The 144,179-nt window shown below is 39.3% G+C and overlaps 2 protein-coding genes and 1 long non-coding RNA gene across 3 annotated transcripts; 2 read left to right on the forward strand and 1 right to left on the reverse strand.

Annotated features, from left to right (window-relative positions):
• Positions 1–9,065: 9,065 nt before the first annotated feature.
• LOC124776453 (40-kDa huntingtin-associated protein) lies at positions 9,066–81,134 on the reverse strand. Its single transcript, XM_047251462.1, has 7 exons — positions 80,970–81,134; positions 80,840–80,886; positions 57,974–58,176; positions 34,874–35,135; positions 12,143–12,242; positions 11,484–11,602; positions 9,066–9,486 (listed from the first exon to the last, which is right to left on the reverse strand). Exons 1-7 carry the CDS (start codon positions 81,038–81,040, stop codon positions 9,320–9,322), a joined length of 969 nt encoding a protein of 322 aa, XP_047107418.1. The 5' UTR covers positions 81,041–81,134; the 3' UTR covers positions 9,066–9,319.
• An 84-nt stretch (positions 81,135–81,218) lies between these two features.
• Positions 81,219–119,471, forward strand: LOC124775563 (DNA repair protein RAD51 homolog 3-like). Its single transcript, XM_047250393.1, has 8 exons — positions 81,219–81,566; positions 91,330–91,439; positions 99,141–99,268; positions 108,593–108,699; positions 108,849–109,027; positions 110,507–110,638; positions 110,775–110,927; positions 119,271–119,471. Exons 1-8 carry the CDS (start codon positions 81,458–81,460, stop codon positions 119,469–119,471), a joined length of 1,119 nt encoding a protein of 372 aa, XP_047106349.1. The 5' UTR covers positions 81,219–81,457.
• On the forward strand, positions 110,887–116,722 carry LOC124776556. The gene is made up of 2 exons (XR_007015634.1): positions 110,887–110,955; positions 115,755–116,722. It is a non-coding gene; the product is annotated as an uncharacterized LOC124776556 (long non-coding RNA).
• Positions 119,472–144,179: the final 24,708 nt, after the last annotated feature.

The following is a 144,179-nucleotide window of genomic DNA, read 5'->3' on the forward strand; positions in this document are numbered from 1 at the left end:
TAAACATTCAAGAAAAACTTGAGGACTCAAGATGAAAATTCAAGCAAGAAATTGAAGACAAATACAGAAGACGAAGTCATTTAGGGCAGGGAGAATTTAATTCTCTTTTCCAGTTGGTGATACAGACCAGTGTTAGGCAAATACTGAATATGTCCAACACTAATGGCATTACACACTGATGCTGTCAGTCTGCAGTGCTGAATAGATGTATCAGCACCACATTAATACAAAAGACATTAGAGCATTCTGTCAGCTCGCTCCAGCAACAACCAACAGTGCTAACAACAACCAACAGGTACTAATAATTTTTGAAGTTCATAAAGTGAACAGCAGCAGTCTTTTCTTGTAATTTACCGAAAACAATCAGCAGAGACTGCAAATTGTGCTTATTTTTCTGGCAACCAGTTTCAATCATAGAAAGGCCATCTTCAGGCCAGTAAATAACTCCACTGGTCACACATGGAGCCAATGTACAAAGCTGCTGTACATGCTAAGAGCACCTATTGTCAACTGCAGCAGCTGACGAAAGGTTCCTCTTAGCACATACAATGGCTCTGCACATCCGTTTCATGAGTTACCAGTGGAGTTACATACTAGTCTGAAGATGATTTTTCTATGACAAACCCAATACCAGAAAAATAAACATCATTTGAAATTTATACTGATGGTTTTTGTTCAGCAGCTACTACATCAGAAACACTCAGAGTCAGAGTAATTGACACAAAAATTTTGTTAACATTCAGGGACTGAAGAGGCTTTTCCAGTATAACTAAAGCCATACCCGTGGATCAAAAACTGCACCGTATGATACACGCTATCAGTTTGACTTAGTAATAGAAATTTATTTTATTGTGGGGTAATAATAAAATTTTTAATTACTAATTTTAATTGTTTAATATTTATGTACAGAAACACTGGGAGACTTGTTAGACTTTACTGACATATAACACAAAAAATAAACCACTGATAGTTTAGTTGCTAACATTACGAAAAGTTAGGTGAAATGAAAGAAATGACTGACAGGCAAAAAAATAAAATGACATGAATAACAGGAAAGGTAGATAATATGGAAAGGCATACACCTATATCAAAGAGACAAAGTGAGAGCAATAACAGATTTTAAGACCAAGTCTATTAATGACGTACAGGTAAGCAATAGTGAAATTAAGAATGATGTTAATGACAGGATACAGGTCATGAGGGAGAAATTACCAGATTCATTGAATGAAGTTAAATCCTGTTGCAGCAAAATGCATGAAAAGAATTTTCCATGAGTAGAAACTAACGTAGAAAATAAGCTAAGTAAGTTGAAATTCAAAGACAGCATTAGAAAATGTAAAGCTACAGGTAAAGGAATTATACCACTAGCCAGATCAGGAAGGGAGAGATGATTTATAAACATTATAAAGAACAGAGAGAAGCAGACAAGCTAATGTTGTGAAACTTAAATTACGTGATATCTTAACTAGTGTTGAGAAATGGAGTTACAACACAACTTGGTACTATATAAGGAGGCTTTTCTGATAATCCAGTGATTATATCAAACAGTGGTGTGAACTTGTACAGATCTACATTGAAATCCAACTGTACTTTCCGGGTGTTTAAATTTTTTTGTATGCAGTGTGTAAATGGAGTTAAGAAAAGTATGAGACAAAGCTAATGGCAGTTCACTTGCCAAAGTGCTAGTTTAAGCACTATATTGTTGAAAACCTTAAAAGTGCAGTCCCACTATGGGAAACTGCTAGTGACATAGCATATGTGGTGGGCTGTATTCATTGTGGTCCATAAGCTTCCATACTATGGCAGTTACAAAATCAAAAGTGCTCGAGTTCCTCCCTCCTCCCTCCCCCCCCCCCCCCCCCCAAATGACAGATGACAGAATAGGTTCCATTTCTGCATCACTCAGCACAAGTTTTCATGAAGTCTTCGTCTTGAGCTTCTCAACAATACTTTCTGGATCTCCTCACAATTGAGCCAAATCCAAAAACGATACTTGAGTTTCTCTGAGGAACTGGTGATCCGCTATTGCCAAATGGACGGAGTCAATGTAATGTGGTATGAAAACATTACGACTGGAGAAGAGTTCCAAGCAAATTTGTTAGATTTAAGCTAGCAAAGATTTTTAACAATCCCCAATAGAATTAATTAGTGCCTAATCTAACCAAAGGCACAAATTTTTTTGAAACAATGTTGCTGCTATCAAAATATCAATCTTTTCCATCTCTTCACCCTTGATTTTCAAAAGTTCAATACCTTTAGTCTTGGGAAAATTCCATTCACCAGAACTATAATACCTGTACGAGAAATGAACACAAAGTCTTGTCATAATCTTTGAAGCAAAACTTCACTGCTACACACTATTTCTACTCAACACCCCCCGCCCCCACCCCTCCGTGTCTCTCTCTCTCTCTCTCTCTCTCTCTCTCTCTCTCTCTCTCTGTCTGCCTGTCTCTCTAATGGCTAGACAAACCAATATGCTTGTTTGAAATCTTCCAAACTAAGGAGTTAATGTGGAGAAGGCCATAAAAAAAAGAAGGAAGATTAAAATTCAGAACCATGTCAATTACAAGGCCATAAGAGAGAGTATGAGCTTAGACACTACAAGAACGAAGAAGGAAATAGGCTGTGTCATTTTCGGTGGGTCCATCCGCATGCTCCTTTGAGAAAACTTGCAGCTAGAGTCCAGTGCATCACCTAATTCAATGAAAAAAATTATCCTATTATCCTGAAACTTATGAACTACAATGCTTGTTGAAAGACTGTCAGCTTTAACTGTTTGTAACTTTCCTGCGAATTATTATCCCCAGAAATGTTATGATCAAAACCCCACATATTCACTATTATAATGACAAATGTTTCACCATGGCTTGTTTAGCATAGATTTATACAAACAATGACCAACAGAATAAACTTCTGCCTCTGGTAGATCATCATTCATTCCTGGGATTTTCTATGATGACATTCAGTCTGCTATAAGTTTAATCACACTAAGTCATCTGTAGCGTGCAGCATAGTACAGACTTAATTATTAAAATTGTACACTTTCTTACAAACATAATTAGAAAACAATGTTCCTTAACTTCCATGTGTAAAATTATGGGCAAAACGAATTTGTTATTTTGTGTAGAGTCACCTAGGCATAATGAATGGACTGATATTGTGAAACTATTTTAATTATGAGCCACATCGTTGCCATATCCTTCAATTAGTTGTAAATATTCTTTTGGTGGCTTGTTCCAATAAACACTACTGTGCAAGGAGGGGCACACCAAGAAGAAAGTAGATAAAACAATGTTGTCAATAATCAGGCTGTGTGTAAGGTTGTACATAGGAATTGTGCAACCAAATTTAAGTTCAACCCTACCTCCTCTTGCTGCAATGAAAATGTGTGTTGAATGTGGAATAAGAAACGAAGGATCCACTGAAGTAGCCCTTAAACAGATTCTGAATAGGTATTTTATTTCTTATTTTCAAGATGTAAATAATGCTAAATCACCACCACCTAAACAAGAATTATACAAATGGCTTCCACTCTGATGTAAGAGAATGTACTGGTACATGAATCACTCCTGGTACAAAGTAAAGTAAAATTCCAAATGATCATGTCTACTTGTGTGACAATCACTCATTTGCATCCTCATTGCAGCCAACCTGCTGCTATATACACTCATATCACAGCTCTGGTCAAGTCATTTAATATATAGACTGCGTCCAGTCTGCTGTCTAAAGGCAGTTTTCCACTTCATTTTGCACATTCTGTGGTGGCACAAAACAGTGTAGTTGAGATTTACTTGTTCAGTTTTGTATTCTGATAATTTACCCATTTGATTTTACTACTTCCCAATAGTTCAAGAAATGAATTAACCAAACACCAGAGTGAGGCTCTAATAACGAACTGTACTTATTTCCTAATCCCATTTAAATTAATTGCCACTTGAAGGCAAACAGGCCGGACTGTTCCTGCCAGCAATACACTAATTGGAACCAGGCATTGCTGGCTCCCACTCTGTTCCCTCTTCTGCTGCGCGAACTATCGTGCTTCTCAGTTTTACAGTATAAAACTTTTCCTGTTGCAAAAATTTTGCCTATTTCAAGAAAAGAACACAGTTTTGGCCCTAATTAAAATTAAAAATAGATTTTTGACATTTGTAGAGACATTATAGAGATCCAAACCATATGTAAATTTCAGAACTTATGTGGTGTGTGTGTGTGTGTGTGTGTGTGTGTGTGTGTGTGTTTTTAACATATTGGTTTCACCTACCAATGTGGCAAGTGCAGCAACACTAAGAATTCATGAATAAAATCTTGTCAGTTTACAAGTCACATCAATCTGAATAAAATTCTCCAGCTTTCAATGGCTCTCTCTGCCATCATCGTCCGGAGTAAGCTCAAGAATTTTATTTGAATTGACACAGCTTGAAAACCAGGGAGATTTTATCCAGACATGCCACTGCAAAAGACTCTGAGGATATTAATAATTCATCTTTACTGCAAAAACTCCTCGGATTACAAGCAGTTTAATTGAATTAGCTTATTTTTAGCATGTTTATACTATGTAATGGAACATGATTTGAATGCCAGCAGCTCGTCAGATGATATCCAAAGATATTATCCGCAATATATACCCAACACAAACTTGTACCAACTTTGTCATGTGTGCAACAGCACTTTTAATTGAGTGATGCAAGAATCAGATTTTATTAGGCCAATTATGAGTGCATGCACACACCAGCAACACTGGTTGAGATGTCGTTGGGTATCATTTATGATTATAATATTATACTAGTAAATATACAGCACACATGTAAGAATATTCGAGTAGTATTAGAATATATGACTTTTGCTATCCAAAAGCATCATCATGCCACACTCACGTGTTACACTATCACAAAGAAAAGCTGCTGTGTAACATCAAGGTGAATAGACTTAACAAAATATTGCTGAGAAAATTAGTAATTATATTTAGCTATAATTACCACAAGTGGCATTTGCATAATTAATTCAGGCGGCAGTTTCAAAGCGGCAAGGCCAATTATAAATGATGACCTCACTAGATAAAATACAATCAGTAATAATTTGTTGGATGTGTAAATAATATCACTTTAATGTGTGTCAGTAGCATAATTTAGATTTTATGCACTTTGCACAAAACTTACATCAACTTTTATTTTAATTATAATTATACTTCACTCAAAGACGTGTGAGACACTAAAATGACTAGTGCACTCAAGTGCTTCACGTAAATAATGAAAGTGCACTTATAAATACGTAGTTTTGCAACAGTAGCATGACAAGCCACTGTAAGGGGTAAGGTGGTGCAGACCAACAGGAGCAGAGAACTGCACTCTAGGGAAGAGTTATTTTTGTAGAGAGCAGTTTTCAGTGGTGGGTCAGGGAGTTTTTCAGAGTGAGTCATCTGGAGCAGACATGATGTTGTGGTCTCTTTGTGTTGGGGAGTTGACAAACTTTGTTCACAAGGTTTGTTCACAACGCTGAAATGATTCAGTGTGGACTACACCACTGACTACAATACATTTCTAGTGTGATGAGTGTACATTCTCCACCTAGACAATGAAGAAGAGGTGAAGAATCATGAAGGGCTTAAATTTTAGAAACATACCTGGGATATACAGTAGTGTAAGGTTTAATACATCACTGGAGGTCCGTGAGCAGTATTAGCTGCAAGAACAGCAGAACTGTCAATAACTGATGGCGTTGTCAGGTTCAATTAACGCTGTTCTGGAAAACTTAACACCAGCCGTTACAGCTAACTTCAGTAACATTAAAATGACCCTTACCACAGCTAAAGTAGTTATTACTACCATAAATTCTATAAAATTGAATAATTATAGTGGTAATGATAAAATGCTTCATTTACTGACATGGCAGTGCAAAGTTCAGTCTATTTTATTGTAAAACAACAGATAAGCTTCTCAAATGTCATTGATAACACCCCAAGACCAATAATCCAGATAATCTTACCAACACAAAATATACACTGAAGTGACAAAGAAACTTGTACACATGTGTGCACTCAAATATAAAGATATGTAAACAAGCAGAATACAACGCTGCAGTCAGCAATGCATACAGAAGACAACAAGTGTACAGTTTGGCATAGGAAGTCATTTAACAACTGAAAATGCTACATTCTCTTTTCTCTGTGAGGTCCTGGATGTGTTAAACAAAGGTTTCAAATGCTAGTCATATTTTTTTATTTAACTAAGGCATTAAGTTGGGCCATTATGGAATACGGGGAATAGCTAACAATTCATTCACCTCTTACTTTAGCAACAGACTGCAAAAGGTCATTATTCACAGTGTTGGGAATGGCTGTGGTGTGGGGTCTGACTGAGGTACGGTCAAGTGGGGGGTGCCCCAGGGATCAGTGTTGGGGCCACTCCTGTTCCTTATTTATATAAATGATATGCCCTCTAGTATTATGGGTAACTAAAATATTTCTGTTCGCTGATAACACTAGATTGGTAGTAAAGGTTTCAAATAGTGCAGTTCATGACATAAGTTCATGGCTTGTACAAAATAAACTACTGCTAAATCACAGTACAACACACAATTCAACAAAACCTGACATTTTAATTTCACAGAATGGGCATATGATTAGTGAAACTGAGCAGTTCAAATTTCTAAGTATTCAGAAAGATAGTAAACTGTTGTGGAAGGTCCACATTCAGGATCTTGCTCAAAGACTTAATGCTGCAATTTTTACTATTCAAACCGTATCTAAAGTGAGAGATCATTCGACACGAAAATTAGTCTACTTTGCTTATGTCATATGGTATATTTTGGGAGAACTCTACCCATTCTAAAACGATATTTTTGGCTGAGAAACGGGAGGTTCGGGCAATAGGTGGTGTAAGTTCACGAACCTCTTGTCGTTCCGTTTACGAGTCTGGGTATTTTTGACACTGACCTCTCACTACATATATATTCCTTACTGTCATTTCTTGTTATCAGCATTAGCTTATTCCCAAGAATAAGCAGCTTTCACTCAGTTAATACTCAACAGAAATCAAACCTGCATTTGGATCGGACTTCCATAACTCTTGTGCAGAAAGGAGTGCAGTATACTGTTGTATCCATTTTCAGTAAGCTACCACTAGAATTCAAAAATCTTAGCAATAATCCACATACTTTCAAATCGAAACTGAAGAGTTGCCTCATGGGTCACTCCTTATATTCTGTCAAGAAGTTCCTTAAAAATCAAGCTGATTCTTGTTGTATAGTTGAGTGTGTGTACTTAAACTTAGGGCTTGACTTTTTCAGGTTCATAAAATTTTTATTCTTATCTGTTGTTATTTTTATATTGTAATTTCATGTACTGACACATTCCATGACCTTGGAGATTTGCTCCTCAATTTGGTCCTACAGAACTTGACATGTAAATAAATAAAAAAGTGGCTGGCGCAGTTGTTAGATTGATTACTGTTGCTACAATGGCAAGTAATCAAGATTTAGGTCAGTTTGAATGTGGTTTTACAGTCGGCGCACGAGCGATGGGACACAGCATCTCCGAGGTAGCTATAAAGTGGGGATTTTCCCGTATGATCATTTCATGAGTTTACCATGAATAACAGGAATCCGATCAAACATCAAATCTTCAATACTGCTGTGACCGGAAAAAGATCCTGCAAGAACAGGACCCATGAAGACTGAAGAGAATTGTTCGGCGTGACAGAAGTGCAACCCTTCTGCAAATTGCTGCAGATTTCAATGCAGGGTCATCAATAAGGTTGTGAACCTTTCAATGAAACATCATCAATATGGGCTTTCAGAGCTGAAGGCTCACTCATGTACCCTCGATGACTGCACAACACAAAGCTTTACGCCTTGCCGGAGCCCGTCCACACCAACACCAACACCAACATTCAACTGTTGATGACTGGAAACATGTTGCCTGGGCAGACAAGTCTCATTTCAAATAGTATCGAGCGGATGGACATGTACGGGTATGGAAACAACCTCATGAATCCATGGACCCTGCATGTCAGCAGGAGACTGCTTAAGCTGGTGGAGGCTCTGTAATGGTGTGGGGCGTATGCAGTTGGAGTGATATGGGAACCCTGACATGTCTACGTACAACTCCGACAGGTGACACGCACGAAAGCATCCTGTCTGATCACCTGCATCCATTCATGTCCATTGCGTATTCCAACAGACTTGGGCAATTCCAGCAGGACAATGCGACACCCCGCACATCCAGAATTGCTACACAGTGGCTCCAGGAACAATCTTCTGAATTTAAACACTTCCGCTGCCCACCAAACTCCCCAGACATGAACATTATTGAGCATATCTGGGATGCCTTGCAACATGCTGTTCAGAAGAGATCTCCAAACCCCTTGTACTCTTACAGATTTATAGACAGCCCTGCAGGGTTCATTGTGTCAATTCTCTCTAGCACTAGTTCAGGCATTAGTCAAGTCAATGTCACATTGTGTTGCAGCACTTCTGTGTGCTCGCGAGAGGCCTACACAATATTAGGCAGATGTACCAGTTTCTTGGGCTCTTCAGTGTATTACTACAACCTTAAATTGTGTAATGACTTGGCTCCATATAAGACAGATACATCGATGTTCTAACGTTATTAATACCTATTGTATTTCTTCAAGATGACAGCAAAAAAGCAAGCATTTCACATAAGAAAGAAATATAGCATTTGTGATAAACCAATAAAATTATCAGTTCGGGACAAGGAAAAAATTGGAAAATTGTGAACATTCAAATCACAGCCATTTCTGAACTGAGTAAATTATAATAAATTATTTTCTCACTCATACTATCAGGAAGTACAAACATGTTTTATTCATCTAGTGTAATCTGGAGATGTGTGAATTTCTTGTCATAGAAGTACATATTCAGCACAAGAACATGAAGAATTTTGTAAATAACAGGTGTCTTGCAAATACTGTTGCATATTTCTAACCAACACAATATGCTTCATAATATCAGATCAGTACAAATAGGCAGCTTATGTCATGTGAGAGTAGACTATACATGTAGTTACCATTATCAAAAAAAGAACAGTCCTGGTTTTAAAACCACTATTTCATTGAGTATCTATGAAAATATCTTTAATTCATTTATAAGACCTGATCTATAATAAATATGATACAGACTCAACAATTTTTTCATATTTTTGCAACACATTTCATCTTAAACATTTGAATACATTCTCTGGTGCAAATACCAACCTTGCACACATTATTTTTGTTAAGTATATTCAGCACCTCATTCAACAACAATTAAGAACTTCTTACAGAAGATTAATCCAACGTGTAACAGCCCTGAATCACAACCTTCACGTAGTCATATGGCAAACTAATGTGCGTAGTAAACCACGCTGTTCAGCTGTTAGATATGGCCACAACTGTGCTTCCAGCTCTTGCAAAGATTCACAGTCTTTTGACTGACAGGCCATTACCAATGACTGGAGGAGAATAAATTCATCTTCACTCAGATAATTCACTGAAACAGAATACAAATGTATGTAATACACAGTGGAAAAACAGATAAAAATTAGCTATGTATTTGTAAAGATAGATCAAATTTAACATTGTACTTTTAACAAATACATTTTGTTTCAATACAAAAAAGTGAAACAAAATAGACGGAACAATATCAAAAATCCACAAAAAGAAAATTTTGCTTTAAAATTAATAAGCTTTTGTTTTCAAACAAAGATGTTTCCTCTACATTCCTATGATTGTTATTTCACACTATTTTCAATATACTGTCATTAAAATTTAATTTTAAAATTTACCTAATAGTACAGGCATTCAGTCATTGACAAGCACACAAGACAGAAAACTTCACTAGCTTTTGGACAATCCTTTGAGCTAAAGTTCACATGAATCCCCCCCCCCCCCCCCCCCCACACACACACACACTTACCACTCTACACCTCTACAATCACACCCCTGTTCCACATTTCAATGTAACTGGACTCATTTGTATCATCAATCTCAAATTCCTCAAATTGTTGATTAATGCTGTTCTGTTTATCGAACAATATACTTCCTTGGGACAACAAATACTACAATTAGACTATTAGGAGTGAGTTTGTGTTACTGATTATGATGAATACTGTTTGCTGGATTCCCTCCCTGCTCTGTATCAGACAGTACTCCAAGCTTGTTTAATACACATTCTCTTTGATATTTCAGAATTTCTGTGACTATCAAAAGCCTGTACCTAGGGTATTATACTTTTCAATTTACATTTATTTCCTTCCTATCAGATGGTAATATAGTTTCCCAAAAGGTCAGCATTCTTTTAAGTCTTTTGCAGTTCAGAAATGTTTTGGAGGTTCTGATTCATACTGTTTTTTTTTCTGTGTGTGTGTGTGTGTGTGTGTGTGTGTGTGTGTGTGTGTGTGTGTGTGTGTGTGTGTGTGTGCAGAATGCTCCTTGTTTAGAATTTTTCGGACAAGTTCAATTTGTTTAATGATTTGACTATTTCTATAATACTTCTTCACGAGTTTCATTCCACCAGAAAAGATTCTTCCTTCAGATTACCAGAACATATATTTTGATTGTTCTTGTATTCAAGATTTTATTTTCACCTATTAATGACCTCAGTATCGATCTCCTCTCCTGGTGTAATTGTTCAGTTTATGCTGACTTAATTTTTTCATTACTTTCTGTCTTCTTTCTGCCATTAGACATGTGTTAATTTTTATCAGATAGGACTTGTCACAGAGATATTCCAAATCTCCTTGGAGTTAATGCAAGTGATCAGAATGTGCTCAGTTTTGAAAGTCATGCAGTTAATCAGTTATTTTTATACTAGATGCCATGAAGTGCAGATTTAATTTCCCACATATCTATTCATCTCTTGTCAGTCATGTTTCTTTTGTCATGTGCTGTTACTCTTCTCATGTTTTTGAAAATTCAATAGTATTTTGTCCGATGATGAATGCATAGTTTCAACAATCAACCTTCAGCAAAACAAAGTTTCCTATAATTGTAGGAGCTACATATTTCTCGGCTTACAAATGCTGTTAATTTACTATGATGTGTTTAATGCTTCCAGTTATTCATTATAGCTCACACTGGTCAGTTGCTTTCATTTCAATAACTTTACCAACAGGCTCAATACTGACCTTAGTAGACCTATTGCTGCTTTGTGCCAGAAACCTTCTCCCAACCAGGCATTCTAACTCATCATTCAAAATATACAGGATTTGCTAATAACAACCTCAAGTTCTATGTTTATCTCAGTCTCAAACACTACATGAGCATTACTGATTTCCTGTTGGGATAAGGTTTCTCCGAAAAACTGTTCATGTAAAGAGGAGCCAATTTTTGAGCAGTCCTTTATTATCACTGTGCATGTAGATTTCTTTTCTTTCTCTTTCTGTAAAATGTAGTTTTAGAAAATAATTGTATTTTCATTACTGCAGACCAAAAAAGCAAATTTTGTCAAGGCCACTACAAATCAAAACACTGAGTAGTATCATTTACCAGGTACATTTCCACCAGCTTCCCATGCATACTTTTCTAGCACTTGTCCCAAATCAGGTGGAAGTCGTTGGGCAGCAGGCTGAAGAATGAGTAGTAGAAGTACACGTGTCACTTCACACCTGAAGACAGAAATATGGTCACCAATAGTAGAACATTCACTTACTTTCTGGAAGTGAATAGAAAAATAAGTAAAGTCAATCTGTTCTCAACCCGAAGGTAAATTTGAATGTCACACTGCTTTACTAAGCATTGACCTACTGGAGGGAGCCCTTGCCTTCCTCAAAATCTTCGAATCTGACTTATTTGGACAATTACAGGGGATTACAAATCATAATGAAACTTGGCATTTTCAACATTTACAAATCATTGCCAGACTTGAAAGTGATAAATACTCCAAGAGAAATTAGGGATTGAACCTTGGTTCTTTGCACCAGAAGTCTACCACTGAGCCACTTAGAAATATTAATTGTATTACAAATAATTATATGAATCAACCATTATGGCAAAAAGTGTAGCCTACATATTCATTAAATCAAAGATTTTCATTGCAGTAACATCACAATTCTTTCTCACTTTCGAGATAAATATCTGGTTGCATGCATTCTACAGTTGCTGCGCACAGACAATTGATTTTAATTTCTAAGCTACATATGACTTGCCTGTGCAGAACATCACTGTATACACCCATTGGTGGTTTACTCCCTTGATTTGCAACACGAACCATCTCACTGAATACATTCAAAGCACCGTCATAATCACCTGTAGCAAACAAATAACAAAATATCCTTACAAATTCTTTCTAAAAATCTGCATATGTGATGAGGACTTTCAATACCAAATGAGAAAGCTGTAATTGCTTTATATTAGGAGCAACATTTCAAATTATATTATCCCTGAAAAACCAAATTTTACAGGAGAAAGATAAAACTAATTACTCCTAATCTGTGAAATTTTTCACAAATTAGAAAATTTGAAGTTATTGTAACTTCCTGGCAGATTAAAACTGTGTGCCAGACTGAGACTCAGAACTCTCTAGCCCTTTGCTTTTGTGGGCAAGTGCTCTACCAATTGAGCTACACATCCTTTGCTTGGGTGGCTCAAACAGTATAGCACTTGCCTGTGAAAGGCAAAGGTTTCGAGTTCCGAGTCTCGGTCTGGCACACAGTTTTAGTCTGCCATAAAGTTTCATATCAGCGCACAGTCCACTGCAGAGTGAAAATTTCATCATGAAGTTAATGTGTTTGAGGCTTACTTCTACAAAATTATTTTTATTATTATTATTGAAGAACATTATCTTTTAACATGAAATTAAATTTTTCACAAAACCTTCTAATGTATAAAGTATCCGTATTATCCTTCCCACTCCCAGCAGACTTCATTAGGATTTCTATCAAACTAACATATTATTGTAAATCATGTTATTATTATACAATAAAAATATTCATAGTAACCATTTTGATACACAATTCACGATGTCTTTCTGCTGTAGTTCTTTAATGATATGCCATGTAGTTTAAATGCTTGTTTGTATTCATTGAAGTTTCTGATTGCAGCCAGATTACATCACTTCTAGCCGCAGTATTTCAGCTGACAACCATTCAGCCATCTCCAGATGAGTGTTTTGCTATGGAGACTGCTAGTTCACATCACTAACTTTATACCAAAAATTGACAAGGTGATGCATGGTTGGTTGGTTTGTGGGGGTTGAAGGGACCAGACTACAAAGGCCATCGGTGGAGACGCATGCACAAAGGCAGCTGCTACATGAGACACCTCTGTCAAGTTTTGGATCCTCTTCGAATATTGCTTCATCTACAGCCCACAGGAGCATGTGTAATGCTGATACTACATGCATGCTCTCTGGTGGAATGCACACTTGTGGAGTTAAAATTCAGATATCAAAATTATAAAATTAATTGCTGTTAGATGTGTCATTAGGAATAAAATGTTTTCTTTCTGACTAAATTAGCTAGACAACTTATGTCTTTGCTGAGACTTTTTGCGGGGAAGTGCTTGAATCATATTTGCAACTCCAGTGACTTTGTTAACAGACTGAACTCACTTCTTAAGTTTCGATATCATCTCACTCTTCATTAGGGTCCTTTCATGGATTCATTATCATTCATCAGCAGTAAGTCTAAAACTGATATAAGCACTATTTCATCATGCCCTTTCCTCAACCCACTATTTATTCAACAGTGAAAATTTTGAGCAAATTTACAGTGTTGCCACAGGTAGTTTTCTCCCCCCCCCCCCCCCCCCCCCACTTGTAGCACCTGATTCAGTAGAAATTAAAAAATTCTGGCAATATGTAGATGACAATTTTATAGTGTGGCTCAATGAGAAGAAGAACTGTTTGCTTTTTGCACCATCTGAATTCTATTCCAGAGAAAATCAAATTTACGATGGAAGTGGAGAAGGGAAGCTGTGTGTCATTTCTGGATATTTTTGTCAGTCAGAAAGCAGAACGATCACTGGGCATTTCACTTATCGTAAGCCCACATAAACAAATCTGTATTTGTAAGTGCCTAGCTACTACCACTCATCACAAACTATGTACATCCTTTGCACATTGTTTTGCTGGGCACATGTGTCTGGTGGAGACAGCCTTGCAAAAGAACTGGAACCCCTACAATCTGTGTTCAGTGATAATGGGTATTTACCACATCCGATCAGCATCGCTTAAGGAAGAAGAAACGTGACCATCCACAATATCAAGAGGAGAAGGGGCAGTTCAAGACCAGGGTGTTCCTACAGTATGTTGCAATATTTTGTCAAAATGTGGCAGGATCTTAAGAAAACATTATATCAAAGTAATCTTCCACCCACTTATAAAGACTTGTGCTCTTCTTGGTTTGGCAAAGGACGATTACGGGTTGCGGGGAAGAGGGGGGGGGGGGGGGGGGGCGCTCGAATCTACAGAATACCTTGCCAGTGTGCAAACGCCCACGTTGGTCAGACAATACACACAGTGCATGGAAGATGCACTGAATATGATCACCACACTCACCTTTCGCAGCTCAGTATATCAGCCATAGCTGAGCACTGTATCTCATTTCATAGATTATTCTTCCACGGAAGAGGCTGCCTTTGCTCATGTGTGTCTGCATCAGTTTTTGGTATGAAGTTATCAACGCGAACTAGCAATCTCCAGAGCAAAACACTTACCTGAAGATGGCTGAATGGTTGTCAGATGAAACATCATGGAAAGAAGTCTATGGAATACAGCTGCTTCACGGAATACTTTTTATATTGCAAAAATGTCAAATGTCTCTTCCTTCTACTATTATTAAAACTTAATCCAAAATCTAAATATTCTGTTTAAAAGTTTTTAGTTATATTATGTTAGGAATGAGCATCCTATAGAATTCTCTTAAAACTTGGTTCAACCCTCTTCCTTCCTCCAAGTAACTACAAACTGATATACAAAATTTTCCTCACTGCCAGTTATCACAGCAACTGAATCAATGATGATAGCTTAGGAATCTAAATCTCCTATCCTACTCCAACAATCCCCAAAATGTTTATGTAGCCAAGTATCCATATCAGTCATCTATGCTTCACTCACTCTACTGTATGGTGACTTTAAGTTGATGAGGATGTTTGGTTTTCTTTTCCATCTTACGGTTTCCTCTTAAATTATCACCTACAGCAGTTTTTTCCTCCATAAATGAAAAAGCTGTTCCTTTATATATATAATATACAAATGAAACATAACTGACATTTTTAAAAGTTTGTTGAGAAAAAGAGTGCTTGTTGTCAGTGTAGTCACCTGAGCAAAGTAATTATCAGCATCGTGTGGTCTTAACGTTGCACACAATATGACTTGAAACACACACTATAGAGGACTGAATACGATTTGAAACAACAGTTAATTTTGAGCAGCAACTGTAATTACACTGTTCATGAATACAATTTGTGACAATCCAACATTGTAGCATGAATGTTCACTTTGGAAATTGTATGAAAATGTATCGAATTCAATTTTTTCCAGTGGTGGACATAATATAATTTGAAACAATGCTCCTCATATTGCAAACTAGTTTTTGAAACCATTTCACTATCTGTAAAAGATAACACATGATTCTATAGTAAAAGATACGGAACTGACATCTCATATGGCAAACAGCTTAAAATTACACAGACACAAAGTACTGCCAGCTCTTTACTGAGTACATTAACAACAGTAGCTTGGAAAGAGATTTACAGTAATAATTAAGTACTCAAGTGATTACAAAATGACACTTTTTTATTGGTAGTACTTATATCATATTTACAGGTTGAACATTCTGAGCAGTGGTGTGGTCCTTTTTGCTGTGTAGTCCATTTTTCTTCCATTTATGAACCATATCCACCACAAGTTGGAACCAGCAAACCAATGACTCAGTACACTGATCCACTGATTTTCAATTGTACATGCAACTTCTACTTACAATGCTTTGCTGAACTCCCTCTGCCATTATTCACACATATCAATTTATAGTGATATAAAACACACACAAAGGAAGGAAGATAAAGGTTTAATTTCAATTTAGTGATGAGCAATGTAAGTGAGAGGTGAGTGCCTGTACCAAAGTTAATCAAATTTACTTTATTATTTTGCTTGTAACACTGTTAAATGTCCCTTGTCACAGTTCCCAAAACAAGTTCACACATGAACTTACTGGAGGGTATCATCACCTGTAGCAACCAAACCATAATTAGAGTATTTTAGAACATGTATCAAAGAAATATAAAGAGTACTAAAAATATATTTTCTGCTTTTCACGCCATGGTGGTGTGTGTGTGTGTGTGTGTGTGTGTGTGTGTGTGAATATGGCTTACCAGAAAAAGTGATTTTGTCTTTGTGTGTGTGTGTGTGTGTGTGTGTGTGTGTGTGTGTGTGTGTGTGTGTGTGTGTGTGTGCACGCGCGTGTGTGCGCGTGAGCGTGAGCGTGTGCGCGCGTGAGTGTGCGCGCATGTTTGTTTGGAGAATTTGTAAATCTAATCTCTCATTACACCACAATTATGATTTTTACATGTTGTCTGCCATAAAAAGAAGCAAAAATGGTGATATTTCAAATAATCTTGATTGTATTAAATGCTTTATTATGCTTAAACAAATTATCACTATAGGTTTCTAGAACACATCAATGTTATGGATGCTGTTTACTGACAATATTGACGATTACTGTCAACCTTGACTGAAGCACAGATCCTACATTATTTGGTTGTAGATCTTTGTACGTTTCTGTAATCTTTGACACTACTGTATTTGACAGTTAATCTGTACTATATGCCTATGTAAGCCTGAACTTACTAGTTCTTAACAGCTAGGAGTCATCAAGTATTTTTATGGTACATTGTGTTTTGAAAGTTATTGAGCTTACACATGTTGTTATGGAAAAAGTCTGTACTAGACACACAGCTGTATCCTGTTTGAATTTAATGTATTTTTGATCCATCAGTATACAGCTTTGTACGTACTTTCCTCATTTTAAAAGCTTGTCTGTGTATACTACATATGTTTTCCTGTTTCTTTATTTTATGGTCCTCCATAATAACAGTTGCTAAAATTGAAACTGGTTAAGAAGAACAGTGTATATACAGCTGGTGGCTAAAATGCTTTTATTCAAATACTCTGCCATAAACAGTTACCCACAAAAAGCTTTAATTTATTTAGTTAACCAGTCTTTGGCTTGCAAAGTCATTGTCAGACTATCTGACTGTCATCATTACAGACCAGATTATATGCATTTGCATGTTGCATATGCCATTGCATATTTTGCTGCTTTTCATCGGTTATTGCATATTTTACCTAAACACTAGTGACAATGCATATTTTTGTTCTATGTTTACAATATTTTAAAAAATTAGATGGGCAGTCTCTAGCTCAATCTAGATTCGATGTCTCACAGATTGACCGTGACCTAGAACTGCGTGCAATCACTAACCGAGAGGCGACTGCCTAGTGAAATCATTACAGAAAAGGAACAGGAACAGGAAGACAGAGTCAATGCTCCTGCACCTGCACCCCCTTGTTAATCCCCTCCGCTGTCACACTGTAAGCATCAGCAACAATTACATTTAACTACACAAGCTTTTAGTCACTCAGCCATTGTTTCAGTTTAGCTTTCTATTTATTTGTACAAAGTTGAATGTGTTTACGACATGTAGTGTATATAGTGTTGTGCGCCATGCTGGCCGAAAAAAGAAACGTTGTTTCGTGGATAGCTGATCATCTTGGAACATTTACATATGACGGAATTGTTTTATATTGTCGAGTTTGCAAGACAAACATTTCGTATAAAAATGTTTCAAACAGACCAGAATGTTAATACGTTCCTATTGCAGGAATGCAGAAGAAAGCACCGCAACAACAACTTCTGCCAACAGAAGTTGCATTAGCAGGGATTTGTCCAAAGGCAACCAAAAAAGTCGATTTAACATGGATCTATGTGAAGCATTCATTGCAATCAGTATACCTCTTCACAAGCTTACAAACCCTATCCTCGAAGGCTTCCTGCACAAATATTGCTTAAATCATAATATACCAGATGAATCAACATTGTATAAAAATTACTTATTGACAACTTGCGTAAATGTTCTGGAAGAAATATGCATTGAACTCAAAGACAGCATTATCTGGATTTCAGTTGATGAAACTACAGACACTTGTGGCCGTTACATTGCAAATTTTATTGATGATGCTTTAAAAGAAGAGCTTTCTTCTTCATATTTAGCAGCCTGCAAAGAACTTGAAAAAGTATATCATTCTACAATCACCAGATTTGTGAATGAGAGTATTAGAAAAATATTTCCAGAATCTTTGAGATATAATGCGTGCAGAAACTACCATGTCTTTTTATTATCTGATCTTGGTATTTCGACATTTTTCATGCATTTTAAGCATTTTTCCATGCATATTTGCATGTATATTTTAAGGTTTTTATGGTGCATATAATTCGGTCTCTAGTCATCATCAACGAAGTTACAATATTTGTGAACAACACTGGATATCATGTTACTCATCTAGACTGAGGCACAAACACACAGTCAAAGATGAAATTTATTGTGTGTTAGTCAACATTAGTAACATCTTTTCCATTGTTGTTTGGAAATGTTGTAACTTCTTTGATGACAACAGTCAGCTCAAGTCTGATGATGACTTTGTAAGCTGAAAACCAGTTAACTACTGAATTAATCCTGTATAACACACAAAATATTGTGCTTTTATTTATTAGTTTGTTGTTCTACCATGAAGTGATAGAAGAATCAGTTAATAAATACTGTACATCAACAAATTTCCAAATCTTGAAAGTATCTAGGAATTACATACATAGAGGGGCACTGAGTACCCATAAACAAATAAGGAAGAAAATATAAAAGGCCATGAGAGAAATAGTTAGTAAAATACTATAATTACATGTAGAATATGTCTTTCTTCACAAATCTAATGAAAATAAAATCATACAATATGGACAACTACCTAGTAATGGTACACCTTTTGGGCACCAAACAAATCACACACATGAATGCACTTGTGAGTTCTAACAGCTGATAGGGCATGGTCACAGAAGCTTTCTCTGAGCAGACACAAGTATCACACCTCAGAAGCTAGGAGGTAGCTCACTGCTTGGCCTGCAGACAACTGTATACGTCATGTGCCTCTCCAAACTGTTTTGCCGATGGACATGTTTGTCAAGGTAGGAAGACAGGTGTTGACCAAAATTTATTGGAAATATGCAGTATGGTGGGAATACTTTGTGCCTGCTATGGAAGCATACAGAAGCCTAATGGACATTTCAAAACTACAGTCAAAATAGTAAGTGCAAATTGGCTGTGACTGAAATGTGAATTACTCAGCATGTTACGCAGAAGCTTATCACATTACCGGATGCACACACATGCTCACGAAAGAAAAGAACACTTGTAATTGTGAATGTAGTAGAAGAGTGAACACTTTGACATTTATCATATGGACACACCTTTTAAAAACATACAAGAAAACTGCAGTATGTCATTAATAGCATTGCAGACACAATAAAGCCACTTTATTTTGTAATGTGGAGTCGAATGATAAGAATTACCTAAATGCCAGCAGTATAGTGAGCCGTGTCACGGCTCAGCATTTTTGATTTACCCACGAGATTATTTCACTTGTTTTCGCCACGGTGATAGGGGGCGTGATCGCTGAGCGCTGTTGGCGCTGTGCAAAGCAACAGTTTTGGCAGGACGGCTCGGTGACAGGACAAAAGCAGGGGAGAGTCAACTGGTGCCTGCCGATTATGGACTGCGATGAGTGTGGCTGTTTGCAAGCATGTGGGGAGGACGGAATGCTCGCTTGCTTAGCGTGGCTCTCCATGACCAGCTGTTGTTCGTTGGGCCTAGCAATCGAGTGTAACAGGAAACTGTGTTGGTGTGGTTCTCGTCACCTGGCTAAGGCCGAAATTTTCAAATACTTTTATTATATTTCATGATCATTACTTTATTATGGGGTTGGTACTTGTAGTCAACATTTTGTGATTTGAAATACTTCAGAGAATATTATCATGTGCCAGGTGTATACTGTGAATAATTCTTAATTTGTTTCATAGCGTATGGCACGGTATCCACTATCATCAATCATTTTATGAAAGTTCTGTCCAAATTAGTATTACATTAGACTTTGTTAAAATTGGTGCATTTAAACTGTAAATTTCCTAATTCTACTAATATTGCTTGGGATAAACCCATCTATTTCTTGATATTGCCATATTTGTGTATTAAGTTGTGTTTCTTCTTGAGACTGACTGAATTGATTTTGGAACACATGGGGGGAGCATTTAAATGAAAAGTTGCTAGATCACACAACCGTCGTGAAATTGAAAACTTGACAGTGTTTACTCATGTCAGCAGTCGTTAATGTTATTCTTGTCTTGTAGCTTACCTAACAGATACAAAATAATTTAGAAATTTTGTGTATTTGTCATGAAAGATGAACTGATGTCACATGACATTGATATTTGTGTAGGGTTTACATAAGCTTAAGTGAAATCAGGAGGTAAAAAAAAACCCACACACCTGGTTATCATTGCCACATTTTTTTTAGCAGACAGTAGGGAATTTGTTGTACTCTTGCCAAATTGGATTTTTTAAAGGTTTTATTTACATGTAGACAAATCACAAGTTCAATATGTTTCTGGTGTAATTGTTAATATTTGTACATGTTGCACTATTGTACAATATAATATACCTTTTACTGACAGTACCTTATGTAATGTTTCAGAATGGGGCTGCATGTTCTTCTAGAGAATGTTTAAAAAAAATTTTGTTGCTAAAATTTCCTTTTAAGCTGTTAATTGTATTAACTTGGATGTATAACCAATTATTGTTAAATAATAAATTTGTGTCAACAAGGCTTGAACCAATCCTGGCTCTGCTACCGTCTGTACATCACATATAGCATAATGCTAGCCTGCAATTACCTGGCAACAAGCTCTGGTTTGTATCTGGCTTATTACAATTTTTTTTGCATTACTCCGTTAACTTGTTTAATCTGTAGGACACACAAAATTAATACAATGAACAGTTCACAGTTCCTACTAAGATATTTTTGGCCCTCAATATCTCATAGCAAGTGGATTCACTATTATTTAATACCCCGTCCAAAGGCCTTTAGCTACCATGACTGCCTACAATCTGTGAGGAAAGCCATTTATGAGGTGAGCAACAAATCTCTCATTTTCTGCCACCTCGTACCAAGTAGCTAATGCGAGTTCCCAAAGGTTATCATGGATTCCTGGCATAGAGTGAGGCCAATTTTTTTGCATGGTCTGTTTGGTTTCTTCCCATAAGTTTTCCATAGGGTGCAGGTACGGTGCAGAAGAAGGCCAATCGAGAAGGAAAATCTCATTCCGTCCTGCACGTGCTCCTCCACCATCAGTGACACTTGTATAGGACACTGGTCCTGCTGGAAACAGATTACTGCCTCAGGACATATTTGTGACACTGATGGGACAATAATGTGGGTATGCTGGGCAGCATCAAGTCAGCCATCTAGCCTGTGAAGCATTCCAAGCCCACAAGAACACATCCAACCTCAAACTGCCAGACAGAGCCACAGTAAGATGGCTCATGGTCATATCTGAGACTGAAACAGGCACCTTACAGGCAGTGTACTAGTATTGGGCCATCGTTAATTGAGGACAATACCAATTCATTGGAGAATGTCACATTCCAGCAGTCACAATTGACGCTGTCCCCCACAAATGCTGATCAGTGGAGTTGATGATCATTGAAGAGCCTCTTCTTGATGGCTGCACATCTGCTAAGTAGTATGGATTCCCAAAGCCGTATCCACCAACTTCAGAAAGACAGCGGTATGTTTCACCTGTACCATGTTTAAAAAAGAATTTTGCAGTGACATGTTGACAAGTTCATTATCCTGGACTGGTGTTACATGCCAAAGTCCTGCCCTACTTGATTCTGCAGTATCTTGAAAACATTTTATCCATCACTGCACAGAGCAATGATGTGGTCACAAATAGCCTGTTAATGATGAGGCATGGTGCATGAATAATGTGACTCAACTGAAAGTGAAGTGGTGCAGGTATTTGACCTTGCTCGTCTACCGTCATTGGCTGTTACAGAACAAAATAGTGTGCTTGCAGACCTAACTTGCCTCACCAGACTGTCACAGTCTACTGCCATGAAATATCAATGAAACTGCATTAATAATTCTTGCATGTTATGTCAAATAGAAATACTGAATTTGAATTTTTGACTCCAGGGAGGAGGTCACTCTGCACCTTAAGACCTCTCACTGATTTATATCCAAAATTCCATCACATCTGCTGTGGAAAATTAACTGTATGTCATTGAAATATGTTTCATTTAATATGATGAAGGGGGTCATAGACAACAAATTGTTGAACCAGGAGAATGTGTGTCTTGTGGTGGGGGTAGGGAGAAAAAGTAAAAATAAAATAAAAATTACACAGATTGGAACACGAGAAAACTTACACATAAAGCCTGCAGATTTTTATGCAGCTACAGTGACCATTTAAGAACTTATATCTATTCAGTTCAGGTGCACTAAATCTACAGGTAATAGCAGCCTATTCTGTTTGTGGAAAAAATTTGATCCTTCCTAGAACAGATCGTAATACTGACAAGAACAGTTTTCTGTAATTTTTGAAGTAATATTTCCTCATCTGCATGTTCCCACAGTAAACAGAAAAATGTGGCATGCTGCATTTCATTCGTGTCAGTGATGTACTGTACTGTAACTATGGCAGTGATTTCTGTTGGCCAATTTTTGGGTTGTTAAGTTTATATTTTACCATAAATTAAGAAAATTAAGAGTTTTTATTGTATTACTGGTATAGAGATGGGCGATGGCTCAAAAGAAGCATAATACAAATCAAAATGCTTGTCTGGTACCAAAAGTTAATATGTATTTTTGTGTTATCACTACTTTTCCACAGTCTTCATGTTGTTGTTGTTGTTGTCTTCAGTCCTGAGACTGGTTTGAAGCAGCTCTCCATGCTACTCTATCCTGTGCAAGCTGTTTCATCTCCCAGTACGTACTGCAGCCTACATCCTTCTGAATCTGCTTAGTGTATTCATCTCCTGGTCTCCCTATGATTTTTACCCTCATCGCTGCCCTCCAATACTAAATTGGTGATCCATTGATGCCTCGGAACTTGTCCTACCAACTGATCCCTTCTTCCAGTCAAGTTGTGCCACTAACTCCTCTTCTCCCCAATTCTATTCAATACCTCCTCATTAGTTATGTGATCTACCCATCTAATCTTCAGCATTCTTCTGTAGCACCACATTTCAAAAGCTTCTATTCTCTTCTTGTCCGAACTATTTATTGTCCATGTTTCACTTCCATACATGGCTACACTCCATACAAATACTTTCAGAAACGACTTCCTGACACTTAAATATATGCTCGATGTTAATAAATTTCTCTTCTTCAGAAACGCTTTCCTACTATCGAATTCCAGTCACCAATGACTATTAAATTTTCATCTCCCTTCACTATCTGAGTAATATCTTTTATCTTATCATACATTTCATCAATCTCTTCATCATCTGCAGAGCTAGTTGGCGTATAAACTTGTACTACTGGAACAGGTAAGGCATCAAAACTATGCACCAAAGAAGAGCCCAGTGCACAAAACCCAAGGAAAGAAAACCTCAACATCTACCAAAGGAGAAAGAAAAAAAGGCAGGTGAGGTACCACATCCAGGGAACAGCTGGAGGCCCCCACAGGCAGAAACTGTGACAGGGGACATAATCTCTGCCACTTACCAGAGGCACACCACCCAACAATATAAAGTGAACACTGTGACAAGGCCAGGACAAAAAAAAAAAGCTCAGGAAAGACACCAAGTCAGACAGAACATGCAAGAAAGGAAAGGGGAGCAAAGAAACAGGTAGTGCGAGGGCTGCGGCAAACCAAGTCTGCATAGCCACTGCCTTATCAGGGTAGAGGAGGCAACAGGGCACCCTTCGAGTAAACCATAAAACCAGCTCAGCCACTGAGGAATCGTTTGCTAATGCAAGGGGTAGTGAGTCAGGAAGATTTAAAAGTCTGCCACAGGGTGACTAGGTTAAGACAATCCAGCAAAATATGGAACACCATCAAATGGGCACCACAATGACAGTGGGGCAGATCCTTGCAATGGATAAGATGACCATGGGTCACCCATGAATGGCTGATGTGGAGGTGGCAAAGGATGATGGAGTCCTTGCAAGAGGCCCACGAGGAGGACCTCCATTAATTTGTGGTCCCCTTTATTGCCGGTAATTTGTTTGATGAAGTCAAGAGTATGCCATTCTGTACTCTAAAGCCTTAGAACTTGATGGCATAATACCGATCAGAAGTCCGGTGCCAGAATGCCAATCCCAAAAGGTGACTTGCCGGTAGTCAATTTGGCCAGCCTGTCAGCAAGTTCATTCCCCGGGATCCCAATGTGACCCAGGGTCCACACAATGACCAACAAATGTTGACATGTTTGAGGACAAAAAGGGAATCCTGGATACACAGGGCCAGGGATGGCAAGGGAAACACTGGTCAAGACCTTGTAAATTACTCAAGGAGTTGCTACAAATAAGAACAGACTCACTGTTGCAGGAACAGATCTGCTCATGAGCACGAGAGATGGCTACAAACTCCACAGTGAAAACACTGAGTCACCCATCAAGGAGCAGAGTTCATTACATCCCGCATGGATGTAGGCAAAGCCAGTGTGACCAGTAACAATCGAGCCATCAGTACAGACTGTTTTTGAATCCCAAAACACAATGAGAACAAAAAAGAATTGGCGGAGAGGGCCTGAGATGGAGCAGAGTCTTTCGGAGCTTGTGATAGATCAGGAACAGAGATGCACCAAACAAGCTCAGAGAAGAGACGGCAGAGAGAAAATTTTGACTTCTGAAAAAAGGGACTGAATACAGATGGTGATTGTAACCCCAGACCTGGGCTGCCGTTGCAGCAGGCGGATCTCTATATCTGGATGGAGGCGACAGTAGTTCAGGTGCTCCAGAGAGCAATAGATGCAACCTATCAACTGTTGCTGGTGCAGAACCCACAATGGTGGAACCCCTGCCTCCACTAGAGGCTGATCACAGGACTAGTCCAAAATGCGCCAGTTGCCAGCCCTACCCTACAATGGTGTATCAGGTCCAGCATCTGTAAAGTTTTAGGTGCTGCCGAGCCGTATGTGCTATTTTCACAATCTAGACACGACTAGACCAATACTTTGTACAGCTATAGTAGAGTAGAATGGTCCGCACCTCACTTGGTATTGCTGAGGCATCAAAGGGCACTGAGATGCAACGAATATGTCTGATTTAGCTGAAGAAGATGGGGAAGCCATGTCAACTGGCCATCGAAGCCCAGTCCCAAAAAATCAATGGATTCCACCACACAGAGGGGCTCGCTATCAAAGTACAGATCCAGATGGGGATGGGGATGGGGATGTACTGTACAGCGACAACAGAAATGCCTAACACAGGTCTTGGTACTGAAAATTGGAAGCCGTTAGTGACAGTGTATTGGTCCTTGCAGTCTGCAAACAGTAATTCCCATTATGGATGAATAAAAAGAAACGCAACAGTCATCAGCATACAAAGAGGGAGGCACCGCAGGTCCCACAGTTGCTACCAGACCATTGATAGTCATTAAAAAGATGGGGGCACTCAAAACAGAGCCCTGCGTTACCCCATTCTCCTGCATATGGGAAGTGCTATGGGTGGCATCAACCTGTACCTGAAAAGTGTGACATGAAAGGAAGTTCTGGATAAAAATCGATAGTGGACTACAGAGATGTGGTGGCAACATGTGGTACCATAAGATTTATGGAGATCAAAGAAGACTCCAACAAGACACTGATGGTGGCCAAAAGCCGTTACGATAGCAGATTCCAGGTGGACTAAATTATGTGCAGTAGAGTGGTCTCAGTGAAAACCACCCTGCATTAAAATCAAAAGATCCTGGAATTTGAGGATCCAATATAGCCTTCGACTCACTATATATTCAAGTAACCTGCAGAGGATATTGGTTAAAGTGATTGGACGATAGCTGTCCATCTGAAGAGGTGGTTTACTCAATTTCAAAACTGGAATGACACTTTCTTGTATTTGGGAAGGGAATTCCCCCTCTCTCCAGAGACAGTTGAAAAGGGCAAGTATATGACATTGGCTAACAACCAATAAGTGTGAAGCATTTGGTTGTGAACTTGGTCTGGACCAGGAGCTGTGTTGGGCAGAGAGCAAAAACACTGGTAATTCCCATTCACTAAATGTGGAGTTATAAGGCTCCAGGTGACAGGGAATGAAAGATAAAGGGAGTCATTCCAGGCAGCATTTGAGGAGATGGAATGTAGGTGGATAGTGGACTGACATTGAAGCCTGGGTAAAATGCCGAGCAAAATGCTCAGAAATTAAGTCTAAGCTCATGAGTATAACACTATTTAGGGAAATTCCCAAGACACCTATAGGAGGACAGTGGCCAAAATGCACCTGATCATTGCCCTTACCTGTGAGGAGGGAGTGTGCATCCCTATGGCAGCGACATATCGTTCCCAACAAATCTGTTTCTGGCTTTTAAGTAGATACTAGGCCCAGGCACAAAGCTGTTTGAAGCCAGGAGGTTGCGAAGAGGTGGATGTCATTCATAGTACTGGAGGGCACAACGGCAGTCTTTAAGAGCTGCATCAATTTCAGGGGTCTACCAAGGAACAGTCTTCAGTCAGGGAGATCTCAAGGAAGAGGGAATCATGTAACTGCTGCCGAAAGGATGCCATCAGTCAAACTCAGTAGGGACTCATCAATGCCATCATGCACTGAGTGGTCAGGATGGCAGCCAAGGAAAAGCTTTCCAATCCACCTGGGAGGAAGTCCAGGAGAGTTATGCTGAATAAAAAATAAGAAAATCGGAAAATGATTGTTGTTGCACTACTTGTTGTGAACTCTCCCCAGGAAACAACAATGTCCGTGTAGACCAATGTACAGATACCACCAGAGCCTTGGAAATGGCTGACCTGGTTCTGGTGGAAGACTTGGAAATACGAAGAGTCTGTGAATGATTGAGGGGAGGGAACAAGAACTGTCCCACAGGAGGATAGGGAAGGGCAACAGGATGGAGGTAAGGAGGAAGGAGAAGGAGAAGGAGAAGGAGAAGGAGAAGGAGAAGGAGGAGGAGGAGGAGGGGGGGGTTGGGGGGGGGGGGGGGGGGGAGAACACCAGTAATTATTATGGTCACATTTATTATCTACTCATTTGATTTACACAGCTATGGCACTAATTAGATGGAGCATTTGAAATGATTAGCAGTTTTCAAGTAACAACAGTCGATACAATGCACTAAGAAATTGAGCTATATAGAGATGCCTGGAAATGAGCCTTAGTTAATCTACAGAAAACTTAATTACATCAATATCATCTAACTTCACCATCCAAGACTAAACTGTGTTACATATTAACCATTTAACACCATAATTGACCATTAAATTAAAGATGAAGAAAGTGGATAATTAAATGGCAGGGGATTTTTCATCACAAAGCCTTGAAATAGATTTCAAACAGCATGTTTGGTGTTCCTCTGAAAAGTAATTTTGCAGATAAATGATACTACAATGTATGAGTACAATAACAAAAGGATAAAACACTAAGTCCATTTCTAGTCTGCTCCAATGTGAGAGACCAACTTGAAAAATTATTTATTACATACAGAGTAAAAAATAAAGTTTTAACACAGTAGTGTCTATCAGGGTCAGAACAGACAGAAATCAAGGCTTTTTAATGCCGGGGTCCTCTGCCTCACTGAATTTCCAGTACAAAGTCATTTTTCCTGCACTGGGACATCTTCCTGCAATTGTTAGTAAGTCAAGGCAAACACTGCTTATTCTGTTATAATATACTATTTGTGCTGGTACCATGACTGTATTTACGTATGTGTTACACTTACCTGTCTTCGGTTAGAGCTTGATATCTGTGAAGGTATGACATTACACCATTTGATTCTAATACTGGAAGCCGTTACATTTTGATATATAAGGGTCGTTCAAAAAGAAATGAGCCAGAGGCATAATTACAGAAACCAGTACCTGTATGTTAGAAGTATTGACCCTGGCTATTGAGACACTTGTCCCACTGTAACACAAGGTGGTGAATGGTTGTCTCATAAAATTCCCAGGGCTACGATGTTAACCAGCTCCGCACATACAGCTGGATGTCGTCGTCGAAGGTGAATCGTTATGCTGACATTCTTCTTTGACCAAAGTGCGCCCCCCCCCCCCTCTGATTCATCTGATTCACTTCCTGCAGCACGGGACAACAGTGAATGACCAGCGTTACTCACAAACCTTGACCACCCTTCACCAAGTGATCGAAACAACCAGGCAATCTCACCATGGGGTCATTCTGCTTCACAACAATGCAAAGCCTCATATGGCCAACACAGTTGTTGAACTCCTGCAGAAATTCAAACAGGAGGCTCTTGGCCACCCTCCATACAGTCTGGACCTCTCTCCCTGTGATTACGCTATATTTGGTCCCCTTAAAAAAGCTCTGAGGGGGCAAACGATTCACCTCAGACGACGGCATCCAGCTGTATGCCCGGAACTGGTTAACATCGCAGCCCAGGGAATTTTATGAGACAGCCATTCACCGTCTTGTGTCAGAGTGGGACAAGTGTCTCAACAGACAGGGTCAATACTTCTAACATACAGGTACTGGTTTCTGTAAATATGCCTCCGGCTTGTTCCTTTTTGAATGCCCCTTATACGAGTATTGCAGACTCCTGTGTGGATCACATGGTAAATAAAAACCTATACTTTTTTTTTAATTTTGTGTGTGTGTGTGTGTGTGTGTGTGTGTGTGTGTGTGTGTGTGTGTGTGTGTGTCAGGAGGTGATGATGGTTGATAATGCTCAATGGGGCAAAATTAGCTAATTACACATGAAACAAAGTGTTAGCTTCAAATACAAATATAGCCAGATGCAGGAAAAATGACTTCATATGACATACATGGAATTGTTTGACGGTTACATTACTCTTACCTGACAAGTGTGGAAGTGGGAAGCAGATCTGATTACATGTGTCAACACCACAGAATTGTACTTAGCAGCGATATGAATAGCATTCAATAAGTAGAACACAGATTAGCAGCTGATAGTGGAAAGTATGAAATCAGATCACTTCTAACATTTTTGTGAATAGCTATGGGTAGTGACGAATGCTGGTTCTCTCAGAGCAATACTTTCATCCACTAATTATGAAAATGACATGGCCCTCAGCATTTAGATTTAGAGACAGTATTGCATTCTCTCTCTTTATAACTTAAAAGCTTTTGGAAGAGATGAAACTTCAGACCATGAAAAGAAAATAATGATACAACAAGACAACGGACAACCTGGAAAAGCTTTGTACTGAACTCAGCTCACAGGTCACTCTACACTTATGGTGACTATGTTGCAAACAACCAATGCCAGAATGATCATGTTCTTCAGCTGCTAGTGCACTGCTACCTGCCATGGTGTGAAGATGGGAGTGTGTATGGTCATTGGTCAAGCAATACGTAAAATAACCAGTGGGACACTTATAGTACACCAGGTGATAGTAGTTATTTATCTTGTTGTTCTGCGGACCAATAAAACGTCATCTTTAGGCGCAGTGTGCCATTTATTAAATACCTACAAAGTGGTGATCCCAACAAAACTATTATGAAATAGCTACAGTAGTTACAACAGCAACAAGGACAAACAGAATGATATGGCAGCAGCTGCTGCCACTGTGTGATTGGCAGCATCAGAATGTGAAATAGACAGTAGCGCTGCAATAGTGACACTAGGAGCAATATGGTTGGAAGCAGAGGGCCCACCTACAGCACTACTACAAGAGTTTCTATAGTCATGCAGCCAGCAAAGGGTATATCTGCGCACTTTGGCATTGCCTGCTGGCTCCCGCCCAACAGCCAGCAGCTAACACCAGTTCTACATGTGCTCCTAGTGACATCTGCCTGCACGTGCCTGCAGCTGCAAGTCCGATGAGCCTTACCCAGGAGCCACCTCTTGGGGCTATTCTAGGAGTGCAAGTGAAATGTATGGGATTTAAAGCACGAGCCCTCTGAATGTATTGTCTGTAACTTTGGTTCACACACATCAATAGCCGTATCATCACTAACAGGATGATGCAAGACTCCACCAAATATGCACAGGTGCTGGCACTACTGGAGAGCCACTTCACTAGCAAGGTTAACAATGTTATCACAAACCTGCCTCCTTCTGGAAAGTATTAGTAACTAAAAAGCGAGCTCATTCAGCAGCTCTCCCTCTCTAACATGCAATCCTTAGAAAATTGTTGCATCTGGAGGAAACTGATCACAGTTCCAACAATACCACCAAATCTTGGCTGGACCAAATGTCCTGAAGACACTCCTACGATAAGTGCAGATGTCTCACTTGCCAGAGATGCATCATGCCCTACTCTCAGTAATGCAAGAGGCAAACTTGAGCAAGCTGCCAGAGACAGTGGGAAACATTTCCAGTGTGACTGCTCCACAGGTGTTTGCTAAAATGCCCACCAGAGACAAGATGACCAACATTACCTCTCATCTTGAGGAGTTGACATGGCAGGCCACAGCCATCAGGGTGTACAAATTGATGATAATGCATGCCATCACATGTATGATATAGCATGCACTCCTTGCCCTCACCAGAAGGAAACTGTTTCAGTGATACAGCCCATAGGTGCAAATCACTGCATTCCTGGGTGGAAAACTCGAATGGTAGCCACCCATACTTAGCCTGCAAATCTGCCAGCAGGACCAAACTATTACCACAATGTTTAGTGGTAACAGACAGGACCTCTAAGATACAGTTTATGGTGAAGACCAAATCAAACTGGGTGTGTTTTCCAAGCACCTGCAAATGGTCCATTCATAGCTTTATACAGACATGTGATTTTAAATTTGAATATCAGTTTATGAAGATCGTTCAGTGGGCAATTTATAGTCTCAAATGTTGCCTGCTAGATTTCCTGTGCTTCTTTGACCTCATCCTGGCTGAGAAGAATGCTCCCATTTTGGACTGTGTCACATCACTGAAAGTTGCACGACAGCACAAACAGTGCGGTGATCCGTCAATAGACTTCCTTGTTGAGCCACCACCGCTGGCACACCTGCTAAACAAGTCCTGATCAGTCAAGCAACCTGCCAGAGCACCATAATCGCCCTGCCATTCAACAGTACACCACATCAGAACTACTACTACTGCTATTTTCTCATGACCCAGAATGTTGGCCCCAGACAACCGGTAGATTACAAAAGCAGACTTTGAAGAAATGATCCAGGCAGACAAGGCACAACCATCAGATAGCAACTGGGCTTATACCTTTATTCTCACACCAAAAAAAGCGGGTGGCTGACATCATAATGATAACTACAGAGGACTCAGTGTTCAGACAATTGCTAACTGGCATCCTGTGCACCACATCAGGGATTTCAGGAACCAACTGATGAGGCGCACCATTTTCTCGAAGTTGGACATTGTAAAAGCCGACAACCAAAATTCTGTGACGACAGAGGTCACTTATAAACCTGCAATAACTACAATAACTATGCTCTCTGAACCATTTGAAGTCTTGGACATGTTCTGTGGCCTATGGAACACACCACAGACCTTTCTGTGCTTTATTGATGTTCTTTAAAAACTAGATTTCTGCTCTGGATACATAGTCGATGTGTTGCCAACATTGGCACTCTCCTAACAACATGGAATTTATCTACACAGTTTTCTGAAGCTCTGATGACTATAAAATCAAATATCTGGTTAAATGTTTCATTGGTACTAACGAAGTGATGTCCCTGGGATTTTGAGTTTCTGTGACCGGTAGATATCCACCAGCTGGGCACATCAAATTTATTACATCTTATCAGTCTCCAAAAATGATGCGCAAAGTGTGACGGTATCTAAGGTTAAGTTGCAGGAAGCCAGGTGCCACTTCACGTGCCTTTGTCAGCCCCAAGTCCATGGTTTCATGCATTCACTTGGACTGGAAAACTACAGGCAGCATTTGAAGCCTGCCAGGCAAGTCTCATGCAAGCTACCTCCGTGCACATCCAATCGTCAATGCCCCACTACAGACTTTCTCAGACACATCATCCTGCGCTGTCAATGCCATGTTACAAGAGAATGTAAATAAGCCCAGGAAGCCCCGGGTTTCTTCTCCAAGAGAACCACAGAAACAGTGCTCTTGGTCACCATTTCACATGGAACTTTTAGTAGCCTATTAAGCAGTTAGATACTTATCAAGTTGGAAAAACACACCGTCACTATATATACAGATCATGACCATTAGCCACTGACTTTCAAGTATTTGCAGCCTCGAAACAACTATCCCCAGTGCCAATCAATCAACTAAATTTTGTTTCACAATTTAAAACAAAACATTCAGCATGTGAATGGTTTAAAAAATATTCACTGCCAACATTTTCTCTAGAATGGAAAGCATTTCCACACAGTGGATTTTGCCAAACTGGCAGCAGTACAAAATATCTGGCATACTGCAACAAGTCAGCAGACTGACAGCAGCTGTATGTGCATGCCCTTTTACAACAGCTTTTCAATTCTCTACACACACTCAGACATCAGAGAATCCACACTAGGAGGGCACTAGTAATGCAGCACTTTATGCAGCTCAGTATACAGAACTGCCACATTAATAAAAAAAAAAAAAAAAAGGAGAACATTCTTCAGAGAAGATCCTCAGAGCAAAAGAACTTTCTCTGAGCAAGTTCTCAATTTTGTATGAACAAAAAGTTCAAAGCATATTCTCTGATGAGGGAGTTCCTTCTCACTTCCTGACCTCCTCCTTGAGAAGGTTGTTATTGTGTGTCGTTTACCGTGTCCAGCACAGAACACATGCATAATATTACATTTCATTTAGCTTGCTCAAACAGGCAAACTATTCAGTGTACAAATATGGAACTGGCGTCATTGTGTTCTGGAAGATTTTACTTTTATGTGTGGCAACAAATTATTACGACAAAAAGTTTACAAAAATGCATTTTCTTGCAACGTTACCGAATTTTCAACATGCGGGAAACTTTTTTGTTACTGAAGTTAGGTGAACACATTATGCAAATGAAATCTTAAGATTGCAGGACATTTTCATCTACTAAAAACCGGAACTCTGGTCAAGTTTTCTAACACAAGATAATTTTGGTTAAATATGATGCATAACGATCTGCTCATGCATCAGTTATGTAAGCACCTGTCTGTGCAATTCGTTACGAGAAATAGATCACTAGATTTGTAATACACCAGTTATTAATTATTCTGATCCACCTACTTAATGCTAAACCAACAAAATATAAGATTTATGCTGTGATAAAACATGACGACGAACATCTGGCAATGTCAGACACTGTTGTTTGGTGAATACCTAAGTCTTCTCATACATCAGTCTGAAAACTTGGGTCTGCTAAATAGTAAAAAACATGTTTTAGTTTTCACTTCATTTGAAAGGTCGCCCACTCTTCTTTCATGATTTTCAGGAAGGGAGTTCACCAGGAAAATAACATTTTTATTGTTAAACCCATATAAACTTCTACAGTTTCTCTCTCCAGTATTTCTTTGGGCTAGGTGTATCTTTTCTTCAGTCCAAACAACAAATATTCTAATACTCCTACTAAAAATTAAGTAAAACTTAACCTCAACAGAACTTACTCAGCTTGAAATATGCTACAGAGCAAAAAACCAACAACAACAACGAAGATGTTCTCTGCTTGTGAGATGCTCCATTAGTTTTATTCATAAGAATTCGGAGTATGTTCTTTGTTTTGAGCATTTTCCCCCAACCTTTTCTGAACACTGAGAACATTCTCAGGTGAAGTACATTTTTTGACTCGTTTTATTCAAGTGACAAGAGAACTTTCTGCAAAATTTTGAGTATAAAGTATATTCTCCATTTTATTTATATGACTTAATACATCACCACATCGCACAGATGCAAACAGCATTGTGGAGTGTCTACACTGTTTCTTAAAGACTGCTATAACAATACTAATATAATAATACTAAAATGCAGTAGCAACCACTGGACACAGAACACCTACCAAACTGCAACAATGAGCACCACAACATCACACGGAGCAGAGCCACCCGCCTGGAAACCGTTTAGCTGCTTCCCACCCAGATGCAGCAGCCATCTCACAACACCAGCTGGCTCACCAGCATTCAACCACGATAGAAACGCATTACAGATGGAAACTGCAGTTTCGTTTCAATACAACTGACATTTCTTAGCTGAAGTTAGTTAATTTTGTCTACTATTTTCTTTGTGGGTGAGTAGTGTAGCAACCTCGGCTCACAGGTCAAGCCATACTTCTCCAGTTGTAACATTGTGAATGACAAACACTAGAGAAAGCACACTCTCCAGCAGACAATACATCAGTACCTGCCATGGCCAGAGGATCAGAGTGTTTGTGGTTGTCAAAAGCGCATTACGTAAAATAACCTGAGGGTTGCTAATAGTATACTATGTGACAGTAGTAATTTATCTTGTTGTTCTACAAACCAATACAGAGTCGCATCTTTAGGTGAAATGTACAGTTTATTAAGTACCTACAGCATCACATAAGTGACTGAGCTAGAATGTATAATACTTGAACAGCAAATTACAAAATTTACTCATCAGGCTTTGTTTCATTTGATATTAAGCATTTGATTATTTTTCATGCAGATTGTGTGGAGACATGAAGTATTCAAACTTCAGTTCCCTTAAATTCACTTTCAATTTATTTGATAAAAAATTATAGGATCATTCCAGAAAGAAAACTAACTACTGTAACTTAGTAATGACAGCAACTGGTGGCAGTTTATTGGTCTAATAAAATTAGGTTGCTTACATACCTAATTCAATTCGGCAGGATGCAAGATGCCCTAGGCAGCTTAGTCTGTCAAGTGGACTTGTAGTTTGTTGTGCAGCTAATTTGAACTGTGTAGCAGCTTCTGCCACACGTCGCAAGTCATTTTTCAGTGCTAAACCCAGTTCAACAGCTAATCCTGTGGAAAGTGGACAAGGAAGCACTGCTGCACCTGGAATAGGGGGCTGCTCAGCTGCATGGTGCTGCTGCCATCTATTTGCAGCATGTCCATAGCAGCTTGCAGCAGCCTGAAACACATACCATGTACAATAAATACACTGTAGTTAAAGACTGGAGGTCATATGACTAATTTTGCCACAAGTTTCTCTCTCTCTCTCTCTCTCTCTCTCTCTCTCTCTCTCTCTCTCTCTCTCTCTTTCTCTCTCTCTCTCCTTCTCTCTCTCATATCTGGATTACAACACACATGAAATAAGTGACTTTTTTATGTATGGTCCTTTCCTAGTATGGAATGCATGTGTGGTCAGTCCTGTCAAAACAGACCTTTAAGTTAATTCTTAAAGTATAACTGCCAGACCACAAAACGTAGCAGCTCAGTTTACAATCCCCAGTTGCTCCTAGGATTTTTTCCCTCTGTCACATTTTACTTCTTTCATCTCTGTCTACCATTTCTTAATATGGAAAATCCTAAGTTATATCTCAGTTCAAAATTCATATTAAACTGTAGATCCCTCTACAACTGGTTGGGAAAATCAGTTCAAGCATTAGAGGAATACAAGGGTATATCATCTCCAATAGGAACACTGTGGTGTTCAAGTTACTTTTGGATTCAGAATAATGTTACCTTACTTGTACATCTTGCTTTCACTGATGTTCTTTTTAGTTTATACAAGTTATTAGTAGTTTGTAAACAGAAAATACTACTAATAGAATGTAGTTTTTCCACGTGTACAGTCTTGGATAGAATTCCTTCTGCTTTCTTGCCATACAATATCTCAAGCTATCAACAACTTCTTCCACAGACGTTGTTAGAAGATGATTTGTTAACTGATTCTGTGCTGGTCCGTCAAACTTTTGATAGCTTCTTCCATCATCATCATCAGCAGCAGCAGCAGCCACCACTGCCAGCGCCACCACCACCACCACCACCACCACGAACTGATTGCCATGGTTGACACTATGGTGGTATTTGGTTACACAAGATGATCTTAATAGCTTTGATGACAAACTCTTAGTTCGTCACTTCATCGGACAAGGTTATTGTCTTATCAAACAAAATTCTATGCTTGACGTGCATGAGAGAATTTTAAGAAACTGATGCATACAAATTTTGATATTTAATCCTGCATAAGTGTTCTGCACAACATTCTGACAGTATAGGTTTGGACTGGTCAATATACCACCTTCCATACTCCCAAGATAAATCTTACAATTTTCAGGAAGAATGAGACTGTGTTTTATCATGTTTAGCACGTCTTTTATCTTTCTGAACAGTTTAAAACAGAATGAAACAAAAACATTGTTTACGCATTCCATCGTCAAGGAACAACAACAGATTATGCAACAACAACTGAATGAACCTTCCCTGACGCTAAAAGAAAAGACAGCCAAAAAACTAATCCATATTACAGGTGCCACCATAAGAAATTATACCAATCTGATTCTTAGAATATGTCAACTGGGTCTCCTATGAACCACGTAAATTACTACTTCTGATTTACGAATTAGTTTTTCCAATAATTTTTCGTTCAATTGGGGTGATGTTGCTCCTGAACATCTAACCACTTCGGTCCAGTTTTCTTTTTTGTTTTCTCTGGAAATGGAGATCTAAATTCTTGTTTCAAAATGTATCTCTGTTCAAATTTTCATGTTCTTCAGTCTTCTTCTCTTTCAGATGACTTCAATTTATTAGAGCCAGCAGCACCACAGAGATTTTTTCTAGATATGTTTAACAATTGTCTTGCACAGATAATGTATATTACAGGCAATCCAAACACTGAAGCTGAGTATCCAGTGGAAGTTTCACCAGCACAAGTTGAAATGTCCTGTACCTCGAGGAAAATGTAAATTTCAAAGATCATCAATATGAAATCATATCCTGTGCCACTTAGCACTTCTCAATCATCTAAACTTTTCCTGCGTTAGTGATCACGTACCATGTTGTTCAAACCAGTATAGGCATCCTCAAATCTGAAAGGCCCATGAAAATAATAACACATTTAAGAAAAACGGACGTAAAAATGTATCGAGCACATGTAGCAGAAAGCCCTTCACATTAGCTGACCAAAGAGTGTAGACAATTTAGAAGAGCACATCAATAAATCAGATATCGGGTGAGAGACAAACATTGTCTGGTGGAGAGTGCAGGGACTAAACAGGCAACAGACGCAGCATCAGGAGATTGTGGCTCAGGGAGATGGGGGAAAAGGAGAGGACCGAGAAAGACAAGCGAAATTGTTGGTAGCGGGTGGCAAATAGATAGTGTGGGAGATGAGAATGGGGAGGTGATGACAGGATGAACAGGGTGGAAACTGTTGGGCAGAGGGTGCGGGGACAGTAGTTACTGTAGATTCAGGCCGGGATAATTATGCGAGTGGAAAATAAGTTGTAAATGAACTCCGATCTGCGCAGTTCCGAAAAGCTGGTAGTGGAAGAAAGGAACCAGATGGCTCAGGTAGTGAAGCAGCCATTGAAATCAAGTATGTTATGGTCAGCTGCCATTGTGCCACAGGGTGGTCTACTTTGCTCTTGACCACAGTTTAGTGGTGGCCATTCATCCTGGTGGACAGCTGGTTGGTAGCCATACTGATATAAAAATCTGTGCAATTATTGCAGCCCAGCTGGAAATGACATGGCTGCTCTCAGAGGTGCCTCAGCTCCAGATGGGGTAGGATAAACCTTTGACAGGATTGGAATAGGAAATGCTGGGTGGGTGGATTACATAGGTTTTGCACTGGCAGTGGCACAGGGATGGACTAGCATGTTGTGGAGGTTGTGTACATGATGGAGCACTACTTTAAGAGGGATGGGAAGAATCTCCAGTAGGATGTCCCTCATTTCAGGGCATGATGATAGGTAATTAAAGTCCTGACAAAAGTGGTTCAGCTGTTCCAGTCTGGGTGGTACTGGCTGATGAATGGGACACCTCTTTTTGGCTGGTTCTTGAGGGTGGTAGGAGGATTGGAGGGGTGTGAAGGGAAATGGCACCGAAGATTTGTTTGCAGTCCACCTACCATCATGCCCTAGAATGAGGGACATCCTACCAAAGATACTTCCCACCCCTCCTAAATTGGTGCTCCATTGCACCCCTGACTCATCTGTTGAAAGACCTGCCTCATACCAGTCACATCATCCTGCTATGCCCTCTTCATCTCATGCATCCTTCCCCACCCCCTCCTCACCACCATTTACCCAGGCAACTGCCTTCAATAACTGATAATCAACAGTCAGCTTGCCATGACTGTGGGTGTGAGCATTCAGGTGTCTGTGTGGTTGCGTTTGTGAATATGTGTGTACTTTTGCTAGAGAAACAACAAGAGTTTGAAAGGTAGTGAGAATACTGTATTTTTTTGAGAATTACTATGCACCATATTAGTCAGCTATAGGTGATTGGTTGCCTTTCCCTTACTTCACAGTATTCCATCCAGGAATTTCCACTCTTGTTGGACACTATATCAAAATTGATTGACACCTAGAAAAAGTGACACTTAGCAGTGATACTGATGAAGAGTGGCACAGAACAAATACAGAAAATGCAGCTAAAGAAGCAGTGGGAGAAAGATAGAAAGTACAAAATCAAATCAAACAAAGAATATGGACTGAAGAATTACAAGCATCTGTATAAGAAACACAGAAGTTATATGAAGAGCTCCTAAAGAACACATGTGAAGCTGAAAATCACTGTCAACAAAAGTAAAATGAATTATGCTTGACAACTTGTATGACAGGACCATCAAAAATCTTGGGACCAATTCATTTCCTGTATCAAACAGGATGTACATGAAAAACAAAGTCTAACATACACGGTAATGAGACATATAAAACAATCAGAAAAAGATACAGAAAAACTGAATATAACTGAAGAGGTTCAATGGGTTAGACACTACCACAAGTTATGGGGCAAACAGGATGATGTTGGGAAGACGTGCATGTCAATGAGGAAAACAAATTTTGTAATACTGACAATAAAACAACGGGTGCACTAAAAATGTATGAAAAAACTTTAAAATTAGGGAAGTTGCAGGAATAGATGGAATAAATGTTAATCAGATGTGCAGGAAACTCTGTTCATCTCAGATTCCTATATCTTATAAATGTGTCCTAGCAAAAGGGCAATTCCAACATCAAAAAAACAGCAGAAGTTATCCCCTATTCGAAAAGCACCATAGAAGCAAAAGTGGAAACTAGGCATTACTCTGTTGAATGTGGCATACAAGATCTACTAAAAAATCATGAACAATAAAATAGAGTACTAACTGAGGTACTTCTCAAAGAAGACCACAGAGGATTAGGAAAGGACATTCATGTAGTCACAATACATTTACAATAAAATGACTATAGATAAACAAAGAGAATTTTATCTTGAAGCCTACATCGCTTTTATAGGTTTTGAAAAGCTTTTAATCAAGCTGATCAAAATAAATTATAAATAATAATGAAAACCAGCAGCTATGCATCACACCTCACAAGGATATATTCAGAAACAAAAATACAAGGACAGAAAAAAAATACAAAGATAGAAAAAAATACAAGGATAGAAAAAGGACACATGGGGTTAAAAACAAATCGATGATACTTTTCTCTCACTTACTCGATGACACTTTTTTATCAATCGCACCCCCCACACAATGATGTAAGGATAATAGTCAGTGAGTATGGTTTCAGTTGCCCGTGTGTGTGTGTGTGTGTGTGTGTGTGTGTGTGTGTGTGTGTGTGTGTGTTTTGACGAAGACCTTTATGGCCGAAAGCTTTATTTGTAACAGTCTTTTTGTTGTGCCTATCTGCGACTCAGCATCTCCGCTAGATGGCGAGTAGCAACCCTCTTTTTCATAATATTGTTGAAAGGATAAAAATTTATCACTTATTACATTTTCACTGTCTGTGTAGTAAAACTGCAGCATCAGGCATGGCCTTTAATTTATTACTTCTTTGCTAATAACTCTATTCACAATCCATTTTGCAGACAGTACTCACGTACGCCACTAAAGATACCTGCAAAAATATATCATTGTATTAAACTTCCTGGCAGATTATAGCTGTGTGCCAGACCGAGACTCGAACTCGGGACCTTTGCCTTTCCCGGGTAAGTGCTCTACCAACTGAGCTACCCAAGCACGACTCACACCCCGACCTCACAACTTTACTTCCACCAGTACCTCGTCTCCTACTTTCCAAACTTCACAGAAGCTCTCCTGCGAAACTTGCAGAACTAGCACTCCTGGAAGAAAGGATATTGCGGAGACATGGCTTAGCCACAGCCCCCTTTCTTCCAGGCATGCTAGTTCTGCAAGTTTCGCAGGAGAGCTTCTGTGAAGTTTGGAAAGTAGGAGACGAGGTATTGGTGGAAGTAAAGTTGTGAGGTCGGGGCGTGAGTCGTGCTTGAGTAGCTCAGTTGGTAGAGCACTTGCCTGCGAAAGGCAAAGGTCCGGAGTTCGAGTCTCGGTTTGGCACACAGTTTTAATCTGCCAGGAGGTTTCGTATCAGTGCACACTCCGCTGCAGAGTGAAAATCTCATTCTGGAAACATTCTCCAGGCTGCTGCTCCAGTTGCGACATCGAGTGAAAAATTAACTCAACAACCACGGAAAAAAATTGGTCCATTAAGAATAACAGATTGTGCAGTCCCATTTCCTCCAAGTTTATTTTCAAGGCTAATTATGTGTTTATAAACTGGCATGCAGTGGTGACGATGACGATACACATGTTGACGAGGCATAGTGCTTCAATGCTGTTGCAGATAGAGCTCACAGCAGAATGGTTCCGCTGGCATGCACTGCCCGCTTATATAGACACAGCGTGGCCTTGATTACGTAAGGCGCTGATAATGGACTTAGACTCTGCAGGCACCAGCAGACGAGCAAAATAGCGTATGTGCGCTGTGGTCGTACTAACAGCGCACTACTGCTGGTGCGCCGGCCTAGCGCCAAGCCAGGCAGGTTGCATAACCGGCTGGGTGGGCGCCCAGCAGGCAGTGCAGCACTATGTTTTGTTAATTTTTTCAAATTGTTGCATCCTTGAGCCCCCGATGCTCAAGACTCATCTGAGACACCGTAATTGAGCCGATAATCATCAACTGGAATGATGACTCAACAACCACAGAGGAAAGCAGACAAATAAGAAAACTGTGATGAGGAGAACGCCAAATGAGAGCGACTGAGATGGGACATGTGCAACATTTTACATTGTAATATATCTAAAAACAAAGATGATGTGACTTACCAAATGAAAGTGCTGGCAGGTCGACAGACACACAAACAAACACAAACATACACACAAAATTCAAGCTTTCGCAACAAACTGTTGCCTCATCAGAAAAGAGGGAAGGAGAGGGAAAGACGAAAGGATGTGGGTTTTAAGGGAGAGGGTAAGGAGTCATTCCAATCCCGGGAGCGGAAAGACTTACCTTAGGGGGAAAAAAGGACGGGTATACACTCACACACACACACACACATATCCATCCACACATATACAGACACAAGCAGACATATTTAAATTACATTGTAATTTATTGTGCAGTTATAACACTTTCACCACCTGAGCAGGCCTTGAAGGCCCAACATTACTGACTCGCCACTGTGTCATCCTCAGCCCTTAGGAGTCACCAGATACAGATATGCAGGGGCATGTGGCCAGCACACTGCTATCCCACCCGTTGTCAGCTTTCATGATCAGTGGCACTACTGCTCAATCAAGTGGCTCCTCAATTGGCCTCATACAGGCTGTCTGTGCACCCCGTTTGCCAACCGCACATGGTAGACCCGCACAGTGACCCATCCAAGTGCTACCCAAGCCTGATGGCGCTTAACTTCAGTGATCCGACGGAAACTGGTGTTACCACTATGGCAAGGCCACTGGCTTTTATAAGTAATAATTTAATAAAAATTTTATTGCAAACAAATAGTATCATTAGTGTTTTTTATTGATTATGGGAACTGGTGTGTTCAGCAGCTGTAAGATGATTTGGAAAATGAGGTAGGTATTTATAGTAATCATACCCATACGGTTTTAGTACTGATCTAGATTTCAGCTATCAAGCTAACATAAGTGCATTTAGAATGTGTCATACTGCCTGACCAATTATGCAATTTTGTTAGTGTGCTAATTTGTTTGAACTTCACTAGTTATATTTCTTATCATAAATGTTTTTCTCAATGATTTGTGTACATTTATATTAACATACAATATCTAATGCTGTCTATAAGAATTTTACACACTATAGATGGTAAATAACAAATTCAATGAGAAGACTTTTGAATGTTTTCAAATTAAAATAATGCATTTGTACACTGCTTATAGAATGATATGACTGACATAGCCAAAAGTCAACATTTCACCACAGATATGCAATTATATGATTTTGACCAAAGCAGAAACTATTACAACGAGTAACAGAGCTGCATGTGACCGTCAAATGCTTGTGACTCATGGTTTGGAAACAGCACACTAACAGCCACCCGCCAGTATGCCTGCCCAGGGCTATAGACAACTTTAACCTAAGAGTTTTCATTTTTTCTGAAAGTTGGTGCTACAAGGGAGAGGTAAGGTGGCAGAATTAAATTTAAAAGAAAGGAAATGAGAAGAAGAAAGAATCAGGAAGAAATAGTACAAAAAAAGACTAACCACTCAAGCCAGTGTAGTGTCATCAGAACCTTATTTAGTTCCATACAAATCTCTACAATCTTTAGAAAAAGCATTGAGAAGACTAAAAAAAAAGTCATTTCCAGATACTCCAACTACTGAGTATGCCATAGTGAAGAAATTAATGGTTACAAAGTCAGGGCTTAAACTGTATATCATGATTTCTGGTGAGGACAAATAAACAGCTGAAAATGTGTATAACAGAGATGACATAGCCTATCAACACCCAGCAGAAGGGATACAAAATCAATTAAAGATCTTGAGAACAAGAAGCTTTGCTGAAATGTTGCGTACTTCTCTCAATTAAAGCAGCTTATGAGCAGTTTTAGAAAGACTCTAATTGGACCACATAAGGAAGGCTACATTTTATGCATTACAGTCAAATAATATTTTATTGGTTTCTGATACACTGCAAAATGTATACATCTATAGATATCACACTAACTTTGACAATCTGGAAGATGCACAGGAAAATAACACTTATTCACATATAAAATTTAGAAATTTTAGGTTTAAGCTTCAATCTAGGTTAAATAATGAAGTTAAAAAGAAGTCAATTGGAAACAATAGATTCATAATGATAGACAACCGAAACGTGTATAAATGGATGGTATCATTGCATATGTAGTGGAGGAAGGAAGATTAGAGTTTAATGGTTCATTGATAGTGAGGTCATAAGAGACAAAGCACAAGCTCTGATTATGAAAGGAGTAGGAAATAGGGCATGACCTTTACAAGCACACCTTCCTAACATTTGCCTGGAGAAATTTAGGGAAAGCATGGGAAACCTAAATACGGATGGCTGAACAGGGATTTGAACTATCGTCATCCCAAATGTGAGTCCAGTGTCCTAACCAATGCACCATCTTGTTCATTCAGATGTAGCGTCAGAAACTTTGAAACAAATTATTAAATTCCAATTTCACAGCTTCATCCAACTCTTAATCTGCTGAGACAAGAAAGCAGAATGAAGCTCCAGAAACTGGAACGCGACAGACAGACTTTGTGGAACATTTCTCTCTTATCATGCAAGATAAAATTCAGAGTGCTCATTTGTCACATAAGCAAACAACAGCTTTTACAGCTTGTACCTGAAGAGCTGATAAAACATTTTCTTACACCACCACCAGGGGAAAACTGACACCTAGAAAGATTTCTGTTGCTGTGTTTTTACATAGCTGCAAAAGCACTACTTGGTGTAACGTTGTGCAAGTTCTACAATTTTTCCATCAAAATAACTGCTTGATATTTTCAGGCGGTGGTAGTTGCTCTCTCCAGTACTGCAAGGCGTGACTAGTGATGATTACAGGTCGTCAACCAAACTCATCAGGCCAAGTGCAGGAATTACGCACGCACAGTGAGGCGATCACAGGTGGATGGAAGCACTGCTCTTACTGCACCCTACCAGGAACTGAAGAAATTCCTTCTGTGTTTGTAGTGGGTAATGGCTATGTTGCTGACTGCTCCAGTATTTAAAAGCTCAAGTCGCTCTCTGCAGCTCACTGCATCGGGTCCCAAATACGAAGATCTTTTTTCTCCTGATTGAATTTAATGGTAGCCAGTGAAGGATTACGAGCAGTGCTTGGTTGAAACCCTGCATCTCTGTTGATAAGATTGTCCACCAGATGTGTGTAGCCTCCTTAAAAACCAATCCCAAAATGATGATGCTGTAGATAAAACTTCAATCTTCTCATAAAACACGTGATGGCCCGCGTTCAAGCAATGCGCCAGAACCACAAATGTATTGGCTAAGGCATGCATATCAATGGTGTTCTACACAATGTTCTCACAAGGCACAATGTGTGTGCCACATATAAGATTTCCCACAATGAAATGGGATCTTATACACGCTGCATTTTCTAAGCCCAAGATCGTCCTTGACAAAACACAGATCATCCTTGGCAAAACAAAAATTTCTCAGAATGAGATTTTCACTCTGCAGCAGAGTGTGCACTGATATGAAACTTCCTAGCAGATTAAAACTGTGTGCCGGACCGAGACTCGAACTCGGAGCCTTTGCCTATTGCAGGGAAGTGTTCTACCATCTGAGCTACCCAAGCACAACTCACGCCCCGTCCTCACAGCTTCACTTCTGCCAGTACCTCGTCTCCTATCTTCCAAACTTTACTAGAATGAAATTTTCACTCTACAGCGGAGTATGCGCTGATATGAAACTTCCTGGCAGATTAAAACTGTGTGCCGGACCGAGACTCGAAGTCGGGACCTTTGCCTTTCGCGGGCAAGTGCTCTACCAACTGAGCTACCCAAGCACGACTCACACCCCGTCCTCACAGCTTTAATTCCGCCAGTACCTCGTCTCCTACCTTCCAAACTTCACAGAAGCTCTCCTGCGGACCTTGCAGAACTAGCACTCCTGGAAGAAAGGATATTGCAGAGACATGGCTTAGTCACAGCCTTGGACAGCTCAGATGGTAGAGCAATTGCTCGCAAAAGGCAAAGGTCCCAAGTTTGAGTCTCGGTCCGGCACACAGTTTCAATCTGCCAGGAAGTTTCAAAAATTTCTTAATTTTGCTGGTGGAAAAAAAAAGTTGTGTCTTTTGAAGATTCTTTCTATTCTTGAGACATTTCACCAAAATACCACAGCATGCATAATGCAAACATAACTCTGGGCAAATCAGTCTGCAGTAGACACTAAGTCCCAGCATTCTGTTGGATTGGATTAGATTAGATTAGATTTCCATTCCATAGATCCGTGCTCAGGAGATCCTCGTGGATGTGGAACATGTCATTTTTTTATTTATTTTTTTTTAAGCTGAAATAACAATACTAATAATATGAATATATACAATACACTATTTGTTTCTATTAAAAAATTCGTCAATGGAGTAGAGGGAGTTGGCCACTAGTAAGTCTTTCAGGCTCCTTTTAAACTACTCTTTATTTGCAACTAAATTTTTTATGTTTGCTGGCAAATTATTGAAGATTAGTGTTCCTGAGTAGTGGACCCCTTTTTCAACTAAAGTAAGTGCTTTTAAGTCCTTGTGCAGATCATTTTTGTTCCTGGTATTGTATGTATGAACTGAGCTGTTTGTTGGAAAAAGATATATATTATTTAGGACAAATTTCATTGAGGAATAAATATACTGAGAGGCAGTAGTTAGTATACCCAGTTCTTTGAAGAGGTTTCTACAGGATGTCCATGAATTTACTCCACAAATAATACGTATTACACACTTTTGGACTCTGAAAACTTTTGCTTGACTTGAAGAGTTACCCCAAAATATTATATTGGCTTTCCTTCTAACCATGACATCCAAGAATGGCAAGCTGTCACCTTTTTCCACTTCCTTGGTGAACTGAATATTCAAATAGAGTGAGTTCAAATGTTGGAGAAACATAGGTAGTGTATCTATTCTGAGGTCCATACCCCAACCACAGTGCTTTTTCCTCAAAGTCTTCCACAAAATAGTTAGCCACCTTTCTTGAGCACTGAAACTGCTGTGTTATCCAGAACCTTATCTGTGGGATTAAACATGTTGTGTCATCAAAGTGCATTTGCTTCTTGCATTCAGTATTCCAGCCGCGTGTATTTTGACATTTGGTGAACCTTAGCTTGTTGTTTAATCGATCATGTTAGTACCCAGGCAGTGCTATCTACCCAGACCCAGCATGCAACAGAGAGCTCAGAAGAGATCTTTACATGTTGTGATAATTTCATGGACAGTTCCTATTGCATATGACATAACCCCTTCTCCCCCAATATCTATCTCTCTCTCTCTCTCTCTCTCTCTCTCTCTCTCTCTCTCTCTCTCTCTCTCTCTCTCTCTCTCTCTCTCCCTCTCCATCACTTGCTTGTCGTTTAGTTCTAATAACAGCACCGGCAAGTCAGTATAATGTTTAAATTTAGAAAACTTAGGAATGGTTTGCTTGTCATGACATCTAAAATGGCCACTGTGCATTGTAATACACTTCCCTTACTATGTAATTTGTCAAACTCATGTACGTAGTTAGCTGTTTCTTCCCCACAGAGGTGTCACATGTGACTTTTTCAGTCTTTCCTGACGAATCTGTTACAAATACACTTATCAAGCTTAATGTCAGATAACATTGTTTGCATCCCATAATATTTCATCAAAACAACTGTTTGACATCTTGACATGGTGGTAGTTGCTGTCATCATTGCCACAAAATGCGACACATGACAATTGCGTGGTGGTGCTGAAATTTATCAGGCCATGAGCAGGAATTACTAATTCACAGGGAGGTGATTCCAGTTGGATGGAAGCGGTGCTTGTAATACCTGATAAGTTTCATTGCTCCCGTGCAGTTATCACCAGTTGTGTCTTGCAGCAGTGAAGACAGCAACTACCATCATCTGAAGACATCTAACAGTTGTTTCAATTAAATATTGTAGAACCCGCACAATGTTATTCAGCGGCAAACCCAAGAACAGCATTTAGAATAGATTCATCCAGAATGCTTGAAAAGCCACATAATTGTAATAAAGCTTTCTTCAAGTGCTTATCTACAGCCGATAAATATTTGGAAAAAATCATTTTTTGTGACAACGACTGTACAGTTTTATTTATGCTCGACCAGTTTCAATACTGGCTGCCAACTTCACAGGAGGTACTGCAAGGTAGAAGACACGTTAAAAGAAGTATGTGATTTCCTACAATCTTATAATATGAAAATAGATGCAAAAACTTTTTGAAAAATTGGACATTCACACAATGTATATCAATTGGTGAAAAATATATCTCTGCCAAATATGGCAACATCAAGTACAAAATGTGATACATTATCACAGTAACTGTTTCACTGAATTTCCACTGTAGTAGATTTACACTACTTTTGTGCAATAACTTGTATACAGTTTATCTTAACATTGAATAACCACCACAAGCTCAGTCAGAATATGATCTATACAAGGAGACATTATTTAATTGATATACAGTACACAGGTCATAATACTGCCCAAAGATAAAATTACAAAATTAAGAGAAGACATACAGGTTCATCAAAGAATATACACAGGTCATATACAGTCCAAAGATAAAATTACAATATTAAAAGAAGAAGAAATTACATGGTTATCAAAGAACATCAGGCTATATTCATGGGTTGCTGGTTTATCTACTGTGTTGTTTCTTTCATCACAGATGAAGCGGATAAAAATTCAAGTTAAGATGGCATCTATTAGTATTGATGATAAGGGTACGTTTCCCAAAAATGTATGTCACATTTGCATACAAAACTAAATAAACCCTGAACATGGATGTTTTTCACTCCCTGACTGAAGGAACCTACAGTAGTCAAATACTACATACCTATTTAGTGTTTACTACATTAGACAGCATTTCACAAAAAATATTTTTAATTTCACAATATTTCAGTGCCTGTGTTGTTCAGAAATATGTTGCAATATCATATACAAGATCTCTTCAAAAACTTCTGGAACTTTTGTCCACAAATTTTTTCTACACTTATCTTTTGCTTCTTGTGCATGGTCTCCTTTGAAATAGCCATCTGCGAATTTTTTTGATCTCATCTATTGTTGCAAATCTTTGTCCTTTCAATGGGGTTTTCAACTTTGGAAATAAAAAAAGTCTGCAGGGTCAGGTCTGGGGAGTACGGAGGATTAAGCAACACAGTAATTTCAGTTTCTGTGCAATAGTCATACACCAACAGGGACAAATGTGCAGGTGCGTTACCATAATGCAAGAGCCATGATTTGTCTCGCCACATTTCAGGCCATTTCCTTCTCACATTTTCTCGCAGGTGTCACAACACGTCCCGGTAGTACCATCAATTAACAGTTTGTCCCTGTGGCACGAATTCATGATGAACTAATTCTTCAAAGTAAAAGAAAACTATCAGCATGGCTTTGACATTTGACCTGACCTGACGAACTTTTTTTTATCTTGCAGAACCTTTTCTGACCCATTGTGAAGACTGAAACTTGGTCTGAACATTGTAACCACTAGCCCAAGTCTCATCACCAGTTATGATTCTCTTACGTAACGTCTCCCTCTCATTTGTGCGAGCCAAAAGCTCTTCACAGATTGCAAGGTGAAGATCTTTCTGGTCTTGCCTCACAAGCCATGGGATGAACTTGGCGGCAACATCATGCATTCAAAGATGCTGTGTCAGGATTTCATAATAGATCCAACTGAAATGTTACATTCTTCTGCAATTTCTCTGACAGTCAACCTTTGGCTGGCATGCACAATTTTGATGATGTCCCTGGCACGAGCACACTGAAGGAGGTCCCAAACGAGGCTCATCTTTAATATCCATCTGATTGTTTTTAAATGGTTGTTTGTTTATTTTGTTTTGCTTTATTTGTTTTGCTTCATTTGTTTTGCTTTAGTGTGCAAAAACAACTGGGGTCATACACGCCCAAGTCAAAACTATAGGACACGAAGACAGAGAGGAGTTAAAAAACAGCTATACATCAGTCCCAAGTGACATAAGGAAAGAACTAAACACAGGAACTACAGGACACAAAGACAGAGAGGAGTTAAAAAAACAGCTATACATCAGTCTCAAGCGACATAAGGAAAGAACTAAACACAGGGACATGGAGAAAGGGCTAAAAAAGACACCATACAGTAATGGAGGGCCAAAACTAAAAATTAAATAGCCTTCACCATATTGCTTTGGCAGATAAAAAGTAAAATGCGGTCGGCAAGCTGTACGTCATTTTCTAAAACGGCCGATAACTCAGATGGCAAATCCAAGCGGGAACGTAAACGGTTAAAAAATGGGCATTCCGTCAGGAAGTGGTGGACAGTTAAAACTTGGGCGCAATATGTACAAAGTGGTGGGGTAGTGCCACTAATCAAATGATGATGGCTAAAAAGGCATGCCCAACACACAGCAAAGTTAAAACAACCTCCTCCTGGCGAGAGGGCCAAAAGGAGGTCGTCCAAGCTGCTGTGAGAGGCTTAATAAGCCGGAGCTCATTCCTGTGAAGGGAGGACCATTGGCAATGCCAAAGGGAGACCACCTCCTGATAGACGGCAAGATAGAAATCATCAGAGGGAATACAGGAACTAGTGGGCTGAGGTATGACGATTGCAGCCTTGACAGCAGTGTCAGCAGCCTCATTTCCTGGCACACCGACATGACCAGGAACCCACATAAACATCACAGTGGTTCCACCAAGAGTGAGCAAGTGGCAGTTTTCCTGGACGCGTTGCACTAAGCGATGGGCAGTGTACAGAGCACATAGACTTTGAAGGGTGCTGAGTGAGTCTGAGCAGAGGACATGATTGAAAAGTCTGTCATCGGATGTACTCTGTGGCCTGATATAGGGCAAAGAGCTCAGCTGTCAATACTGAGCAGTGTGCCAGAAGTCGATATTGAAAAACACAGGCGCCAATGACGAAGGCACACCCTCCCCCACGGACAGTCCGAGAGCCAACAGTGTACACAAAGGAAAGGTAGTATCAAAGTTCCATGCAAAGGTTGTGAAACTTAAGGCGATAGAGCGAGGCTGGAGTAGTGTCCTTAGGAAGCGAATGAAGGCCAAAGTTAAAATGGGCCGCTTCACTAAGCCAAGGCAGTGATAGGTTCACACCCACTGGGAAAGTTGCAGGTAGTGTGAATTTAAGCCGTCATAGCAAATGCTGAAAGTGGTAACAGAAGAGGGACACGCCCAATACTGGAGATCAAAGGAATCATCGAAGAAGGAGGCATACGATGGGTGGCCACACTTGGCAGACAAATAGCATGCATACCTGCTGAGGAGAGTCATGGCCGTAGGACAGTGGTAGTTCAGGAGCGTCAGCAAACAGACTCTCAAACGGGCTAGTGTAAAAGGCACCATTGGCCAAATGGATGCCATGATGGTGGATAGCGTTGAGACCGCGTAAGAGGGATGGACGTGCAGATGCGTAAACAAAGCACCCATAGTCAAGCTTCGAATGGACAAGGGACCGGTACAAATAGAGAAAGGTGGTTCGATCGGCACCCCAGGAAATACCATTGAGGACACATAGGACATTGAGGAATCGTGTACAGCGGGCTGCCAGGTAAGACACGTGGGAGGACCAGGAGAGTTTCCTATCGAGCATGAGCCCCAGGAATTTCACAGTTTCAACGAATGGAAGGGCAACAGGCCCAAGATGTAAAGATGTTGGGAGAAACCATTTGCACCGCCAGAAATTCATACAGGCATTTCTGTCAGTGGAAAAATGAAAGCCACTGTCGATGCTCCAGGAGTAAAGACAATCAAGACATCACTGAAGAAACTGCTCAGTGGGACAGGTCTGTGAAGAACTGCAATAGATGGCAAAATCATCAACAAAAAGGGAGCCACAGATGCCTGGACGGAACCCTGAGGCACACTGTTTTCCTGGATAAAGGTGTCCGACAAGCCAGAAATCACATGTACCTTGAAAAGTCAGTCTTTTAAAAATTCCTGAAGGAAACAGGGCATGCGGCCAAGAAAGCCCCACATGTAAAGAGTATGGAAGATACCATTTCTCCAGCAGGTGTTGTAGGCCTTCTCCAAATCAAAAAACACAGCCATAGTCTGTGATTTCTGCAGAAAACCAGTCATGACATGGGTGGATGAAGTAACAAAATGATCAACTGCAGAACGCTGCACTCTAAATCCACTATGTGCATTCGTTAGTAAATTTTCCAACTCAAGCCACCATACCAGCCAGGCATGAATCATACATTCCATCACTTTGCAAACACAGCTCGTGACAGATATGGGGCTGTAGCTAGAAGGGAGGTTTGTGTCCTTACTGGGCTCAGGTATGGGTATGACGGTGGCTTCATGCCAAAGTCCGGGAAATGTGCCCTCTGCCCAGCTGCTCTACTGCAGTAAGTTTCACAAGCTTTGCATGGAACTTCGCGATAGTACCTTTGTGTACACTGATGGCTCTCGGACTGACCATGGGATCAGGTGTGCCTTCATCATTGGCGCCTGTGTTTTTTGATATCAGCTTCTGGCACACTGCTTAGTATTCACAGCCGAGCTCTTCGCCCTGTATCAGGCCACAGAGTACATCCGGTAACACAGATTTTTCAATTGTGTCCTCTGTCCAGACTCACTCAGCACCCTTCAAAGTCTACGTGCTCTGTACGTGTTAAGCAGAAAGTGCTTGCCCACAAGAGAAAGGTGCTGCAACATCTGAATAAGGTCTGCGTCTGGCCCTGGGGTGGAGGATCGGAATGAACTGAGAGCATGATCTAGCTCCCTCATAGTAAAGGCGGCATTGTAGCATTCATGATTCTGAGAAGAGAACGGTATCACCTGAGCTCTTCCACTAATGGAGGAAGACAGGGTGACAGTGGGAAGAGCTCGAAACTTCTGCAAAATGGCAGCCCAAGGTATTGGAAATAGCAATAGGGTCTACAATAACATCATCTGCTACTGTCGGGATGGAGATTGGCGAATGGATCTTGGTCCTAGCTGAGCGTTGCTACCTTGACACTGGGCGATTTCACAACCTCAGAGCTGAATTGGAGCAGTCTAGTATAAATAACACCAAGGGAAGAATTCAAAATTCTATGGGGCTCGACACAAAACTGGGTAGCCGTGGAGAAGCGAGGCAGCAAGCAGTTGTTGTGCTTGAGACTCAGAAATAGTCTCCAAAAGCAAAGTGCCATTCCGTAAATGAGCGCATGATTTCACAGGGCCAGCAACTGCATTGACACTTTTCTGAATAATAAATGAGATTTACTGTAGCGAAGGACTTCAGTGCGTGAGACCACGAGTAACCGTGATGTAGCAGGAAGGTTCTTTGAATCGGTAGCCTGCTTATGTTTATGTTTCAAAGATGTTGATTGTGAAGATGACTGACTCATTGTAAGAAAATCCTCCATCATTGCCAGCATCTCTGATGGCGCACTCCTTCCAAATGGAGGCCCCTTCACAAGGGGGCGCACCCACCTTAGGTGATTGTTCACACCTCAGGTCACACCACCTGAACACCTGACAGAGGGGCCAATTGCCAATCTGGGAAAGTTCCAGCTCAGGCAATCACCCTTCCCTGGGCCTGGCCTGCACCAGGGGGTACGTGCGAACCCCTACTGTCGACCCATGGAGGGGAATTACACGTTACCCAGTCACCTGTTACGCATTAGACGCATGGACCGGCCTTCAGGAGTGCACAGGGAGGAAGAAGAAAAAGAGGAACCTCAAATGCCAAAGCAGAGGAACAAGAGGAACAAGAGGAAAAGGGAAACAAAGAAAGGAAAAGGGAGCAAAAAACAATGGTGAGACTGTTCTTCTGTCAGTGACAGAAAATGCAGAACGTTTCTTATAACATTCCAGACATGTTCCCCACTGGAGGGGAAAAAGAATAGCAAGAGGACAGACATGCAACATGGAAGGAAAAAAAATTATGCAAAGGCTGGAGCCCCATGGTAGCCAAGCACGAACCTGCCAAAAAGTGGCGAGCCCATTGGGGAGGGGGGAGGGGGGGGGGTTAAACTGTGTGGACCACTCGTAATACTGAGTACAGCTTAAGCACTTATCACCATAGGCTTCCTGGATCGTTTGATGTGTCTCTGTAAAGGTTTTCTGGAGTTTCATGTAAAATTTAATGCAGAAGCATTGCTCCTCTAATCTGCCATATCGACATTCGAAACCTGTGCGACACAATGTTATACTCAATACAGCAGTGAACAATAACTAACAGACACACAACAATGAAACTTCCTACAGTTACACATTAAACACAGGTTTGTGCAGGGATCCAGAGCGCATTTCATTTCTGACACACCTCCGGTGTGAAATTACGGATGTTCTGGAATTTTTTGAACAGACCATGTATATCTGCCAACACCAGGCAAGTGACTTTCAATCAAAATATCTCCCCTGTATGGGAATATAAATAATGGATGTACAGGTGCATGTTGTAGATACATGTTTGATGACATACAGAAGTTTGAGTCTGACCACAAAGTGTGCTTGGATGGCCTAATGATAAGGCAGTCACTCGCGAGAAGCGGCAAATCATGGTTCAAGTCCCAGTTTGGCATAAATTTTCACTGTCTTTATACAGCTGATGATTGTCCATATTCACAATTGTGAATACATTTCATTTATTTTTAATTTTATTTGGAAAACATTTATTAAAATAACGTCATTAAATTAATGTTACTAGATTGTGTAGAGAGTTGGTCTATACGAGGATACCTGACAGTCATGAAATTAGCATACAAATACAATCTAGTGTGATGCAGTATATTGCAATTGTAACAAGTTTTATGTGTGATAGCAATGAAAGTATTAGCAAATACCAAACCCATGAAATTTATAAAGGCCATCCATAACCGTCAGTGGAACACATCAAATTATTTCACTTCAAATTTTACCTGCAAACATTTTTCACCTCCCGCCTTCTACTTCCTTCCCTCCTAATCACTATCCTATCATCATCATTCTTCTGTGACTTGGTGATTCAGGAAGTTATTTACTCAAGAAGTTGTATTGTCCTTACGGTACTTGTAACTGTCCACAAACCTAGACCTCGGGCAATCCATGACACTATTACTAGGTGTGTCTTCTATTTCACAAAAAACAAATAAAATACTTGAGTGAGGGACAATCTAGTGTAATACTACCAAGATTATTAGTATAATGTAATACTGTCATCAGATGTATGCAAGACAGAACTTCCCAATTATTTGCTAACCAAAGGAGAGAATCATTTACTTTCAAGTGCATGTTAGCAAATTACAATACTACATTTTATTGGCAGAACACTTAAAAGAAGCAACAAATCTACTAAAGAGATTGCCTACACTGCGCTTGTCCATCTTCTTTTGGAATACCACTGCACAGTGTGGGATCCTTACCAGATACAATTGATGGAGTACACCGAGAAAGTTCAAAGAAGAACAGCAAATTTTGTATTATCGAGAAATACGGGAGACAGTATCACTGACACGATACAGGATTTGGGGGTGCACATCATTAAAATAAATGGGTCTTTCGTTGCGGTGGAATCTTCTCGCGAAATTTCAACCATCAGCTTTCTCCTCCAAATGTGAAAATATTTTATTGACATCAACCTACAAAGGCAGAAATGATCATCATAATAAAATAAGGGAAATCAGAGATCACATGGAAAGATAATAGGTATTTTATTTTTCCATGTGCTGTATTGTGAAGCTGATTTGATGAACCCTATGCCATAGGTGTATCAAGTATAGGAGCTCATATTATCTGCACACTTTGGAACTAGTTAAAGTACATTACGTATTGCAGTATCAATTATGTACATTGCTGTAACAGCTAAATTTCATTACATTAACTAAAAACTATGTTAACTTCAAAACATGACATTCATGAAATCAATACAAACTTTTATATAAATTGCACATTTGTCAATCACAAATAACATAGTATTTTTGGTTCTCTCATAAATTTTTAAATATTCTAGGTGTGTATAGCCAATACAGTTAAAGTTTTTTAATTAAAATGTCCAAATTAATCCCTGATTACTCATTAAATAAATAAAATGAAACAGTAAACTTAGTAACTCAAAAAGTTATTTATGGCATAAATCTACTACAATGGAAATTCAATGAAACAATTATTGTGATAATTTGTCACATTTTATACTTGATGTTGCCATATCTGGAAGAGATGCATTTTTGATCAATTGATGTACATTATGTAAGCATCCAATGCTTCAAAAATTTTTCAACCTATTTTCATGTTGCAAGATTGTAGGAAATCACATACCTTTATTATCCTGTCTTGTACCTTGCAGCATCTCCTGTGAAGGTAGTAGCCATTATCGAAACTGATGGAGAATAAATAAAATTGAACTGCTGTTGGCACAAAAAATGATTTTCTTGCAAATAAAATTACAGCTGATCTAAACCTAAAGCTTCCATGCCTCAACAAGGTGACAGTTCGCTCAGAAGGCTGTACTTCCCAATTTCAAAACAAGTATACCATATTCAATTTGTGTTTGATGGAGAAAGTATCTGAAGTGGATACAGACTTGTTATTCTACGCCAAATCTCATGTTAAAGGTGCGGCAGAAGCTATTGATAGTGGAATTGCAAGGTGTGTGGAACAAGGTGAAATTTTAAGTCAAAACTTTTTAAAATATTTTTATGGCATTTGTGCTGAAAATGGAGAAGCCAGTATGATGTTTCTGAAACCCGTTTTGAAAGGTAAGAATATATTCATCCCACATGAAAGCGACATTTCTTTTGTTAAAACTAAACAAGTTTTAAAACTAATGAATGAGCAAAGACTATTCAAAAAGACAATACATATTACTACAGATTTGTCTAAAATTGACCTCGATCTCTAATTGCAAGTTAACTAATCCTAATTTTCAACAGAAAAATATAACAAAAAATTATAAAATCGTAAAAGTATTCAAACTGTATAATTTGTGTGTAGTTTCTGTTAAGTATCAAATCTACATTAAGAATGCCAGAATTTGCACAAGTCTTGTACAGAACCAACAGTGTCCCACACATCTCGAGTATTTAATACTTATCTAGGCAAAATTTAAAGTATTTCACTCTTCATGTGTATGTATTAAAAAAAAAAGTTGGAGGGAGGGAGGGGTGGCAGGTTAGTAATTCAACTACATTCACACAATTTTTGGAATCTATAAACTCATGTGCAGTGTAAGAAATTTTTAATCTCCCATACGGAACCTTTAATTTTCCAGCTTAAATACAATTTAAGATAGGAAGTTCTTTCATGAATTATCTCTGTCTGAATGCACTATTCATCATTTAGAACAGGGCTACACAGGAAATGGACTCTGTGAGCATATCCCTGTGAGCAACAACCACTGTATCTCCCTCCATCATCATAGGGAACAGGCAGAAGATCTGTGACAAGACTTTCTAAATGAGGAACTCGATCCCGAAGGAAATACTTGGAGAAATCTAAACTGTCTTAATGTTACCTGTCACATTACAGATCAGTTACTTCCAGTTACAATTCAGCATGAATTGGGTACTGGAAGCTTTTTCATTTTCCCTTTCAGTTGGACTACGAATCCTGTTTCATTTCCCCAACATGGTTGACCTTACACACACACACACAAACTAATAAATTCCATGAAAAACACACATTTTTTTACATTTCCTTCAACAGTGCTAAGAAAGTCAAATCTAGTTCTGTGCCAATGATGTCTACACTTTCACAGACCTGTAAAGGACACACAATAAACTCCTAACAATGATTTTCCAAGCTGGCTCTTAACATTATCTGCCATAGCCTATGTGAGACATGATTTACGTGTTTTATAACGGCACCACATGAAACTGTTCTACCTGAAATGGATGTAAATGTTCAGCTGCAACTACCCTCTTTTTGTGTAAAAAGATCTCATTCTGCAGATCAAAACGTGAAGACAGTGTTGGTGTTACATAATGCTGACTCGCCATTTCTGCTATTAGGGAGAACTGCTATCAAAACTGACTCTACCCTATTTCAGAGTTGGTGCCTCTCCCGTGTTGTTGCCACCGCAGTTTGCACACTCATTCCCCTTATCACCACCATGCAGCAACTACTCGTGAGCAAGAGCCTGAGCAGGTGCAAGTGCTCATGCTCGTGCCCATGCTCAATATAAACGAGTTGTTAAGCCCTGATTCCGATGAAGTTATGTACCTCATCAAATATGAGTGTGACTGCCATGTACGACACTTGGAATGGCTCATTCTACATCCCTGAAGATTCTCCTTAATGAAGGGATCTACAGAAGATGATTATGTGAATGAATTTTCATTTCCACTACTAGTGTTCTAATCCACTATTTTAATCATAGTTCTTTAATGATATACTGATATGGTTCAAGTATTTATTGTCTGTCATTACAAATTTACTCCATGTTTCAGCAAAGAGTGTCATTGTGATCTTACAGAAAAATACATGTGGAAACTAACATATCTGTTGTTTTTATATGGTATCACTACTAATTACATTTATAACAGTGAGGTGGGTGTCTAAGGAATGTCTCTGTACAGAAGGAGCTCCCACTGAAAAATTTTGAGAAATTCTGGTACACATGTATCAGACATTTTATATAAACATCTAAAAAAAAAAAAATCAGGTATGAAATTCATGTGAAAACACTAAATTGAGAGAGAATGGCATATGGATTATTAAGCAAATATAAGGTAATCTTACTTATACACAATTTAACTTTTAGGTCGGTCAGTCACAATACATAGGCAAGCAATAAAAATCTGTAAAAATAATCTGAACAGTTAGCAACTGATAAAAAAACTTATTTGCTAATATGTGACAATAAACTTAGCTGAACAACTTTTTTCTGTGGAGATGACTGATGTGTAAGTACCTGCAAGTAATCAGCACCAGGACCAGTACAGCCTAGAGATGCTGCTTTGGTTTCTGCTGACAGGAATTGCCTGGCAGCACGTACCAGAGCCCAGGCTTCTGCAGGATTGTTCCCCAATGAACCTTCACATCTAGCAGCTGCAGCCCAGCACAAGCCAGCATACTGAGGGAGTTCTTCTCGTTCACATCTTAATGCCAAAGCACCTTTACAAAATAACAGCTATGATCAGTGTGTGCAGCTTGAAAATAAAAAACAACTTTAAATTATGACAGCATCAGTGTTAATTTGTACTGTTTTCCCTTTAATGTATTGACTATACATTATCTTTGACTTATTATAATGATTTCAGACCTACTTTCAAATTTTCTCTATTATGTTCTTAAATGTTTCTGTACAACGATGATTCAGGAGTACCGCCTAGTTAAAACTTGCCCCTCTGCCTCCTCTCAACAGTAATATACCAAAGATCCCCCAAACAATCAAATGGTGTAGTGGTTGAAGAAAGAACAGGTCATCTTCATCATCTGCAAGAAGAGTTGATAACTGACCCACAGAACTACAGTTCAGTGTCACTTGTATCCATCATTTGTAGATTCTTAAAAATATCCCAAGCTCAAACATAACGAGATGTCTGAAATAGAATGAACAAACAACAATCATATCAAAGCTAACTCACATTTTTATCACATGACGTCCTGAAAGCAATGAATGTAGGCAGACTGGTAGATGGAATACTTCTTGACTTCAAAAAAATTGACTTGGTACCACAGCAACATTCATTGATGAAACTATCCAACTAAATTTGTGAGCAGGTTAAGGAATTTGTGGTAGGGAGGAAGTAGTACTACCTTCGCTGGAGAGTCATCAACAGAAATACAAGTAACTTTCAGTATGTTGAGTCCTTTGCTGGTCATACAGCCAAGTAAAAAAATCCATGAAATTCTCACATTTATTTACATATACAAGCTGACTTACATATTTTGCTTTGCAACAATGACCAAAATGAATTTGTGACAATATAATGTAATTGGATAATCTCCTGCTGCCACTATCCAGTTACACTTTATTTTCCTTTGTGTGAAACCATGGGTGCCACATTGGTCCAATTTGAAATTCTACATTCTAACATTCTACAATTCCAGTTGTGTCTTTTCACATAATCTTTCACTGATTGTGTCAATATCCAAGTGTATCACAATTCAATGTGCGTTTTCAAACATCTGCGATTGCTGCAAATAACTCTTGCTGTACCGTCAGTTGTAAGCTTCACTTGTGCATTTTAGAAACTTTTGGCTACAGCATCCTCATTCAAAACCAATCATTTATGTCAAAAAGCTATATTTTTGAGGATTCTCAGATGCTTGCAAACATCTATTATCCAGAATTTCTGTAAATTATGAGTGTAGTGCATAGTCTATTTCACAGTAAATTGGTGTTTGTGATTTAGATTAATGCTATTGTCAAGTTTGTTAGTGATAACCCAAAAAACAAATCAGCAAAACAGTAAATTCTATACAAAGTTTTTCTGTTATCGTAATACTGTAGATATCTCATTTTGGCTGCTAATCGCTTCAGTCCTAAAACACTATTGGTAATAGCTGTAGCACATCAAACTCATAAATTAAATTAAATGACAATTAACGAACTCAGTTTAAAGTTATTTGTTTACTGTTCTGTAAAATACTGCACAGGCACAATGCATGTCCACTGTGCAGGCTGATATTGGGCACAGGATGAGTTAGTTGTTATTTGTAAGCAATTCAAAAAACTGCCCTGACTACTCCCAAGTGATTGGAAGCTGGGTGTGTTGGGAGGGTTACCGAATATCATGTAAAGGTAGGTATAGATCATTCTGTTCACAGAAGACAATGTTTACAGAGTATGCAGGGTGTTAGCTCATCCTTATAACCAACAAGTTACAGGTGCTGCCTTCCACTGAAACAAAAATTGAGCTAGTGAGACTCACTTCAGCTGTTGGGGAAACGTGCTATCTCTCATGTCAAGGGGAGGGAAACACAAAAGGGTAGGGTTCTAATCATTACCAGAACTTAAAACATGGCAAACAGTGGTACCCCTCAGCAAAACTGTATCAAGGGATGGGAAGGAACACTGTACAGTCAGTGTGTTTGCCTGGGGGCCTCATTATCTATCTATTTATTTACTTATCTACAAAGGGCGTTCAAAAAGTTTTGCAGTCATCTCTAATTTTTTTATTTTTTTGCAGGGGAAGAATGAAATTTTTTGTGAACATACTTGGAACACTTAGCTACAAGTTGATATATAAAAGCATTTTCTTTTATTTACATGTGAGCTGTAATGGACCATGAAGTAGAAGACAGGCTGCAACAATGGTTGGTGATGGAATTCCTCTTCAAGACCGGCAATGACTCTGCAACATCAATTCACAGGAAGTTGCTCCCTGTTTATGTGGAGGACACAGTGGATCGTAGCAGTATCCAGTGATGGTTGCAGAGGTTTAAAGAAAGTGATTTCTCTGTACTGGACAATCTACGATGCGGTAGACCATCGACAGCAATGAGTGATGTGAATAAGGGGACCCAGGATGAAACACGGTTGTTTTTATTCGAACCAGAGAGCAAAAACCAATCCATGGATTGGCGTCATCTGGGTTCCGCTCAGAAGAAGAAACCAAGACTTTCACGAACAGTAGGCTGAAAGGTGATGGTCTCCTTCTTCTGGGATCAGAGTAGTATAATTTTCATTGACTTTTTTGAACTTGGCTCCACAATTAACTGGGACCATTAATGTTTGTCACTGGACAAGCTGCAACGTGCCATCAAGACCCACAGACCACAGCTTCAGGGTCAGCTCAGCAGACTATACTGTGACAATGCCAAACCCCACACAGCCCTTATGATGCAGGAGGAAATCAGGAAAATGGGTTGGAAACTTGTTCCTTATCCTTTCCACAGTCCGGACTTGGCTGATTTTTAGCTCTTTGGTCGTCTGAAGACCTACCTACACAGTAAAACATGTGATAGTGAGAAAGGCCTTATTTCCTGTGTCAAGCAATGGTGTAAAAGACAATCCCCAGAATTTTAGCTAAGTGCATTTACATTGTGCAAAGAATGTTGGACCAGATGCATCACAGCTGATGGAGGCTACATTTAGTAGGCTCGATGTACAGCTAAATGTTCCAAATATGTTCACAGAAAACTTCATTCTCCTCCTACAAAAAATATTAAAAAAAATTAGAGATGACTGTGCAAAACTTTTTGAATGCCCTTTGTAGTGCTTATTTGGCCTGGCCAGATAAAACTTACTAAAGAAGCTATTCCAGCTGCCATTGAGGGAACAAGGTGCAACCAACTGCAGATGGCGCATGTTGGGACAAATGATTCCTATTGCCTGGGCTCGAAGATCACATTTGGATCACTCCAAAACTGGCAGAGAAGACTAAGAACATCTGATGAGCTCTTGGAGTTTCAGTACAGCTCACAATTTGCAGCACTTCCCCCACAACAGATCATTGCTCCCTGGTTTTGAGTTGAGCAGAAGGCTTGAACCAGAGACTGTGGAGGCTCTGTGACAAGCTAGGCTGTCACTTCCTAGATTTGTGCCACAGGGTCGAGAACTGTGAAGTGCCCTTAAAAGGGTCAAGTGTGCAGCAAACATAAGAAACTGCCACCAAAGTGTGTGTGACATTCACACAAGACATTTTTACAGTAGACAACTCTCCATCTGCTCCAGGTAACGATATCTATTGGATACCAGGCAGGCAAGATCGAAAGAAATGCCTCCTACAAGTGAGAGTATTAGAATACAAGTGGTTAAGTGTCAAAGCATTCACAACAAAGTGACAGACTGAAGCAATCCTAAAAACAAGAGCAGCTCACATAATACTAGATATAGAAAGTGGGTTAAAATCCGAAGTTGACAGCAGTGAGATTTTTAAGTAAATTTTAGCATATATCAAAAGGATAGGTAAATGGGCCTTCCATGAACCACAGACCTTGCTGTTGGTGGGGAGGCTTGCATTCCTCAGAGATACAGGTAGCTGCACTGTAGGTGCAACCACAACAGAGAGTCATCTGTTGAGAGGCCAGACAAACATGTGGTTCCTGAGGAGGGCAGCAGCCTTTTCAGTGGTTGCAGAGGCAACAGTCTGGATGATTGATTGATTTGGCCTTGTAACATCAACTACAATGGTCTTGCTGCACTGTGCTGGTACTGTGAACAGCTGAAAGCAAGGGAAACTACACGCATAATTTTTCCCATGGGTATGTGGCTCTACTGTATGGTTAAATGGCAGTCGCATCTTCATAGGTAAAATATTCCGGAGGTAAAAGAGTCCCCTATTTGAATCTCCGGGCAAGGACTACACAGGAGGACGTCATTAACAGGAGAAACAAAACTGGCATTCTATGGATCGGAGCATGGAATGTCAGCTCCCTTACTCAGGCAGACAAGTTAGAAAATTTAAAAAGGGAAACGGATAAGATAATGTTAGATATCGTGGGAGTTAGTGAAGTTCGGTGACAGGAGGAATAGGAATTCTGGTCAGGTGAATACAGGGTTATAAATACAAAATCAAATATGGATAATGCAGGAGTAGGTTCAATAACGAATAAAAAATAGGAATTTGGATAAGCTACTATGAAATGTATAGCAAATGCATTATCGTAGCTAAGATAAACACGAAGCCTACACCCAGCACAGTAGTACAAATTGTTTATACCCTAACTAGTACAGCAGATGATGAAGAGATAGAAAAAATGGACGAGGAGGTACAAGAAATTACTCTGATAGTTAAGGGAGACAAAAATTTAGTAGTCATCACGGACTGGAATTCAATAGTAGAAAAAGGAAGAGAACATAAAACAGTAGGTGAATATGGACTGGGAGAAAGGAATGAAAGAGGAAGCCACCTAGTACAATTTTGTACAGACCATAATTTAATCATAGTGAACACTTGGTTTAAGAATCATAAAAGAAGGCTGTGTACGTCGAAGAGACCTGGAGACACCAGAAGGTTACAGATTGATTACATAATGGTACGACAGAGATTTTGGAAACCTATTTTAAGTTGTAAGACATTTCCAGGGACAGATGTGGACTCTGACCACAATTTATTGTTTATGAACTGTGGACTAAAACTGAAGAAACTGCAAAAAGGTAGGGATTTAAAGAGATGGAATCTGAATAAACTGAAAGGGCCAAATCTTGTACAGAAATTCAGAGGGAGCATTAGTGAATGATTGTCAAGAACAGGGAAAAGCAATACAGTAGAAGAAGAATGGGATGAAATAGTCAAGGCAGCAGAGGATCAAGTAGGTAAAAACATGAGGGGCAGAAGAAATCCTTATAACACAAGATATATTAAATTTAATTGATGAAAGGAGAAAATATAAAGATGCAGTAAATGGTGCACGCAAAAGGGAATACAAATGCCTAAAAAAGGGAATGACAGGGAGTGCAAAATGGCTACACAGGAGTGGCTGGAGGACAAAGTGTGTATCACTAGGGGATGCTGCCTGCAAGAAAATTAAAGAAACCTTTGGAAAAAAAGAGGACCATCTGTATGAAATCAAGAGCTCATATGGAAAGCCAGTCCTATGCAAAGAAGAGAAAGCAGAAATGTGGAAGGAGTATATAGAGGGACTATACAAGGGATATGTACTTCGGGGCAATATTATGGAAATGGAAGAGGACATAGGTGAAGACGAGATGGGAGATATGGTACTGCATGAAGAATTTGACAGAGCATTGAAAGACCTAACTCAATACAAGGCCTCAGGAGAAGACAGCATTCTGTTAGATCTACTGATGACCTTGGGATAGCAAGCCATGACAGAACTCTTCAATATGGTGAGCAAGATGTATAAGATAGGCAGAATACCTTCAGACTTCAAGAAGAATATAATAATTCCAAGTCCAAAGAAAGCAGGTGTCAACCTATCGGTTTAATAAATCACAGTTGCAAAACCTTAACAAGGATTCTTTACAGAAGAATGGAAAAACTAGTAGAAGCCAACCTCAGGTAACATCAGCTTGAATTCCAAAGAAATGTGAGAATTCGCGAGGCAATACTGACCCTATGACTACTCACAGAAGACAGGTTGAGGAAAGTAAACTTACATCTATAGCATTTTTAGACATAGAGAAAGCTTTTGATAATGTTAACTGGAATACTCTCTTTTAAATTCTGTTGGTGGCAGGTGTAAAATACAGCAAGCGAAAGGCTATTTAGAATTTGTATAGAAACCAGATGGCAGTTATAAGAGTAGAGAGGCATGAAAGGGAATCAGTAGTTGAAAAAGGAGTGAGACAGGTTTGTAGCTTATCCCTGATGTTACTCAATCTGTATATTGAGCAGGTAGTAAACGAATAAAAAAGAAAAATTTGGAGTAGATGTTAAAGTCCAGGGAGAAAAAGTAAAAACTTTTCAGGTTTGCCAATGATATTTTAATTCTGTCAGAGACAGCGAAGGACTTGGAAGAGTGGCTGAATGGAAAGGACAGTGTCTTGAAAGGTGGATGTAAGATGAACATCAACAAAAGCAAAACAAAGATAAAGGAATGTAGTCAAATTAAATCATGTGATGCTGAGGGAATCAGATTAGAAAATGAGATCCTTAAAGTAGCAGATGGGTTTTGCTATTTGGGTGACAAAATAACTTATGATGGTCAAAGTAGATAGGATATAAAATTTAGACAGGCAACGGCAAGAAAAGTGTTAAAGAAGAGGAGAAATTTGTTAACATTGAGTATAGATTCAAGTGTCAGGAAGTCTTTTCTGAAACTATTTGTATGGAGTGTATGGAAGTGAAACATGGACAACAAACAGTTTAGAAAAGAGGGGAATAGAAGCTTTTGAAATGTGGTGCTACAGACGATTAGATGAGTAGATCAAATAACTAATGACGAGGTACTGAATAGAATTGGGGAGAAAAGAAATTTGTGGCACAACCTGATTGAAGGGATCGATTGGTAGGATACATTCCGAGGTATCAAGGGATCACCAATTTAGTACTGGAGGGAAGTGTGTGTGTGTGTGGGGGGGGGGGATAAAAAACTGCAGAGGGAGGCAAAGAAACAAACATAGTAAGCAGATTCAGAAGTATGTGGGTTGCAGTAGTTATTCAGAGATGAAGAAGCTTGCACAGGATGGAGTAGCATGGAGAGCTGCATCAAACCAGTCTTTGAACTGAAGACCACAACAACAACAACAAAAACAGGTAAATGGAAACAGAGGTGGTGTATTTGACGTAGTAGACAAGAAAGTCAGAAGTTGCAGCTGCATGTGAGACTGTTTGTACCACACTCAGCATCAGGGTTGGATGTAAAACTATGACAGGGTCCTCTTATCGACCACCTGACTCATCTTGTGATGTGTCTGAAAAGTTTGGAGAAAACTGCACGTCTGTAGTATGTATGTATGCCTATCATATTGTAATCATCGGAGGAGACTTCCATCATCCAACAATCAATTGGGATAGTTACAGTTTTGTTAGTGACATCATGTAAAACATTACTAAATGTCTTCTCTGAAAACTACGTAGAGCAAATAGTTCAGAACCTCAAAAATGATTTTAAAAACTGGATATAATGGCAACAAAGAGACATGACCTTTTTGAGAATGTCCACACAGAAACATATCAGTGACCTCAGGCAGTTACAGTAACAATGATACCAAAGAACAAAAGAACAAAGAACAGCTAAAACAAGTAGTTTTTTTTTTTTGTCCAGTAAATTATATAAAGAACCAATAGCGGCATATCTCAGTGAGGAATCTGAAACTTTTAGCTCAGGAGCTATGGCTCAAGTCTAAAAGAATAGTTTACTTTACCATGCAATGGAGAGATATACACTCGACAGAACAGTTCACAAAGGGAAGGGACCTCCATGGTATCCAGTCACTGTAAAGAAACTTCTAAAGTAACAGATTACTGCATAATAGCTGTAAAGCAAAGTATAGTGCTACAGATAGGGGGATGCTAAATGAAATGCATTTAGCTGTCAAGAGCAATGTGTGAAGCCATCAATGACTACTGTAGCAGAATAGTGTCAAAAGATCTTTCACAAGACCCAAATAAATTCTTGTTCCGCATAAAGGCTGTTAGTGGCAGAAAAGTTAGTGTCCGCACACTCATAGATGAGACAAAAACTGAAATTGTGGGTACCAAAGCAGAAACTGAAATACTGTTTTCAAACGTTCCTTTGCAAAGCAAAACCCAGGAATATGCTCCAGTTTAATTCTGGTATCACTGAAAAGATGAGTGAAATTGACATAAGTGTCAAAGTCTGACAGCTGAAATGATTAAAACTGATCACAGGTTCAGGTCGCAATCGAATCCCAATCACATTCTATACCGGGGCTGAGTTAGCCCTTCCTCTAACTATAATTACCATAGATACCTTGAATAAAAAAAAAAAAAAAACCTTGTCCAGAAAGCACAGATCACACCTATCTAAAAAGGGAAGTGATCTACAAAATTTTAGAACACTTACGCTCAAATGTAATGAGATATCTCAAACACAATAACTTTCTTTATGCCAACCAGCACAGGTTCCTAAAACATCTATCATATGAAGCCAAGCTTGCACTTTCCTAAAATGACTTACTGCAGGCATTGGGTTAAGACCAAGTAGATGCAGTAATCCTCAATTCCTGAAAAGTATTTGACTCAGTACCATACCTAAACTTATTATCTATACTACCATACAAAGAAAAATCAATGTTTAAAAACAATGTTACTAAAAATCTCTAAATTATCTTGAGCCATTTACTTTAAATTTATACTTCTGAGCACCTCCCTCAGTGGCAGATATGGGAAAGCCTCCCAGATATGAGGAGCCCTGGGAAACCAAGGTGGACCAAATATTATCACAAAACCAATCAGCATCTGATCTGGTATCCAGCAGCTGTTGGTAAGCATTTGTTCACCTCGTTGATGTGGCTGAAGATGTACAGCTTGATCTCAACAATTAAGTCTTATAGTCTCATAATCTCCATCAGAGATTACCCAAAAACACTCTACAACTTGAAGCAACCATGACAGAACAGCAAGAAAGAATTCTACTACCACAGGTCCCAGTCAATAGAATGGATTCCCTTTCTCGTCATAGGATTCTGGGAGACCAGACATGCCACATAGTGAAGGATCAGAGCGTCTCAAAATCTCTTTGAGGAAACCAAAATTTTTCATAGGTACACCGAACATAAACACCTTACTGAAACCAGGAAAACTAAACACCTAATAAATACACTACACAGATTCAGCCTCAAAATTATGGTCCTGTAAGAATCCCAGTTTACAGATGAAAATCACTTTGATTCTGGAAGTTACAGGTTCTATAAAGGAATACCTCCAGTACATATCAACACAGAACCGAAACAATTTGGCACAGGTTTCACAGTGCACAGGTCCATCACAGATTCACTCACTGATTTTATGTCATGTTCGGAAAGACGCTCAACACTATCAATAAAATCAGAAAACAAGGCACACACACTGATTAATGGTCACAACCAACAAATGACTACCACAGAAAAGACCTACAGGTGTTACATGACTCCAGGAACTTCTGGAAGAAACCATGAACAAAATTCCTAAACATCAAAATCCTGCTAGGTGATTTCAGTGGGCAGTTAGGAAAAGAAAAACATGGGAGAATCACAGTATTGTACATCCCTCATAACAGGAACAATAAAAATGGTGTCACCTCATAAGCTTCAGCCAAAATTTTAATATAAAAATTATGTCAACACAATTCAAGAAACTAACACATAACTAAAGACATTGAAATCCCCAATAGAACACTGTTGTGACTCGCCGATCTTTCAAAGTGCCGCCGTGCAGTTATCCGCGTCCTCTACATGCAGCGCTGTCTGCCAGCCATGCAGCAGCAGCGCCTCCTAAGCAGCCAGCCAGCGGCCGCTACACTTGGACTCAGTTATGATTTGACTGTTAAAGTGTATACACGTCTTACTCTGTTTACTTGAACCGTGACTTTCATGTATTGCATCTTCCTGGAAATATATTTGTTCAACTTGAAGTTATTACAATTGGCGACGAGGATGGGATTTTTCTTTTCCATCGTTGACCCACGTGTTTCCATGGCTACTTTACAGCAACTATTGCAAGGTCTCATAGAACAGCAAACGCTTCTCACAAATGCAATTCGTGATTTCGTCGCAGCATCAAATGCGGGGCGTCTCTCGTCGTCGTCTCTACCTACTTTTCCTCCTTACGACGAGACGGCGGAAGACTGGTCTGATTATGAAAAACGTCTCCGACAGCACTTCTTGGCATTTCATGTCGCGGACGAACAAACATGTAAGCCTCTGTTCCTTTCATGGATTTCACCTCAAATGTATCGGTTGTTGTCACAATTGGCTCCTTTGAAAGATCCTGTGTCTTTGTCCTTTGCTAAAATGTGCTCACTTCTGTCCGTCTATTTGCAAAAGCAAACGCATCTGGCAGCCTCTCGCGTTGCCTTTTATCGTTGTCAAAAACAACCAACTCAATCCTATCGCACTTGGGCTGCTGAACTTCATGGCCTCAGTAGAAAGTATCAATTTGTTACTGAAGTTCACAAAGAATCCTAAGCCGATTCCATGGTACGGGATGCTATTATCCGATCGGCACCCAACAAAGAAGTTAGGCAACGTGCCCTTCAGTTGGCAAATCCGACTCTAGATGAAGTCCTATCCATCACTCAGTCTTTTGAAATTTCTCGCACCACTGGAGAGCGACTAGAGGCATGGGGCGACATTGGGGAAATACAACCTTTGTGCGATGTTGACGAAGTGTGTGGCGTGTCCCCGCCGGCCGACGTGGCCGCAGTATGCTCCCAAACGCAGCCTCGGCCTAACCGTAAACAAACCTCTAAGAAACTGCAGCAAAACCCATGGGAACTTCCTTCATGTCCACGGTGTTTTACGAAACATTCATGAGAAGATTGTCCGCAACGTTGGGCCGTGTGTCACAAATGCAAAAAAAAAAGGTCATGTGTCATCCATTTGCAAATCCAACCACATACATGATGTTCATGAACATGACGCTGATTCTGATTCTGTGTTGTCTGTCAACTGTACTTCCTCCCTTTCAGGGCAGTTATTCCTCACTGTCCAAATACTTGGTCAAGATGTTCGCATGCAGGTGGATACTGGTTCTGCTGCCACTATCATCAATTCTCAGACGTACCATCAGTTGGGTTCTCCAATCCTGTCACCTGTCACTAGGCAATTACGGACTTACAATAAACACAAGATTTCTCTCTTGGGACAATTTGATGCTGAGGTATCTTACAAATCTGTCGTTCGCACTGTTCCCATATTTGTGGTCGACCATAGTAACGTGGAGAATCTTTTTGGTTTCGATGCCTTTCGCGTTTTTGGGTTCTCCATAGATGACTCTGTCAATATCATCTCTGATGCTATTCCTTATGCTCAATTGGATTCCTTGTCGACGACACTTTTGTCCCTTTTTTCTCGTGGGTTAGGCTGTGCAAACGACTTTGAAGCTCATATCATGCTCAAACCCACTGCTCGGCCTAAGTTTTTTCGGGCTCGGCCCATTCCTGTGGCCCTTCACGATCAGGTCAAACAGGAGCTGGATCGTCTCACTGCTTCAGGGGTCTTGCTTCCTGTCACTTCCAGTGAGTGGTCCTCTCCTGTCGTTGTCGTTGCTAAGCCAAATGGTGATATTCGTCTCTGTGGCAATTTTAAAGCCACTGTAAATGCTCAATGCCTTATTGACACTTACCCTATGTCTCGACCTGAAGAATTGTTCACTAAACTTGCTGGAGGCCAGTATTTTTCAAAATTTTACCTGTCAGAAGCTTATCATTGACTTCCTCTCGACACTGCTTCCCGGCAGTTTCTGGTCCTTAACACGCCTTTCGGCCTCTATCAATACCAACAATTGCCATTAGGGGTTGCCAGCACCCCTGCTCTCTTTCAGTGATTCTTGTAACAATTATTGCTCACTGTCCCTGGGTGTATAAATTACCAGAACGACATTGTTGTCACTGGCTCCACCACTGACGAACATCTTCAAAATCTCCGCACACTTTTTCATGTCTTACAGACTGCCGGTCTTAAGTGTAATCTTCAGATATCAAAATTTTTTCAGGCATCTATCACATACTTTAGGTTTCAACTCTCTCAGGATGGTATTCGTCCACTTCAGCAAACTGTCGCTGCGATCGATGCCCTTCCTCGCCCTACATCTGTTAAGGAACTGCAGGACTTCTTGGGGAAAATAGCATACTATCACAGGTTTTTACCGTCTGCTGCTTCGGTGGCTCAGCCATTGCATCACCTATTGCATAAAAACGTGCCTTTTCACTGGACCGCGTCATGCGATGCGGCTTTCCAGAAATTGAAGACTATGCTGAAACAGGCCCCGTGCCTGGTTACTTATCAACCTGGCCAACATCTTGTTTTTGCCACGGACGCCTCTCAATACAGGGTTGGTGCAGTCCTTGCGCACTGATTTTCTGACGGTTCTGAACAACCCACTGCTTATGCCCCCAAAACGCTCACGGATGCCCAACAAAAGTCTTCTCAAATTGAAAAAGAAGCTTTGGCAATTATTTATGCTCTTCATAAGTTTGGTGTTTTTCTCTATGGATCCAAATTTCATCTTGTTACGGATCACAAACCACTTGCTTCCTTGTTTCATCCATCAATGTCACTTTCCAACAAGGCTGCACACCGCCTCCAGAGTTGGCCTCTTTACTTGTCTCGTTTCAATTATGAGATTCATTTCCAGCCGACGGCTCAACATGCGAATGCTGATGCACTGTCTCGCCTTCCCATGGGTCCTGATCTGACATTCGATATGGACGAACTTTTGTGTTTCCACCTGGATGTTGCCGAGCAGCAGGTTGTGGACAGGTTCCCCATCACCAGGGATCGGCTGGCGGCTGCTACGGGTTCTGACCCTACCCTCTCCCGGGTTTTACGCTGTATTCAGAAGGGTTGGTCGGATTGTCCGTCCGCTAAGACTTCTGATCCGTTGCGGAACTACTACACTTTGCATTACCGCCTCACGGCTACGGATGGTGTTATCCTCCTTTCCACCAAAAATGCTTCGCCGCATGTTGTGGTACCTGCGTCTTTGCGTGCTTCGGTCTTGCGCCTCCTTCACCAAGGGCACTGGGGTGTGTCTCGCACAAAATCTCTGGCGCGCTGTTGTGTACTGGCCCAGCATCGACTCTGAAATCGCACACACGGTCACTGCTGCAGCCCTTGTGCATCACAGGCCACCGCCCCGAAGTCATCTTTGTCACCGTGGCCTTCGCCTGAGAAGCCCTGGGAGTGTATTCATGCTGGCTTCGTGGGACCTTTTTTAGGTACTTATTGGCTTCTTGTTATTGCACGTCGCCTACCACCGCAGCAATCACCAATGCTCTAGCTCGCATTTTCTCTTTGGAAGGCCTTCCCTCTACTCTTGTTACTGATAATGGTCCGCAATTTGCCTCTTCCGATTTTGCAGATTTTTGTGCCTGTCACGGTGTCATGTATGTCACGGCCCCTCTGTTCCATCCAGAGTCAAACGGTGAGGCTGAAAGGCTGGTCCACACATTTAAGGCTCAGATGAGGAAACTTCCTGACTTCTTACCGTTTCACCCCCATGGGCGATGACCACAGCCCGGCTGAGCTCTTACATGGCCAACAGCCCCGCACGCTACTTCATCTTCTGCGGCCTCCCACCTCACGGCCGCGGGTGCCTTCACTTGGCCAGTTAACCACCGATGACCTTGTATGGATACAGAGATATGGCAGGCGGCCAAAATGGAGTCCTGGCTGCATCTTACAACACTGTGGTCAACACCTGTATGAAATCCAGATGGACACGGGTGTTGCAGTGCGTCATTCGGACCAGCTTCAGCCTCGTGTGCCGGCAACGCCTGTTCTGGATGCTGCTACATCACCTTTGGCTCTACCTGACGCTCAGGATACTGGAATCTCTCATTACCCACAACGCAGTCCTCTCACCATCATATCGGTGCCAGCACAAGGACTGACGCCACCAGGAGACGTGCCCATGCAGGAACCAGATGACCATCATCTGTCGGAGCAACTCTACTCACCTCATTCTCCTACGGACGCGGACACATCGCCCATGTCTCCTGTTATAACAACCAGACTTGCCGCAACGGGCAGATTGGTGCACGAGGCCCCAGCAGATTCGACCCCCACGTCTCCTGTCATCTCGACCCATTATCATCGGGGACACTTCCATCCGTACAGGAAGCCTCCTCCTCGAGACTTTACAGCCAGTCAAACAACACCTATGGACGTTAGCAATCTACAGGCCACCTCCATCGAGACCTGTGCAAAAAAATTAAAAGGGGGGAAAAGTGTTTTGACTCACCGATCTTTCAAAGTGCCGCCGCACAGTTACGCGCGTCCTCTACATGCAGCGCTGTCTGCCAGCCAGCAGCCGCTACACTTGGACTCAATTATGATTTGACTGTTAAAGTGTATACACGTCTTACTCTGTTTACTTGATCCGTGACTTTCATGTATTGCGTCTTCCTTGAAATATATTTGTTCAACTTGAAGTTATTACAAACACAGTGAGAATTCCTGATTTACCACAGTGCTATCTCCAGGAGGAACACCACAGAAGTCTTCACTGTAAAAACCAGGAAAGGCTTCTCTGAGCCACGCTACTGGTTGCTCCAAATCAAAGAAAAATTTCAGGCCAACAAAAAACAGACAGAGTAACCCAGAGTTTCTGGACTGATCCCAAATAATTAGAACTCAACAAGAAGACAATAACTGAAGAAATCCATAGGGTGGATACCAGAAACTGGTCTGAACTCTCAGAGAAACGGTCAATCCCCGAGAAGGAAAAAACATAGACGGTGGAATGCCACATGTGATCAAGTTGTCAAGTACAGGATTAAAGCATGAAATGATTTCAATAGTCAAAAAACAGCAGAAAAGTGGCATGTGTTTGTAGAGATACGAGGAAATGCCTCAAAAATTTTTAACAATAAAAACACAAAAATACAATAATAAGAGGGCAACTGTAATAGAAAAAGGCATTACAAAGAACAGCACCCACAATTTTTACAAGACCTTCATAAAAAATTTAGCTGGCTACAAACCTCTACCATATGCTTCCAATGATCTGATGGATCCGTATAAACATATACAAAGAATAATTGTGAAATTTTAGCCAAATATTTCAGTAAACTCCTCAACTGTGAAGAGAGACCTAAACAACTCTGATTTGTAAAACCAGCGCCAAATACTGAATCGCTTCCACCTTAACATGAAGAAATAGTAAAAACAATCAAATCATTAAAAAACAATAGAGCACCTGGCGAATTATTATTAGAGGATTATGGACATTGGACCACAAAAACATAACGCCAAAAATTCAAAGAATAAAATCATAAATCTGAAGAATAGAGAAAATCCCAAAAGAATGGAAGAGCACCTTGATACACCTACTCCACAATAAAGTAGACAAAACAGATTTGAGTAATTAGAGAGGAATCTCACTTCTTCCAGTAACTTTTAAAATCCTATGTAAAGTTTTACTGGAACAACTTGAGCTGCAATCAGATCCACAGAATGGTGAGTATCAGGCAGGATTCTGCAAAGGGAGATCCTGTACTGAACAGATTTGGAACCCCAAAACCATACTACATGTCAGACAATGCCAGAACACTGTAGTCATATTTGTGGATTTCAAAAAAAGCTCAAGATTCTGCTGACAGACAAATGCAGTTTAATAGCCAACACAAATTAGGAGTCAACAGAAAGACCAGGGTCAACATCAGAAACCACCTCAAAAGTGAAATCCATGGGGGAAATCTCAAACTCATTTAAAATTCAAACAGGAGTCTGACAAGGAGACAGCCTATCACCACTCTTATTTAAAATTCAAACAGGAGTCTGACAAGGAGACAGCCTATCACCACTCTTGTTCGACACTGTACTGGAAAAAATAATTAGAGAATAGGGAAAGTACGTCAAAGGCATTCTAATTAGGAAAGAGAAATGGAAAAAGAGTCGCTACGAAATGCCTGGCCTTTGCTGATGACTACACTATATTAACAAACAACAAATATGAAGCCAAACTAGTGTTAGATAAACTATATGAAATCTTCTGCAAAGTTGGACTCCAAATTTCCCATGAAAAAACTCTGTACATGGACATCAAGTCAACTGGAAAGCTTCCACTGGAAACACAGTATGGAGAAATCTCACAGATCACTCACTTCAAGTAATTAGGAGAAACCATCCAACCCAAAGGACTGAACACAATCTCCAACACTGAAAGAATATTCAAATTGCAAAAGTTGTACAAACTTACATGGAATCAGTATAACAAAAGAGCAATATCCTGTAATGCAAAATTAGGGCACTACAACATGGCTGTTTTACTACATGCCTTGTATGTAACAAAAACTACAGTTATTAGACAGATGACAAAAATTCATGACAAAAAGAAACAGAAACAAAACATTATTAGAAAAATCTATGGTACTGGAGTCTATGAACACACAGACAATATTATAGATAACTGTATGAAAAGATGCCTACATTTCTACAGACATCTGTGTAGGATGGATGAAAACAGACTCACTAAGAAACTGTTTACCATCATTAATGCAAGCAAATTAAAGACAATTGGATAACAGAAAGACAAGAAGACCTCAGCAAGACAACGGGCTGCACAGACCAAAAACCAGTGATCAGCGAAGCACCTGCCGGCTGAAGTAATACCGCATCCACTCAACACCCTCTTTGGTCACTTCCGATAGAGGTGCAGCTTAGACAGCCATGCTTTCCAGATGCCACACACACTGAACCATCACTCAAGCAGTCTCTTCGTCCGCTTCAACGTGGCAACACCTCCCAGCTGTGCTCTCAGCAGCTTGTCCCGCACAACGCAACACGGTTCGCATCATCATCTCTCACACTTGGTCGGATTATGTGCGAACAGCATGATTCTTACTCCGTGTCCAGTGTCAATGTTTTGTCACGGTATATTCAACAAGAAAATTGCTACCGCCTTTTCTGAATCATCTTCCTGAGCCGCGTTCCCTCGAGGTGCTCCCATTGACTGTGGCTGTACAAAGCCTGATGGCGGATGCCTGGTTCATTCCGTCAGTATCAGCACCTGGAATATTGCGTGCAGTGTGGTGTAAATAGTGCAGTGAAGTGCAGTATGTGCCAGGAGTACCATTCTATACGTTTTGGCATCCCTTAACCATCGAGCTTGACACTGAAGTGGGTTTTCCCACACCACCAGAAGACATCCAACAAAGGCTGTACGCCATTCATAGTCCACCCTGTCCAAAGATGCCACCACAAGCAAGGGATCTTCTTGAGTAAGAGGTAGTAACTTATAAAATTTTACTGTAGTTGTTAGCTTTTAGGAATACTGTAATATCTCCAAACCAGCTCCTGCAGCTCTTCCAGCACGTCCCATTATTTATTGTTATCTTTCGTAATTAGTACTGTGCTACAGGCATGTATGCCCCTTATTAGAATCATGGAATGGCACCTAAATCACTCCTTCAGACACACACGCGCATGCGCACCCACTCCAATGCACACGCACACAAACGGAGGGGCAATGTTGTTAGCAAATGCTGTATCCCAGTGCATGCGAGTGTGAGCGTCATTGCACGTGTGTATTTAAATCAACTGCAAACTGTATAAGTGCAGGTTGGCGACTAGAAGTCGCCTGTAGGGAGCTTGCACATGGTTTGGTCTCCGCTGCGCCATCTACCTGCGACTTGCAACTATATACGTGCAGATCAGTGCTGACTCAATCTCACTATGTTCTTTTAGTTTGTACCACTTATATCATCTGTGACTTCTCCCAAGTTGTTTATTGAGTTAAGTGTTTTTTGGCAAAGGCTCTGACTACAGGTTGACATAGGTGCTGCAGTGATGTTATTGAATTCCCAAACCTATGTTTGTTTAGGCTCACCACTGTTGATACCAGTCACATGGAAGCTGCTCGTTTATACCAAACAGAACATCGTGTTGTGGGGACAGTGTATGGCATCTGCCTCTTATAAGTCAGTGGTTCATTCCACTGCATTTTTGGTCATTGCTGATGCCAGTGTTGAGAACTTGTTCAAAGTTTGCAAGGTGTTTTCAGAAAGTATAGCATCTGCTGCAACTTTTTCTGCTCATATTTCTTTAAAATCCACAGCTCAGCCTTTTTTTGTCATGCATGTCCTATTATTATCGCCCTGAAAGATCAGTAACAGCAGGATTGCACAGACTTTAATCTCTAGGGGTAGCGCAACCTGTCATGGCTAGTAAATGGACGTTTACGCCGAAGGGGAAACTTCACCTCTGTGGCAACTTCAGCACTACTGGCAACGCACAGTTAATCATGGATATGTATCCTCTCCCACACCAGGAGGAACTGTTGGCGAAAATATCAGATGGCAAGTACTTGTCTAAAATTGATTTGTCTGAAGCTTATCTGCAGGTTCCTGTGGACAAAAAGCCTCAGCGAGTTCTGGTTTTGGATACGCCTTTTGGTCTCTATCAATATTTGTACCTTTCTTTTGGTGTGGCTAGCACCTCTGCTACTTTTAAATTATTTTTAGAGCAACTGACTATGCCTGTACGAGGTTGCATTAATTATCTGGATGATATTGTTGCCAAGGGCTCCACCATGGCTGATCACTTGAAAAATTTGGCGCTTGGTTTTCTGCCTTACAGTCTGCAGGTTTACAGTGTAACATTGCAAAGTCTGTTGGTGGGTGTTTTTTTTTTTTTTTTGTTACCCCTCTGTTATTTATTTGGTCCTCCCAGGGGATGCCACCTTGTCAGAGGCACTTTCAGTGGGGACAGGAAGGCTTGCTTGCTCTGACAAAGTCAAGAGCTATTCCAGTGGTAGCATAGTTACTGGCAGGGTCACCCACACTGGAGTGCTCTTGACAAAGGAGTCAGACAAAATGTGTCCCACAACATAGGGCAGGGAGGGCTCTAGAGGTGTGATGAAGCCAGTCTCCCTGAGTGAGCAAACTCTACACAAACCCTGGTCCACCAGGTAAGAAAAAACATATTGTTATGAAATTCAAAGACAGGAACAGCAGGACTGATGACAGCAATTAACGTCCCATGCAAGGAAAAGGACATGGTAATTGGAAAAATGATTTATACTTTATTACTTCAAATGTAAGAACTTTGAATGAACCAGGAGCTCTATGTAGACTCAAACAAGAGATGGAGAAATACCACATAGGAGTAGAAGCAATCCAAGAGTTCAGATGGAAAGGAAATGGTATCACAGGGAGTGGTAATTATACAATTCTGTATAGTGGAGGGAACAGTGGTACATTAGGTAGTACGCGGTTTCTTGAATACAATAAATATAAAGAAGTAGTCATAAATTTTAACCCTGGAAATGAAAGGATGTGCACTTGGAGAATGAAGGCCCACTTCTTCAACATCATTCTAGTACGTGTGCATGCACCTACAGCAGATGATGATGAAAAAGTGCAAGATGAGTTTTATGGTCAACTGGAATAGGAATTAGAAGATTACCAAGGCAAGATATGAAGACACTGACATGCAACTTCAATCCAAAAGTGGGAAAAGAAGCACCTTTTAGAGAAACAGTAGGAAATTAAAGTCTACATGAGATGTCAAATAAACAGTATTATGAGAAGGAGAGTTGCTACTCACTATATATATATATAAAAGAAAGATGATGAAACTTACCAAACAAAAGCGCTGGCAGGTCGATAGACACACAAACAAACACAAACGTACACACAAAATTCTAGCTTTCGCAACCAATGGTTGCCTCGTCAGGAAAGAGGGAAGGAGAAGGAAAGACAAAAGGATGGAGCTGAACTCCTACGTGCAGTCAAGCCATACTAAAGGATACATTGTGTTCTGGAGATGTAATAGGATGGATGGGACTGGAGGATAGATGTGTGAAGGAAGGTAAGTCACTGGATTGTGGTCATGCATTTCCCTCCTTCATAGGTGTGTAAAATGAAGAGTGAGTAGGCAACTCCACATTCTCTCTACTTTGTTACATCATAAAAAGGAATTATAAGGTATTTTACAAAGTTCTATTGAACCTCCAATAGCTCATCTTATTAGTCACTGGTGACACAGTGTGCAGACACTCCTGGGGAGGGATGGGGGGAAGGTAGGGTTTATTTTTCACAAAAATGTATTAACACTAGATTGAACACAGATATGCACTGTTAATAATACAAATGCAAGAAAAGCATATGGACAGATTTTACATAAATCTCTGCAAACTGTTCTACAGAGCTAGAGCTCCTAAGGCAAGATCAAAATACAGAGTGGTCAGAAAATATGTGAAATGCTTGTAGGGATGTTACAGGGCAGGTTGTACTGAGACATAAATGTTAAGAAAGAAATTTGATACGTTGCTCCGTTTCTGAGTTATTTAGCATAAAATTTAGCCCATCAGGGCATCGCGCGCTCGCATTCAAGCGGCCTGCCAGGGGACGTGTTGCCCAACAAGCACTTTGTCTCGTTAGCTGAAACTTGAATTTCCACGTGCGACGATCTGATTGGCTAACTTCAATGCTAAATAACTCGGAAACGGCGCAACGTATCGAATTTCTTTCTTAATATATATGTCTCAGTAAAACCTGCCCTGTAACAGCCACCTTGTGTGTGTGTGTGTGTGTGTGTGTGTGTGTGTGTGTGTGTGAGCACATGCGCTCTCGTGCAAATGACATCCCACAATCTGCAGAGATTTACTGAATAAAAAAATTGAATTCTTTCTTAGGCACCTGTGTGCAGTTGTAGCTTTCTTCTGGGAAAGGCGACTTCCTCCAACATAAGCGCTGCTTGTTTTTCATTTATGGACAGTCTCTACCATACCTCAGCAGTGTTTCCTTTCCAGTTCTTTTACATGGGCAAGCAAAATAACTTCACTGAGCTTGTGTTTATGTAGTTGAGTAATTGGGTAATTATTCACAGTTGTTGTCTTGGTTAATCAATATCTTGACCTTTCTGTATTGTCCATATTCTTAGCTCTGTGATGATTAATTTAATGTCTATGGTTGTAGGTGTCAGTTCACATTAAAGGCATCCAATTCAATCGGTTTATAGCACAACATGAAACGTGACAAGACAACTAATCGAAATAAATGATAGCTTTTCAACAGTAATCCTTGGAATGTTTGTGTGTTACCAAACAACATTCAGTCACTGCCAGTGGAAGTTTTCACAATAAAAATGTATGAGCCTTATACTCAGTGCACAACTTTTTTTCCTTCTGGTGACAGAACCACTGGCTATCTGAACTGAAACTCAGTAACAAAATACGTGCAGAAACTGATACAGTTTCTAAAACACTATAATAGTAATCATTTTATTTATTTATGACTGCCTCTGGTTTCAATGTAATTCTAATGCAATCCTGAGTACTAGATGATAGGCTACTGCTTGGTAATAAAGTAACATAACTTGACTTCTCCATATTAGTCAAGCAACTCAGAGTAGGAAGGTTGCATTCAGTGATGATTGCATTTTTGGTACAGGATTACAGTAAATTAAGAGAATATTAAGGAAGACGAGGTCTGTACCTCCAAAAATTTCACAGAGTCTATTTTCACATAAAGTGCTGATCTTTGTGTGTTGGCTACAGGATTGTTCTGGTTTAGGATCCCACAATGTCCAAGAAAGATTTCTATAGTTCAGGGCAGGTATAACCACACTTTTTAATTCAAAGATAAGGATGGTTGTAATTTTTTTGTTTAAACTAAATTACAGTATTCACTTACTGATTACTGACAAAAACATACTTAGTCTGCTGAAATTCCCAATACACAGGATGAACTCGGATTACACTGACAAAATTCTGGAGTTTGTTCATAGACTTTTCCAAGTATTTTGACATACGGGACATGCACTCTCCAGTGGCTCATTACCAATAATATCACAACAGTGATAAAGCTAGTAATACGCAATTACCAAAAATAAAAAAAATGCAGAAGAACTGTGACATGGTTGTTCAGCACAGTGTCACTGTGCCATCCTTTTCTTGCAACAGGTTAACCCACATACAAGGGACATACCAGTCAACACTTCGTCAACAAGCCTATCCATACAGTTGTGTGTCACTTTTAATGTAAAACTAAGACTGACAGAAAAACAACCTGACTCAGGACCGAGCAGTACCAAACATAGTTTGAAGATGAAGAATAAAGACGGTATTACTACTATCAACAACAACAAACACCTTGAGAGGATGGAACACAAGTATTTACACACATGACACACACTGCAAACTATCGACAAACAAAACCGACTCGCACACTCCGCGCCGTAATGACGAGACACGCCACAACACTCTTGCGTCAAGTGTCAAAGGAAACTGGTGGAATCGGAAGCTTCCATTGACAAAGGTGCCACTCATACGAAAATAGTTAGAAAACATTCACGTTGACCCTGCACTAAATGCACAGCGTGGAGGAGGAAACGAAAATACGTATGCAAAACATGAATGCATCGGCCAGTTTTAAACCAACGGCAGAACCTAACCATTAACAATTCAGTTGCATTTTAAATATTTGTAAATCGCTGAAAATGTCCAATGTACATATACAAATATTCAGGTACTGATTGCTACTGCCTACAATAAGCGACAATTTGATAAATTATTATTAGCCGGTGAGCACACATCATTAATACAAGTTTTTCCTTACTGTCGTTTCGCTATGAATACAAGTAATCAGACATATGTCTACAGCATTATTTGATATGCTGTATAAAAAGAACTGACTTTTTAATAGAGTACAACGGTCAGAACACATACCTCCACCGTAGTCGCTTTCAAAAGTAAACAATATGTCTCTTTACTCTCTACAGACTTTAACTATACTGCTTACAAATAGAGCTTACCAAACTGTTCACTAGCTTCTGTTACATTTGGCTTTCGCAGAAATCTCCTGCAATGGAAGAAAATGCAACAAATTGTATATCTGTAAGATTAGTTCCGTGAGGCAATGCACAAGACGCATATTCTCCGTACTTTTTCAGTTTATTTGATATATTCCTATATTGCGCCAACAGGTCGCTTGTCCCGCTGCCACTATCAACCATAATACCAGTGCGGGTAAAAAAAATAAATAAACCTTTTAATCTACCATTCCTGCACACTCAACTACAACCACTTGCTCAAGTGTCAAACGCTACACTAGTGTCCTTAATTATCTTTGGTTTCAGTTCACTGAACATCAGTAACATCAAAGATAACTGTCGTCAGAGTAGACTGCTTGTCAACTGTCAAGTCAAGAGAGGGAAAATAAAGTTTGTTTATAAATTGTTAGTCCGACCGAGCTGTAACATAAGAATCATTGATGACTGGGTTGAGTATCAGCTGTCAGGAGGGGAATTAAGTGTGTTTATATTTCATAAGTCGAAGATGTTACCGAATTTACGCCAAAAACTGTTGAATGGGGCGTAAATATTGAGATATATCGGTTACACGTGAGAAACTAAATACAGTGGACTATTACGATGACAACACCAAGTTTAATACCGCTAGTAGCACTACCAATACCAGCAGACATTCTCTCATGTCTCCAATCTGCTGGTTACTTTTATTACGAAGACATCGAACAAGAAGGTTACTGTCAACTTATGCGATATTGATACGACTGACATGATGTGTTTCAATCCCATGCAGCAGGTGATGTAAGTTTGAAGTGAACTATCACTTTTGCTCTGATTCACTGGGAATACGCGTAGGCGGAGTAGTGCGGAGACGGTGGACACTTACACGTGAGAGCAACCACTAACACTCTGCCAGATCTACTATTGGCTATTGCAACATCCGTTTAACTATACTAGAATAGGAATATAAAGATGTAACTACTGGACTCCAAAATCGCTTACGACAAACATTGGGGTGCTTCCTTCTGCAACACTATGGCAGAGCAATTATACGCTCATTTATGCATATGACTGTGTATATTATTTATGTTTTCCCTTTTGTTAAGCTGACACGTCTTTATCAATGTAAAATAACTATGGCCAAATAAATTGTAGTAATCCTAATTATATTTAAATTTAATTAAAATTCAGGAATGAATCTCTGTTAATAACTTCAGCACCAGAAATCAGTAGCATTTTTATTAATGATCTTCTTAGATGTATAAGTTATGCAGCTTTTGCGTTGCATGTATTATCAGATTTTGGGTAGATAGAAGCGGCCGGGTCGTCTTTTCCAAAATATTTGAACATCAAAGTACCATTACGGTAGAGCTCGATCCTATTGAAAATGAAACCTTGTGAATCTTTGTTAAGACAAGGAAACAGCCTACGTTCCAATGTGTCGAGGTGTGTTATTGTACTAACCGTTCCCTCTGCAAAAATGAATGGTTCATTAACTTTGTTTTGCAATAAGGTACAAAACACATTTAGCTTCACTGAGTTTCTCTTATGTTTCACAAAGTTTTGCAGATCCCATATGTGAACATTGAGTCCAGTCATCTTTCCATAGAGATGAAATGTTACTTTGCTGTTAAAAATTAAATGTGGAGAAATGATTCATCTTCCACGTTATACAGTGTTGCCACAAAATTCAGTATTCTTTTCTTTACCATTTTCAAAAATAGCCTACATGAGTTGTAAGCAGTTGGTCTTGTACAGCAAATGGTATCTCAAAATTCAGAGTATAGAGAAATGTTCGATGTGAGTCATTCCTTTTAAAAGCGACAGAGGAAATATGCCACAAACAATGTCATTGGTCAAAGCTGATGGCTCAAATAATGAACATTTCTCTTTACTTAAAATGTGGCCTACATTTGGTTGAGCTATTCATAGTTCTGTACTGTCCCTATTGGTCAACTTGTAGTACATAAAAAACGTTCTCTAATGTGTCTAATAACTGGCACATATTGTTGGCCCATGCTTCTTCATTTGCAGAGGCATCCAATTTGTCAAATATGCTTAAACCACTATCTTATTCTTTTTTTTGTTCAGTCATGAATTGGAGACAAACTGTCCTCTGCACAGAAATTGCCAATTAACTTCTTTCAACCTAAAGAACATACAAAACTTTATTGTGCTTGGTGACCCTCTTACAAGTGATGCAAACTGGCTGTTGGCCTGAGCACTCTAGCAGTCATTTACACAGCTATCCAGTATTTAGATTACATTTATAGTTGTGCCATGTGATGAGTATTTGTGTAGTGCAGTATGGTGTTATGTTTGTTTTGCACTGATTAGTAGTGGAAATGAATACAGAAATAGAAAGGAAATGGCAGACAACTTGGAGCCTAGCTACTTAAAACGCCCCTTATAGAGGTGGGTTATAGCTGATAGTATCACATGGTGTTACCTGCTGATACACTTTGGTTTGTGAATGTACCTAAATACATCGTTACACTTTCAGAAAATTGCAAACTGTGCACAATCGTTTCCCCTTTTCTTGTCTTCACATGTTGATAAAATTTCACACTTCAATAAGCATTTCGACAGTCATCTTTTAGTTTAGTGCCATTGCACTGATGCATATTAGTGACTTCAACCTTTTAGTTGATTTAGTACACAATTTACTGAAAATGGCAATCTACCATAGTAGAATAACAATACTTAACTGTAGACAGAATAAATGTTTTGAAGCGACTGATGAATTCATTTGCAGCAGTAACCATCCAATCTGATGAAAGATTCACATAATAATTAATGGCTTTATTAATAAAGTTATTAATGATTTTATCTACTGCAGTTACCAAATGCAAATATGGTTTTAATGCAGTATGTGGCAGAAATAAATTCCACATGTGGAAGATTCGAGATGATAAAGAGTTAAGACAAGAAGAGACTAGAAGCTTTTGAAATGTGGTGCTACAGAAGAGTGCTGAAAATTTGATGTGTAGATCTTAGTGTTACATAGAAGAATGTGTAATAAGATGTATGATGAACACTAACTTCACTTAATGACGCTTTATTCAGCATTTGCACATACAAGAGCATGGAGCGAACTGCCTCCAGCCAGAACACATAGGCCCTACAGTATATATACGGTTACAGAATATTCCAATACAATAGTTCTTGATATTTGTGGATACTTATAGAATGTTCTCGAACAAAATATAGAAATTAAAATTTTACAGTTCAGGTGAGTTGAACTCTCAACCCTCCATGCAACAGTATCATAACCACTACACCACAGTGACTGCTACTCAGCTTCTTCTGCGACATTGCTCCCTCCTTAAGAGAACAGCATCTTGGTGTTACGTCCTCCTAGTCCGGGAACGAGGCTTCGGTCCTGCATACTGTAGAATTCAGTGGTTATTAAGATATGAAGAGGCTTGCATAGGATATAGTAGTATGCAGAGCTACATTAAACTAATCTTCATACTGAAGACCACATCAACAACAATGCGGAATATTCACTGCTTGTGTCAGGCAGTTTTTCGGAGGTATCTTTTTGGTTTCCTCAATATTGCCATTTGCACTTAACACTATTTTATTGTTATGTCAACATTGTGGTAAACCATTCTTAAAGTGTTTATCATGAACATCGAAACTGCTTAATAGGTGTAAAACAAAGCACAGGACTAGAGGAGAGAGAGAGATGCGGAATGAACCAAGTTTCTGTGAAGAGAGGAATGCATGAAGCCTTCAGTGACTACCATAGCAGAATATTGTCAACTGATCTTTCACAAAACCCAAAGAAATTCTGGGCATATGTAAAGGGTGTTATTGGCACCAAAGTTAGTGTCCAGTCATTCACGAATGAGACGGGAATTAAAACTGATGGCAGCATAGCTGAAATGTTTAACACCATTTTCAAATGTTACATTTTGAAAGAAAACTCAGAATAATTATCTAAATATAATCCTTGTACAGTGAAAAAATGAGTGAAATAAGTGTTAGTGTCAGTGGTGTTGAGAAACAGCTGGAATCGTTAAAATTAACCAAAGCTTCAGGCCCCAATGGAATCCCTAAAAAAAAACTCTTAAACTCCATCCGAACAAGCCTTGGAAGGCCCAACAGTACCAACAAACCAGTGTGTCATCCTCAGTCAATAGGTGTCACGGAATGCAGATATGGAAGGGCACACGGCCAACATGTCACTCTCCTTCCTGTTGTCAGTTTTCATGACAAAAACTGCTGCTTCCCAATCAAGTAGCTCCTCAGTTGGTCTCACAAGGGCCAAGTCCAATCCACTTGCCAACAGTGCTCGGCAGACGTGGAAGGTCACCCATCCAGGTGCTAGCTGAGCCTGACAACACTTAACTTTGGTGATCTGACAGGAAACCAGTGTTACCATTGGGGCAAGGCCATTGGCCTAATGGAATCTCTGTCAGATTCTATACTGAATTTTCGGCTGAGGCAAGTTGAAAGAAAGCATAGGTACATCCATTTACAAGAAGGGATGTAAAAGTGATCAACAAAACTACCACCCAATATCCTTGACGTTAATCTGTTGTAGAATCTTTGAACATATTCTGAGCTCAAACATATTGAGTTCTGATCATGTGAAATCCAACTCTCACATTTCTCACCTGTCAAAATGAAAGCTTTGGATCAAGGCAGTCAGATACATGCAATAGTTATTGATTTCTGAAAATCCGCACCTATTGTCAAGAGTATGATGATATGGTGCATCAAGCGAAATTTGTGAGGATATTGAATGTGTACAGAGAAGGGCAACATGAATGGTCACAGGTTTGTTTTACCCATGGGAGGTTGCCACAAAGATGCTGAAGAAACTGAATTGACAAATAGACATAAAACATCCCAGGAAAGCCTGCTCACAAAGTTTCAAGAACCAGCTTTAATTAATGATTCTATGGCTATACTACAAACATGTATGTATTGTTGACACAGGAATTAGGAAGACAAGATTAGCTTAATTACAGCACTTGCGGAGGCATTTAAACAATAATTCTTCCCGCATCCACACATGAATGGAAAAGGAAGAAACCCTAATAACTGGTACAGTGTGATATATGCTCTGCCAAGCACTTCACAGTGGTTTGTAGAGTGGTAGAAACTATGTTTGTGATGCAGAGTGTGTTATTCAAGCACGTTTGGCGTAATTAATGTGTTCAACTTCCCAAGTAACATATTATTCTGCTACGAGTTTCAGAATAAGAATTATAAACATGAAAATCATCAGATGGGTAGGATTTAAGTTTATCAGTTTCTGATACCTGCCACTAGACAAAAAAGCGGTACTAGCTATGTAATTTTGATCTAAGTGTGAGAAGAGCAATGCAGGATCTATCAAGCTGCCTACTCGTGACAGTTTGGAAGAGTGACTCAGAGAGTTCCATGGCATTTTTCAGGAAGACAATAGATGTTCCACATCTACGTCTACGTGATTACTCTTCTATTCACAATAAAGTGCCTGGCAGAGGGTTCAATGAACCACCTTCATGCTGTGTCTCTACAGTTCCACTCTCGAACAGCACGCAGGAAAAATGAGCACTTAAATTTTTCTGTGCGAGCCCTGGTTTCTCTTATTTTATCGTGATGATCATTTCTCCCTATGTAGGTGGGTGAGAACAGAATATTTTTGCAATCCGAGGAGAAAACTGGTGATAGAAATTTCATGAGAAGATCGCGTCACTGCGAAAAACTCCTTTGTTTTAATGATTGCCACTCCAATTCACGTATCATGTCTGTGACACTATCTCCCCTATTTCACGATAATACAAAACGAGCTGCCCTTCTTTGTACTTTTTCGATGTCATCCGTCAGTCCCACTTGATGCGGATCCCACACCGCACAGCAATACGCCAGAGTAGGGTGGACAAGTGTAGTGTAAGCAGTCTCTTTGGTATACCTGTAGCACCTTCTAAGTGTTCTGCCAATGAATCGCAGTCTTTGGTTTGCTCTACCCACAATATTACTGTTTGATTTCAGCTCTATTATCCATTGTTCATTTTTGACGAGTACCACACTGATTTTGTTGCTTTATTAAAATATGTGACACTTCTGGTCATTTCTGCAAGTAGGCAAGTATCAGGCTCTGTAGAACCAAATTGTAGTATAACATCATTCATTCATTTACATATTGTGGTCCATAAATCTCTCAATGAAGAAGTACTATCAGAAATGTGAAACAAGCTACACATTATCAACCCAATAACCACTGCAGACAACTTCTGTGAAGTATACTATCTTAATAAACTGAATTGTGATGCTTGTGAGATCATGTACACCATTCTTCTCTACTTGTGTTAGCTGTCAATAATCCAACCAGCAGATAGATAGGTCAAAATTCTGTGAACTTTTAGTGTGTTGTATGTAGATGCTCTGTACTGTAGAATCCAAGTTTTTTACTCTGAAAATCCTGATTCTGAAGGAGCCAAAAAAATTACAAAAATGTGCCAACCCCCCCCCCCCCCCCCTTCCTGACCCTACCTCACCCACACCCCAATCTTTTCTTTATAATTTTTTTCTCTTGCATCCTACAACAAAAATGCTTAGATCTTTCTTGTAGGGCATTAAATTTCCTACCATTTTCAAAGCTTAAACATGTTTCTTACACCTTAGTTACCAAGATGTGGAGGTTGAAAAGAATGGAAAAATTCTCAAATTATCAAAAAAACTGCAGGACAGGTTTGAGTATTACAGTTTTAATTGCATAATTTTTTTAAGCGATAATATCACCTGTGTCAAGGAACTACCATCCCCTGCTCCACCACCCACCCACCCACCCACCGCCTCCTCCCTACACTCAATAGAGCACTCATTTCTCTTAAGACCACATAAAAATGGCAAAAAAAAAATGAATTTCTCATGGTAGCTGTTTCCAATTTTCAATTTTTAACTACCTCAAGAAACCCCGACCCCCCCTCCTGCCCTCAGTTGGATCTTCATTGAGTAGAAGCATGTAAAAACAGGAAAAAACACAATTTTATACCTATAAAATGTACATGTTACACAAAAAAATGCAGTCCATAACATCTTATACTAGGCCTTACCAGCTAAAGGTATACTTAAAAAATGAAAAATACTATTAATGAAAAACGTGTAATGCAGTAAAAAATCACAGAGAAACAAAACATCAGTTAGGGTTTTCCAGTCTTTGTAATCCATGTCACCATCCTCCTAACTGATGTCTGACTTGGACAAATTCTCACACACATAGCTGTGACAGTGGTTGTAAATGGCACAGTACCAGAGTGTGGCTTCTTTGCAGCTGCAGATTCTTGTGCTACACTCTTTAGTACATTTGTAAGGCATTATTTTCAGGAAGGAGTTTGTAACTGCCATTTTCATTGTTGTGAGAATCGTCCTCCCTTGTAATAGTGTGCTGCCCCAAACTGATAGCATTTTGTCACTGTTGTAATCCTACTCCATACACTTTATGTAGAAGGTATATGCCATCAGTTATTGCGTATTTCTGCATTCCACAGTCTGTTTCGTCTTGGGTCGTTGTGCATGATGCATACAGCTCTGACTTTGTGCTCTTTCATATACCACTGTCAGTGAAGAGGTGCACTGGGAAGGATGGAGACTGATTGTCTATGCAAACTCACTGGAGGAGAGTAAGAGAATCATCCATGCCTGTTTTTGTCGCAATTTTCAGGGCACAACATACTGAGGCTAGAGTAACAGTATTAATCTTTTATTTCAGCTTAGTGTCATCAACATTTTCTTCCAGTATTTTCATTGTGCAGTTGATACTAATTTCTTGAGCTAAATAACAATTCAGCTCTGTGAGACCAATTGTTACTGTGGTGACACTATCTCCTTAAGTCTCAAGGAAGGGGTGTGCTTAGAGAACCCTGCACTCTGCTTCTCAGTATCAAGATTATCCCTTATTGCATGGGAAGGCATAAGATCTGCATGGTGTTCTGATATTCCTGAATGTTTATAAGTGGACATTTCTATTAGTTCTCAGACTTAGAGGATGCATACCATTTCCAAAGTCTGTTGAGGCAGCACACCATCTGTTATCCTGTGACCAGGAATCAACCCTCCATCTCTCTTCATCACCAATGTTAGGACTTTCTGTGTGGTCATATCTGAACTGACACCAGACCAGAATATCTCAGTGTAACAAACAGTGAAGCAGCCTTCAGTCATCACTTAAAGAAATTCCAAAGGATCTGTTTTGTCTTTTATGTTGATGTGATGCTAGTACAGAGGTGTGCTTCTAACAAAGTTCAAATGACTTGTTGCATGGAAATTGGGAACATTTTTTGACATGCAGATTCAAATCCTAATTCATTGAGCTGTAATAAGGTTATTCATTAGGTTACATTGTGGAAGCACTGACTTCATAGCACAGCAGTGAGACCACGATAATATGTGAAGATATCCTGCTTTCAATAACAGTCTAGGCAGAGATAGAGGTTGGAGGCTACCGATGGCTTCAGGTCTCCCAAGGACACCTGCCCATTTGGCCAGGCGACTCTCCACGGTGGGCTGAAATAAAAATCCCATTCATAGGCAGAGCCTTCTTGGGATTGATAAATGTTGATCATCAGGGACATGTACCATCATGCCTTTATCAATATAAAATTAAAGTTATATTGCTAAGAACGTGCACTTTTAGACTTCTTCTTATAATTTGAAACAAGTTTGAAATTTGAAAAGGTTAAAGACAAAAGACTGAAAAAGTGCCAGAATTTCACATTTTTCAGTTCCCTCCAAATTAGCACAGGGTCCTCGAGGCTGAATACTTGTATTCTACACTACAGACAATCTGTGCACAACATACTAAAGGTTAATAAAATTCTGTCCGTTTGTAAGGTTCACCCCCCCCCCCCCCCCCTCTCTCTCTCTCTCTCTCTCTCTCTCTCTCTCTCTCTCTCTCTCTGAGTATCTGCCATATGGATTATAACTAGAGAATAGTAGTAGTTCAGTTACTTAGTTCAGGAATTAGTTGAGGACTCATTCTATGAGTTTTCACACTTTGAATCTATGTGAGAAATTGAATCAGACTGGAGAATGTACAGTATTAATATAATGGAGACAGTAGCACAATATGAAGTAGTAGTGTAACATTTAGATAATATGTTGGAAGTGACATGCTACATGTGGTGTGTCAACATCCTCCAAGAGCCTTGAAAGGTGACAACTGGCTGTATAACTTAATGTTTAGTTATGAATAAAAATTAACAAGTATGCCTCCAATAGTGGGTTGCAAGTACCATCATGAACATCTACTGCATAGCATTCGTGCAGCTGTTTGATGCATTACAGCTTAACTTGTGTGCATTTATACTTTTTAATAAATAACACTGTACTACCATCTTGGTTCAATACTGATACATGTTATAGAAGTTTCTTCAACATAATTTGAGTGAACTTGGAGAAAATATGATTTTCTCTCTTCCGTCACAACTCTCATTCTTTGTTCTTGATTTTGAGAGAAATTTTCCTGTATCACCTGTATGTGGTGACATCAGGTGGATCACATGCTGACTTCTGTCAACCCTTCATTCTATTTCTCTGCAAATATGTAGAAGCTAGTATCTATGGTTATCCCACAGCATCTGTTGCACATTTGAAACAAACTATAGTATTTTTTTTTTCTCCAAAATGACTTCAACCAATTTCTAGGAGGGTTCCAAAAGACAATGTTGATTTCCTTCTCCATCCTTGTTGAAACTGTTTGTGCTTCATCTGTAATGGTCCTGTTATTGATGGGAGATTAATACCTAATTTTTTCCTTTCTTCCATGATGAACTTTAATAAAAAAGTTGGGGATCCTTGGGTTCAGTTCTTGGGGAGAGGAAGAGGAGGGGGGCAGGCGAGTCTCAAGTTTTACTCTTCCCTCCCAGATATAAGTTACCATCACACCCACATTTAACTTTCTACAGGGGCCTATGATTTTAATTATAATAAAATATATAAAAGTTTTAATGTAAGATTTTCGCTAATGAAGGTGTCTTCATGCTCGGGTGTATTTTTGCTTCTGATGAAGGTATATTTAGATATAGCAAAACCATGGTCAAGGATTTCAATAAATCTTTATCCTGCAACTGTTTGGCTGTTATCATTTACTGTGAAGATTTTTAACAGTTGCTGTTTCAGCCATGTTTAAAATTTTGTAATCATGATGATTTGTTCAGTGTTAAGTACAGTGCTTTTTTTCCCTTTGTTGGTCATAACTATCATGATGCCCACTTTCCCCTTCCTCCTTCCCCAACTCCTTCTAGCCCCCATCCCCAGCCCGACTCCCACCCCTCTTGGACCTGTTCTGTAAAAAGCTTCAACAATATGCCCAGCTGAACAATTTCACCCTAAAAAATTATTGAACATTTGTGAAAGCCATGCTTTTCATTCTGTTCAATTTCTATTGTCATTCAAAATGTGCAATCTGTTTCTTCTGCATCATATCCATACTGATTTTCAGTTAATGCTATTTTTTGAATACCTTATGCATATGGTATATTGTTTTTGTTTTTCAGAGGGCTCTCCAGCTGATAATATAGTTAAAAAATTTGCAAGTAATACAAAACTGTTTTGGAAAGCTGTTATGTCACCACCTGAAGTAAAGACAGCACTTGACATCTGGCAGGTAATAAAAAAGCAGATTGCATATATGACACATGAAAATTTGCAGCTAAAAACAATGAATGGTACTGACAGGTTAGGAAACACGTGACCGGTGGTGGTGGTGGTGGTGGTGGTGGTGGTGGTGGTGGTGGTGGTTGTGGTAGCAGCAGCAGCTGCAGTAGTTAGATTTATCCCTGGATCTCTTTAATAAAGGTATTGGATATGTCTTGGTTTTACAATTTAAGAAACAACAAAAATTAATTAGTGTATACAGGCATCTATAGACTTGCAGGTGTAGAGTGACAAGGATAGGACAAAACCTTATCGTTAGTTTTGATCATATATAAACTCTTGAAACTATGGGGAAGATTAGAGGAACATAAAAATGTTGAAGTATACCATCGAAGAAATACGGTCTTATAGAATTTCAGGTCAAAAAATAGGTAGAATGTAGTACAAAGGTTTACAATTCATGTCATACACAACAAGACACGAGATCCAACTTTTTAAGTGACTGTAAGACATAGAGGAAGAGTTAATCAAATGGCAGTGATCAAGAACTAAAAGATACACAAATTGTATGGAAATAATTTGACAGTCAGTAAAAATGCACAAAATAGAGAATGTACAATTAGTAGCTGTAAAAGGACTCAGTCAGTGATATAATTATTGTGTCATTAGCTGCAGGAATTGTAATGCTTTTATACAGTTGACCTGGAGGGCAAGAATTGTAAAGTTTGTGTATCAAAACTATTCCATCAAAAGTAATTGCTTTCAGCCAAGTTTGTTATTTTTTATTAACAGTCTGAAATCATATATACATTTGTGAATTAATATACAGTGTTTGTGATCTGTCAGCGTGCATAAATTATATGAGTCAGTTTTTTTGTTACCTTTCTTTTTTCTTTTCCTGTACATGTGTGTACTACATTACATATATTTTTGTTTCTAGGAAATTCATTAAACACTTTGGATATAGTTTCAGATCTCTGCTCAGCGAAAGTACAAGAGTTGACTGAAAAGTAATGCCTCCACCTTTGTAACTCTTCAACAGTTGGCAGCATTGGTATGCGGCAGGTACTGGCTTGTTCCGTAGCCTATTCTCTACAGCTACAGTTGCCAGGAAGCCTTAACATTGAACGGTTGTGTTGTTACAATGTAAAGTATGGAACCCTGCGCTGAAGGTCGGTCAGTGTGTTTAAGCAACGTGCAGTCATTGAATTCTTAACAGGAGAAGATGTCACCCCAAAGGGAATTCATCAGAGAATGAAAGCAGTTTAGGGCAATTGTGTCGATGTGAGTACTGTGCATCATCAGGCGAGTAAGTTTAAAGATGTTGAGGTGGGAACATCTGACCTGCATGACAAACAAAGAGTTGGACGTCCTGTGACTGCAACCACCAAGTTTCACAAGCAAAATGTTGACAGATTGATTCAGGACAGTCGTCGTTTCACTCAAGCACAATCAGCATTTCACAAGAACGTGTGGGACACATTATTGCTTTGCTTGACTGTTGGAAGATCTGTGCATGATGGGTACCCCGGATTCTGACTCCTGAAATGAAAGCGCACAGACTTGAAATTTGCCAGGAACTCTTCTCACATTACGAGAATGAATGAGGATGAGAATGAGAATCTGTTCCTGATAATGAAAGACGATCTGCGGGGACATCTTTAAGCTTCTGATGAAGACATTGAGAGCACTGTGAGACTGTGGTTGCAGAAACAGTGTGTCGACTTCTTCCGTGACAACTTCAGAAAACTTGTTCATCATTGGCAGAAATGTATGCAATTGGCTAGCGATTATGTGGAAAAGTGAATATTGGTAATTAAAGATCACATTCTAAGGATTATTTCCGCATTTAAAATATTCCCATCCAAACCCTATTAATGAAGGTGGAGGTATTACTTTTAATTCACCCCTCATAATTTCATTTTCAGGATGTTCCTGTGAACATAAAGAGAAGTTTTTGAATAAGGTCTGTAAGCAGTGTTACTCCTGTCTCATTAGATTTAATCTGTTTCTCTGTCAGATAACTTCACAGTTATAATATGTTCTCCCACTTAAAAAGAAAGAAAATATTGAAGAGGAATCCATCTTTTAGGAATGATCAAGTTATCTTCAGGAACTGGGTGAAGAAAAGACAAATGATTAACAATTACAGAATAATTTTGGGTCTTATCTATAATGCTAACCCGAAATAAATATTCACTCATGAGCTGTTGAATTAGGAACACCTACCAAATAGCATATGGTACTTGCTTTTGCCCTGATGACAGTGGCAACATCTCATGGGATATACTCCACTGGACAGCATGTGTGTTAGGGAATCTTTGAAATCCACGAGACCACTCAACAGCCAACACAGCTTAATGGCTAGAGATGTGTCAAGATGTGCACATGTTGCTCAATACACACAGATGTGCTGAACAGAATTGAGGACATGTGATCTGAGGAGCTACAAAAGCACCATCATATCCATGAAGGGTTCCTCGAATAATTCTGAGCTGTCCAGTGGTGTGTTTTCTTGGTCAATGTACCGGCTACCTTTAGAGAGCTATAAGTGAACAAATAGCTGTACATGATCAGGTCATGAGACAATCGATATGAATATCTTCTGACCCTGAAAGTATCCTACAATTTTATGCTTCTACCATTTGCCTGAACAGTGCGCTGTTGACTTAGTTTCTACATATTGATGCTTATCACTGACATCACATATTTACTTCAACTCGTCAGTCCTGACAATCATATTCAGTTCATGGAGTGCCCAACAGTAATGTTTCTGTGCCATATGATGAACAGTGGTGCATCTGTCGGGTGGTGGCTTCTGCACCTCATAGCGAAGAGATGTTTCTGGAAGGTACAGCCACTCAATTGCTCTTGTTGCCTAGCACTGAAATGGTGAGCAATTTGCTTCACTGTGGCTTCTTTATATACTGTTATAATAAACTATTCACTGTATGTCAATGACATGAAAAGTCCAGTGCCAGTATAACCATGGAGGTGGAGTGTCCCATTAGTCAGATACCCATGGTCTGGCTGCAGTCAGACATATTAATATCGTGTGTGGTCATTTCATGTTTGACAGACACAACAGCCAGAACAAGTCTGTAAATGTCCCAGTCATGTGACACAGTGAACTGTTTCATTTGCAATGCTGAGCTGAGGAACAACATACAGTTGCAACATGTACAGATACACTGCAGATGTGATGGTAGCCTCAGCGAAGAAGAATGGCCCGATAATTCGATCGTGCAATAGCGCGCACCAAACATTCACCTTTGGACTGCCTCTGGTGCACTCCATCACTTTGCCAGGGGGTTGTGAACCCCAAATGTGCACATTATGGCGATTCACTACACCACTGACAAAAAGGTTGCTACGTCGGAAAAGTCAATTCGTCTGAGGTAACAATCATCGTCCTCAATACATGATAGCATTTCAATCGACGTGTACTATAATTGGGCAACAAGGCCGGAACGATTTGCACTTCGTGTGCACTAAACAATAAACGTTCGTGTAAAATGTCATGGAGAGAGCTTTATGGCATCTGTAATTCACGTGAGGCCCTGCGCACGGATTTCTTTGGACTTCGCAGAAAAAACTGCCTTACAGCTTCCACCCTGTCTGCTGAGGTTCTTGGTCGACCAGACCTCAGAAGGTCAGCAACTGATCCTTTGTTCTTGAACCTCTCATACCAGGCTTTAATGCTCTTGACATCAGGTGGGTTCATCCCAAATGTTGTCTGGAAGTGTGTCTGCACTGTGGTTGGTGATCATGTCTCATGGTACCACAGGACACACTGTGCCTTCTCCTGATTGGTTAACATGGCTTCCTGGGCACTGCACCTCATCCACTACTTATGTACTGCGAACCTAAAACAGAAAAAAAACTTTGATAGTTGTAAACAATTCGACACAAGTTTCATATTTGTATCTTTCTTGTAGCCTGAGTTATCAATTTATGTAATCAGGGAAAGACTTTTTGGACACCCTGTATTTTGAACAGTAAGTAATCTCAGGCTGTTCATTGAGTTTCCCCAGAAAATTATTCCATATTGAATTATAGTCTCAAAATAGCTGTGGTGTCCATAAGGATGGAACCAGATAAGCCACTCATGGCATAAGCAAGGCTGTTTAGTTTGTTTGCTAAGTAGTCTACATGTGCCTTCTAATTTAAATTTTTGTCAAGATTTAGACCTAGAAATTTTACATAACTTGCTTCAGTCATTTCCTGACCGCCATGTGCTATTTTTATGGGAGATGCTGATGTTGTTTTAGCACTGAACTGCACTAATTGTGTTTTTGTGACATTGAGTTTTAATCCATTATGCTGAAACCATAATTCTAGGTTTCCCATTATATTTTCCACAGTACCATGAATTTGTTCTAAATTGTCATTTTCAATTAAAACCAAGGTGTCATCTGTGAATAAAATGGAGTGAACATCAATGCTTAAAGGTAAATCATTTATGTACATCAGTAAAAGATAAGGCCCTAAAATTGATCCCTATGGACCCCTGTACAAATCTTTTTCCTGTCCAAGAATGATTTTTTTTCAATTTGAATTTAGAATAACACTGTTTCCTTTCTGGCAAATAAGATTTGAGCCACTGCAATGCCCTGTCCACAATCACATCTCTCGCTAACTTGTGTAGATGTAGTATGTGATTGCCCTAGTCAAAAGCTTTGGTCAAATCCCAAAATATACCTGTGACCTTTTACCCTTATCTAAAGCAGAGCTTGTCTTTCCACTGAATTCCCTGATAGCATTTATTATATTTTTCCCATTTTGAAATTCAAATTGATTTTTAATTGTAATATTGTTTTCTATAAGAAAGTTTTCAAGGCGTTTTGCAACAATCCTTTCTATCACCTTAGCAAAAACTGGCAGCAGGGAAATAGGGCGGTAATTTTCCATGTCATCTGTTGAGCCTATCTTGAACAATGGTCCTATTTCAGCATATTTAACACATCTGGGAAATATACTTCCTCAAATGACTGATTTCTAATTTTAGCCAATGGATGAGAAATGATGTTATAAACAGCCTTGACTACAATGGTTGGAATTTCATCCCACACAGCTGATTTCTTGTTTTTTGAAGACACTATAGCATCTTTTGCATCTTTTGGGGTAATTCTTTTGAATGTTTTAAGGCTTCCATTTTGTTTTATATTTACAAAGTTGATATCTACCTTGTCCTGGTGAGCTGTGATGTCTACTTCTGATTTTGTCACATTTATGAAGAAATCATTGAAACAGTTTGACATTTGAAAAGGATCTATAAATATATCATTTTTAATTTTTATTTGGACAATTTCTTTGCACTTGTTCTTTACTCCCAACTCAGATTTGATGACACCCCAAATTGCCTTTGATTTGTTTTCATGTTTACTAATATACTGCTTGTTAGCCAATTTTTTTTAATTTTTTATTTATTTATTTATTTTTTTGCTGCCTTTACAACTTTTTTGAATGTATTATTATATCTCTTTACATGCCCCACAAAATCAGTATTTTTGTTATGTTTTAACTCATTGTGAAGTTGTCGTTTACTGGCACTAGAAACTTTTATTCCTGGTGTAATCCAATTTATTTTACTGGCCACTCTTTGTCACCAGGCTTGAAGGGGAAACATTTCTTTGAAAACATCTAGGAAACAGTTTAGGAATGTTCTGAATTTTTTTTCACTTGACACACTATTATATAGAGGCCAGTTTGTAGCTCTTAGTTTGTTAGAAAATATATTTACATTCTCTTTGCTAAAGTTTGTTTTAAAACATTTTTTCACATATTTTTGTTTCCCTGTTTTTGGAAGCTCTATGAGCAGTGCTGAATGATCTGATATGCTTAAATCTAAACACGATTTACTTCCATCTTCAAACTGATAATTTGTCAGAATATTGTCAATACTTGTTTCAGAGTGGTTTTTTTCCCTAGTACATTCAGTGAAATTTAAATTAAAAGCATATTTCTGAATCAAGTCACAAAAATGTACAGTGTTATTATTATTATTTAATACATTTATATTAAAGTGTGTTGCACTTAGTTTTTTTTTTCTTTCTGTCTTTCTGGAGTCTTTGTAATAAACATTGAAATTTGGATAAAAAGAATTTTGTTACAGCATGTCCAGGAATTCTGTACAAAGATACAGTTACAGTATTTAAATCAATTAGCTCCACAGCACAACTTTCAAAATTACCATCCTCATTCAAAGAACTGAACTCAGTTCTCTCTTTAAAATTTGTTGAGTCATTTAGAAGGCTGCAGCAGCCCCCACGAGATCTGTTACCTCTACAAAAACTACTGGCAACTATAAAATGTTCAATTTTGTTTAGAATCCCTATATTTGCTTTTATCAGCCAATGTTCATTTAAACATACAATTTTTGAAATTTGAACATTCTGAAAGTAAAACTTGAAGTTCATCAATTTTTAGAGTAACTTGGGTCAATTTTAGAGTAACTTGGGTTACAAAACTCTGAATCTATACCATTTATATTCCAATACATTAGAAAATGTTTATCGCTGTTTTCAGTGCTTTTAAGTAAATCATTTGTTGGATACATTTGTATTTTTTGTTTTCAGTTGATTCTTTTGTTTTAACATCACATCCACACTTTGTCAGTTTCGCTGATTATTGATAATTTTGCAAACATCCAAAAATATTTTACTCAGTCACGTAGCCTAGCCTATTAAGATGTACACCATCTATACCCAGACATTTGTTACTTATAAATTTGTTTGCGTTTATAAATACCACGTCAAGCTTATCACATTAGTCCTTAATTCCATTGTTTATCTTGTCTATGTAAGGGTCACTCATCGATCTCCTGTGGAAAATACCACTTATTACTAGTTTTGAGTTAATATACAAAGATTTGGCAGCACGAATCAAGTTTAGAGATCCACTAATGATTTTGTCCTCACTGCTGTGTCTACAGAGCTTGTCCCAACATGCATGAATACGTCAGTGAAATCTGATTTCACTTTGACACCATTTTAGTTAGCAGCAAAGTTTTTTTAAATTGTTGTTTAGTTGATCCAGCCTACTGCTTGGATGCACGTCAACTTTTGAATTTGGCACAATGATATTTTTAAGTAAGGAGTCTCCTATGAAGTGAAATTCTTTTTTCCCATTTACAGAAACATTACTCTGAGGCTTAATTTTCTTTTTCTTGTAAGTAACACTGCACCACTGTTATTTATTTTCTGAGTTTGTGCTGTTTAACTGCAGGCCTATGTCATTATAAACTGATTTAGACAAATTTGTGGAATCTTGTGAAATGTCACTGGACTGCAAATCCTTCTGTCACCACAGCCAAGATTTTGTATTTCAGAGAAAATAATAACTATTTTAACATAAGAATCAAATGTGAAAGCCTATCTGCCAACAAAAATGTCAATATGTGGCATAAGCAGAAAATCATGAGGGTCATCAGCACAATGATTGACTCAGATTTTTCAGAAATATAAATATCATCTTCGTAAGATCTTGTCATTGGTTACACTTCACTATCCTCTATTCTTTCACTCTAACTAGATACTTTATAAGAGTTAAGATATGTGCTCCACATCATACAGTATCACTGTGCATGAACAGCCCTTTGTGTTGTTTGACTTCTTTCTATTTTTTAATGTTTCATTCGCCAGACAAGTTCTTCCTATCAGCAATAAAAGTTGATTAGTTGGTTATTTCATTATTTCTTTTTACGCAATAGGAGGAGAGTCAGCTGTTTGGCATTGTGACTTTCTGCAAAGCAATTGATGACATGTTAGATGGAGGTATTCCACTGCAGAGCATCACAGAATTTTGTGGAGCTCCAGGTTCAGGGAAGACACAGCTCTGGTAAGCCACAACAATTTCAAAGTTCTCATGATCAAAATTTTATATTTATTTCTTGAGCTGATTGCTTTTATAACAGAAACATAGTTATAAAGCTGCTATTTACTTGTCATTAAGGACAGTATCATTTTTTAAGAAATGCGCTGATGTATGAAATACATGTGTAGAATAGTTTTGTAAATTTTACAACATAATATTAAATTTTTGATTGGTCTATAGTATGTCTGCTGTGCCGAGAGCCTGAGTTATTTTATCAGTTGCCTTTCTTGGAAGACCATTGATGTAATGGTTTTAAAGTGAAAATTGTGCTTGAGTTAATGAATCGGCCCGTAACAAGAGATACTCTTAGGCACCTGATTTTGAGCATGCACAATATGAAATGTTGAAATAAGAAGAAAGAAGTGTGTTTAAGTTAACTTGCTTGGGTAGAATGGCGATGTCTTTCTACACCTGTATTGAGCAAATCTTGTTTTCTATAAAGAGCTGTCATTGTAGTGGAGATCCTATAACCATAACTGACAAGTACCATTGGTGTTATGGCACTCATCCCACAAGTATTGAAAGTTTCATCTTCAAAATTGACAATGGAAGCTCAGAAGCACCGTGTATTGATCTTAGTCACAAAATCTTGTCCAAACCCACCAACCAGTGAACAGATTGCTGAGAACACTTTTGATGCTGACTATCAGGGAAAGGTATTAATAGAACTGCAAAGATAAGAGGTGCCATCAAAAAGTAACGATAATTTTTGCTTTTGTAACAAAAAGGATTTTCCATTGTTTAATTTTTGTTTTTCTTAGAATACTTTTATTTATGCATCAACAACAACTTTGTCCACTTCAAAGTAACCATCCTCAGAAATAATACATAGCAGATTTATCAAAGTCCACAATCAACCTTTTGAATACAGGGCTGCCTGTTATTCCAGTTTTCAAGCAAAATTTAACGCAAATTCTTTGATCCATCTTTTCCAAAAGTAAAAATTCACTGAGCACTCAAAAACACATGTAATCCTTTTGACCGTCAGCTGTGAACTAAATATTCAAGACAGCTGGAAATGCAAAAATACATCAGGGACATGTGTACCAACAAGGTAAAACCGTTTTGAGAATCAAATGTAGAATGCCTGCGAACTTGAAAAAACACCCATTACTTTTTGATCATACCTTGTGTGTCAAGTCAGTCTACATAAACTTATTACTATCCTCTACAAACTTTAGTGACACATCTGACCAATCATATGCAGTTCAGAGGAAGTTTGAGATGAACTATTTCCTTAAAATGTAACCAGCTTTCGTCACTACATTTCACTTATTTCATTTGCTGATAAACGTCAATCTAGGTATACGCCTGCAACTCAGATTTGTTGCATTTCCTCCACCTGAAATATAATCTAGGTCGAATTTCCACATGTCTGGTGATTCGATCAAATAAATAACATAGTCCAGTCAATCAAAATACTTTTAAACATGTTTATTGCAGCCCTATAAAGATAAAAAGATAAAAAGGACACGGGTTTTGTACCTAAAACGTACGCAGGACTGACGTAAGAACTAAAGCATTGCTAACTTCAGTCGAGTAGGCTACTAACATCGTGTCTTATATACACTTAAGCACCAAAGAAACTGGTATAGTATTCAAATACAGAGATGTGTAAACAGGCAGAATGCGGCGCTCCGGTCAGCAACACCTATATGAGACAACAAGTGTCTGGCGCATTGTTAGATCAGTTACTGCTGCTACAATGGCAGATTATCAAGATTTAAGTCAGTCTGAGTGTGGTGTTACAGTTGGCACACAAGTGATGGGACACAGCATCTCCAAGCAAGTGATGAAGTGGAGATTTTCCCATACAACTATTTCACAAGTATAATGTGAATATCAGTAATCCAGTAAAACATCAAATCTCTGACATCGCTGTGGCCGGAAAAAGATCCTGCAAGAATGGGACCAAAGACAACTGACGAGAATCATTCAACATGACAGAAGTGCAACCCTTTCGCAAATTGCTGCAGATTTCAATGCTGGGCTGTCAACAAGTGTCAGCATGCGAACCATTCAACGAAACATCATCAACATGGGCTTTCGGAGCTGAAGGCCAGCTCATGTACCCTTGATGGCTGCATGACAACAAAACTACGCCTCGGCTGGGCCTGTCAACACTGACATTGTACTGTTGATGACTGGAAACCTTTTGCCTGGTCATATGAGTCTCATTTCAAATGGAGACAATTTCATGAATCCATTGACCCTGCATGTCAGCAGGGGACTGTTCAAGCTGGTGGAGGCTCTGTAATGGTGTGGGACGTGTACAGTTGGAATGATATGGGACCCCTGATACGTCTAGATATGACTCTGACAGGTGACATGAACATAAGCATCCTCTCTGATCACCTTAACCCATTCATGTCCATTGTGCTTTCTGACAGACTTGGACAATTCTAGCAGAACAGTGCAACATCCTACACATCCATAATTGCTACAGAGTGGCTCCAGGGACACTCTTCTGAGTCTGAACTCTTCCCCTGGCCACCAAACTTCCCAGACATGAACATTATTGAGCATATGTAGGATGCCTTGCAACGTGCTTGTTCATAAGAGACTTCCACCCCCACCCCCTACCCTTTGTACTCTTACAGATTTATGGACAGCTCTGAAGGACTCATGGTGTCAGTTCCCTCTAGCACTACTTCAGACATTAGCTCAGTCCATGCCACATCGTGTTGTGATGCTTCTACATGCTTGCGGGAGCTCTACACGATATTAAACAGGTGTACCAGTTTCTTTGGCTCTTCAGTGTAGATTTTAACAGTTACAAAGTTGCATTATGCATTGTTTCAATCAAATTTATTTGATTTTTGAATTCAGATTTAGATACTTTAACAAACTGGTTATGGCATTTGGCTTTACAAATCATTATAGTGCTTCTGTGACAGTTATCATGTTGAAATGCTACAATTCACATATCCATAACAATGCTGTAATTATGCTTGTTAGTTGCTGCACAAATACAGTGTGATTTTGGTTCCAAATAAAAATCCTGTGGCTCTACAGTTGACTGCATCATAATTACTATCATTTCTCTTCATATGAATTCCATGAATGATAAAATCGGCTTTCTTTACATTACTTTTGACATTTTTATTAGTTAATTAAAAATCAAGTTAGTTTATCACAGTTCATTTTAAGTTGCCTTATTCCCAACAATACAGCAATCCAATAATGTTGCAATGAGCTCTTGCATTTATGTAGCTTTGCACAAACTGTGTTCATTGGTATCGTACTCGTTGATATATGTGGAATTGTAGTTTTCGTGAAATGTTTTCCTGTTCTATTACATTAAGTATCCTGCCCCCTCACCTGAAGTATTGCACGTAAGAATTATGGATGAGACTTTGTCATGGCATGCATGCACCAGAATAGGAAGTTCGTTATACAAAATGATTGTGGTGTCTGTATCTTTTGTGAAACAAAGTAGTGACAAATTCTATTCTATTATTCATATTACATAGAAATTTTATACGAAGAATGTATATTCCGTTTTATAAATGCCTTCTCAATGTTCTTCCTCTATGCCCTGAACTCGCAAGCACTGCCAAAACTTGTATTTGAAGCATCACTGTTTAGTATCCCACTCCTCCTTTATTTCATTCAGATGTTTTGTCTATCTCTAAGACACAGTCTCAATTATTAATGTTCAGTCAAAAAACAACTACATAAAATATATACAGTTTTAAACAATTGATGCACAGTTAAGCCGTACAGTTTCTAATATTATACAATTAAAAGTTAAATGTCTCAGGTAAGTATACTATTAAGTAGTGCAAGTATATAGTTTAATCTTTTGTGTGTCAGATAACAGAACCCAATCATGTATACAAATTCTTAGTAATTATAATGTTTTGTTCTAGCATCGGGTACACATGTAGTGTATGTGGAGCCAAGTTCGCAAAATAAGATGTCAATTAAATACATTACTAATTAGAATCAATTCAGGTATTTTGTCCACATATCAGGTAGTTTTCACCGTACAATAGCATAGCAAATCACTTCAAAATGTTACTGGTATTTGTATATAACATTTCTTTCATGTAAATGACATAGCAGCACCTCCCAGACACAAACCATCATTGGGAAAATAATGTACTTCAAATTAAAGTGGTCATTTTGTCATCTAGAAAAGATGTAAGATTTCATTGTTATGAAATATTTTTGTAAAAAGATAGCAAATTCAAGTGAGCATCAGAGTGCATTTTCAATTACTGCAAGTTCCTTAGCTCATACAAGAATAGAGTGTAGTATAATGATCATTTGATAATGTTACATCAGATTCATTGTCTACAGTTAGTACAAGTTGTCACTCTTTTATAACAATTTCCTTCGATCACTTTCTGTGTAATTTGGTGCTTATGATACAAACCATCTCATGTGAACGATCAAGCTTGTGTACATGTAAATTAGTGCATAAATCAGTTGTTTCAGTGCGTATAGACTCTTTTAGTATTGCTTTCACAAAAGTATACTTCAGTAAAAATATATTTGCTTATGCTTTGTATGGTTTTGTATGTATAATAGAACTGTTGTATATCATTTGAAGGTAAAATACTACTTGGCATTCTTTGATGTCAACAGGAATACGTTCTCTGATTTCAAAGTACTAGAGAGTATGTACAAAATTCAGGTGCATTTGTATACCTCATATTTGGAAAAATGTATCTTTGACAGCATGACAAAGTGATTAAGCCTGTTCTTTACCGTGTTACCTCCCCCCCCCCCCCCCCCCCCCCAAAAAAAAGGTTGTGATAACTCATTTACATTTCTCACAACTAATGGCACAAAAGCTCTAAGTATAAATCCAAAGCAGTTTCAAATTCCCTAGAGAGAATGTACTTCTAGATAGTAGTGTTCCACTGAATTTATTGCTTCCCAGAAAATTGCTATATAGCAACAAAATTGTTTGGTGTACTACCGATGAATATTACCCCCAAATCTCATTTATGTCAAAAATAGTTTTCTGGTTTCATTCAGTTTTGAGCATTATTTTCTTTAAATAGTCTTGATTTGCTACAAGAAATACTCAGTTGGTGCAAAATACTAGTCAGCAACATTGTTTTCTTCCAAAACATTGTCCATAAATGACTATTTTACTGCTTCTAAAAACACAGATGATGTGACTTACCGAACAAAAGTGCTGGTAGGTCGACAGACACACAAACATACACACGAAATTCAAGCTTTCGCAACAAACTGTTGCCTCATCAGGAAAGAGGGAAGGAGAGGGAAAGACGAAAGGATGTGGGTTTTAAGGGAGAGGGTAAGGAGTCATTCCAATCCCGGGAGCAAAAAGACTTACCTTAGGGGGAAAAAAGGACAGGTATACACACACACACACACACACACACACACACACACACACACAGACACAAGCAGACATTTGTAAAGGAAAAGACTTTGGGTCCAAACTACTACAGTGGCATTCACCTGAAGATGGCCAGAAGACTCAGCGCCGAAATATCGTGGCAGGAAGTTACTGATATCCGGCAGTTCTCCCGTGTTTTTATGGAACAATCAGTACGTTGGGAAAGCTTTAAACATCACATCCATAACAGTGTCCTAATTAATTTTGTTAATTGCTTTATGAGCAAAGTGTGATTTTAATTCCTAAAATAAATCCTGTGTCTGACTGCATCATGATAACTATCACTTTACTACTGGGTGACAATTGTTGAAAAATTCATCATAACTTCTGAGTGGTTTGCCCAGGACGTTCAAACTGCCTGGTTGGCCATGGGCATTATGGGTATTAGTATATACATGCATGGTTTTGTTTAGTGATGAAGCCCACTTTCATTTGGATGGGTTCATCAAGAAGCAAATTGGCGCATTTGAGAGACCGGGAATCTAGATTTTGCAATTGAGAAGTCTCTTCACCCTCTACGGGTGACTGTGTGCTGTGCGATCCAGTCACGGGATAATCGGTGCGGCATTCCAGATGGCGTTGTCACTACCAAATGATAGGTGAAGGCTCTGGAAGATGATTTCATCCCCATTATCCAAAGTGACCCTGGTTTCGACAAGATATGGTTCATGCAAGATGGAGCTCAATCCCAGCAAAGCAGGAGAGTGTTTGATGTCCTGGAGGAGCACTTTGGGGACCGCATTCTGGCTCTAGAGTACCCCGACTCGAATGGCATGAGCCTTGATTGGCCGCCATATTCTCCAGATCTGAACATATGTGACTCCTGTTTGTGGAGCTATATTAAAGACAAGGTGTACAGCAATAACCCCAAAACCATTGCTGAACTGAAAACAGCCAGTCAGGAGTTCGACGACTTTGATGTTCTGACACTTCAGTGGATCATGCAGAATTTCACTATTCGTCTGCACTACATCATCATCCGTGATTGCAGGCATATTGAACATGTCATAACTTAAATCCAAATCACTGTAGCAATGTTTACATGTTGAATAAAGTGTGTGCATGCTATGGTTTGTAACTAATTTATGTTTTTGTTTCATATAGTTCAATAACTGTCACCCTGTCTGTATGAATTCCATGAATGGTTCCCCCCCCCCCCCCCCCCTCCCCCCCTCAGTATCTTTAGATATAAGATGTGGTGATGGAAACTGCATCATGATCATTTACACTTCACTGGTAAAGTGTTTTCTCTGCAGGGAAATGAATCAGTATAAGTTAATTGAATTGCACGACAATGCTAAAGATGAAAGCCTTGCTATTATTATTATTATTATTATTATATCATACAGACGGGGAAAATGGCATAAATTTTATATCACTCACTTGTGAAGTGTTTCTTCCTTGTACCTTTTTTTATGAAAATCAACAGATTAGTCAGCCAACATCATAAGAAAATTATCTTCTAAATGAAACTTCAGTCAGATGTAACCAGAAAAAAATCTAATTTTTCGGTATATCAGACAGGCGCATGCAGATAGTTATTAAAAATGTCACCTTCCAGCACGAGAGATTCCTTCATCAGTCAGAATCATAGGAACTGTTTGGAGAAGTCAAACAGCTAAAATCACATAGGAACACGGGTTAGGAGAGACATGGTGGAACAGGAAAAGGGTCATGTTTCTTCCAACTGTTTCTGTATTTGGCTAGTTGCAGGAGCCTTTGCTTCAATTTTTTTTATCTTTGTGCACCTGTACTTGTTGTCACTTCACAGGTAAAATTCTTATCTGCCCTTATTTACTATACTCATGTTTATATAATATACATCTTGGAAAAAAGAATTAATTCTGGAGATTGGTGTAAGGAAGGCACAACTTGTCATTCGATACTACCCATTAGCTTTGAACCATGATGTAGTTCTGTTGTGATGGGTGACATCATTCATTAATGAGTTTAGGCTTCTAATCAGTCAAAGATTTGTTGTTGTAGTAATGAGCAAAACAGTGATTACAATTTACATGAACTTGGAATTATTTATGAAAACATTTTCTTGACTAGCATGCTACTTTCTTCAAGATCTCAAGGCTCAGTTTGTGTCTTACATTGAGATACTGTTACTCCCTTCTTTTATTTGTTCCTGTCCTTGCACTGTAGTGTTTGCTAAATGAGTCCTTCTATTGTATTTAATAGCCATTTGTCATGGTGGGAAATGGAGGATCAGGAGATGACTATTAAACTTTTGCAAATGTAAGGCGTAATCTGAGAATATTGTTAAGTGTCATGTATGTGATAGTCTTGTCGCATTTGATTGGTCGTCTGATAGTTACGTGTGGAGATGTTGCTGTGATAATATGTGGATGTCAATAATTTGTGATGCCTGATTTGAGAGTTAAGTTTTGTGTTCTTTAATGATGTTAACTTACTATTTTTTGTGAGTTCTCTCCAAGATATCCCATGCATAAAATGGGGTTAGTGAAAATATGACAATCTATAGATTTCCTTTATGCAGAGAAGTGTGTGGGGAACTGATTAAATATAGAAATATAGTGGTTCTCTGGGGGGGGGGGGGGGGGGGGTGTGTCTCCACAGGGTGACAGTTGAACAATTGAATCATAGTTTGGTGAGAAGTAATAGTATGGGAGGGGCATGATGATGTAGGGCTTTGTGTGGGTGGCGGGTGGACTGTTTCTAGTGGTGTTTCTTTGGATGTCGAGTTTTTGGTGATGGAAAATTGCAATTTTGATTTCACTTATTTGGGAATATATTACAGAGGGTTGTATTTTTCTGGCAGCTGTGTTCGCATCTTATGAGGAGTTGAGCAGGAAGAGCTAGAACTGCCTTGTGCTTAACCACAAACTGGGAACTTTGCAAATACTGTTGAGAAGTTGTGAAATCTGTTATAGATAAGGGTGAAAGGAGAAGGCACTCTTCTGTGCAGCAGGCCATCTTGATAAGTGCTGCTTGTAGAAGAGTATACCTCAGGGTTTTTGTATTTTTCTTGGGTTCATATCGATAACAGGTAAGGTGTAGAGCTCCCAGCTTGTTAGTTAAATTGATTTTGTTTTTTGAAGCGTGAGAGACGGAGGGAGGTGGTGGCAAGTGGCTTTGGTTGAGTTTGTTTCATGCATGCCATTGGATTGTCTTTAGGGTTTTTTCATGTTTAGGTATGTTTTTGTTATTCTTAAAAAAATTTTTTTTAAATTAATTGTTAAATGATGATAGTTTATGATGTGTGACAGCTTGTGTCTTTGTTTTGTTAAATTGGCTTTTTTGTGCAATTTACAATTTTTGAAGTTTGTAACTGGAGCTGTTAGGGCTTTTTTGTATCGTGTTGTGTATTTCTGTTTGTATATTAATTTAATTGCTGTCTAAGGGGAATATCAAGTGTATTTAATTTCTGGGATTTGGGTTCTCTGTATTACCATCGCCCTTCTCACTTCAGATCAAATTATGTTTTGGTACCAGCTATAGTTGGTTTTTGGTAATTTTGTCTGTTTGCACCTTTTAAATAAACTGTTATGCCATGTTTATCTGGTTGTTGCTTTTACCGTTGATGTGATTTTGTTGTTGTTTTATATTTGAATTTGTCTCTGTGTAAGACCCACAATTTCATGCAGTTGTCCCCATTTAGCTTCAATATTTGTTATTAAAGATTAGTACAATCCTGTACTTGGTTTATATTTTCACACCATATGAAAGACTGATCTAATTGCTTGCCATTTTGAAATCAGGTTTGTGTTGTATCTTTTTGTGATATCTTTGATGAAAGTTGACTGATATGTTCAAAGACTCTGGCGTATCCCTAAGCACATAGCTTTCACTCTTGCACACAGTTTCATTTACCAGTTTCATTTACATAAACTGACATTCTGTTTCAAGTTTATGATATTATAGTGCTTTTGTTATCACAGCTTGCAGCTTTGTGTTGATGTGCAGATTCCGAGCATATTTGGTGGTCATGAAGCAGAAGCTGTGTATATAGACACATCAAGCAGTTTCACATTGATTAGATTGTCAGGTATATTAGTTGCTTGTCATCTTTCTTTTTTAATTTGAATGAGATTTTTTCTGCAATATATTGGTTATTCTATCATATCAACTCGGTATATACAGTTGGACTAAACTTTGTAGTAATCAACTACTGTTTCATGTTTCTTTTTTTTTCAGATATGGCTGATGCTTGCATCAGTCATTGTTCTTTAGTTGCCAGACAACAAGGTAAACTCCCTGCCTCAACTTTCACAATGGAAGCAATAAAAAATGGCATATCTTATATATCAGTAACAAACCACATACAGCTGTTGGCTGCAGTCTTTCAACTCAGTGACATTTTAGAAAAAAGAAATGTAAGTTTTGTAGAAGAGAATTACTTGTTCCCAAGAGTTAGTAAATATTAAGCTTTTACTGTTGGTATGTATGAGTTATGAAAAAGATTTGTGTAAATCAGGATAGATCAGTACTCGCCAAATTGATGGTTACAGTTGTAGTAGGCAGGTATATATAAAAAAATGAAAAGTTGCTAAGTATTTAGACAATGGAAGTAAGGTGATAGTGCAGATGGAATGTGACAGGTTTGGGAAATATCTTATTGGGTGAAACAATTAAATACTTATATGGTCAGGTTTGGAAACAATTAGTAGGAAAAAAGGTACAGTTGGGAAGAAAGTAGTGGAAAAAAGAATGGAAGTACAGAGAGAATGGGATAAGAACAACAAAGGGATACAAACCACTAGAGTGAGTGAACTGTCACTCAGTAGATAAGTAAGGGGGGAGGGGAGTGGAGAGGATAATGTACTGCCGGTAAGATGGAAATAATTACTATTAAAAACAGTCTTGACCACAATTTATTTAATAAGGTGACCGGTTTCGACCACTACTGTGGTCATCTTCAGACCATGAGATTCTCCAACAAAGAGGTTCCTACTCAATGGTCTGAAGATGACCACAGTAGTGGTCGAAACCGGTCACCTTATTAAATAAATTGTGGTCAAGACTGTTTTTAATAGTAATTATTTATAAGACATTGATCACTGCTGTTCCCACAATGCATTCAAAAGTAAGATGGAAATAGGTTGGGAGACAGGAGGCAACAGGGCAGGTGGAGAACAGATAAGAGTGATATTTCTGGCAAGAGTGTGGCAGGAGTTAAGGATATGTTGAAGAAAGAGTTCCCATCTTTGTAAATGAAACAATTAACAATAACAGTATTATGAAAAGGAAAGTTGCTACTCACCATATAGCGGAGATGCTGAGCCACAGATAGGCACAACAAAAAAGACTGTCACAAATAAAGCTTTCGGCCAGTAAGGCCTTTGTCAACAATAGACAACACACACACACACACACACACACACACACACACACACACTTACTCTGTCACACAAACGCAACTCACACACGACTGCAGTCTCTGGCAACTGTCAGTTGCCTGAGACTACAGTCATGTGTGCGAGTTGTGTTTGCACGCACACATGTATATGTGTGTGTTTTTTTTTATCCGGCCAAAAGCTTTATTTGTGACAGTCTTTTTGTTGTGCCTATTTGCGCGACATAGCATCTCCGCTGTATGGTGAGTAGCAACTTTCCTTTTCATAATATTGTTGCATTTCATCTTGGATTTTCCGTTGTTTGATTTTTACACAACTAACAATAAGTCATATTCTCCTCCCCCCCCCCCCCCCCTCTCCTCTCACTCAGCACCCAGTGAGCATGGATTTATCCTCACATACATATTATTTTCAACCTTGGATTTTTTTAACATTGCATCAAATTTATTTTGTGTAAATGTTGTGTGTTTGTTAATTTTGCTCATTTCTGGCATACAGGTGAAATTGATTGTCATTGATAGTATTACATTCCCTCTCCTATATGGAGAACTGAGCAGCATCCAGAGAACAAGACTGTTGCACCAGATCCTTGATGAATTGCATCTGTGTGCTAAAAAATTCAAAGTTGCGGTGAGTGTTTACTCCTCAAATGAACCATATGTGATAGTATTGGGTTTTCACGTAACTCAGTGACTGTATCTATCATGTTGATCTCTATAAAATCTCTATAAAATATATGCTCATTTCTTGTGGAATTTATACATAGGTCGTTGTAACAAATCAGTTGACTACAAAAGTCTTTGGTGATGGCACCTCACAAGTTGTTCCATCACTGGGAGAAAGTTTTGGTCACCGTATTAATCATCGCATCATGTTAGGAGCTGAGAACTTTTGCAGCAGTGCTCTTGAAAAGTGCTGTGTACCCATGTGCTTCTGTCGGCTTTCAGGTATCTGACTGTCTCAAAATAGTTTGTAGTTTTAAACCAGATAAAGGTGATGGTAGATCTACTTATAAATACAGAAATATACAGCTACACAGTGTAATATGTAAAGTTGACCAACTTTTAGTTTTATGAACCATGAACAAGCATGTTTGACACATATCTCAAGAAAGATCAAAATCATCATTCAAATGGATGCTAGGATTGTTCTTTTGAAACAGATAGGCAAGTTTCTTTGCCAATCCATGTCCAACGTGAGGTTGTATTACATCTAATGAAATCACCAGCAGAACATTTTAAGATATAATATCTCTTTTTCACTTTGATTGTTGGCTGACTTCAGTATCCATTACATCACAAAATCTACATACCTTTTCCTCTCTCCTTTTCTTATAAACATGCTTCTGTTTGTGAAACCAGGGGCTGTCTGTCTTTCATGTGTAACTGTGAATTCACTGTTGGCTTTTATGCTAGTAATTATACCTTTCATACGCGGGTTGGAACTTAAAATAGTGGCAACTATATATTCACAACCGATACAAGAGAGTTACATGTTTGCACCTGTTACTGTCCTTCAAAGTAGTCACCAGTGTTGTGTAGAACCTGTTGCCAGTCATGTGGAAGGCATAGTATACCATCAGCAGAGCCTGTTCTGTTGATGGTGTGAATGGAGCGGTCTACTGCCTGTTGATTCTCTGGAACAATTCTGAAGCGAATGCTACGAAGTGGTTCCTTCAGCTTGGGAATCAAATCAAAGTCACAAGAACTTAAGTCGGTGGAGTGTGGTGGATGGTGCAGTACTTCCCAGTCCCATCAACCAAAATGAGCAGCCACAGCTTGTGCCGTATGCGCCCACGCATTGTTGTGCAAAATGATGGGTGGCTTGTGCAGAAAGTGTTGCCGCTTCTTTCTCAACGCTGGTCGCAGGTGATGCTCCAAAAATGAACGGTAATATAGAGCTTTGACTGTCTGCCATGGAGAAATGTAATGCATTACGATAACACTATCACAGTTGTACCCGAAAATCACTTAACTTTCACCATACTGGGGCTCTGACGCACTTTCGACTTTCGCAGCAACCCATAATGACACCATTCGTGACTGGTGTTTGAGTTTTGGCTTGTACAATGTGGCCCATGTTTCATCCAGTGTTACGATATGCCGTAAGAAATCCTCTCCTTTGCGCTCATAGAGCTCTAAGTGCATCTGAGCAGCATTGTAATGCATTCGTTTCAGCATTTCCATCAAGTCATGTGGAACCTATCGTGATGCAGTTTTTCGCATGCCCACGTGTTCGCTCAGGATGTGAAGCACAGTCGTATGCTCTAATCCAGTTTTGTGGGCGTGCTCATGAATCATATGGCATCAATCACTGTCCACTAACATGCCAAAAGCATGCATATCTTCTTCAGAGATGCTAGGATGCCCAATGCATGTCTGCCACAGTTCGCCGACCTTCATTTATGCAATGTGCCACTGTTCTGTACAGCAATGCTGATTCCCCGCACGCCTCTTGAAGACCTTGGTGACACTGTCATGCTGTAAGACCTCTGGCACATTCAGTCTTGATCCAACTCCATTGTTCCTGTTTTGAAAACATAGTGACACCATTACGTTAGACCGCTCACTCACAAGTGAATGTGTTTCCCTCGATAGTGCGCATGCTGGTGATGTGGGACTGACGAGTACACTTGCTCAGAGGTAAGGTAGGTATGTCGTCAACTTTTGCTATCAGCGACAATAGTAGATTCCATTGTATAGTGTCTCCACAGCGGTGTTGCCACTATTTAAGTTCCAACCTACGTATGAGGGTCACTCCAAAAGAAATGCATGCTATTTTTGTAAAAACACAGTTTTCATTCTGCATATGTGAAAGTTTTACAGTGTGTAGATACATCCTTCCTGCTTGTTTTCAAACTTACCGTATTTACTCAAATTTAAGCCGCACTTGAAAAATGAGACTCGAAATCAAGGAAAAAAAATTTTTCCGAATCTAAGCCGCACCTGAAATTTGAGACTTGAAATTCAAGGGGAGAGAAAAGTTTTAGGCCGCACCTCCAAATCGAAACAAAGTTGGTCCATTGTAATATGAGATACAATTTAGGTCGAATGAATGACGATACAGCTACAGTAGTTTGGTTCGAGTCGTAAGCTTAGCAGTTAAGCTTTACCAGGTAGCCATTGCTATGCGTCGTCCATATTTATACGGGTACCCTTCCTTTTTCACGTGCTTAGTCTGGTTTGAATTGATTGCTTATTTTTCTTTGATTTGATAAGTGCTGTTACTTTGTTATAGGTGTTTACGTCACTCTAAGCTGAAAATGCATTATTGTACTGTGTAAAACATTATTTGTTGCATTCTGATAATGAGTGTTTACGACCTGTTGCTGCTCGCGGCATGGCTTGCTTTTGTACGCACTACTGCCGCTTCCAATTTTAAAAAAAAAAAAAAAAAAAAAAAAAAAAAAAAAAAAAAAAAAAAAAAAAAAAAAAAAACAGGAGTCATCTCATTAGCAAAACAATGGCAAAAAAAGACTGCTATTTGTTGTTACTTACACTGCTGCTTTCTTTGATAATGATCAACAAGAACCAAGTAATAAACTGTTTATGATAGAAGATGTTGTGAAGGAGAGTTCAGCGAACATTTTTCTCCGTTTGAAAATCTTTGCAGATGCCTCTTTAGTACATTACATTCTGCACAGAAATTAGTCATCTTAGATTTAAAAATCTAGTCAGTTGTCATGCTTCATTTCTGACTGTATCTCTAATCGGCGTAGGAATAATACTAAAATAAACGTGGCATAATATGTATATTCTTCCGCGTTTGCTGTTGTCTCACTCTAGTTTCGTAGTTTATTAGGCAGACAGGATTTAAATGAGATAGCAGCAAACACATGGCAAAATGTTTGTATTCGTATTATTCTTATGGTGAAGAGAATACTGCATGTGATTCACATTTCATCAGGTTCCTATTAGCAACCATCTCTTCTCACAGGTAGGAAAAAATTCAGAAAGTAGAGTTGGCCATATTGACAAACATCCCAAACAGTCTTGCCAGTCGGATTTTCATAGTACATTGAAAGGCTGCTACATTCGAAGATGAACAATACGGAATTTGTATTTACTTCGTTGGATAATGTATGAAAATGCAGTGGTCAAAACTCGGGGCGGAGAAAAAAGCTTGTCTTCCACCTTTTTTTTTAATTTATATACTGACGCGGAGGTTTTGGCGCCAGTATTTATCTTTGTGCCTGCAAAGCATGCCTGTGTAACGCTACATATATTCAACAGCAAAAGTTAGTTGTGGCGGCACCTACCAACATTTTACAGAACTTCCGCTTACTTTGCACTCGATTCTAGGCTGCAGGCAGTTTTTTGGATTACAAAAACCAGAAAAAAAGTGCAGCTTAGATTCGAGTAAATATGGTAGTTCAACCTGTTCCCGTGAGTTGCGCCGTCACATCATGTCTTCAACATGGCTGCTACACTTGACGTTCATCAAAAGCAATGTGCTGTCATAGAATTCCTGTGCTGTGAAAACGAGACAGTGGGAAACATCCACAAGAGGTTAAAAAAGGTGTATGGAGATGCTGCTGTCGATCCCAGTACAGTTAGTCGGTGGGCAAGCAGGTTACATGATGAAAGCAGGCACGGCAATATTGAGGATTGTCCTTGCAGCGGCAGGCCTCATACTGCACATACTCCAGACAATGTGCAGAGAGTTAACGAATTGGTGACTGCTGACAGACGCATCACATTGAACGAATTGTCATGCTACATTGGGATAGGGGAAGGAAGTGTTTGCAGAATACTGAAAGTGTTGGCATTAAAAAAGGTTTGTGCCAGGTGGGTTCCCTGGATGTTGACAGTGGCTCACAAAGAAACAAGAAAATCGGTATGCAGTGAACCTTTGGAACAGTACGAGAATGGTGGAGATGAATTTCTTGGAAGAATTGTGACAGGTGATGAAACATGGCTCCATCATTTTTCATCAGAGATGAAGAGGCAATCAGTGGAGTGGCATCATGCAAATTCACCCAAGGAAAAAAAAATTCAAAACCACACCTTCTGCTGGAAAAGTTATGGCTATGGTGTTTTTCGATTCTGAAGGACCCTTGCTTGTGGACATCATGCCAAATGGAACCACCATAAATTCTGATGCATATGTGACGACACTGAAGAAACTTCAGGCTCGACTGAGTCTTGTTCGACCACGTCTGCAAAAGCAGGATGTTTTGCTTTTGCACGACAATGCGTGGCCACATTTCAGTCAAAAAACCATGGAAGCAATCACAAAATTCGGATGGACAACATTGAAACACCCACCTTACAGTCCTGACCTGGCTCCATGTGACTACCATCTCTTTGGGAACTGAAAGACTCTCTTTGTGGAACAAGGTTTGAAGATGATGACTCCCCTGTGCACACTGCCAAACAGTGGCTCCAACAGGTTGGTCCATAATTTTACCGTGCGGGTATACAGGTGCTGGTTCCAAGATGGCATAAGGCAGTTGAGACGGATGGAAATTATGTGTAGAAATGAAAATATTGTTCCTAAAGTGTGTATCTACACACTGTAAAACTTTCAAGCATGTAGAATAAAAGATGGATTTTTTAAAAAATAGTGTGCATTTCTTTTGAAATGACCCTTGCATATTATTTTTTGGTTAGCAGTTAATTTCCCATCATACATCTTCCCAAGTGGATATTGTTTCAAATTTTCACACCAAAGAATATTTTTAGAAGTATGACAGCATGTTTATTATTTTATATGTGTTACAGCAGTATTATTATTATTTTTTTAGATATCAAATATTGGAGTGAGAGATATTGGCAATGGCTAACACCACAACTATTGATTGCCATGTGATGTTTAAAACTTCATGCATGTTGACACTGAGACCAGGAAGTGGTTCTTGAGCACAGTATACATATGTTTATATTCCAGACAAAAATTAGTTTTTTATCATGTGTGTCTTAATGATTCTTTTATTTACTTGTGAAAGAAAGCCTTTGTTCGTACTGTGTAAATTTTTTGACCAAAATTATTGTTTGTAAACTGACCAGTAGCTAAAGAAATCTATGTACACTCTATTATAAAATTATTAATAGTTTTGTAACCTTGGTTACTATTGTAATCACATGAAATTGAAATTGTATTAAAATAAAAATATTAAGATTCGAATTTGGTGTCTTGAGCTTCGAGCTCTTCTTCTTCTTCTTCTTCTTCTTCTTTAAATTCAAAGGCTGTAAGAAAATTGCCAAGTCACCTGAAAAAGTACTCTCTCTCTCTCTCTCTCTCTCTCTCTCTCTCTCTCTCTCTCTGTTGCCTCTTTCTTGTTGTAGTGGCACATCCATTAAATTTTTTATCTTTATTGGGCAGGCTCTGTCTTCAACTCGAGTAATAACTACTATAATATGGACTTACCCTATGTCCTCTTAAATTTTTCTCATTTAAAGGCCTTTCTCTATAAAGAGGACAAAATTTTAATTTTTTCTGACTTTTCAAACCTGTGCTTATGTCCTTAATCTAATGGTGTTTGCACATTGACTCCATGAAGTCACCAAAGTCTAGAAATGTAAGTTCCCCATCCTGACCCTCAAGGTGCCATTAACATTTAATTTGCTTTGGTTTGAGATTCAGGTCTTTGAATTCATGTTGAAAATGACATTGTTAGTGCAGCAGCCTGTGAATAAGTAATATGTTGAATTTCTTTTGTATGTAACTGTTTGTAATAAAAGAAACTATGACAGCTATGCTATGTCAACAATATCTGCACTGCAGTTAAATATTTTTCCAATATATGTTAATTAGTAACTTTATACACAGATCAGATTCACAATGGGGAACACATCAGCAGATCAAACATAGAAAACATATACAACTGAAAAAATTAAAATAAGTTATTTTTATATGGTTACATGCTGGCCATTTACAGGATATTATTCTTAAAAAAATAATAATAATAATTAACTGTGCTCAAGATTTTTTTCTGTTGTATAGAAGTACTTGTTAAACTTGTTTGCTAAACATCCGAAAAAGTTTCTGCTATCTGTCTGACATTTTATTTCTGTGGGTAGATTGTCAAAGAGTTTCATAGCTGCATATTTCATATCTTACATTTATTAGTGGATGGTGAGATCATTTTTCCTTCAAGCGAATGAGTGGATTGTGAGCCCATTGCTAATATTCCTAGCTACTGAAAGAGATAGCTGCAAGATGTACAGGTGTGAACTCTACAAATAATTCTATTCACTTTCTTTTAAGCGGTAAACATCTTTTGTCTAAGCGACGAGTTAGCCCGAGATATCAGTGAATGAAAATATGTGAAATCTGTTTACTAATTACTTCTATATACCATTGTTGGCAATTATTTTTATGGCAAAAGTAGCTGAACCTAAAAGTTTTAGTAGGTGAAATGTTTCCAGGTAGATGAGAACAGACAAATACTTAACTTTGTTTCTGTTGTCTGTCCGCAAAATAAATGGTGGTGTAACTTCTAATTTTTATAGCTCCTCAGTTAAACACTTGCTTCATGTTCACTTCCTTGCAATGTCAGGAAATTTATGACATGCTAACTAAGAAATTCTTACTTGCAACAAAGAATTTAACTTCGAGACATTTAATACAAAATGGTAGCTACCATTATGATTCTTTTATAATTTTGCAATAATGAATGTTGAGCATAGACATTATCTGAGTTCATTTCAGAAATTACAATTGAGGTTTTAAAATTTTGGAAAGCTGAGTAGTAATTCCATATTTGCTTTTGTATGAACTTTGTGTATGATAACTGTTTAACCGAAAAGTCCCCCAACTTGTGTAAATATGTGATTTTATTTGTCAACACAATGTTTCATATAAAAATCTTAATTGTTTCATTATTACATTAAAGTATTTTTTCCTTGCATGTCTTCACTGTAATGTCAACATAAGTTATTTAATACGTTTTGAATGCCAGCATAAAAGTAATACTGTAAGTGTAGCAGTAAATCTGTTCATTTACTTCACATGGCAACTATGAAGATCTTTACAGTACAACATTCATCCTATTTCATAGAGAAGATGTAATAGGTTTACTAATTACCTCCCAGTCTGTCTTTTTTATCTGAATCATATTGTCATAAAGTGTAGAAAACTAGAATGTGCTTCACATATGCAGGTATATGAGTATTGCTGTATCCAAAATACTGACATCAATCTGTTCATTATGTACTGCCTCATTCTACTACGTTATATACCCCCCACCCCTCTCCCCTCCCCTCCCCACCCCACCCCACCCCTCCCCAGAGTATGACACTGGATTATGGGCGAGACACTGATGTGACGTACATGTAGTAGGATAGGAAGTTTGTTATACAAAGTAAATACAGTGACTGTATCTCTTTATAAGAATAAACTGGAACTATTAGGTGAGCAATTTGTTGAATTGAAATTCAGTGAAGGTAATGGACAGGACCTGGTGGATGCAGTAGGCTTACCCAGCTTTCTTGAGACACTTGGATATAAGAAACTGTAGAGGATAGAGTTACCACAATGCACCAAATATGTCAGGTATATATTTACTCTGGGTTGGAGGCTAGAATCAAAGCTGTCTCTCCTTATGTTTACTATATTCCTCATTCAGCGAACACAATGAATTTGGTGGATTCAAGCGCAATGTAACTCCTTTTTTAAAATATTTTGCAAGAAATATTTAATTAATTCAGTGATTGTAATCAGCGATAAAATCATTTACGGTAAGCACATTTTTCAATAAAGGCAAGCGGACTGCTAAATCCCTCTCTATAGCACGATGGTCTGCTAGAGAAGAAGCTTGTAGAAGCTTGAGCAAAGATGGTGAGGCAATCATCAGAGCACTGTTGTCAGTCATTGGGAATGAAAGTGAAAAGTCTTTGTTGAAATCTGAAGCTAGAAGCATAATGAAGAATTGTATAGTTTTGAGATATCTTTTATGAATCCAATTTGGGATCCAATTCCTGAAAGATTCAGTGTTCTAAGTCAGTATTCATGAACATAGCCACGCTTCTGAAATTGTACAGTTCCATAGTTGGTTTATTACAGGATGTGAAAATGTGGTGTGAAGTTTTCAAGAATCTAGGTCAGAAAAAATTTGAATCTCTTTCTGAACACTAAAATTCAACAAAGTGCAGTTCAGGATAAGAAACACAATAAGAAAACGAAAAATCTGAGCATTAAAGAAATTAATGAATCAGATGACATGCAGATATCTTTCCTTTTGATTTCGGATGACTTGATTGAATAAGTGAACAAGAGTGTTTCTTCTTATAAGGACTTCAGTGAACCATTTATGTTTTAGTCAGACCTGAAGAAGATAAGTGCACTTGAAATCCAGGAAGTGCTGTCCAGGCTTCAGCAAGTCTGCAGTTCAGATCTTGAAGAATCAGCATTTGTACTTGAATGTTTACACTTAAAAAGCTACCCTTCTGATGTAAAGAATGAAAATGAGTCATGCTTTCTTACAGAAATATGCGAGATGCTAAGTGGTAGCAAATTATAGAATGTTTACCCAAATTTGAGTGCAGCTCTTCAAATATACTTCAGTACTCCTGCTTCCGTTTGATTAATAGAAAAGTCATTTCCTTTTGTAAGACACATTAATAATTGTTAATGACATCACAAAAAAGGATTGTCTTACTTGCCTTGGTTTTCTTCCTATTAAATCATACTTGCTAGTGAAACTGGAATATGAAGAAATCAGAAACTTGTTTGCGAATGACAGGGTAAAGACAAAAAAATGTGTTGTTTAAAAAATCAGTGTTTTGCTCCATGTTACCTTTGTAAATGTAATGTCACTTCAAACTTCCTGGCAGATTAAAACTGTGTGCCGGACCAAGACTTGGGACCTTTGCCTTTCGCAGGCAAGTGCTCTAACCACCTGAGCTACTCAAGCATGACTCATGACCCGTCCTCACAGCTTCAATTTCACTCTTCAGCAGAGAGTGTGCTGATATGAAACTTCTTGGCAGATTAAAACTGTACCAGACCGATACTCAAGCTCGAGACCTTTGCCTTTCACGGGCAAGTGCTCAATCAGTGCACACTGTGCTGCAGAGTGAAACATCCCCCAGGCAGTGGCTAAGCCATGTCTCCACAATATCTTTCCTTCCAGGAGTGCTAGTTCTGTAACGTTCGCAGGAGAGCTTCTGTGAAGTTTGGAAGGTAGGAGACGAGGTACTTGATCAACAATGGAAAAAAAAGCAACAACAACAAACGATGGTTATTAGAGCATTTGCCCATGAATGGCAAAGGTCCTGAGTATGAGTCTCTGGCACACAGTTTTAATCTGCCAGGAAGTTTCTTATCAGCGCACACTCCACTGCAGCGTGAAAATCCCATTCTGTAATGTACTTGTTTGTATTGTTTCTATTTACCGTCAATAAAAACATGAATAATAGTGTTTGCATTTATATTTATTGTATGCACTTTACTAAGTTTTTCTACTTGTAGTTTTTACAAAAGCATGGTTTTAGGTTTGCAGCTACACAGGCAAAACATATGCCCACATGTTATGGGAACTCTAAGAATTAATTTTCTGTGTTTCAAGGTGAAAACAGAATTTTTTTTCTCTTCCCCCCCCCCCCCCCTCAGTGTCAGAGATGTTAAATATGAGCCTGACCATGCCCAACCCCACTAGGTCTCATAGGTCTCAGCCTCTACCGCCTGAGAGGACAAGAAATGAAAAATGGGATATGCAAATTTTCTAAAATTCAACAAAGTGAAGTTCAGGGTAAGAATCGCAATAAGAAAACAAAAAACATTATCTTCTGCAGCCATGTCACATACTTTGGGTCAGGAAATGGGTTTGTTTGCAGGAAGACACGTTTCCACATGGACAATGTGGTGTCATCTGGACCACCACAAACTGCTAGCATGCCGCATGGTGATCATTCTTGCAGCAGAGATATAATTTAAGTAACCAATTACCAAGTAGTCACCTTGCAACATACTCTTTGACCCCAACCTAAACTGATATATCCATGGATATATCGTAAAATCTGTTTTTGTTATACATAAGATGTGTTTTTAACTAGAACACAATATTGCTGATTGAGTGTTGATTCCTTAGATACCATACAACCATTCTGAAACTGTATTGTAGTATCCCAATTTTCGAGTAAAATAATTACCTCGTATTTTGCTACCTTGAGTTTGAGGTTCTATAACAACTGAAGATGATAGGATAACAGTTTTCGTGGGGGACCTACTGTTTTAGTTAATTCCGAACCCGTATCTCATATTGACATACGGATAAGTTATTGGTATGCAGTATCGAAAGTCAGTTAAACGATCTCATCAAAAGTAAAGTTCCTTCAACTTATCTTAGAGGAGATACGATAATATTTTACACTTATAAATGGAATACAAACGCATAATATGAATAATCGCAATATTAAATTCTCCATAACTTTCGAAATACAGTATTACATGTTCGCAAAATCTAAGACCGGTTTTGGAATCAGCACATTAATATTTTAATATTAGACATATTGCACATCGTTTCATAGTCATTCTGAAGTTTTGTTTTACTAAGATAGCACAATCAGCCATGGAAGAAATAACTGACTCAAATATTGTTGCTACCACTTTGTATGCATTCCGATTGATTTAATATACAAAGGACAAACCCTTTTGTGTAAAAACTAAAATAAAATACGGTAGTGTGAACCATTCAGGCAGCTTAATTCTTCTGTGAAGTACTTTAAAATGTGGACGCCTATTGTAATTACAATTAGCTTGATTTACAAAATGCGTTAGAAGAATCTCGGAAAAGGAAAATATCGTTACGGCAGACCTCCGAAATATATGCTGTACCTTCAGTAACCCTCCAGGACAAAATGAAGGAAATTCATACAGGAAAAATGGGGGTGCGTCTTTGCGTTCTTTATGCGGAGGTTTGTTAATTTTCACATTACTTTCTTATTTAGAGGTTTATGTTCTGAAATGCTTAAATTTCATGATATATCTTTTCAAGAACGTAAAAGACAGATTGGACATACCAGGTGATCAAAAAGTCAGTATAAATTTGAAATCTGAATAAATCACGGAATAATGTAGACAGAGAGGTACAAATTGACACACGTGCTTGGAATGACGGGGTTTTATTAGAACCAAAAAAATACAAAAGTTCAAAAAAATGTCAGACAAATGGCGCTTCATCTGATCAGAATAGCAATAATTAGCATAACAAAGTAAGACAAAGCAAAGATGATGTTCTTTACAGGAAATGCTCAATATGTCCACCATCATTCTTCAAGAATAGCTGTAGTCGAGGAATAATGTTGTGAACAGCACTGTAAAGCATGTCCGGAGTTATGGTGAGGCATTGGCGTCGGATGTTGTCTTTCAGCATCCGTAGGGATGTCGGTCGATCAAGATACACTTGCGACTTCAGGTAACCCCAAAGCCAATAATCGCACGGACTGAGGTCTGGGGACATGGGAGGCCAAGCATGACGAAAGTGACGGCTGCGCACACGATCATCACCAAACGACGCGCGCAAAAGATCTTTCACGCGTCTAGCAACACTTTTTTCTTTTTTTTTTGCAAGAAAATCCCATGTCATTCCAAGCATGTGTGTCAATTTTTACCTCTCTATCTACATTATTCCGTGGTTTATTAAGTTTTCAAATTTATACTGACTTTTTTATCACCCGGTATTTTGAAATACCATACTGAAATGTAAATACGAGTGTTCGCAGTTAACGAACTGAAGGTCTTGCGATGAAAAGAACCATATTTAAGTTATAGGCTATAATGATGTTCCAAAACACTGAGTAATAAAATTATTGTGTATTTCATTTCCTTATACATTTAGTCCAAGAGAATTAGAGGATTAAGTCCCATAAGACTTCACACACACACACACACACACACACACACACACACAATTAGGGGATGTTACTGCGAGCTTATAGCGTCGTTTTAAGTGTCCGATACTAACGCAGGCGCATGTAGCTTCATGTTCCCGTGATATTTCGTTGCTGGCCGAAATTATCCCACTTCCTGGGAAACTTCGACCACAATTAAAAATTTTATATAGTAAACGAAAGTGTCCTGACAGTTAATAATATACCATGGAGAACGATCTCTAATTTGATCACAACATTTGATTTACATCTCCACATTAAAATTCATAAAGAACCTCAAAAACTGGTTGAAAGTCCTTTTACGTTACATATTTATGTTTAGCTTTTGTGGTCTCAGACCCCTTAAACTGCTGGAGAGAAGCATGTCTGTATATAGTTTTTAAATGGACGCCACAAACAGTTGTGAATGAATTGATGTCAAGGTAGGTCGTTAACTGCTACCAGAGATGGTAGCTCTATGTGCTAAATTTCTCCCACTGGTTACTCAAAAATCACATAAAAATTTAATCATATGTTCTTTCTACTATACAGTAGACAAAAATCAGTTGAAATTTCGTTGTTTGCTACCCAGTCCGGTGTTGCAGTTTTAATGGCCTGCACTGTAGCTTACTTCACAAGATTTCATCCAGGGCTCCGTTGGATGGATAAACCTTATCGATTTTCCCGTGAGATATCCATAGAAAGAAGTGTCTTTTATTGTGAGCAGTAAAGAAAGGAGGATAATGGTAGAGACACTATGTGTGTATCCGGTGTAACTCCCTTGTGACAAGAAATCTCAACAGTGTCTACTGTGCCTCATAAGTGGCTACACACGAAGAATTATTCTCTTCCCGGATGCTAAGTGCTTAGAGTGGGCACCTTCCATCATGCATATTATCGTTTTTCGCAAGAGGTTTTCGATCACTGAGCTCTTGAGATGGAAATGAAACACCTGTTCCGCAGTAATAAGAATAAAGCTTTATCTAGATCGGTCTCGCACGATGGCTTAGTCAGAGATATACTGGTTGATAACACCAGGTGGTCTGTCTAATACAAAGAGTGCCTTGGCATTATGTCATCAGATTACGGTCGTCTGCGGAAACCGCTGTACAACCTGAAGAATAACGATGTACTTGAGTGTGTCCACTTTATCATAACGAGGCCCATAAGACAAGCATGAGTAGTATCTCCTGCTATATAGCAGTGCTTGACGCACGCATCTTTATCGACTTACATATTCCACAAGTTTTCGTATGGTGCATGACAGAGGGTACCCTGTACCTCTACTACAGTAAAAAAATGAAAGTCGGTGTAAGTTGATATCTGACAGTTGCAATGGACTGTGAGCGGCAGCTTCGTGGGACTACCCGAACTATTTTGTAAACGTCTTTGTAGCAACGTCTTAGTGCTGTCACAGCTCTGTAGTCGGCTACCGTTTTCGGCTACAGCCGTTAGCGTTTCGCTATTGAAAGCTGGCAACAGCACTGCGAACTGTCAGGGATATTCTTGCGCTGTTTCGACTATAGTTACTTCCTTTCCTGTCCCACTCACAAATGGAACGAGGGAAAAATGTCTGTATTCCTCCATAAGAGCCCAATTTCTCTTCTCTTGTCTTCGCTGCCCATAGGCGAAATGTACGTTGGCCTCCGTAGAATCGTCTGTAGTCGACTTCAAATGCCAATTATCTAAATTTTCTCGCTAGTGTTTTGTGTAAAGAGCGTCGTCTTGCCGCCATGGATACCCATTTGAGTTCACGAAGCGTCTCGGGAATACTCTTGTGTTGACCAACGTGTAACACATCTAGCAGCGTGCATCTGAATTGCTTCAATGTCTTTCTTTGATCCAACCTGGCGGGGATCCGAGACGCTCATGCAGTACGTAAGAACAGGTTGCATTAGTGTTCTAAAAAACGTGGTCTCCTTTATAGATAAACTACACATTCCTAGAACTCTCCCAATAAACCTAAGTCGACCATGCATTCTCCCCTACTACCGTCCTTACGTGATCGTTCATGTCATATCGTTTTGCAATATTACATCTAGGTATTCAGTCGATGTGACTGCGTCAAGCGGCACACCACTGATACTGTATTCGAACATTATAGGATTGTTTTTCCTACTCATCTGTTGTAACTTAGATTTTTTTCTACATTTAGGGAAATCTGCCATTCATCACACCAAACAGAAATCTGTCACCCAGTATCCATCTACAGCCATCCAACGACGATACTTCCCGCAATGGTAAATAATCGCAGACCGTTGCTCGCCCTGTTCCTCAGATCATGTATGTATATAGAGAGGAAGAGCAGTCAAATCACTCTTCTCTGGGGCGAACATTTGATATAATATGGAGGAATGTAAAATCATTTTTTACACTTTCCATTGCTATGAAAGGAGCGCACCACCTAATGTTTGATTATAATTATTTCAAAATTGCTTAAATTTTGTTGTTTATTTGTAGAATTTAGGTTTTTTTAAATCCAGAATTCTGCAGAGTGGTATTAGGCCTACATAAATAATACCACTGTAGCTATACCACCACGCGTAATTCATCAGTATACAAATTGTTAATTTCAATTATGGAGAGATGCTCGCGATACAAATGGATTTGTTTCTCTGAGCTCCGTCTAGTTGATTAATTTAGAAGCATTCTCCTTACTCCAACTTTTTATATCTCATCACCACTTTTAGTTTGACAAACAAAGAACAGAAAGCACATAAGGTTAAAATATCGAGAAGGCGCTTTTGATATCCATTGTGAGCACTGAACAGAAATAACGAAATGATGGAATCGACATGACTGACGTCTGGCGGCATCAGTGCAGTTGGTTTGCATAAGAAACGACTACCAGCACGAGAAGTTGTCAGTGGCAACACGTTCACTACTGACACCGGGACGACGATGGTGATACGTCTGTGCAAAAAACTGGCTATTATTTGACGTGCAGCTTCTAAATATGTAAAAATTACGAAATGCTATGACGTCTACGGTACAAACACCACATTTTAATATGGATAACTAGCCAGTATGGATAGCTAGTTAAGTAATTTCTCGCGCTATAGTTCTAGGGCTGTGATATTTAATAGGGTTAAAATAGTGGAAACCAAAAACTATTCGAGCTAACCCTTGATGCTTGCGTTTGTAATTTTCGGTCATTTGATCATGTCAGGCCTTATGTTCTGTTAGACTGAATACGCTCAGATACGCGCCGTGACTTTCAAACGCTATTTCTTCATCGGATTAAGACTACTGAACTTCTCAGTAGTTCTCTTCGCATTACCAAACAGCATTCATCATTCCATAACCGCAGCACAAGAGCCGATGTGTCCAACACCTTGGATATACCTACCCATAACTCTTAAAGATAGCCGTCACTACCCAGTATCCTGCACCTGTTCCAAAACCAGGCTGCGTTCTAGAGGACAGTAAAGCTTTTACCGTTATCATTCCGTCTTGCTGGAATCCAGTATTTTTCAGGAAGGAAATTTGATTACATATGTACTTAGTAAAATCTTAATGGAGTTGACAAAGTTGTCATAATTATGTCAATTTCCATCACTATATTATTATTCTCATTGACACAGAAAACAACGATAACATAGTAGGCGAGACCACTATAGAGGGCTTCATATTTTATTACTAGTCTGACATTTCCGAAGTGCCTAGGGCTGTGTAATATGTCGATAGATAGTGCATGCAGATTCAAATAATTTTGACTGTTGATAGCCCGATGAGGGCTTTTGGAACATACCAAGTGTGCCAACAATCGCTGGGAACGCTTTCTCTAATTCATGCCACAACCTTTGAAATTGTATTTTCAGGTCTTCTTATCTTGTACGTTTTTTCAACTTTTTTGTGGATATTACTATTGCCTGGATAGCACTGTCGGCGATCAATGCTTCCTTTCTCTCCACGATTGTGATCTTCTGCAGCCCACTGTTTGTTCAGTCTTAAGTCAGTACTTAGGTTTATCACTGGCGATAATTTTTTTTTGACACGATCCTACCATTTCTCTGCCAGTGGCAAATAGTATTTCTGGCATGAGTTCCAGAGCATCATTGGCGCCACAACGTTGTGCCGTGATGTAATCGGTTGTTTCATCAGTGTCATTGTGAGGTCTTCATTTCGAGTCCCTTGACTATTTCTCAACTCTGGCTTTGAAAGAAAACCTATCGATGACTTTATAGTGTGCTGCCAGAATCAGTCCTCCAGTATCATTTTTCATGGTTCCATTGTTTAGCCACAACCGGGTTTTGCCTTGTTCACTTTGCCTTCATTCTCTTCCAAGAACTGTTCGTTCAGTGCTTTATTACAGTTATTACTACTGTTGTTATTATGTTATCGGAGGTGACATTGAAATGCCACCCCTAGACAATATCACAAAGGACATCTGTTCAGATCTAAGAGAAGTCCCGAAGGAACAAATCTCGCCAGGTAAAATATACAAAATTCATTAACAAATGAAGCTGCTGTGCTTAAAACATGATGGAAATAATTGTTTTTATTTAAATATTTTTTTATTTTTATAGTGAACTAAAAACAGAAAAATGTCTTACTCTTTTTTTTTTATATGCATAACGATCAACTGATCCTCTTGAAAAAATGTTATTCGAAACACCACTATAATTGAAAAATGACTCCATTGAATTACCACTGTAAGACAGGGACGTGAGGAGTGTAACCTCACAAGGTGCAGTGATGACATTACTTTTTCAATAACGTTCTGGCAATACTATGCAATCGGTTTTGGCTAGGACTATGGCAATCCATATATCCGAAAGCTCGTAGAAACGGGAAAGTTGTTTTAATGACCACAGTTGCTCTGAAATAATCAAAAATATCGCCTGTTGTTGGCAAATTGAAAGTTGAAACTTCCTGGCAGATTAAAACTGTGTGCCCGACCGAGACTCGAACTCGGGACCTTTGCCTTTCGCGGGCAAGTGCTCTACCATCTGAGCTACCGAAGCACGACTCCCGCCCGGTACTCACAGCTTTACTTCTGCCAGTATCTTGTCTCCCACCTTCCAAACTTTACAGAAGCTCTCCTGCGAACCATGCAGAACTAGCACTCCTGAAAGAAAGGATATTGCGGAGACATGGCTTAGCCACAGCCTGGGGGATGTTTCCAGAATGAGATTTTCACTCTGCAGCGGAGTGTGCGCTGATATGAAACTTCCTGGCAGATTAAAACTGTGTGCCCGAAACATCCCCCAGGCTGTGGCTAAGCCATGTCTCCGCAATATCCTTTCTTTAAGGAGTGCTAGTTCTGCATGGTTCACAGGAGAGCTTCTGTAAAGTTTGGAAGGTGGGAGACATGATACTGGCAGAAGTAAAGCTGTGAGTACCGGGCGTGAGTCGTGCTTCGGTAGCTCAGATGGTAGAGCACTTGCCCGCGAAAGGCAAAGGTCCCGAGTTCGAGTCTCGGTCGGGCACACAGTTTTAATCTGCCAGGAAGTTTCATATCAGCGCACACTCCGCTGCAGAGTGAAAATCTCATTCTGGAAATTGAAAGTTGCTTCTGCGCATGAGGTCCTCTGTCCGATAGCGTCGTCGTTTGCGGTTTGTGAAGTCTGTTGAGTGTGTAGTTCGGACCACGTGATAATAACGAGGAAATTAGTTATTCGTTCGCGGTTCTTGGCTGACGGAGACATGCGGTACACATTCGAGAGCGGTATTTTATTGTGAAAACAAATTGGAAGACATTCTCGCCGGTTACAACAGAACGGGCATTCCGTAGACTAGAGAGTACAGTGTGCGTGATGTTCCAGCGAAGTCAACATTTAATTAATTGTGAGAAAGCTGGAAACAACTGATATACTAAACAGTGACAGTGGTAAATGTAGACGTCCTTGAACGCAGAGGTTATCGATAAGGTTCGAAGAAGCTTCGAGAATTTTCTAAGGAAATTGTTGCGTCGATTGAGGCAGGAGACAGGCATTTCATAAGTCACAAGTTAGAGAACTGAAAAGAAACCAGCGTTATGACAAATAGAGCGTACATGATGCAAACACTGGAAGAAACAAATCATGGGGGAAAAAATGCGTTACTGTCGATGGTTTCACGGGTTTCTTATTCAACGAACAGAAACTCTCTCAATAACTTCGTTTACGGATGAGGCATGATTCTATCTGTTAGGTAACATCTACACGGAAAACAGCAGATACCGCGCTGGTGTAAACTCCCATGTCATCTACAAAACACCATTGCGTGAAAATGTTGCGGTGCAGTGCGCAGTGTCAGCTTCCAAGAGTGATGGCTTCATTCTCTTTGATATTACCGTAGACACTAAAGTTTATCTGGTCATCTTCACTAAATTTGTAGAGCAACAGGATGACTTCTAACTTACAGAAAGTTATTTCCAACAATATGGAGCAACGTGTCACACGTCTTACGCTTCTATAACACTTGTAAGCAGTCCCTTTGGTGACAGACTAATCTCAAAAAATTTGTACCACCCCGGATTTTTCATTTTGGGGTGTCTTAAAAGCTGAGTGTACAAGAAGAGACAACTGTAGGACTCCGTGTGGCTATTGCACACGAAATACGAAACACTAACGCGGATACAATTCATAGAACGTCGTGGGATATGGTGAAACGAGTATGGTTGTGCATGGATGCTGGTAGAGGTCATAACGACTACTGGTTATGAGATCATAAGTTGCATTGGATTTGATGACTAATAAAGTTATTGGAAAAAAACGAAGTATTGGCAATTGTCGCCAACAGCCTTATATTTATAAGGGGCGTTCAAAAAGAAACGAGCCAGAGGTATAATTACAGAAACCAGTACCTGTTGTTAGAAGTATTGACCCTAACTGTTGAGACACTTGTCCCACTGTGACAGAAGGCGGTGAATGACTGTCTCATAAAATTCCCGGGGCTGCGATGTAAACCAGTTCTGCATGTATCTGCATGTACAGCTGGACGTCGTCGTCCGAGATGAATCGTTTGGCCTTCAGAACCTTTTTAAGGGGACAAAAAGATGACCCCCTTCTGATTCACGTCCTGCAGCACGGGACAACAGTGAATGACCAGCTTTACTCGCAAACCTTGACCACCCTTCGCCAAGTGATCAAATCAAAACAACCAGACAGTTTCACCCATGGGGTCATTCTGCTCCACAACAGTGCAAAGCCTCATACAGCCAACACAGTCGCGGCACTCCTGCAGAAATTCAAATGGGAGATTCTCGGCCACCCTCTATACAGTCCGGACCTCTCTCCCTGTGATTACGCCATTTTTGGTCCCCTTAAAAAGGCTCTGAGGGGCAAACGATTCACCTCGGACGACGACGTCCAGCTGTACGTGCGGAACTGGTTAACACTGCAGCCCCGGTAATTTTATGAGACAGCCATTCACCGCCTTGTGTCACAGTGGGACAATCGTCTCAACAGCCAAGGTCAACACTTCTAACATACAGGTACTGGTTTCTGTAATTATGTCTCTGGCTCTTTTCTTTTTGAACTCCCCTTATATTATTTTTTCGATTTTAAACATGGACTTTGATTTTGATAGCGCCTTTAAAGATGGAAGGTTTGTATTTAACTTTAAGGATGCACAAGAAAATCACCAGTATTCTATTACATCTTTCCATTACTTCAGCAGTTCATGGTAATGAGATAGATACTATTTCTTTCATATTTAACATGAAAATGTTGTTAAAGTGACATTACTTTCTCAGCGAATTAGCAGCCGAACTAGTATTTCTTGCTGCATTTATGGAACTTACAACACATCCACCGAATTTATCAAGAATTATTGGAGGAAGTTATAACACAGTTCCATGATAAACAGTAGAGGGTGTAGATTGGCTACACTGTATCTGTAGTCCATCATCACCGTGTGAATTGGTGCAGGCCGTGTGGTAAGACACTGAGCTCGTATTCGGAAGGACGATGCTTCAGGTCACCCTCCGGCCATCCAGATTTAGGTTTGTCATAATTTTCCTAAATCGTTCGAGGAAAATGTTGTAGCGGTTCCATTTGAAGGGACACGGCCAAAATCCCTCCCCAACCCAACATAATGCTCCTTCTAGTACATAAGAAACGCAACTTTCTGAAACTATTGACACATGTGAAGAATACGTTAACGAGTAAGACGATTGAACTTGAATTACGAGAATCCAATCTCGATTATTTCCAAGGTCCCAGGGGTTGAAAGTATCGCTATAGTTGTAAGGTTCTTTTATTTAGAACGCGACCGGTTTCGGGCTCTTATACGCCCATCTTCAGGTGTCGTAACTTCGTGCTGTGACCCCGAGCGCCGAGATGGACGAGTAAAAGACGCGCTCGGGGTTACAGCACCAAGTTACGACACCTGAAGATGGGCGTATAAGAGCCCGAAACAGGTCGTGTTCTAAATAAAAGAACCTTACAACCGTAGCGGTGTTTTCAGCCTCTGGTATAATGCTCAGTTGCGGATGTTCCTCCGACAGGATTGTTTGTATTTCCAAGGTAGTCGACGCCGACGACGAGATTATTTGGTTGATGACAGGAAGTCTTACATCAGCATCACAAGCCACAGGAAATAGGAGCCCATTGGTTGGCCCGGCCCGGCGCTGATGCTGTGACAACGACACCGCGGCCGTTATCTCGGCAGTGCCCAGCGTCAGAAGCAGTGACCGCCTTGGCGTTTCTACGCAAACAATCGACCTCTATCGCTGCAAACATCTCAATTCACTCTAATGCAGATACGCACACGTGTGAGGGAATAGTTAGCATTATCACCTTCAGTGAAACGAGCTATTTTCAAACTGTAATTAGAAATACCCTACCACTGACAGGTGATCAGCCTGTTCTGAAGAGAAGAAGTTTAATTTTTCCATTGTTTCTTACTAAAGTTGATTCCCAATCTAAAATAAAAAATAAACGCAGAAACAGGAAGGATGATCTCTATGTACTGGTTGGTACAAATGTAAGAGAAAGTTCGAAAAAATCAGTAACTCGAGAAGTATTGTCAGTAACAAGGTGCGGTTCTGTCACAAATTCTCAGAAAGACATTGGCTTCCTTTTTTTTTGGTTTTGAAAAAAACATTTTTAAATCGTCGAATTTTGCACCGATAGGTGGCGGTGTAGTTTTATCAAAACTTATTGACTGGTACAGACACTAAATAATGTCACCTGATTGTGAAACACCTTTTACTTGCAAAAATTTCGCTTAATGAAAGAGTGAATGTGTAGTACACTGAACCGTACTATGCCAGTGAACAGTACTGGTTCCACTGGAACGACCCTGTACAGAAAAAGTCGTTGCTAAATTACTGTCAAATTACTTTTCATCTGCACATTTCTATACAAACATCATGGGGGATGATGGTAAATACACTGCTGGCCATGACTATTGCGACACCATGAAAGCGGTATGTAACAAAACTCATATTGTTGACATGAACGATACTACATGCTTCGACATGCAAACGATTAGCGTATCTGTAGAAACGCACAAAGAAGCTAGGAGTAACGCCATCGACATTCTGCATATAAGGAAAATTTATGCACTCTGTTTCCTATTCAAAAATGATGTTTGAGTGTTGGTTGGATGCGAGAAGATCTTGTATAAGAAAGAGGAATATCTGTCAACACGAATCGGAATTTGACAGTGGCAAGACTGTGGCGTTTAGAGCCTGCAGTTATTTCTTCCACGATATTGCTGCTCTTGTTAGTTGGGAACCCACGACTGACGACTGTCTTGCGAATGTGGAATCGGTGGACTCAGGAGCACCAGGCTGAACACCATGAAGCGTCTCAACAGCCCCACACGACTAGCGCTGGAGAGGACAGACATGTCGTTCGCTCAGCCATACAGAGATCTACAGCCAAGGACGTCATGTACCCTGAGTGATGAAATGGGCTCCATCGCAGTAAGGTAAATAGCCTATCTACAGGGACAGATCAATGACGTTTGGAGCACCAGAGACTGTCAGCGCAGGTAATACAGTTGCGGTTTCCTGTGATGTGGCTTGGGACCTAGCTGCGCTGATAATGGTGCGCCCAACGACAACACTGTATATAGGAATGGCACCAGATTGTCCTTTCAGACGTGACTCAGTGTAACGCCGGAAATGCATATCCTTCTATTTCCATCTATTGCACTGCAAATTTTTTTCTTTATTTTGTTACCTGAAGATATAACATTTCTGTGTCTTTGTATATTGTAATTGTTTTACTATATATATATTTTTATGCATTTATGTCGATGTATAATTAGTTTGTTTTGTAAATATTATTTGTATTTTACGCTGGGTCTTGCCTAGGGAAAACTATGCTATCGAACGAATACATCGATAGGTCGTGTGAAGAACGAAGGTATTTAGGATCTTTGGTAGTGTTAACTCTGCCGCGTGGAGCGCGGGCTGAGCAGGGGGAGTCTGGCTGGGGTGGTTCAGTGGAGCAGGTGTGTTGTGTGACGCTCCCGCGAGTTGCCGCGCTTTCGTGGTTGGGCAGCATGTAATTGCGCTCGACTTGCTACGATAGTTTCTGACACGGTGTCGCGGACGGGAAGCATTAGCTGGCGCGCATCAAGAGCCCGTTTCGTCTGGTGACCGTGTCGAGAAGAAGGCGCGCCAACATCCAGCTTCTGCAACAGCGACGGCTGACAATGAGTGACTGTCGCCACCTCCTCGATCGACGGTTTCAAACCTTCAATCATCCAACAAGGAAGACTGGAAGCACGTAAAGTTTTAGAACTGTATGGCAGACCTCAGCTTTTCAAACTTTTAAAATTGTTGCATCACAAAATTACAGAGACTTAGCATGAACCTTTGTTGCTCATTGTCCCAATTGCATTGCCAAGCAGGGTCCCTTCCTTTTCCGAAATGAGCCCGAGTGTCGTTGAAATTCAAACGCCAGCATCATTCGATTTCACTGCTTTAATTTCAAAGTTCAGTTAAGGTATTCATAGCTGGCTACAATATTTAGATTGCACAAGCACAAATTAAGAGTGCGAGTTTTGTTACCGTATTTTAGTTACCTGTGACTGCAGCTCAGCGTGGTACGTACTAAATTTTACTATTGTTAATTGTTCAGAATCATTTAATTCAAGTTCAAAGTTAAATCTCTTATTTCTAAATTGGGTAGATTCAAGTAGCTTTTGAAATGATTGTTGAGGTAGTCCAAGACTAACCGTATTTTACTGAATTTCGGTGTGCTTCAGAAAGAAAGCTCACTATTAACTTCAGTCACTAAATTAACTTTCGATTTTCCGGTTTTATTAATTCTTTTGCTAAATTAAGTCAGAGTGTAGCGAAATTTATTACTTCTGACACACTCAGTTTTCACACTACACGTGTCAACCTTCAGTTGCCACGCTTCTAGTGCTAATTATATGTCTAATAACCTTTCTTTTTTCAGTTATTATAATAATTGTCCTTAGGACTGGCGACCGTAATTTCCCCCAAATCTCAAATATCTAATTAGCGCTAGTTAATTGTTAACGTAACGGCCGCACATTTACTTTCTTTATTAACTTTACCCCTTTTCAAAATTAATTTCCACCAGTTTCATTTGCATTTTTCCTTTCATTTAGATGTAACCCTTTCCTCCCTCTTTACCGACAAATTGACTTCGGTGACGATTGCTTTTCCCAAATTTCCATTAGGTACACGCGGTTTAATTTTTCACTGTCATTAAGGTCGACAAGTGGGGGGAGGTTACATCAGGATGTGTCCACGTGTGGGAGCTCCAAGAAATAAGGCCCCTGCCATCATCCATTCGTCATTGTATTACTTGTCTAGCACTTGGCTTGATGCTATGGGTTGTCACTAGGTACACAATACGATCAACTCTGGTTCTCAAAGCCAATAATTGGGAGATCAGGCATTGGTTACATTACTCATGTTTTAAGAATGATGTATGTGCCTCAACATCCAAGTCTCTGCGATGTTATCTTTCAACAAGATAACGCAAGACAACATGGTGAGCATACTGGCCTCTCCTACCTCGATTCCAAGGGTTTTCGGCTCTTGCCGTGGCCAATACGTTCTCCAAATATCTCAGCCGTTAGAAACATCTTGTCATGGGATGCAGGGAGCCTGGCACTCCGCCACTCGCTAGTCAGTATGAGTGATGAGTTCTCAAATATAGTTGAGGCAACACCGAAGTCCAGAGCCGTATCTGTCATCTAATATCAGCTTGACTCGATACGCAGTCAAGTGAGAGTCTTTGTTGCTACCAGAGGCAACAGTTCTATTTAGGGGAGTGTGTTGTACCCTAGAGGATAGTGTACCTAAGCACACATGATGTGTTTTGGGCGGTATTCAGTTGTAATGAACCTCCCTAGGATGTTCCACAATAAATATGGTATATTAGCTCTTCATAACAACATTGGTATGTAATGTGTCTCATGTTGTAGGGATAAATTCCTAGGTTTCAAGTAGGTTGCATTACATAAACTGGAGAAGTTGCAACTTACCTTTTTAAGATAACTTCAGCGTCTAGGGGGGTGTTATAATTAACAATTTCACTTCACAGGCAGAATGCCTGTTAGATGGTAGCACACTCCTCAGATATGCCATCTTACTCTCTATTAGTAGAATTAGATCGGACGTCATTATTACATTATTGCTGCTATTATTATTATTATTATTATTATTATTATTATTATTATTATTATTATTATTATTATTGGCAGTGACTGCAGTTGTATAAATTTGTTCATAATAATAACTGTTATACAGCAGTTGCTATTTCACATTTTCACCTTTATCTGAATGAAAAAATTTGTGAACATCCAAAATGCATACTCACGAGCCGCCACTGACCGTATGTATAGCATTCTTCTCTATCGCTCTCTTGATAGGTAGTCCATTCTACTGCCTTGTTTTTGCAGCTGTATCTAAAAGCTAAATGTTAGTATCCTGTAAGGTTTGGATCCAATTATAGCAGCCATGACAGAAACAGCACTCTGCACATCAGCTGTAGTTGCTCACGATGCTTGTGATCTAATTAGTGAGATTGTCTGTGACTTATCTCTCTTTACACCATGGGGATTAAGGCTTCATGAAGGTGACCTTATATGTACTGTTAGCCAGCCAACGAGAGCAACCTCTTGCACTTTGTTCAAAGTATTTGACAGACATGTTAGTTGGTAAGGTTTTATTGTTATCAGATTTGTCTCCCCCTCATTCTTTGTTATGACGGCCGCAGGATTCCTCCAAACGGTCAGAATTTTGCCTTGCAGGACTTAACTCGATCCTTAGCAAGGAGATTATTTGTCTCCTGAAGCAATCCCATCAAGTCCTAGTATCTTGCACGCTTAACGACTTTCATTTTACGGGATCGGAATCCTATTATTCTTGTCTGACTCCTCAATGTGCTGCCATAGCCACCCCCAGTGCTGTTGATATCCATTATCCCTAAGTCTAGAAGTAAAGTATCATCTGGTGAATCGTTCCAGGCTGCTGTCATTCTGCCACGATCATTTTAATGAATCAACGACATCAAGGTCGTCATAAATTTTCTACTAACAATTCACATGACATTACCTACACATTTAGTTGGATATAACTGCCCAGACCATCACATATCCCAGTGCTTCTTCAACTTTTTAAGACTTCCGCCTTAATACCCATACAGATTTGCAGGATCTTAGAGAGCTATCCGTCTTTGGTTGTCTCTTATGTGCTAATACTTCAAAGCTACTCTGTGTTTCAATTTATTCAGTGTCCTACATGTCAGGCATATAGGATGTAAACAATAACTGTTTACAACCTAGCACAGTAGTGCAGGCCAATCTGAGGCTGGTTCCCGGACTGATATACCAGAAGTGTTCTGTGTGAATTTGTTCGTCTCGACTTCACCTACGCCACATTGGTCCACTGTAAACAGTTATCGTTTACGCCAGTGGCACCTCGTACAAAATTTTACCAATGTTCTACAGTGTAGTGGCCTACAGCCTTTTGAATTACAAGGGTGGTAATCATAACTAAATTCAATATATTAATTTTATATATGTAAATTGAACTGTTCAAGTATATTTAAATTTTATAATCAATCGTTTAACATTGCGAGCAATAAAAGAAAATGAAAAAAATGTGCTAGTACCAGGAATCGAACTTTTTTTCCTGACTTGTACACGTTGAATAAAGTGCGTACACCTATTCGGATTTAGGTTATTACATAGCCTATTCGCTATGCCTACCATCATTGACGATGAATACATTAAGCAGATTCAGAAGGATGTAGGTTGCAGTAGGTACTGGGAGATGAAGGGGCTTGCACAGGATAGAGTAGCATGGAGAGCTGCATCAAACCAGTCTCAGGACTGAAGACCACAACAACAACAACAACAACCATCATTGACACACACGAATAGCGAAATTCTGCATGACTCGCTAAAGTGTCGGAAAATCGATGCTGCTGATGACCTCCTGAATAGCTGTTTTCAGCTCAGCAATGATTTTGGGGCTATTGCTATACAACTTGTCTTTAACATAGCCCCACAAAAAGGAGTCCCATGTGTTCGGATCTGGAGAATATGGCGGCCAATCGAGGCCCATTCCAATGGCCTCTGGGTACTCCAGAGCCAAAATGTAGCCCCCAAAGTGCTTCTCCAGGAACTCAGACACTCTCCTGCTTCGATGGGGTGGAGCTCCGTCTTGCATTAACCACATCTTGTCGAAATCAGGGTCACTTTGGATAATGGGGATGACACCATTTTCCAAAACCTTGACACATCGTTCAGTAGTCGCCATGTCATCTGGAATATCGCACAGATTATTCCGTGACTCGATATTGCACACTACAGTCACCCATTGAGAGTGAAGAGACTTCTCGATCGCGAAATGCGGATTTTCAGTCCCCAATTGCGCTAAGTTTGCTTATTGGCGAACCCATCCAAATGAAAGTGGGCTTCGTCGCTAAACCAAGCCATCATGCGCATACTAATTCTCATCACGCCATGCGGCCAACCATGCATTTTGAATATCCTAAGGCAAACCGTTCAAAAGATATGACGATTTTATTTCACATAGTTCAATAATTGTCACCCCTTAGCTCAATCCCTTTTCCAGATCATTTGAAAACTTCGCTTAAATCGGCAGTATCATAGTCACCAGGTTCTATATCCACAATTTCTTTTCCACAATTAATTTCCAGATGAAGTTTATTGTTAGCCTCTGCGATATTTGGAATGCTGTTGTATGCCTCCAGTCAAATCAGCACAATACTCCACTCCCCGATGCTTAAATCAATCGGCGGTAAGTAATTCGCACGTAATACTGACGATCGTTCTTTTAAAGTCAGAGTATACGACATTGCATCTGAACCTCAGTTTACGAGTGGATGCTTAATCCACCGCCTTATATACATGTTTCTTCATAAACATTAGGAGGAACTTGACGCACAGATGCTCACACAGGTAGGTATTAAATAAAGCCTTGGCAGTGAAGATAATTGTAGAACAAGTGTCTTGTGCCAGTGAAGTATCACAGTGACTCTTCCAATGGGTATAGTTCTCTGAAGGAATCGAAGTAGTAGACATTACTTTTTTTTAACGTACACTGCACAGTGTGTTCCGGGTCCCACAGTAACATCCAAATACCAAATTCTCTGGACTTCTACGTATTCTTCAGTAATGTATCCTGCATAAACGCACCGCAGAATTTTGGAATACTGAATTTTCCCCTAACAATCTTGAGCAGATCTGTATTTGTAAGCGCTCTATCTGATAGAATAGCTTCTTTTTATATTTATGGAGAGACCTAGTCCTTTCTTGTATGGTGTCAGGTATTGTCCTTTTCCGATGGCTGCTGCTTCTATGATGTGGTTATGTCTTCTTGCTTCCTGTAGCTGCTCCTGAGAGTTCTAGGCGTTCCTGACTGTTCTCACAACAGCTGCAGCACAACCAACCAGTGAACCCATTGCTGAAAACCTAACGAGGGCAAGAATGAGGAATGGGGTAATTCCATCTAATGCCTTAGGTATTAATAAAGCCCAGGCTGCTTTAACCAGTCCTCAATGCTTCAGAAAGCTTTTAGCCACATACATCGCTGTCAGGATACAGTTTTTTAAACGCCCATGTCCTGGCTTCATCATCATCATCATTGTCTTCTTCTTCTTCTTCCTCTTCAGTGAATGGCATGCGGCGTTCATAACTTGCTTGAAATTCACACCCAAGCCCAACTTAATTTTACCATGCATGGTTTTATCAACTACAAATGCCGCAATGCACTACCGATTTCCTTTCTCGCACTTACTGCCTTGGCTTCATCAGCCAAAATTCCATTTGCAGCGTGGCGTCGTGGGAGATCTTTATGTTTTGTGTATGCAATGTCGTGTTTCAAACATGCCTCGTCAAGCAGGTTAATCCCTTTATCACCATGAGCCAATCGGTTTTCAGGTTTTGTACCAGGTTCACAGTAGTGCAATTCAACCGGAAGTTTGTCGAGAATACTAGCACTTCCTACAATGTGTCTTCTATCGTGTATATTATACTACTGTGCCCGTTGTGCTCTTTGCACCCTATTATATAGCAAATCTTCATCGTCTATCCAGTTGTTTTGTGTTACAGGAAAACCAAGCCATTTAACTGGTGCTACATTCCCTCGATGGCATCCCCTATGAGGAACACCTGTGTTTCCGAGCTCTTCTGCAATTCCTCTGCGTAAAAGCATTCTCAAATTTCAGTGCCACTGCTATGCTTTAAGATGTAAGTTCTGCGATTTATTCTCTGCACTTTGGAAGCTGTGAATAGCTCACTCGACCAGTTGGGTAAGTATGACTTCTCAAATGCCGCCTTGTGTTTTGAGGTATCTACCAGATCACCTACATTAAACTTGTGTTTATGTGGATCCAGCATTTTAATACAATAGTGTACCATATCCATGACTCCATTATTACGAATATCGATTGGTCTCATTTATATTGTGCTATGTTTGGTTGCATTATACTGTGCAATTATTTCTGGAAGGATGTCTGTCCATTCGTATGAACCACAGAGATAAAAATTCATCCACATTTGACCTTTTATTATTCTATTCAGATATTCCACGATACTCACCTTCAGGTGGGTGTATGCTGAGTAGCGATGTATTCCATACTTCTGCATTGGTGTCGTGAAATACCTGTTGTAAAACTCTTCACCGTGATCGGTTTGAAGGTTATCAGTACATCGATTAGTCCCTGTCTGCAGAAAGTGTTCAAACACCTGTGCAACATCCCTCCCCGTTTTTGTTTTAAGAGGTAACGCCCAGTAGAATGTACAGTATGTATCAATGACCATTAAAATATATTTGAACCCATTGTTTGCATGTGAATACTCCCTCATATCTACACAATCAGCCTGCCCTAAGTCATCCAGACCTTTAATCGTAACACATCTACGAAGGTATGCTACGCGCGCTGATTTGTGCAGTTCTCGAACTACTGTTTACATTCTTATTCGATAATACCTCTCTCTCTAAGCTCTGAAATTATTCAAATAACCTCATCTGAACGATAGGTATTACGAGCAGCAACTGATGCCATGAGCAGGACCAATCGACCTATTACCTCATTGGGTTCAAATGGTTCAAATAGCTCTGAGCACTATTGGACTTAACATCTGAGGTTATCAGTCCCTTAGACTTATAACTACTTAAACGTAACTAATTTGTGGACATCACACACATCCATGCCCGAGGCAGGATTCGAACCTGCGACCGTAGCAGCAGCGCGGTTCCGAACTGAAGCGCCTAGAACCGCTTGGTGCTCATTGGGATCGTCATCGTATATATACCGAGTGGTCGATTGTCGACTCTTTTATGCTGGAGCTCAGTACCATCACTGGTGCTATATCAATCATCTAATGTTAAGTTTTATAATGGTTCTGTACTTCCAACTACATCAGTTTCTAGATTTCCTACGTATGTCGGTCTTTTGAAGATTTCACCGTGCATCTACAGATATTTGAGTGAATAATTTACACATTTTGCTGAATTTTGGAGAATGAGAATCATTGGACCAGGTGTCCTTTACTTTGCAGCTCCCTATCACATATCTGCACTGTTTTTTCTTTTAAATTTATGCCCAACATGTATGGTTTTTCACCACTGGCATCGAACTTTTTGTCTATCCTATAGTTGCTGTGGCAGTTAATGAAATCAGCAACCTTGCAGCATTGCGTAATTTTGCTGCGTGCTCATCAAATTATTCAGTAACTGGTTTGAAGGTTTCTCTCAGTCTTTTCTTTCGATCCAAACGTCCCAACTCCAATAACTGTAGCTTTTCTCGAACAGCCTTCCATGCCACGATGACCTTATGCTTAGTCGACACCTTGTTATATACTAAGTAAACTCCTTTGCAGGATGTGCATATGTACATCCTACCTTCGTAAAGTTTTACAGTTAATTCTTTTACGTTCTTTTTAAGTGGGATAACCCTGCCATCTAATTGGTTGATCAGTCTCAGAAGATGTAAGGAATATATCTCTAGGTCCATTATGTTCGAGAGGTTGAAATTTTCCATCTATGTGTAGACGATTTCTATGTCTATGCACTCCTATCTTCTCAGCTGGAGTATCTGACATGCATGCAAATTTGTGTATGGTGTGATGTATACTCACATAACCACCATTTTCACAGTTGTATATACAGAAACTCCCTTAAGTTACATGTGTACCTATCACAATTCAGTTTTCTTTGTTTATCAATAACAGGAAACCCATACTGTGTGTGATTCCACCAGTCGCCACATATCTTTAGAAATTCATTGAATGACATATCAGTTCCTGCATGCCCTTGGTAAATATGTTTGAAGGCTATAATGAGGTTTACATTATCCTTCACCAACTGTTCTGAGATTCTGGAATATGTTTGACTCAAATAATATACTTCAGCACCTGTATGACGACCAAAACTGATATATTGTAGAATTCGATCCTGATTTTCCACAGCAACATCATCAAATATGAACATCATGTTTGGCTTTACTTTTTCTGTTGGAGGGATTTCACTGCTTTGACTGAATGTTGTGTATGTTTCACCATTGACACCATTTAGTATCTTCTGCGACAAGTGGTACTTAGGTTGAAATAGAGTTTTTGAGGACATGCATACATCCTCAAATTGGACTCCCTCAGGGTGTATTAGCAGTGAATTAGCACATTTGCCTTGCTGCAACTGGGTGGACCTACAATTATCACTAGTATATTACTAGGGAGTAGTATCCCATTCTTCTTCTTGTTCTTCTGGTCTTCTTCTTCACACAGCACCAGTCGCTTACAATGAAGTTCTCAGCCACCCCACCACGGTAAAGACTACTTCGGGTATTGGCGCGCAATAGGCTTTTATAGGAAAAAATTATGTTGTCAATTAATCTACACGGTATTTACACCTGAAAGTGTTGTCTGTCATACAGTTTAACAATGGCTGTAGATGTTGGTATGATTCAAGATTCACACAGCGTGCTGTTGGTGCAGTTGGATTGAAATGACAGAGAACAGTGACACTATTGTAATTAATATGAAAGGTATAAAGGAAAATAATACATAGTCTGTGGTAGTAAACATATTGTTTTTATTATTCAATAACCATACATTCAATGCAGTACAGAGTTTAACAAATAAAGTTTTCTTCTATGTGCGGAATTCAGTTCGATTTTCTCTCAAACTTATTGGTTTCAATTTAGTTTATTTTGGCACTGTATTGATACACTGTTGCAAATCGTCAGTATGCATACTATTCACTCAGAGATAGTCTACACTGTCTTTATATGTGTTTTGAACTTAAGGTAGCCATCCGTTCAATCTTTCCAGTGCAATGGGTAACACGATCCATAGACCAAACATGTAAAGTAGTGGAGTGCTATGAATAAATTAACCGGCAACCTGATCTCATCATGCGTGCTGCGCCATCATACAGCGATGTTCTTGATAGCGTCAGGCCACCACAACAAATTTCCAGGATAGGGCAGGACGGACCATACTGTGTGGTCACCTGCCAATTAACGTAGGGCTCTGCATTACACAGTTCATCCCACACTGACTCCGTAAACCTCACTTTAACACCTCTTGCTGCATTTTCAATGTCTAGCACTACACGCCAGTCACTGTCCATTGATGAATCTATATCAGTATTTACGTGCTTCGAGGCCCTGGCTGTGACATTATAACTTGAAGGGAGATTGAGTTCATAATTAAATCACTAAAGACCAAGATCTCTCATGGGTATGACGGGGTATCTAGCAGAATACTGAAGTATTGTTCTATGTATGTTAATCCAGTACTTAGCCATATCTCTAACTTTTCCTTTAGGAGTGCTCAGTTTCCTGACCGGTTAAAGGACTCGGTAGTGAAGCCACTTTATAAAAAGGGAGACAGGGATAATGTTGACAATTTTAGACCTATTTCTGTGCCATCGGTGTTTGCTAAAGTTATCGAGAAGGTTGTATATACAAGGTTACTGGAGCATTTAAATTCACATAATTTGCTGTCGAATGTACAGTTTGGTTTTAGAAATGGTTTATCAACTGAAAATGCTATATTCTCTTTTCTCTGTGAGGTTTTGGACGGAATAAATAAAAGGTTGCGAACGCTAGGTGTTTTCTTTGATTTTACGAAGGCTTTTGACTGTGTTGACCACAAAATATTACTACAGAAGTTGGACCATTATGGAGTAAGGGGAGTAGCTTACAATTGGTTCGCCTCTTACTTTAAGAACAGAAAGCAGAAGGTAATTCTCCGCAATATTGAAAGTGGTAGTGATGTTCAGTCCCAATGGGGCACTGTTAAGTGGAGCATTCCCCAAGGGTTGGTGCTGGGGCCACTGCTGTTTCTTATTTATATAAATGATATGCCTTCTAGTATTACAGGTGATTCAAAAATATGTCTATTTGCTGATGACACCAGCTTGGTAGTGAAGGATCTCGTGTGTAATATTGAAACAGTATCAAATAATGTAGTTCATGAAATAAGTTCGTGGCTTGTGGAAAAAAATTTGATGCTAAATCACAGTAAGACTTAGTTTTTACAGTTTCTAACTCACAATTCAACAAGAACCGATATTTTGATCAGACAGAATGGGCATATTATAAGCGAAACGGAACAGTTCAAGTTCCTAGGTGTTCGGATAGATAGTAAACTGTCGTGGAAAGCCCATGTTCAGGATCTTTTTCAGAAACCAAATACTGCTTTATTTACCATTAGAACAGTATCTGAAATAAGTGACAGTTCAACACGAAAAGTAGTCTACTTCGCATATTTTCATCCACTTTTGGGTTAATTCTCCCGATTCAAAAATAGTACTTTTGGCTCAAAGACGGGCTGTTCGAGCTATATGTGATGTAAGTTCGAGGACATCTTGTCAACCCCTATTCAATAGTCTGGGAATTCTGACATGGCCCTCACAGTATATATTTTCTTTAATGAAGTTTGTTGTTAGCAATATT

Source organism: Schistocerca piceifrons, chromosome 2 (assembly GCF_021461385.2).
Source record: "Schistocerca piceifrons isolate TAMUIC-IGC-003096 chromosome 2, iqSchPice1.1, whole genome shotgun sequence".
Classification (NCBI taxonomy): domain Eukaryota; kingdom Metazoa; phylum Arthropoda; class Insecta; order Orthoptera; family Acrididae; genus Schistocerca; species Schistocerca piceifrons.

Excerpts from the sequence above, each read along its gene's own strand:
- LOC124775563 (XM_047250393.1), top strand. The coding sequence starts at position 81,458 with ATGACAACACCAAGTTTAATACCGCTAGTAGCACTACCAATACCAGCA. Across the intron at positions 81,567-91,329 it reads CGAAGACATCGAACAAGAAG|AGGGCTCTCCAGCTGATAAT; the intron begins GTTACTGTCAAC and ends TTTGTTTTTCAG. Across the intron at positions 109,028-110,506 it reads ACATTTTAGAAAAAAGAAAT|GTGAAATTGATTGTCATTGA; the intron begins GTAAGTTTTGTA and ends TCTGGCATACAG.
- LOC124776453 (XM_047251462.1), bottom strand. The coding sequence starts at position 81,040 with ATGGTTGATAGTGGCAGCGGGACAAGCGACCTGTTGGCGCAATATAGG. Across the intron at positions 58,177-80,839 it reads AGAAGCTAGTGAACAGTTTG|GTGCTTTGGCATTAAGATGT; the intron begins GTAAGCTCTATT and ends TATTTTGTAAAG. Across the intron at positions 11,603-12,142 it reads TACAGTGATGTTCTGCACAG|GTGTGAAGTGACACGTGTAC; the intron begins GCAAGTCATATG and ends TTCTGTCTTCAG.